The 144179-nt window shown below is 44.9% G+C and overlaps 1 protein-coding gene across 3 annotated transcripts; it reads right to left on the bottom strand.

Annotated features, from left to right (window-relative positions):
• Nucleotides 1-1432: 1432 nt before the first annotated feature.
• LOC115458671 (serine/threonine-protein kinase 11-interacting protein-like) lies at nt 1433-117683 on the bottom strand. 3 transcript variants are annotated; one of them, XM_030188500.1, is made up of 26 exons: nt 117490-117683; nt 107175-107240; nt 102112-102314; nt 101552-101626; nt 100739-100834; nt 94815-94922; nt 90295-90366; nt 85683-85812; nt 83480-83583; nt 74826-74915; nt 74256-74297; nt 72696-72863; nt 70414-70483; nt 62026-62397; nt 61639-61835; nt 60750-60860; nt 57772-57964; nt 51418-51599; nt 50345-50726; nt 49496-49611; nt 34220-34317; nt 26695-26873; nt 13993-14077; nt 7798-7886; nt 7231-7457; nt 1433-2365 (listed from the first exon to the last, which is right to left on the bottom strand). In XM_030188500.1, the coding sequence occupies exons 2-26, from the start codon at nt 107221-107223 to the stop codon at nt 2225-2227; spliced, it is 3579 nt and encodes a 1192-aa protein (XP_030044360.1). In that variant the 5' UTR covers nt 107224-107240; nt 117490-117683; the 3' UTR covers nt 1433-2224. The 3 variants fall into 3 exon arrangements, with proteins under 3 accessions (XP_030044360.1, XP_030044361.1, XP_030044362.1); XM_030188501.1 differs by lacking the exon at nt 117490-117683 and adding an exon at nt 117065-117096; XM_030188502.1 differs by lacking the exons at nt 100739-100834; nt 101552-101626; nt 102112-102314; nt 117490-117683.
• Nucleotides 117684-144179: the final 26496 nt, after the last annotated feature.

Raw genomic sequence — 144179 nt, forward strand, 5'->3', positions numbered from 1 at the left:
GCGGACAGTCCCAGGGCCTGCTATCAGTGCCTGATGCAGAGACAGGTGGAGACCTCCTCGATGCTAGTGCGCTCTTAGAAGATGTAAAAATTTGAGCTGCCATGGAGGTCGATGCTGCCGGTGCTGAAGTTGATGTATTGGCCTTTGAGGAGATAAAAAGCTGCTCCTGTTTAACTTTTCTTGCCCGCTGAGTTCTCATCTGAATTTGCAAACAGAGAGAACAAGCAGAGGTGTCATTGTCAGGGTCCAAGGCACCCATTTCACCAAGAGTGGGGGTCCGTAACCAAAATCACCTGATTACACTGGTTGCACCTCCTGAAGCCTCTGGGGGATGTCTATCAAAAAAAGAATAGAAGCTAAATTAAATTCCTTAATCTTGAACTCTCAAAAATGGGCAGCGTTCAAATTGAGGCTGCACCACCACACCCAAAAAATCAAAGAAAACCTGAAGAGCAAAAAAAACTCTAAGAAAATAAGAGAGGTTGAGGAAAAATTAAACAGAACAAAAAAAAATACTTGGAAATAAAACAAAAAAACCCGCATGGGAAGGCACAAGAGAATTGAAATAGGCAGCATTCACTCTGCAGCTCCTAAGTACCTCTCCACTCTCATCTCTCCCTACATTCCTCCCCGGGAACTCCGTTCACTGGGTAAATTGCTCTTATCTGCACCCTTCTCCTCCACCGCTAACTCCAGACTCCGTTCCTTTTATCTTGCTGCACCATATGCCTGGAATAGACTTCCTGAGCCGGTACATCAAGCTCCATCTCTGGCCGTCTTCAAATCTAAGTTAAAAGCCCACCTTTTTGATGCTGCTTTTAACTCCTAACCCTTATTCACTTAAATATTCCCTTATCTCTTATTTGTCCTGTTTGTCTGTCCTAATTAGATTGTAAGCTCTGTCGAGCAGGGACTGTCTCTTCATGTTCAAGTGTACAGCGCTGCGTACGTCTAGTAGGGCTTTAGTATTTATGCTTATTTGCCATGATGTGTTTAATATTGTTTGTTTGATTTTGTGTTTTCTTTTATGTTGTGTGTTTTGAAAAACCTTCAATAAAAATATGAAAAAAAAATGATAAGTAGTAGTAGCAGCACGAGGGATAAAAGCAAGAACACATCCTCTCAGCTCTGTGGAAAAATGAAGACTGGGGTACCCGCACTTGAGCATCAGGTGGGAAGGCACCAGCGCATGTGCAGTGGGATGCTGCTAGAAGCATTACTCGCTAGTCAGCGTCCACACTGGGCTCCTTCAGATGAGGTCACCTAAATGTGAGAATATGAAAGCCTGCTTTGTCCTTGGAGAAAAACCGTGTTATAAAACCAGAGCAACATTCTATTCTTAGAAATCCCCTTCACTTTCTGGTAACACGACAACAGGTGCAAATACAAGATACAAAGTTTTATTAACATTCAAAAATACAGTAAAATAATCAAATTAGCATGTATTTACAATTTAGTCAAATGTGAAATGCTTCAAACATTTACAGAGAATATGTGATCTGCTCCACAATGCTGTAGGTTGAAATAAATAGCTGATTACTTCCATTGATAGCGCTGATGAACCGTCATTTTGAAGGGAATGCTGAAACAAGCCAAGGGCACTAGGGAGCCAGAATCATAGCGAGACCCCTTTAGCTGCAGCTGCTGGGGGAGAATGGGACAAACAATCTCTGTGTGTGTGATATGACACTATTCCTCCGACAGGGAGGGCAGTCACATTGGAGTCAATTTTCAAACACAATAAGGGATAACGTCGCCCGTTATCTTTAGGAAATTCTGCTTACTTTTTGGCTGAAAATTCGCCTGAACCTAGCTGGTGAAAATTTGTGTAGTTAGAATTAGGACTTCTATTTGTGCATCAGCTAAGTGGTAAACCTGCTCCAGGCATGCCCATTCAGACGGCCATTTTTTGACCTGCTAAATGTAGCTGTCTTTTGAATTCAGTTGATTATATTTAGGCAGCCATCAGGGAAACATATCAAAAAGCAAAGGCTTGGCTAACAGGCTCCCAAAGTTAGATGCTCTACCTTTAAAAAAACAAAAAACTGACCCCATGCAAGAAAGCATGGAGATTCACCACGGTGAGAGCAGGGGTGGTGAGGGCAGGACAGCAAGCACAATGCGGTTAATAGGGAACAGTCTCCTGGAAAACTTTGTTCTTGTAGCTAGACACAGTAACTGTACAGAATCCAAAAGGAACAGGATAGTTTTAGGAATCCATGGATTAATCAATGACTGTGTGCATCACAATGTTGAACTTGATGCGATACAGTGCTTCCCACGGACCTCGCAGAAACTCCAGCAAGTCTCGGACCACATCAGAACACTCCGTTTGCAGATGCCACTGGCTCTCACAGTGCCGGGTCTAAGGGGATGATAAAACACAAATATCTCACAGCATTTACATACTGACTGTTTCCAGTATCTGAATTCTACAGCAGACATTTCACACAGCTCCAGCTGATGAACAGGACAGAATAACTTTCAACCCATTCTACACAGAATTAATGCCAAGAAATAGCTGGTTACATCACCAACAGAAATGGTGGTGTACCAGTGACATGAAGAGGGATCATTTAATAACCGTTTGTGCATTAATAAGTACTCGCAATGCACAAACTCCCCTCTCCCCAAAAACCCCAAAAGTGAAACATGTGAGACAAGAACACCTGCATCAAGGGAAACAGTTCTAAAATTCAATTTTTATCTGCACGTCAAAGCATTGAAGGGTACCATCTGTACAAGAGTTCGCTTTTGTTCACAGTGGTTCTCAACCTTCTTTTCAGTCAATATATACCCGATAGATAATGTTGCATATGTGACCCTCATGGACCTCTGGTCTGACACACTATAACAGCATTTATGAATTAAATGGAAACATGTTCCGTATCCACAAAAAAAAAAATCTCCTTCAACAGGTGCAGATCAGAACTGGCATATTTCTCCATGGAAGTTACCATACATAGCAAAACATAATATTTATTTCTTCTTTATAAAGTTTACAATATAGGCATTCAAATTTGTCTTAAAGAAATACAATTAAGGTCCTCAGGAAATAAGCAAAAAAGAAAATAATTCAAAATTATTCCAAAAAAACAGACTTTTACATAAGAACATATGAATAGCTATACTGGGACTAACCAATGGTTCATCCAGCCCAGCATCCTGTTTCCAACAGTGGCCAATCCAGGTCACAAGTATCTGGCAGAAACCCAATTAGAAGCAACATTCCATGTTACCAATCCCAAGGCAAGCAGTGGCTTCCCCCATGTCCACCTCAATAACAGACTACGGACTTTTCCTCCAGGAACTTGTCCAAACCTTTTTAAACCCAGATACATTAACTGCTGTTACCACATCCTCCAGCAACAAGTTCCAGAGCTTAACTATTCTTTGAGTGAAAAAAATATTTCCTCCTATTTGTTTTAACAGTATTTCCATGTAACTTCATTAAGCGTCCCTAGTCTTTGTACTTTTTGAAACAGTAAAAAAAATCAATTCACTTCTACTCGTTCTACGTCACTTAGGATTTTATAGTTTCACAAGATTACCACTTGAAGTCTTGGTGGACATTTTGAAAAAGCACAGCACCAGCAAGAGAGTGGCAGCAGCGGAGAAGGAAAGGGTGGGGTTCTTTCCTGCCCCCCCCCCGAAGAGGCCACTAGACCATCAGGGAATGCACAGGTAGGCTATGTGGCAGTGGACGGAGAGTTGGAGGTGGGTGAGTTAGCTGAGCAGTTGGGGGGGAGGGGGGGGTCCGTCCTTTTCTACACAGAAAAAAGTCTGCACGACTGGAGAATTCTGCGCATACTCTGTGCTCTGTAGTTGCGCAGAATTCTGGCAGGAGTAGGTGAGGGTCACCATCCACCGAGTGATTAAGAGGTTTAAAAAAAAAAAATAATCTGCAACCTCCAGATACGGAGCACAGTGAATGAGTGCAACAGCAACAGGGTCCCCCTTCCCTGTTCAGTTTTTTTGAGGTACTTAGATTAGCTGCATGCTAATGGTGACTAGCAGTGGCCATCAGACAGCAGATATGTCTGACCTAACACAAGAGCAACCGGATGACCTCAGTGAAGAGTTGCAGGACATGCCTGTTTGGCATTCCATTCCTGGGGGAGACCAGACTCCCTGTGGGCAGAGGCCCATGAACCAGCAGGGCCGGATGCCTCACCAGCTGAAATCCAGCAGATCTACATAATAGAGCGCCAACAGCGGCATTAGAAGTGTGAATACCAGATGCAGAAAATGAAGATGGAAATGGCTCGTATCCCAAGCTCCAGGCCACTTGTTTGCGCAGTTTGATAATACCTGAGGTGACTGATGGATATCTAACTGCCTTTGAGAAAATTTGCCACTTCAATGAGATTCCCAAGAATGTCTGGGTGCGCTATTTGGGAGGAAAGCTCACTAGTAGAGCACTCAAGGTATTCCAAGGATTGTCTATGGAGACATGCTCCCAGTTTGAGGAGGTGCGCAAAGTTTTGTTGAACTGTTATGCCATTACCCCCGAGACCTACAGACTAAAGTTTCAGACTGCAAAAAGGGGCGAATGACACCCACAGTGTGTTTGTGATCCAGCTAAGATACCAGCACCATCTGTGGCACAATGGATCTGACGTTAAAACCCTAGAGGACTGCCAAATCGCCAGCCCTTTACTCTGGAGAAGGTTGGCTGAGTTGGCTGACATCTTTGTGGCTAACCTTCCCTGGCTGGCAGAGAGAAGCTGTCCATACCCGCAACAGCTGGGATCCAAGGGCAGTCAGGGTCCTAAGTTGAATATTCCTGCAACCATGGAGAGCCAGTAAACCTTCCAGTTTTCCACAAAAACCTAAGGACTTAGGCACGAAAGTCCTTGTTACCAGTGTGGGTGTACTGGACATTTCAAAGTGGATTGCCCAGATAACCCCAAGCCTGAAATGAAAAGTACTCCAGTCCCTGCACCAAAGTTGGCAGCTTTTGTGGGCAGTTCCAGCCCTAGGGAAGAGGCCTATGCAGTAGCTGCAGCACCAAAAGTTACTAGTCATTCATCAAGCAAGGAAGCAGATGGGTTTCTGCAACACTATCGTACCCCAGTAACAGTGAATCCTGGTCAGAGAAGTAGCATATGCCACTATTGAGAAAAAATGTCTGGCCTTAGTGTAGGCCCTTAAAAAACTGTTCAATTCCTGTGAGCAGTTTCTTTTCCTGATCTCCCCAGGTACTAATTAGGTTCAGTTAGATTTAACATAAAATCCTTGTATTTTACCTGTTCCTGTTTAAATCTTTATCGTTCACTGTTCTACTTTTTTTGATAATAAACCTATTAGTTTGTTAGCTCTGTTGTCCTGGACTAAGAATCCTGTCAGTCTGTGCTCCCCCAGTGTCCCTAGAAACCACTGGGGAATAGCTTGCAGGTGGAAGACTCACCCAGAAGTAAGCGAGACCCAGGTGGTTGGAAAGTATGGCAATATAGGCGCTGCTGCAGGCAGACTTGGGCAGTGCTGACTCGGTGTGTGCTAGGGGTAGCACTCAGGTGTTACGTGACAACTACCACCTCCTTTTTCCTGCTGGACATTCCTCTCCCTGTTCTACCTATATCACCACCATAACATAAGATCCATCACCTCCAGGTTCTACTCTTCCTTTAGCAAAGAAGTACTTCACTCCCAATACTATTCTATTCCAACTGATTTTTGCGGACAGCCCAAATATAAATCTTACCTGCTAAACTCTCAAAACGTGGTTCTCAGCTCAGTCTTTGGAACACACCTCGCTAGTCATGTTTTCAGGATACCCACAATGATTATGAAAGACAGATTTGAAAACAATGATAGCGGTGCATGCAAATTTGCCTCAGACATATTCATTGTTGACATCTTGAATACCCTATTGGCTATTATTTATAAATCGCCTATGCTAAACCAAGTTAAAAGCTCTGCTGAAATCTAAGTACACCCCATCTAGTGCTCTCCCTCAACCCAGCCTTCTAGTCATCCAGTTAAAGAAGCTGCAGCTTCAGACTCTGTAATCTATTGAATTTATATCTTGTTCATCTATCCTGATGGCTCAAATCCATTGTAAAGTGGAATACATAAAGATCAATAAACAGACAAAAATAATTACAATAAAGCATATAATCAGTTTTAAATAAAATCATAGCAATACAAAAGATAGACCCCCTCCCCCCTAAAACAAAACAGATCTTTTAAGATTTTAGTAAAGCAGGGCCCTGGTTGCATAATTTTGGGGTTTCCAGTGGTAATTCTATAACATGACAAAGATTTTTGTATGAATAAGTCAAAAGCTCTTGTGAATAAAACTGCTTATAAAAATGTTCTGAAGGTAATGTACTGCTCCTTTCTGGTGAATTCCAACAGGTAGGGTACCAAAGGATAGGAGCAACACAGACAGACACATATGTATTCATATCTTTGGGGATGGTCTGTGTTTAATTTAAAGTTTTAAAGTGGTTTCCTCCTGATGCAGGCATTCCACCAAAACACTTGGGACTGGTTTAATTTTTTACATTTTCTTTTCTTTTTCTGAACTAGTAAATCATTTAGGTATAAACCCTGGTATCCTTTCTTGAATCCCCTTATATCACCTGTACACCAGTATTCTGTACTGTGATTGGTAATATGTACATTGCTTGCACGCTGCCTTGACTCTCTATGGACAGCCAAAGGATGAGACTGAACGAATGAAAGTAAATAGATGTGTTTTGTATTTGGTTTTTAATTCTTTTGCTGTTCACCTGGCGATAGGTCACCCACATCCCAGTGTGTCTACATCCATGAAGTACCTTTTAGGGGGCCACATCCCAGCATATCACCAGGGCACTAATGGCAACAGTCACGCCAGCATTACACAATATGTTAGAACAGATTACCACATGATGGCCGAGGGGTACAACTTCAGTTCAGGGCTTCCTGCTCAGGTTTTCAGATACCCAACAATAAATATGCATGAAAAATTTCACATACCGGTTATTCAGTGTATGGAAATTTCTCTCAAGGAGATTAATTGAAATTCTGAAATTTCAGATGGCTGTGGGGTCAGCAGGACACCTTTGGGATCATTATATTCATAGAGGTGTATCAGTCTGAACTCTCAACCCTTGACCAAATAGTGTGAATACACATCTCTGTAGGAGGGTCAGAAAGCACCCCACTCCCCAGGCCCATGTGCACAACTGAATAGGAGGGCCAGGAATCCCTCACCCCAAATTGAACTCTATGAGTCATTACCTCATCATAGATGCGTAGTTGCACACAGCAAGACATCACTTGGAATACGTGCACTGAGCTGATACAGCCGATTGGCTGTTTTTGCTTCACTGTGACTCCACCCCCTGAAAAATCCTCGCTCTCACTGGCTTGATCTGGTGCTGGAGTAAACTCCCATTGGTGACTCTCCTCTAGCAGATACAATGTTGCCGGAGTGACAAGCAGTGAAACAGGGGACCTTATGTCATCTGATAGGAGGATAAAGAACAACATTCATCAGAGACCTGTGACCTCCCCCACCACCATTATTGATATTGTACCCCAGAGACCTCCCCTACCCCCATTCTCCACATTGTACCCCAAAGCCCTGAAACTTGCTGCTTTTCTTCCCAGGGAGACCCTCTGCCCTTTTTCATTCCTTATACTGGACTCCCTACTTTCCTCCTCCCCTTTACAGTCCAGATTGTGAGTCTCCATCTCTCTTTTCCCCTTCTCCGGGGCTCCCCCTCTCTGATTTCCCCATTATATCCACTCCCTCTGTCTTGCCCATCATGAGGGAGGTAAGGAAACCACAGCATTTTCCAATACCTTGCAGGATATATGCCAACATATAGAAGAATGGAGGTCGCTGGCGTTTCCGGAGCGCTGAGTCACTAAGCTCTGTGAGCAGTAGAGACCTGAAAGAGAGCATGGACCAAGAACTCATGTGCAAATGCCTGTAACCAAGAGGTGGGGAATTTGGGGACAAAGTGAGAGAAATACTGCAAAGCATACCAAGACAGAAGGAAACATTTGACATAAATATGCTAACAGGTAATTCAGAGTGACTGTGTACGGTTTTCACCAAGACCAAGAGAAGTGCAAGACTAATGCCAGACCTACAAAGGAGGAGTAGACAGCCCTAGTCTGAGGCTCTTTATATGTACTTCAGGATTAGTAAAGAACTCCCCAAAGTATCGCATACCATGTAAAATGAGTTTATCTTGTTGGGCAGACTGGATGGACCGTAGAGGTCTTTCTTTATCTGTCGTCATTTACTATGTTACAAGACATCATACAAGCAGAGAATGACGGCACTGTATCAACAAAACACACTGCTTCAACAAAACACTGTGAAGCTTCAGGGAAATAATCCCAATGAAAGGTTCTGGGTGGACTTCTACGGTCTGTGTCCCAAATATGGCAGAACAGAGACTTCTACAGTCTGTGTCCATTATTGACAGATAGAGGCCAACCGAAACCAGTGGTTTTGGTTCCTGTTGAAATCTGCCACTCAGTTTCGTCTGGAACTGGAACCAAAACCACGGCCGGTGCTTGGGTCTCTGGCGCCCCCGTGCAAACTATCAGTTGGTGTCCCTCCCTCCCCCCCCCCCCCCCCCTCCCGGCAGTCCAGCATCTCCTTTCTCTCTTCTCCCTCCCCACACCCTTTTTCAGCCTAGTGCCTTACAAGATGAAGAACAAAAGTTTTTTTGTTTTTTACATGACAGCCTTTTAATTTATTTGAAAGCTTCCCATATATAGATATAAATATCATGAAATGAAATTGAATATCATTAAAACTGCTTAAAAAAATTATTGTAGCTGGTGGAAACGGCATTAATAAAGGCTGTATTTTGTGCGCCTTTTTCTACACCGTTCTATAAATACAGTAATATATGGCCAAATTTCAGTGAAAATATCCTTGTTTACTGATGGGTTCATCTTAACTGTTGTTGTAATCTGTCTTACGAAGCCCTGGTGTTATAAAGATTGGAAGTAAAATTAAACTCTTCTTTCATTGGGGCACATGGAATCACATTTTCATCTAATCTCTTTTGTACAAATGGATTATTCTGTTTTGAGCACGTTTCAGGGACAAGTGGTTTTCATAAGTCAAAATAATAAAAAAAAAAATATATTTTCTTTCATGCAGATCTCTCATTTGTTTTAACATAACTAAATGGGCTTTAAGCCCCTAATGCAGTCCCATTGGTTTCCTTATATTTTATTTATTGTATTTGTATCCCACATTTTCCCACCGTCTAGCAGGTTCAATGTGGCTTACATATTGCTAAAAAGGTGGTTACAAAAATTTAGATTTGTAGAAGTCTAGTACATAATACAGAAGTACAATAAACGCTTAGGTTGATATTAGCATTTTGTCCTTGTGATGACTTATACTGTGCCAAAACCTGCCCCCCCCCCCCCCCCCCACCACAGTAATGCTGCCATCCCCCTCCAGCGTACTAGAGTCCTACCTTGCTGCCCACCCTGGTGGTATAGTGGCCTCTGCGGCTGCAGGAAAGAATCCCACTCTTTCCTGCCTTCTGCCACTACTCCATCTCTGGCGCCCTCCGCTTTTCTCTTTTGTGCTGTGGGCGCCGCCGCGTTTTCCCAAAATGTCTGCCAAGATTTTGGCGGCAGTCATCTCAGGCACAGAAAAGTGGAGTGCACCAGAGACGGAGTAGCGGAAGCAGGAAGGAAAGAGTAGGATTCTGCCCTCACAGAAGCCACTACACCACCAGGGCGGGCAGCAAGGTAGTAGTATGCAGGAGGGGGATGGCACCATTGCTGTGGTGGTGGGGAGGGTATCAAGGCAGTCTCTGGTGCCCCCCCCCCCCCGCCACGCATACCCTGCTTACTGCGTTCCACCGGCCCTGATCAAACCCATCCCCTCCTGACAGAAAATCTATTCCCTCTCCAGGTAGCCCACAAACACCATCCTTCCCAGGCCTACCTTTGAAAAGCACTGGTGATCTAGTGGTCTCTTCGGGGCAAAAGCATCCAAAGTTGCTGCTGCCCCCACTGGCTGAATTGTGAAAATGGAGGCACAACACTGCCGCATGTGGTCATGGCCACCATTTTGGAATTGGGAATGGAACTCACTGATTCTGTTCTCTACTTCAGGGTTATTCTCGAGTCTCGATTAGCTTTTGAGACATATGTTTCAGCCACTATCTGAGCCTCTTTCTTTACCATTTGGCTAATTTGTTCTTTGAAGAACTGCACCGATATGTAGACTCAACGTACTCTAGCTGAGACTTTCATTTCTTCCTGCCTTAATTATTGTACTTCTGTCTGTGGTATCAGAGCCAAAGACTGCTTGCCTTCAGTTCTAGGCTAGATTCTATACTCAGTTCTTAATTCTTCCACTCGGCTTCCTTCCTGTGGAACTCTCTACCCAAATTTATACACAGTAAGTTGACCCTTAATTGCTTTAAAAGGCCCACATTTGTTTTTTATCCGCCTTTGGGGATGCGGGCAGTCTGGGTTATGGAATTCCTCTCATATGAGTAGAGGAGTGTGGTAGCCGTGTTAGTCCACTCTTAAGGTTATCAATAGAAATCAAACAAAATAAAACATGGAAAAGAAAATAAGATGATACCTTTTTTATTGGACATAACTTAATACATTTCTTGATTAGCTTTCGAAGGTTGCCCTTCTTCGTCAGATCGGAAATAAGCTCTGACGAAGAAGGGCAACCTTCGAAAGCTAATCAAGAAAGAGGCAGCGCTTGAAAGCTCCAGTTTCAGAAGACAAAGTGGCAGTGATGATAAATCAGAGCCCACTATTGAAAGCACCAGGAATGGATGGCTTTAGGGCAGAATTTTACAAATTGATGGGCTTCGAAATTATCCCACCTCTTACTAATCTGTTCAATAAATGTGTGGATGAGGAAGCACTGCCCCCCTCGCTAGCAATGGCTCAAATTAAGCCAGGTAGAGACCCTACAAGACCGGAATCCTACAGACCTATATTGCTCTTAAACTATGAGGCGAAGCCATTTGCTAAAATAATGGCGAACCGCCTGGCTACGGTTTTACCTAATCTGATACATGAGGCACAAGTGGGTTTGTGGGGAGGGGGGGGGGGGGGGGGGAGAAGAACGGTAGCTAAGAATTTACGTACCAATCTGTCCACACTAGAATATAGATGTCGGAGGGAGTTCCCGTCAATTCTTATCAGCTTTGATGCTGAGAAAGCTTTTGACCGGGTGCATTGGGAGTTTCTTTTCGCCTCCTTGAAGGCCTATGGGTTTATAGGTCGTTTTGTCTCAGTAATTAAGGCAATATATGCTGACCCTCAGGCGTGGGTCTCAGTTAATGGGCGGGAATCTGAATCCTTTCGAGTACTTTGGGGTACATGACAGGGATGCCCCCTTTCCCCGCTTCTCTTTGTACTATCATTGGATCCTCTCATAAGAGATATAATGGAGAACCCCGATATCCAGGGAGCTCAACTTGGTCCCCATTGTTTCAAGGTGGCAGCTTTTGCTGACGACTTGTTGGTCCGCTTAAGAGGCCCGCAGACCTCCTTACAGGCTCTGTTAGATTCTTTTAAGGAATATGGGGATTTTGCGGGATTACGTCTTAACTTAGAGAAATCAGAGGCCTTCCCATCTTCGCCACAAGTAAAGGCCCTATGGGGTTTAGAGTTCCCTCTACGGTGGGCTGTTGGCTCCTTTAAATACTTAGGGGTGTACCTGACAATGGATATAGGAGTTCTGTATAGATTAAATATAATAGCTCTAATGGAGGCCACCAGGAAACAATTAACTAGTTGGAGAGCCCTTCCAGTGTCCTTAATGGGAAGAGTGGGATTAGTACAAATGGTCATATTTCCACGGTTATATGCACTTCAGAGTTTACCACTGAGGTTACTGCAGAAAGATATGAGAGATGCATATAAATTGTTTAGTACATTTTGCTGGGCAGGCTAAAAGCTAAAACTCAGGATGGATATGTTGCATGGCTCCTGGAGTCAGGGTGGAGGGGGGATTCCGGATTTAAAACAATATAACTGGGCATGCCTACTGAGACATCTGGGAGATTGGTTTGGACAGACATAAATTTATACACCGATAGAATTAGAAAAGGTACTTTATGCCCCTTATGATTTTTACTCGTTGCTGCACCTTGGGAGGGCTCAAATTCCTGGACCTCTGAAGGAGAATATATTGCTGAATTCAATGCAGGATGTATGGAGGGTGATAGTGAATAAATTGGGGGGCAACGCATATGTTTCGAACCAGCAGTCCTTGAGGGGCAATGTAACTTTCCAGCTGGGGACAGATAACCCTACTTTTCAACTCTGGGAACAACGGGGCATTGCAAGATTGGAGCACTTACTGTCGAGTGAGAGAGAAATGATAAACTTTGAACAGCTCCAAGAAAGAGTGGGTGTTTCATGGGGCAATCGTTTTGCCTTCGCACAGATAAGACACTATATATCCTCCCTTGATAGGTCAGCTTTGCGGGTCCCTTTGGGCGCACGGATTAGAGACTTCTTCCAGGAAGTATCAGAGGTAGGATACTTAGTATCTAACCTGCATAAGGTCCTGCTAAAAGGAGATCCGGATAGGGATTTTACGTCCTTAAAATCCAAATGGGTGGAGGACCTAGGGGTGGCTACAGGGGATTGGGATGTTGCTGCCACACTCAGAAGCATTCCCTTGTTGACTAAAGATGCAAGACTAAGAGAATGTGGGTATAGGGTAATGCTTAGAGCATATATGACTAAGGCACAATTGGCACATGTGGGGGCGAGGGGCGATCATAATTGTTCCAAATGTAAACGGTTCACTCACACTATTGCACACGCTTTCTGGAGCTGCACGAAAGTTAAACCCTTTTGGGAGAAGATCAAAAGATTTTTTAAGTCGGATGTTAGCTCGAGCTATAGGAGGCTCGATGGAACAATTGCTACTTGATGCTCCTAGGGTCTTTAGTAATATGAATAGATTTGCAGTTCTTTTGTGCCATAAATTAGCCCAAAAAGTTATTTTACAATATTGGATATCTCCAGACCCTCCGGCGTATTGGCACTGGAGGGATCAGATTCATTTATTAGCATCCTGGGAGGCTAGCGATGGAAGGAGCTCTCCAAAGGGGAATAAGTCCTTCCAGGGGATCTGGAACCCATATCTCCAGACCTTAAGCCCATGGGGGCTTAGTCTCCTGCTTAATACTTGATGAGACAGGATCGGGTTAGGTCATTCCCGTTCAGTGATGGTGAGCGGTGACATCTGATAGCTTCTGAAGGGGGGGATGGGGATGGTTGGTAGATGGGAGAGGATGGGGTTTTGAGACTGGGGGGGGGGGGGCGGGTTGGTTTCTAAAGATGCTGGTTGTGGGTAGGGTGGAATACGATAATGGGGGGAGAGGGTTGGATGGGGGGGGGAGGAAGAACAATGGGTAAAACTTTGATGATGGAAGGAAGGATGCTATATTTTTACTGTTTTACTGAGCAAAGTTGGTAATTTACAATTAAAAAAAATCTAATTTCTCCTTTTGTCTCACCTAGAATGTAAACCGTACTGAACCCTGGAAAGCAGACATTAGCAGTATACAAGAATTGATCTGAAAAAGCTTTGTAAAACCATATTTGAGAAATAGATAACTTCAGAAAATGAGGCCCACTGACGGGGGGAGAGGGGGAACAGCCCAACTCTGCTGGAAAGATAGGGGAATATTGAAAATGTTCTTAAGGTCCTTAAGGACAGAGGCACAGGATGAAATCCTGTTCTATTAGGTAGAAAAAGACCTTGGAGGGGGGGGGGGGGTGGCAATTAAGCGTCTTGTGCTTTCACACAGCAAGCCTCTCTTCTCAAGTTATCAATGATGTACTCTGCCATAACTGCTCTTTGACCTTGCTCTTTTCAATAATTTTTCAAGTAATATTTGTCTGCCTTTTTTGAATCTCCAAGGGAGATACCCTAAAAGGGGTAGCAAAGGATCTACAGACCCTTCAAAGCTGCCGCTCTCAAGCCACTGTGTGCTGTGGGAAGATGGATTTTCCACTCACCAAAGGCAGTGCTGGGAGTTCATACGCTCCTTGGGAAGGACACAGAAAGTGCTCCGGAAGTGTGGTGGAGATTCATCCATTGTATCTGCAGAGAAGCGACAAGAGAATAATATTCTGAACCCAGGCTTATGAAGTAAATGGAGGAATGGAGCAGAACTGGCCACAAAACTCACATGACCATGTAGTAAAATTCCACTTATACTACCCAAACATTTATAAGATGGCTAATTTTATCCAAAACTAGTCAATGTTTAACAGCAAAAAAAAGCACACCTAGGCATGCAGTGATATCACATATAGCGAATGCTACATACCTGTAGAAGGTATTCTCCGAGGACAGCAGGCTGATTGTTCTCACTGATGGGTGACGTCCACGGCAGCCCCTCCAATCGGAACACTTTCTAGCAAAGTCCTTTGCTAGTCCTCGCGCGCCGATGCGCACCGCGCATGCGCGGCCGTCTTCCCGCCCGAACCGGCTCGTGCCGGCCAGTCTCATATGTAGCAAGACAAAGACAAGGGAAGACACAACTCCAAAGGGGAGGCGGGTGGGTTTGTGAGAACAATCAGCCTGCTGTCCTCGGAGAATACCTTCTACAGGTATGTAGCATTCGCTTTCTCCGAGGACAAGCAGGCTGCTTGTTCTCACTGATGGGGTATCCCTAGCCCCCAGGCTCACTCAAAACAACAACCATGGTCAATTGGGCCTCGCAACGGCGAGGACATAACTGAGATTGACCTAAAAAATTTACCAACTAACTGAGAGTGCAGCCTGGAACAGAACAAACATGGGCCTAGGGGGGTGGAGTTGGATTCTAAACCCCGAACAGATTCTGAAGCACTGACTGCCCGAACCAACTGTCGCGTCGAGTATCCTGCTGCAGGCAGTAATGAGATGTGAATGTGTGGACAGATGACCACGTCGCAGCTTTGCAAATCTCTTCAATAGTGGCTGACTTCAAGTGGGCTACCGACGCTGCCATGGCTCTAACATTATGAGCCGTGACATGACCCTCAAGAGCCAGCCCAGCCTGGGCGTAAGTGAAGGAAATGCAATCTGCTAGCCAATTGGATATGGTGCGTTTTCCCACAGCCACTCCCCTCCTGTTGGGATCAAAAGAAACACACAATTGGGCGGACTGTCTGTTGGGCTGTGTCCGCTCCAGATAGAAGGCCAATGCTCTCTTGCAGTCCAATGTGTGCAGCTGACGTTCAGCAGGGCAGGAATGAGGACGGGGAAAGAATGTTGGCAAGACAATTGACTGGTTCAGATGGAACTCCGACACAACCTTTGGCAAGAACTTAGGGTGAGTGCGGAGGACTACTCTGTTATGATGAAATTTGGTGTAAGGGGCCTGGGCTACCAGGGCCTGAAGCTCACTGACTCTACGAGCTGAAGTAACTGCCACCAAGAAAATGACCTTCCAGGTCAAGTACTTCAGATGGCAGGAATTCAGTGGCTCAAAAGGAGGTTTCATCAGCTGGGTGAGAACGACATTGAGATCCCATGACACTGTAGGAGGCTTGACAGGGGGCTTTGACAAAAGCAAACCTCTCATGAAGCGAACAACTAAAGGCTGTCCTGAGATCGGCTTACCTTCCACACGGTAATGGTATGCACTGATTGCACTAAGGTGAACCCTTACGGAGTTGGTCTTGAGACCAGACTCAGACAAGTGCAGAAGGTATTCAAGCAGGGTCTGTGTAGGACAAGAGCGGGGATCTAGGGCCTTGCTGTCACACCAGACGGCAAACCTCCTCCATAGAAAGAAGTAACTCGTCTTGGTGGAATCTTTCCTGGAAGCAAGCAAGATACGGGAGACACCCTCCGACAGACCCAAAGAGGCAAAGTCTACGCTCTCAACATCCAGGCCGTGAGAGCCAGGGACCGGAGGTTGGGATGCAGAAGCGCCCCTTCGTCCTGTGTGATGAGGGTCGGAAAACACTCCAATCTCCACGGTTCTTCGGAGGACAACTCCAGAAGAAGAGGGGGCGCCGAAGCATGCTCCCTAGAACTCTTGGCCTTCTTTAGGGCCAAATCCACAACTCCAGAGTCGTGAGGCAACTGAGTGCGCCTCAGCTCTGGGTCCCCATGGATTCGGTACTGGGACTCAATCTTCTTGGGGATGTGGGGATTACTTAATGGCTTGGTCCAGTTCGCCAGCAATGTCTTTTTGAGGACATGATGCATGGGTACTGTGGACGCTTCCTTAGGTGGAGAAGGATAGTCCAGGAGCTCAAACATTTCAGCCCTGGGCTCGTCCTCCACAACCACCGGGAAGGGGATGGCCGTAGACATCTCCCGGACAAAGGAAGCGAAAGACAGGCTCTCGGGAGGAGAGAGCTCCCAGGACCGGGACACCTCAGACCCCAGAAGCTCAACTAGACCCAGGGGACCAGGCCAGGAGACAATCAATCCAGAGCAGCACAGATATGACCATCCACCTACTAGATAGAGAGAATACTGAAGTTAAAGTGACTGCACATAACCACATCTAGTAAAGCTCTGAAGTTCTCTATCTCCACCTGCTGGTAGAGGGTCATAAGCCACAAGTCTCTGGATTGATCTGTAGGACGCTATGGAAAAAACTTATTTTGTTACCCCACAGCTTTGTTTTAAAAAAAAAATTTTTTTTTTAAAATCACTTTGTTTAAAAAAACCCCACATTTTAAAATCATCTATATGTAAACACCAGAAATTTGAAAAATAAGATAGGAAAAACAGAATGGATGGCTTTAAATGAAGAGTTTGGTATAACGTAACGCCAGTTTTTAAAAAAAAGGTTCCAGAGGAGATCCGGGAAATTATAGACCAGTGAGCCTGACGTCGGTGCCGGGCAAAATGGTAGAGACTATTATAAAGAACAAAATTACACAGTATATTCAAAAGCATGGATTAATGAGACAAAGCTAACCTGGATTTCTTATTCCAGTAATGGCGATTGCCATTACAGCATAACGTAAGCCACATTGAGCCTGCAAAGAGGTGGGAAAATGTGGGATACAAATGCAACAAATAAATAAATGGATTTAGTGAAGGGAAATCTTACCTCACCAATCTATTACATTTCTTTGAAGGGGTGAACAAACATGCGGATAAAGGTGAGCCGGCTGATATTGTGTATCTGGATTTTCAGAAGGCGTTTGACAAAGTACCTCATGAAAGACTCCAGAGAAAATTGGAGAGTCATGGGATAGGAGGTAGCGTTCTATCGTGGATTAAAAACTGGTGTAAAGGTAGAAAACAGAGAGTATTTTATTTATTGCATTTGTATCCCACATTTTCCCACCTTTTTGCGGGTTCAGTGTGGCTTACAATGTGAGTTAAATGTTGGAAATACAATTTGTTACAGATTGGTTATGGATTACATTGTGCAGAGTTATGCGAAACAATTGAGGGTTAAATGGTCAGTATTCTCAATGGAGAAGGGTAGTTAGTGGGGTTCCCAAGGGGTCTGTGCTGGGACCGCTGCTTTTTAACATATTTATAAAATGATCTAGAGATGGGAGTAACTAGTGAGGTAATTAAATCTGTTGATGACACAAAGTTATTCAAAGTTGTTAAATTGCAAGAGGATTGTAAAAAATTACAAGAGGACCCTACGAGACTGGGAGACTGGGCGTCTAAATGGCAGATGTTTAATGTGAGCAAGTGCAAAGTGATGCATGTGGTAAAGAACAACCCGACTTATAGCTACATAAAGGGTATGATACATACCTGTAGCAGTTGTTCTCCGAGGACAGCAGGCTGATTGTTCTCACGACTGGGTGACGTCCGCGGCAGCCCCCACCAACCGGAAATAAGCTTCGCGGGACGGTCGACACGCAGGGCACGCCCACCGCGCATGCGCGGCCGTCTTCCCGCCCGTGCGCGACCGCTCCCGCCAGTTGAATGACTAGCAAAAAATATGAAATACACAACTCCAAAGGGGAGGAGGGAGGGAAGGTGAGAACAATCAGCCTGCTGTCCTCGGAGAACAACTGCTACAGGTATGTATCATACCCTTTCTCCGAGGACAAGCAGGCTGCTTGTTCTCACGACTGGGGTATCCCTAGCTCTCAGGCTCACTCAAAACAAGAACCCAGGTCAATTGAACCTCGCAACGGCGAGGAAACAACAGAAATTGACCTACGAAGAACAACTAACTGAGAGTGCAGCCTGACCAGAATAAATTCGGGTCCTGGAGGGTGGAGTTGGATTTACACCCCAAACAGATTCTGCAGCACCGACTGCCCGAACCGACTGTCGCGTCGGGTATCCTGCTGGAGGCAGTAATGTGATGTGAATGTGTGGACAGATGACCACGTCGCAGCCTTGCAAATCTCTTCAATAGTGGCTGACTTCAAGTGGGCCACTGACGCTGCCATGGCTCTAACACTATGAGCCGTGACATGACCCTCAAGAGTCAGCCCAGCCTGGGCGTAAGTGAAGGAAATGCAATCTGCTAGCCAATTGGAGATGGTGCGTTTCCCGACAGCGACCCCTAGCCTGTTAGGGTCGAAAGAAACAAACAATTGGGCGGACTGTCTGTGGGGCTGTGTCCGCTCCAAGTAGAAGGCCAATGCTCTCTTGCAGTCCAATGTGTGCAACTGACGTTCAGCAGGGCGGGTATGCGGCCTGGGGAAGAATGTTGGCAAGACAATTGACTGGTTAAGATGGAACTCCGACACCACCTTCGGCAGGAACTTTGGGTGGGTGCGGAGCACTACTCTGTTGTGATGAAATTTGGTATATGGAGCATGAGCTACTAGGGCTTGAAGCTCACTGACCCTACGAGCTGAAGTAACTGCCACCAAGAAAATGACCTTCCAGGTCAAGTACTTCAGATGGCAGGTATTCAGTGGCTCAAAAGGAGGTTTCATCAGCTGGGTGAGGACGACGTTGAGATCCCATGACACAGTAGGAGGCTTGACAGGGGGCTTTGACAAAAGCAAGCCTCTCATGAAGCGAACGACTAAAGGCTCTCCAGAGATGGCTTTTCCTTCCACACGATAATGGTAAGCACTAATCGCACTAAGGTGATTCCTTACTGAGTTGGTCTTGAGGCCAGACTCTGATAAGTGCAGAAGGTATTCAAGCAGGTTCTGTGCAGGGCAAGAACGAGGTTCTAGGGCCATGCTCTCACACCACACGACAAACCTCCTCCACTTGAAAAAGTAACTCTTTTTAGTGGAATCCTTCCTAGAGGCAAGCAAGACCCGGGAGACACCCTCAGACAGACCCAACGCAGTGAAGTCTACGCCCTCAACATCCAGGCCGTGAGAGCCAGAGACTGGAGGTTGGGGTGCAGCAACGCTCCGTCGTTCTGCGAAATGAGAGTCGGAAAACACTCCAATCACCACGGTTCTTCGGAGGACAACTCCAGAAGAAGAGGGAACCAGATCTGACGGGGCCAAAAGGGCGCGATCAGAATCATGGTGCCGCGGTCTTGCTTGAGCTTCAGTAAGGTCTTCCCCACCAAAGGTATGGGAGGATAAGCATACAGGAGGCCGGTCCCCCAATGGAGGAGAAAGGCATCCGACGCTAGCCTGCCGTGTGCCTGAAGTCTGGAACAGAACAGAGGCAGCTTGTGGTTGGTCTGAGAGGCGAAAAGGTCCACCGAGGGGGTGCCCCACGCTCGGAAGATCTTGCGTACCACTCTGGCATGGAGCGACCACTCGTGCGGTTGCATGACTCTGCTCAGTCTGTCGGCCAGACTGTTGTTTACGCCTGCCAGGTACGTGGCTTGGAGGAGCATGCCGAACCGACACGCCCAACGCCACATCCCGACGGCCTCCTGGCACAGGGGGCGAGATCCGGTGCCCCCCTGCTTGTTGACGTAATACATTGCAACCTGATTGTCTGTCCGAATTTGGATAATTTGACAGGACAGCCGATCTCTGAAAGCCTTCAGTGCGTTCCAGATCGCTCGGAGCTCCAGGAGGTTGATCTGCAGATCCTTTTCCTGGAGGGACCACAGACCCTGAGTGTGGAGCCCATCGACATGGGCTCCCCACCCCAGGCGAGATGCATCCGTCGTCAGCACTTTCGTGGGCTGCGGAATTTGGAATGGACGTCCCAGGGTCAAATTGGTCCGGATGGTCCACCAGAGCAGTGAAGTGCGGCAACTGGTGGAGAGGCGGATGACATCTTCTAGATTCCCGGTGGCTTGAAACCACTGGGAAGCTAGGGTCCATTGAGCAGATCTCATGTGAAGACGAGCCATGGGAGTCACATGAACTGTGGAGGCCATATGACCCAGAAGTCTCAACATCTGCCGAGCTGTGATCTGCTGAGACGCTCTGGTCTGCGAAGCCAGGGCCAAGAGATTGGTAGCCCTCGCTTCGGGAAGGTAGGCCTGAGCCGTCTGGGTATTCAGCAGCGCTCCTATGAATTCCAGAGACTGAGTAGGCTGGAGATGGGACTTTGGGTAATTTATCACAAACCCCAGCAGCTCCAGAAGTTGAATAGTGCACTGCATGGACCGGAGGGCTCCTGCCTCCGAGGTGCTCTTGACCAGCCAATCGTCGAGATATGGGAACACGTGCACTCCCAGCTTGCGGAGATACGCCGCCACCACCACGAGGCACTTTGTGAACACTCGTGGGGCAGAGGCGAGCCCAAAGGGCAGCACACAATACTGAAAGTGCCGTGCGCCCAGGCGGAATCTGAGATACTGTCTGTGAGCTGGCAGTATCGGGATGTGAGTGTATGCGTCCTTTAAATCCAGGGAACATAGCCAATCGTTTTTCTGAATCATTGGCAGAAGGGTGCCCAAGGAAAGCATCCTGAACTTTTCTTTGACCAGGAATTTGTTCAGGCCTCTCAGGTCTAGGATGGGACGCATCCCCCCTGTTTTCTTTTCCACAAGGAAGTACCTGGAATAGAATCCCTGCCCTTCCTGCCCGGGTGGTACGGGCTCGACCGCATTGGCGCTGAGAAGGGCGGAGAGTTCCTCTGCAAGTACCTGCTTGTGAAGGGAGCTGAAAGACTGAGCTCCCGAAGGACAATTTGGAGGCAGGGAGGCCAAATTCAGGGCGTATCCGCACCGCACTATTTGGAGAACCCACTGGTCGGAGGTTATGAGAGGCCACCTTTGGTGAAAAAATTTTAACCTCCCTCCGACCGGCAGATCGTCCGGTACGGACACTTGTAGGGCGGCTATGTTCCCGTGGATCCAGTCAAAAGCCCGTCCCCGGCTTTTGCTGTGGAGGCGCAGGGGGCTGCTTAGGCGCACGCTGTTGACGAGAACGAGCGCGCTGGGGCTGTCCCTGTGCCTGACGAGGCCTTCGGGCCGGCTGGTTGTACCTACGCTTCGCAAAAGAATAGGGTGCAGCCTGCCGTGCCCGGGAAAAACGCCCACCCGTGGGGGCGGGTGCTGAAGGCGCCCGGTGGGAGAGCTTGTCGAGAGCGGTTTCCCGCTGATGCAGTTGGTCCACCATCTGCTCGACCTTCTCACCGAAAATGTTATCCCCCCGGCAAGGGACGTCAGCCAGTCTCTGCTGGGTGCGGTTGTCCAGGTCAGAGGCACGCAGCCATGAGAGCCTGCGCATCACTATACCTTGGGCCGCAGCACGAGATGCCACGTCACAGGTGTCAAAAATCCCCCTGGACAGGAACTTTCTGCACGCCTTCAGCTGCCTGACCACCTCCTGATAAGGCCTGGACTGCTCCGGCGGGAGCTTATCGACCAGGTCCGCCAGCTGTTGCACATTGGTCCGCATGTGGATGCTCATATAGAGCAGGTAAGATTGGATGCGGGTCACGAGCATGGAGGAGTGGTAGGCCTTCCTCCCAAATGAGTCCAGAGTGCGAGACTCCCGCCCCGGGGGCGCCGAGGCGGTATCCCTCGAACTCCGTGCCCTCTTGAGAGCAGAATCCACGACCGCTGAGTCATGGGGCAACTGGGGCCGCATGAGCTCTGGGTCAGAGTGGATCCTGTACTGGGACTCTGCTTTCTTGGGAATGGTGGGATTAGTTAGTGGTCGCACCCAGTTCCGGAGCAGCGTCTCCTTCAGGACATTGTGCAGCCGGTACCGTGGAGGACTCTCTAGGTGGTGATGGATAGTCGAGGACCTCGAGCATCTCGGCCCTCGGCTCTTCCACAGAGACCACGGGAAAGGGAATGCTTATAGACATATCCCGCACAAAGGAGGCAAAGGAGAGACTCTCAGGAGGTGAGAGCTTCCTCTCCGGTGACGGCGTGGGGTCCGAGGGAAGGCCCGTAGACTCCTCTGAGGAGAAATATCTCGGGTCCTCCTCTTCCCCCCACGAGTCCTCATCCTCGGTATCGGACATTAGCTCATGTAGCTGCGTCCGGTACCGGGCCCGGCTCGACGTCGAGGCACCGAGGTCTCGGTGTCGTCGAGCGGTGGACTCCCGCGCCGGCGGGGACGGAGCTCCCTCCATCGACGTCGACGGGGACTCCACCTGCGTGGCTGTCGAGACCGGCACCGCAAGCGGCGGCGGTGTCGACTGCCCCGGCGCCGGGCTAGAGCTCGCCGGCGCCACAGTCATCGGCGCCGAGGGCGCAAGCACCCCCGGCGCCGGCACAGCCTGGCGCATCAGCCCTTCCAGGATCCCCGGAAGGATGGCTCTGAGGCACTCGTCCAGGCCCGCTGCCGGGAAAGGCGGTGGGGGCCGGTAAGGGTGTCGGTGCCGGAAGCTGCTGGGGGCCAGGAGACGGCACCGAGGTGCCGGAACCCCGACGCGTCGGTACCTCCACCACCGACGGAGATCTCTCCTCTCTACGATGACGCTTCGGCGTCGACTCCCCTTCAGGGTGCACCGAGGGCTCCCGGTGACGGCGCTTCTTGTCCTTTTTCCGGTGCACGTCACCGGCGCCGGAGGGCATGGAGGAGGAGGAGGTCGATCCCCCTCGGTCTCGAGGTACCGGGTCCGACAGGGTTCGGTCCCGTGGCTCACGAGTTGAGGGAGTGACCGGGGCCGACTGCCCACGCGGTCTCTCTACCCCACTCTCGCCGGCGGACCGGCGGGCCGACGGGACCTGTTCTCCTGGGGTCGCTGCCATCGGTGCCGATGTCTCGGGCATCGATACCGGTACCGAAGAACCGGTCTTCGATACCGATGCCGTCGAGGTCGACGTCGAGGGGCCGGCGCAAGTTCCAAAAAGACGGTCCCGCAGAACTTGCCTCGCAACCTGAGTCCGTTTCCGGAGACCGAGACACAAAACGCACGACTTGAGATTGTGCTCCGGCCCGAGGCACTGGAGGCACCAAGCGTGGGTGTCGGTCTGCGAGATCGGCCGGCCGCAGCGACCACACTTTTTAAATCCACTCGGGACCTTCGAGGACATCGACGGAAAAATCGCGTCGGCGAAGTCAAAGTCGGCAATGGTGGCTAAAATCACACCACGAAAACTGAAACCGACCGAGCGGCCACTAGGCCGCAACGAGGCGTCCCCGCTAGAAAGCGAGGGAAAAGAAGGAGCGCGTGCTCCACACGCGCAAAATTCTCTCTTTTTTTTTTTTTTTTTTTTTTTTTAATAAAAGAGAAAGAAGAAGAAGAAGAGGCCGAACAGGCCAAAAGCGACGATCCGCGTAAACGCGGTCGAAAAAATCCGGCGGCTGAAACGAGAGAGAGGGGAAACACAACTCTCTCAGTCGCGGAAAAAAAGTAACTGGCGGGAGCGGTCGCGCACGGGCGGGAAGACGGCCGCGCATGCGCGGTGGGCGTGCCCTGCGTGTCGACCGTCCCGCGAAGCTTATTTCCGGTTGGTGGGGGCTGCCGCGGACGTCACCCAGTCGTGAGAACAAGCAGCCTGCTTGTCCTCGGAGAATGCAAGGTTCAACATTAGGAGTCACCGACCAAGAAAGGGATCTAGGTGTCGTCGTTGATGATACATTGAAACCTTCTGCTCAATGTGCTGCTGCGGCTAAGAAAGCAAATAGAATGTTAGGAATTATTAGGAAAGGAATGGAAAACAAAAATGAGTCTGTTATAATGCCTTTGTATCGCTCCATGGTGTGACTGCACCTCGAATATTGTGTTCAATTCTGGTAGCCGCATCTCAAAAAAGATATAGTGGAATTTGAAAAGGTGCAGAGAAGGGCGACGAAAATGATAAAGTGGATGGGATGACTTCCCTATGAGGAAAGGCTAAAGTGGCTGGGGCTCTTCAGCTTGGAGAAAAGATGGCTGAGGGGAGATATGATAGAGGTCTATAAAATAATTAGTGGAGTAGAAAGGGTAGTAGACGTGAAGCGTCTGTTTCCGCTTTCCAAAAATACTAGGACTAGAGGGCATTCAATGAAGCTACAAAGCAGTAAATTTAAAACGAATCAGAGAACTTTTTCTTCACTCAATGTGTAATTAATTTCTGGAATTTGTTGCCAGAAAATGTGGTAAAGGCGGTTAGCTTAGCGGGGTTTAAAAAGGTTTGGATGGCTTCCTAAAGGAAAAGTCCATAGACCATCACCGAACTCTCCCGACAAACGATTCCTCTGTGGTCCTACCACATGAACCTTACCCTATCACAACTTCACCTTGTATTTGTATACACCGGAGTCTGCAACTCTGCTCCGGCACTATGTATGCCACATTGAACCTACAAAGAGGTAGGAAAATGTGGGGTACAAATGTAACAAATAAATAAATAAATTAAAATGGACTTGGGGAGAATCCACTGCTTATTTCTGGGATAAGCAGCATAAAATGTTTTGTATCTTTTTGGGATCTTGCCAGGTATTTGTGACCTGGATTGGCCACTGTTGGAAACAGGATGCTGGGCTTGACAGACCTTCGGTCTGTCCCAGTAGGCAATACTTATCTACTTATGGTATCTCAGAAGGCTGGTGGAAGGACAACCCGCTCAGGTCCATATTTACTATTTTGAAACAGAAAAGATACGTTTTAAAGTTTATACTATTTTGTATTATTAAAGATTGATAAGCCTAGAGGTTGTGTGTAAGAGAAGCCGATGACGATGCAGGCAAATCACAGGGTTTATTGCTGTGTGGAACGAGTTGTTGCTGAGGCTCCTACATAACAGTGTTAAAGACAACTGGAAGATTCACTTAAGCATTGGGTTGGGGTTTGGAGTCTGTTACATTACCCCTGCAATATACAAGCCTTTTTGAATAGTGTTTTTATGTTGAACAGAGCACATTTTTGTATATTTTATATTTGTGTATCATATGTTTTGCTGAATAACTCGGAAGATTGCATAATAGTAGTAATGAACTGAATCATAAACGAACTGTATAGACATTTCCTCACCAACTGTGGATACTTCTCTGGTGTTCCAATACATTGTTTACAGACATAGTGTTTATTTACAAAAAGAACCCTTAAAGACACAAATCACCATACAACCCACCCAATCATCTAAATACACCTCCCACACCACCCTAACACCCCCTACTCTATCTTCAAATATCTTCGGCTTACCACCGAATTTATCTAAGATCCTCTCATGACTATGTCATAACAACACTCTGTAAGGCACATTGAGCCTGCAAATAGGTGGGAAAATGTGGGGTACAAATGCAATAAATAAATAAATAAAAATAAATAAATTTGATTAAGGCATTCATTTACTTGGATGTTTTTATTTCTGTTTTACAGATTTAACCCCTGAAGCAGGCACATGTCTGTGCCAAAACACAGCTATGTCAGGTTTTCCCATGTTTACAGCTGCCAAGTATAATAAAGAATCATCTGGTTTCAATTCTCTCTTTTTTTTTTTTTTTACTTTACCTTGACAGGTACATAAATACTTATTGCATTATCATCAGTTTGTGTAATTTAACATAAACGCATTATCTCTAGTTTACACTGTCTTGTCTGCTGCCAATAATAATAATCATGAATTAGATTTTATACATATATTTTGTCAGTCAGTATCAGCATTTCTAAGCTATAAAAAGTTGGGTCTATACTTAGCAGGACGGCTACCTTTCCTATTTTTCTACCTCTTCTACTAAGACTATTCATCTCCTAGTTGCCTGTCCTCCCACCTGAGGTTAGGGAACTGTAGAAATAGCCCTACATGACAAATTTGGAAACACAAAATAAACTGGAGATATTAATTACCCCACTATTAATTGGGTAACTGTCTCATCAGCTGAAGTTTATAAATGTCATAAATGACTGCTTATGGAGCAGCTAGCCCTGGAACTGACGAAGGGGAAAGCTACTTTAGATCTAGTCCTTAGCGCAATGCAGGTAATTGTATTGGGGCAGTTTGGTAATAGTGACTGTGAACCCTCTGAGGAGAGAAAAGTACCTCCAAGTACTTGAACGTAAATTTCCTGGAGCTACAACTGAAAAAGGCCCAGCAGATAGAAAGTTGTTGTAGAGCGCTCTCCAGGACATAGTATTAGTTGGCCCAGCATGACTCAGCAAGCTGCAGGGAACTCAAAGCTTGGTTCAGACACATCTCAGCGAACGCTAAGCCTGATTTACTGTTTAGTTTTTTTTTTATTTACAGCTTGTGCATAAGAGCATGTAGTAAGTACCATTTTTAACACACACTAGTCCTGGCTCATGGTTATGTATGCCTCTCATGTCTCTCTCTCTCTGTTCAAACATATTAATACCCTCATCCTTACAGCACTCACACTTTGTTATTCACCGTCTTGTACTACACAAATGCCTCCTTCCACCAACCATTTTAAATTGCTGCTACTTAAAATTGTTAAATTACTCACTTTCCTCTAGTTTTGCACCTCAGTCCAGATAACCAGGATATAACAGCTCCTTACCCATTATACACTGATAGAATTTGTCACAGCGGTTCTTGTTTCTGATCAGCAATTTGTAGGAGGCTCCTGGTTTCTCAAACTGGATGTGCAAACTCTGACTCCATAGTCCGAGGCCCAGGTATCGTAGATTTGACAGGTGATGAACGTCATCTACCTTCAGCCAATTTGATGGCTGTCCCCTGAGAGAGACAACAAAAACAACTGATGCTCAAAAACAGTTTTACAATCATTCCTCATTGCATCTCAAGCAGGAAGAGACTGGGCCTGCAAGAGCTGTGACCCTCCCCCTAACACCCAGTACTCCTGCACTATTCCCTACAGCAGCTCCTGCTTAGACAGGCCGGGACTGCAGAACTGAGAGCTAGCGCTCCTGCACGATACTCTACAGTGCCTTCCTGTGAACAAGCTGGGACTGCAGGAGCTGTGACCTCGGCCTCCACAAGCACTCCTGTACCATTCAGCGAATGCTACATACCTGTAGAAGGTATTCTCCGAGGACAGCAGGCTGATTGTTCTCACTGATGGGTGACGTCCACGGCAGCCCCTCCAATCGGAAACTTCACTAGCAAAGTCCTTTGCTAGCCCTCGCGCACCCGCGCGCACCGCGCATGCGCGGCCGTCTTCCCGCCCGAAACCGGCTCGAGCCGGCCAGTCCAGTATGTAGCAAGACAATACACTTCAAGGGAAGACACAACTCCAAAGGGGAGGCGGGCGGGTTGGTGAGAACAATCAGCCTGCTGTCCTCGGAGAATACCTTCTACAGGTATGTAGCATTCGCTTTCTCCGAGGACAAGCAGGCTGCTTGTTCTCACTGATGGGGTATCCCTAGCCCCCAGGCTCACTCAAAACAACAACCATGGTCAATTGGGCCTCGCAACGGCGAGGACATAACTGAGATTGACCTAAAAAATTTACCAACTAACTGAGAGTGTAGCCTGGAACAGAACAAACAGGGCCCTCGGGGGGTGGAGTTGGATCCTAAAGCCCAAACAGGTTCTGAAGAACTGACTGCCCGAACCGACTGTCGCGTCGGGTATCCTGCTGCAGGCAGTAATGAGATGTGAATGTGTGGACAGATGACCACGTCGCAGCTTTGCAAATTTCCTCCATGGTGGCTGACTTCAAGTGGGCTACCGACGCAGCCATGGCTCTAACATTATGAGCCGTGACATGACCCTCAAGAGCCAGCCCAGCCTGGGCGTAAGTGAAGGAAATGCAATCTGCTAGCCAATTGGATATGGTGCGTTTCCCTACAGCCACTCCCCTCTTGTTGGGATCAAAAGAAACAAACAATTGGGCGGACTGTCTGTGGGGCTGTGTCCGCTCCAGATAGAAGGCCAATGCTCTCTTGCAGTCCAATGTGTGCAGCTGACGTTCAGCAGGGCAGGAATGAGGACGGGGAAAGAATGTTGGCAAGACAATTGACTGGTTCAGATGGAACTCCGACACGACCTTTGGCAGAAACTTAGGGTGAGTGCGGAGGACTACTCTGTTGTGATGAAATTTGGTGTAAGGGGCCTGGGCTACCAGGGCCTGAAGCTCACTGACTCTACGAGCCGAAGTAACTGCCACCAAGAAAATGACCTTCCAGGTCAAGTACTTCGGATGGCAGGAATTCAGTGGCTCGAAAGGAGGTTTCATCAGCTGGGTGAGAACGACATTGAGATCCCATGACACTGTAGGAGGCTTGACAGGGGGCTTTGACAAAGCAAACCTCTCATGAAGCGAACAACTAAAGGCTGTCCTGAGATCGGCTTACCTTCCACTTGGTAATGGTATGCACTGATTGCACTAAGGTGAACCCTTACGGAGTTGGTCTTCAGACCAGACTCAGACAAGTGCAGAAGGTATTCAAGCAGGGTCTGTGTAGGACAAGAGCGAGGATCTAGGGCCTTGCTGTCACACCAGACGGCAAACCTCCTCCAATGAAAGAAGTAACTTCTCTTAGTGGAGTCTTTCCTGGAAGCAAGCAAGATGCGGGAGACACCCTCTGGCAGACCCAAAGAGGCAAAGTCTACGCCCTCAACATCCAGGCCGTGAGAGCCAGGGACTGGAGGTTGGGATGCAGAAGAGCCCCTTCGTCCTGCGTGATGAGGGTCGGAAAACACTCCAATCTCCACGGTTCTTCGGAGGATAACTCCAGAAGAAGAGGGAACCAGATTTGACGCGGCCAAAAGGGAGCAATCAGAATCATGGTGCCTCGGTCTTGCTTGAGTTTCAACAAAGTCTTCCCCACCAGAGGTATGGGAGGATAAGCATACAGCAGACCTTCCCCCCAATCCAGGAGGAAGGCATCCGACGCCAGTCTGCCGTGGGCCTGAAGCCTGGAACAGAACTGAGGGACCTTGTGGTTCACTTGAGATGCGAAGAGATCCACCAGGGGGGTGCCCCACGCCTGGAAGATCTGTCGCACGACACGGGAATTGAGCGACCACTCGTGAGGTTGCATAATCCTGCTCAACCTGTCGGCCAGACTGTTGTTTACGCCTGCCAGATATGTGGCTTGGAGCACCATGCCTTGACGGCGAGCCCAGAGCCACATGCTGACGGCTTCCTGACACAGGGGGCGAGATCCGGTGCCCCCCTGCTTGTTGACATAGTACATGGCAACCTGATTGTCTGTCTGAATTTGGATAATTTGGTGGGACAGCCGATCTCTGAAAGCCTTCAGAGCGTTCCAGATCGCTCGCAACTCCAGAAGATTGATCTGTAGATCGCTTTCTTGGAGGGACCACCTTCCTTGGGTGTGAAGCCCATCGACATGAGCTCCCCATCCCAGGAGAGACGCATCCGTGGTCAGCACTTTTTGTGGCTGAGGAATTTGGAAGGGACGTCCCAGAGTCAAATTGGACCAAATCGTCCACCAAAACAGGGATTCGAGAAAACTCGTGGACAGGTGGATCACGTCCTCTAGACCCCCGGCGGCCTGATACCACTGGGAGGCTAGGGTCCATTGAGCAGATCTCATGTGAAGGCGGGCCATGGGAGTCACATGAACTGTGGAGGCCATGTGGCCCAGCAATCTCAACATCTGCCGAGCTGTGATCTGCTGGGACGCTCGCACCCGCGAGACGAGGGACAACAAGTTGTTGGCCCTCGCCTCTGGGAGATAGGCGCGAGCCGTCCGAGAATCCAGCAGGGCTCCGATGAATTCGAGTTTCTGCACTGGGAGAAGATGGGACTTTGGGTAATTTATCACAAACCCCAGTAGCTCCAGGAGGCGAATAGTCATCTGCATGGACTGCAGGGCTCCTGCCTCGGATGTGTTCTTCACCAGCCAATCGTCGAGATATGGGAACACGTGCACCCCCAGCCTGCGAAGCGCCGCTGCTACCACAGCTAGGCACTTTGTGAACACCCTGGGCGCAGAGGCGAGCCCAAAGGGTAGCACACAGTACTGGAAGTGGCGTGTGCCCAGCTGAAATCGCAGATACTGTCTGTGAGCTGGCAGTATCGGGATGTGTGTGTAGGCATCCTTCAAGTCCAGAGAGCATAGCCAATCGTTTTGCTGAATCATGGGGAGAAGGGTGCCCAGGGAAAGCATCCTGAACTTTTCTTTTACGAGATATTTGTTCAGGGCCCTTAGGTCTAGGATGGGACGCATCCCCCCTGTTTTCTTTTCCACAAGGAAGTACCTGGAATAGAATCCCAGCCCTTCTTGCCCGGATGGCACGGGCTCGACCGCATTGGCGCTGAGAAGGGCGGAGAGTTCCTCTGCAAGTACCTGCTTGTGCTGGAAGCTGTAGGACTGAGCTCCCGGTGGACAATTTGGAGGTTTTGAAGCCAAATTGAGGGTGTATCCTTGCCGGACTATTTGGAGAACCCACTGATCGGAGGTTATGAGAGGCCACCTTTGGTGAAAAACTTTCAACCTCCCTCCGACAGGCAGGTCGCCCGACACTGACACTTGGATGTCGGCTATGCTCTGCTGGAGCCAGTCAAAAGCTCGCCCCTTGCTTTTGCTGGGGAGCCGCGGGGCCTTGCTGAGTCGCACGCTGCTGACGAGAGCGAGCGCGCTGGGGCTTAGCCTGGGCCGCAGGCTGTCGGGAAGGAGGATTGTACCTACGCTTGCCAGAAGTATAGGGAACAGTCTTCCTTCCCCCGAAAAATCGTCTACCTGTAGAGGTAGAAGCTGAAGGCTGCCGGCGGGCGAACTTGTCGAATGCGGTGCCCCCTGGTGGAGAGACTCTACCACCTGTTCGACTTTTTCGCCAAAAATGTTATCCGCACGGCAAGGCGAGTCCGCAATCCGCTGCTGGAGTCTATTCTCCAGGTCGGCGGCACGCAGCCATGAGAGCCTGCGCATCACCACACCTTGAGCAGCGGCCCTGGACGCAACATCAAAAGTGTCATAAACTCCTCTGGCCAGGAATTTTCTGCACGCCTTCAGCTGCCTGACCACCTCCTGAAAAGGCTTGGCTTGCTCAGGGGGGAGAGCATCAACCAAGCCCGCCAACTGCCGCACATTGTTCCGCATGTGTATGCTCGTGTAGAGCTGGTAAGACTGGATCTTGGACACGAGCATAGAGGAATGGTAGGCCTTCCTCCCAAAGGAGTCTAAGGTTCTAGCGTCCTTGCCCGGGGGCGCCGAAGCATGTTCCCTAGAACTCTTAGCCTTCTTTAGGGCCAAATCCACAACTCCAGAGTCATGAGGCAACTGAGTGCGCATCAGCTCTGGGTCCCCATGGATCCGGTACTGGGACTCGATCTTCTTGGGAATGTGGGGATTAGTTAATGGCTTGGTCCAGTTCGCAAGCAATGTCTTCTTCAGGACATGGTGCAAGGGAACAGTGGACGCTTCCTTAGGTGGAGAAGGATAGTCCAGGAGCTCAAACATTTCAGCCCTGGGCTCGTCCTCCACAACCACCGGGAAGGGGATGGCCGTAGACATCTCCCGGACAAAGGAGGCAAAAGACAGACTCTCGGGAGGAGAAAGCTGTCTCTCAGGAGAGGGAGTGGGATCAGACGGAAGACCCTCAGACTCCTCGTCAGAGAAATATCTGGGATCTTCCTCTTCCTCCCACGAGGCCTCACCCTCGGTGTCAGACACAAGTTCACGGACCTGTGTCTGCAACCTCGCCCTGCTCGACTCCGTGGAACCCCGTCCACGATGGGGGCGTCGAGAGGTAGACTCCCTCGCCCGCATCGGCGAAGCTCCCTCCGCCGACGTAGTCGGGGAGCCTTCCTGGGAGGTGGCCGCGGTCGGCACCGCACGCGGTACCGACGTCGGGGACCTCAACCTGGGCGATGGGCCAGCCGGCGCCACGCTCGACGGTACCGGTGGCGCAAGCACCGCCGGTACCGGAGGGGTAGGGCGCAACAGCTCTCCCAGAATCTCTGGGAGAACGGCCCGGAGGCTCTCGTTTAGAGTGGCTGCAGAGAAAGGCTGAGAGGTCGATGCAGGCGTCGACGTCAGTACCTGTTCCGGGCGTGGAGGCTGTTCCGGGCTGTCCAGAGCGGAGCGCATCGACACCTCCTGAACAGAGGGTGAGCGGTCCTCTCGGTGCCGATGCCTGCTGGGTGCCGAATCCCTCGGCGACCCAGAGCTCTCGGTGCCGACACGGGGAGGAGACCGGTGTCGATGCTTCTTCGATTTCTTCCGAAGCATGTCACCGGAGCTCCCCGGCACCGACGAGGAGGACGTCGAATCCATCCGTCGCTTCCTCGGGGCCGAGACTGAAGAAGGTCGATCTCGGGGGGGCTGTACCGCAGGAGCCCTCAGGGTAGGAGGAGACCCACCCGAGGGCTCACCGCCACCAGCAGGGGAATGGACAGCCCTCACCTGCACTCCACCCGATGCACCACCGTCCGACGACATCAGCAGACGAGGTCCTGGTACCACCGACGTCGATGCAGCTATCCGATGTCTCGGCGCCGATGCAGAGGCTCGATGCCTCGATGCACTCGATGCAGGGGCGGCCGAGGAAGATGGTCTGGACGCTGACGACGTCGATGCACTCGAAGATCCCGGTGCCGATGCCGACGAAGAGCCCGAGAACAACACGTTCCACTGGGCTAGTCTCGCTACCTGAGTCCGCCTTTGAAGCAGGGAACACAGACTGCAGTTCTGAGGGCGGTGCTCGGCCCCCAGACACTGAAGACACGACGAGTGTCGATCAGTGAGCGAGATAGCCCGGGCGCACTGGGTGCACTTCTTGAAGCCGCTGGAAGGCTTCGATGTCATGGGCGGAAAAATCACGCCGGCGAAATCAAAAGCCGAAATGGCGAAATTTGAAGCACCAAAATTTAGAGGGAGAAAAAATCTCGACCGAGGCCGAAAAGAGGCCTACCCCGACGACGAAAGAAAACTTACCGGGGCAAAAAGCTGGAAGTACGGGGAGGATTTACACGAAACCCGGCGGGGGGTTTCCGGAGCACTTCCCGACTAAGACAAAGCTTTCCCGAAGGAAAAAAACACGCTCAAAACAAATTGGACGCGTGAGGTCGACTTTCCGGGGCTCGACACGGCGAAAACACGACCGTACCGAGTGCGGACAAAAGAAGACTGGCCGGCTCGAGCCGGTTTCGGGCGGGAAGACGGCCGCGCATGCGCGGTGCGCGCGGGCGCGCGAGGGCTAGCAAAGGACTTTGCTAGTGAAGTTTCCGATTGGAGGGGCTGCCGTGGACGTCACCCATCAGTGAGAACAAGCAGCCTGCTTGTCCTCGGAGAAAGTACAGTATGTTCTGCTGGTATAGGCTGGGACTGCAGTAGCTGTAATCTCAGCTGCAACCAGTGATCCTGAACCTTTCTCTACACCACCACCTTCTTGGCAAGGGTAATGAGCACCTCGCATACCATTCTGTACAACACCACCTACTGGGAAATGCTGGAACTGCAGGAGCTGTGACCTCGGCCTCCACAAGCACTCCTGTACCATTCAGTACAGTATGTTCTGCTGGTATAGGCTGGGACTGCAGTAGCTGTAATCTCAGCTGCAACCACTGATCCTGAACCTTTCCCTACACCACCACCTTCTTGGCAAGGGTAATGAGCACCTCGCATACCATTCTGTACAGCACCACCTACTGGGAAATGCTGGAACTGCAGGAGTTGTGATCTCCCTTTCCCCTAGCAGCATTTCCAACTGGGACATGCATGAAGAAAAAGGACATGATTTCAATCATGCGAGGAATACTTTTTCTATACATTCTTAAGAAACTACCACATTATTGCAACAAAAAGTAAAACTGGAGCAAGATATGTGGAAAAGGAGAGAGTACCCAAGGAACAGTAACACTGCTTTGAGGAGGGGAAAGGGAAGGGAAAGGGAAATGGGACGTGATATACCGCCTTTCTGAGGTTTTTGCAACTACATTCAAAGCGGTTTACATATATTCAGGTACTTATTTTGTACCAGGGGCAATGGAGGGTTAAGTGACTTGCCCAGAGTCACAAGGAGCTGCAGTGGGAATCAAACCCAGTTCCCCAGGATCAAAGTCCACTGCACTAACCACTAGGCTAGTCCTAGTGGTTAGTTTTCTCCTACAGAAGACGACATCTCCTAACAAAGGATTAGACACTAACCTTATTTCACTAGTGACTTCCAAGATGTACATGTTTCTGCTTGACACCACTACAATGGCCAAAAACTCTGAATCCCGACCATACTTCACCACAGGCACCTGTCAAAAGAGTCAGCATGAGCACCAGCCAGAGGAGGAGAGGGGACATGGAGTCTGTGGCATCAGCCCAACAAGAAAAGAAAACCAAACAAACCCACATTCAAGGCAAGCAAAATAGAGGGTAGGAATGGCCAATGCGATGTGTCAAGGTACAAGCAAAAGTCCTTTAGCTGCATACAACGTTTGCTTGAAGACAGTACATCAAAGGAAAGCAACAGACTTCACTTAAAGGGAGTCTCAACAAGGTCTGTGTTTCAGCCTTTGCCTTCATCAGGAGTCCAAAACTGTAATCAATATGGGAACTGTGCTGGGTCCAGAGAGTGAAGAAGTCTTCTGCAGAAGCTCTCCTCAAGTCTCTAGTACTGTTTACCTCCTTTTCAGCACAACTTCCATATTAATTACAATTTTAGACTCCTAGTGAAGGCATAGATGGAACACGGACTATGTCGAGTTCCCCTTTAAGTGAAGTCTGTTGCTTTCCTTTGATGTGCTGTCTTCAAGTAAACATTGTTATATACAAATAAAGGACTTGTGTTTTTACCTTGACACACCACATTGGCCATTCCTACCCTCTTTTTTGCTTGTGTGTTACAATCAAAGACTTTCATTTCTCTTTGAATTCAGTTCCAAAACATGATTGGTTCAATATCAAGGCTTCCTTATTTTTCTGCATAAAATGTTTTGTTGACAATGGTGAAACTGCTTCTTTATTAATGACATCAATTCTGTTTCTTTAGATTAACACAAATAGAGAGGGTAATACAGCATACACAGAAAGTATACAAACAAAAAAAGCAACACATTAAAACAGGTCTGACTGTATCATCCTGTGAGGTTGTGTATAGGAAGATACTGATACTGGTACTGTTTAATCTCACTCTCTCACAAGGCCACATAATAGGCCTAAGCCTCGGAAGCTCAGCTAGGGGGACGCAAGCTGCCAAGAGGGAGGGAAAAATTCCCTGGGCCCGGAGCCAGGGTCTCTCTCTCTTTCTCGCCTGCTCCTGATGGGACCCGGGTGATCGCATCCGAACAGGAGAAAGAAAACTCCGGCGCCGGCCCCCCCTTACATTGCCTGCCTAACAGCTGCTGGGCCCTCAGGCCGCGCATGCTCAGTTTTGAGACAGAGCATGTGCGACCTGAGGAAAGCAGCCGAAGGCAGGTAATGCTGAGCAGTGGACGGAGCCGGGCTGCCTGCAGCTGGCGGGGCCAGCCAAGGTACTTCTGGCAGGGGGTGATGACTCGGAGGGGGGGGGGCCCTGCCCCAGATCACTCTCTCGGCGGCCCTGGGGGACGTGGTTCAGCCAGGGGAAATAAAAGACCAGGGCTAGGGAAAGACAGAGGCCTAGAGCAGGAAGAAGCACTCCTTACATGTATCTGAAAGACAAGAGGAGTAGCTGTGACATAGGAAAAGCTTTTACCTTGCAAACTCTGTGTACACTGAATCTTCTGTGGTCTGGTAGGAACTAGATTCTCTATTTTTGCTCGCTACTGAACTCAAAGCTACTTTATGTATACTCCTGAGCTAACAGTCTGAGAGGAACAAGTTTCTGTAAGCATTTGCTTTTAACCCACATGGTCTGGCTGTATTTATAAAGGATCACACTATCAGACACCCTTGTAGTATAATGTGCGACCTACTTCCCCCACCTGCATTGCAAGGATCGATTTTGGAGATTTATGTCTTGTTTACCTTCAGCTAACAACACTGAAAACTTATAACCATAAATCTCAGACACATACAGTGGAAAATGTTTTTATGTTGTATATTTTCCATTTCTAAAATCCCCTAGCAACAGTGAACGGATGCCCACACAGTATTACGAAAGGGTGGCAATTTGAAGGATTGAATTTGTTTCAATATAATATTTAAACCACATTAAAAGGCTTTCAACTATATTTTACTTATATTGAATGTTGTGAGCCAATAAGTCTCATTAATTTCAGAGGGTGCTATTCAATAACGGCCTCCCTATGAGGAAAGGTTAGAGCGGTTAGGGCTCTTCAGCTTGGAAAAGGAACGGTTGAGGGGAGATATGATTGAAGTCTATAAAATAAGGAGTGGAGTGGAACAGGCAGAAGTGAATAGCTTATTTACTCTTTCCAAAAATACTAGGACTAGGGGGAATGCAATTAAGCTACTAAGTAATACATTTAAAACAAAATCGGAGAAAGTATTTCTTCATTCAATGTGTAATTAAAATCTGGAATTCATTGCCAAGAGAATGTGTTAAAAGCAGTTAGCTTAGCGGGGTTAAAAAGGTTTGGATAAACTTCCTAAAAGAAAAGTCCATAAGCCATTATTAAGACGGACTTAAGGAAAATCCACTGCTTATTTCTAAGGTAAGCTGCATAAAATATGTTTTACTATCTTGAGATCTTGCCAGGTACTTGTCACCTGGATTGGCTACTTCTGGAAACAGGATGCTGGGCTTGATGGTCCTTCAGTCTGTCCCAGTATGGCAACGCTCATGTTCTTAAGCTGCTAAGTAGTAAATTTAATACAAACCAGAGAACATATTTCATCATTCGATATGTAATTAAATGCTGGAATTTGTTGCCAGAAAATGTGGTAAAAGCAGTTAGTGTAGCAGGGTTTTAAAAGTTTGGATAATTTCCCAAAAGAAAAGTTTATAAGCCATTATTAAGATGGACTTAAGAAAATCCACTCTTTCTAGGATAAGCTGCATAAAATCTGTTTTACTATCTTGAGATCTTGTGCAGGTACTTGTGACTTGGATTGGCCACTCTTGGAAAACAGATACTGGGCTTGATGGACCCCTTTGGTCTGTCCTAGTATGGCAACACTTATGTTCTTAAAGTATATTAATCTGTTAGTAATGTTTAGTAAATACCTAGTTAAGATCCACTGGAATTTCTACAGAAAAGGTTTCTTCATGATAGGAGAGCAAGTGCTTCAAAAGCTTATGTTCTGGGTGGATGGCGGGGGGGGGGGGGGGGGGGGGGGGGCACAGTTTACTCCAACTGCTCTCTTCCCATAGTTGCTGCTACTGGAGTGAAACCTCATCTACTGTATACTGAGCACAGTATGGTGGAAGTGGTATTAAGTCTTGCCCAATCCCCTTCCTGATTCCTCTTTCACCTTACCTTCCCCCACACTAGCACTGTTGCCCCATCCAGCATCCCTGTTTCCTCTCTTCCTAGCTGGCTTCAATAACCTTTCCCCCAATTCTTCCAGAGATTCTGGTCCAAGCGAACAGTTGTTTCATCCTTCTCTGCTTTTTTTACTATTTACGGCAAATTCAACTAGCGCTAAATACAGCTAAACCTCATAACATTTTTAACACTTACCAGATCATGACAACTCTAAAGTCAGGAACTGGCAGACTATTTTAGACAGAACATTGTTGATATGCAATTCTCTGTCTCAACTCTTACAATAGGACATTAAGCAACAGCCCCCATACAAGTTTTTCTTGCACATAGTGATGGAATAACTCCTCAGTCCTTAACTCTACTACTACTAATCAGTTCTATAGCGCTACTAGACGTACACAGCGCTGTATACTTGAACATGAAGAGACAGTCCCTGCTCGACAGAGCTTACAATCTAATTAGGACAGACAAACAGGACAAATAAGGGATAAGGGAACTACTTAAGGTGGGAATGATAAAACAGACATGGGTATCAAATAAATGAATAAGAGTTACGAGTTAAAAGCAGTCTCAAACAGGTGGGCTTTTAGCCTAGATCTGTAGATGGCCAGAGATAGAGTTTGACGTACTGATTCAGGAAGTCTATTCCAGGTATATGGTGCAGCAAGATAAAAGGAGCGACGTCTGGAGTTGACAATGGAAGAGAAGGGTACAGATAAGAGAGATTTACTCAATGAACCGAGTTCCCAGAGAGGAGTGTAGGGAGAGAAGAGTGCAGAGGTACTGAGGAGCTGCAGAGTGAATGCACTTGTAAGATAAGAGGAGTTTGAACTGTATGTGGAAATGGATAGGGAGCCAATGAAGTGACTTGAGGAGAGGGCTAATATCAGCATAGTGACAATGGTGGAATACAAGTTGTGCAGCAGAGGTTTGAATAGATTGAAGAGGAGAGAGATGGCTTAGTGGGAGACCTGTGAAAAGCAAGCTGCAGTAGTCTAAGCAAGAGGTGATAATAGTGCGGACAAGGGTTTTGGTAGTGTACTCAGAAAGGAAGGGACAAATTCTGGTGATATTATAGAGAAAGAAACGACAGGTTTTAGCAGTCTGTTGAATATGTGCAGAGAAAGAGAGAGGAGTCAAAGATGACCCCAAGGTTATGAGCTGATAAGAGTGTTATCCACAGAGATAGAGAATGGAGAAAGAGAAGAGGTGGGTTTAGGGGGAAAGATATCAATAGAAATCAAACAAAATAAAACATGGAAAAGAAAATAAGATGATACCTTTTTTATTGGACATAACTTATACATTTTTTGATTAGCTTTCGAAGGTTGCCCTTCTTCCTCAGATCGGAAATAAGCAAATGAGGTAGCAGAAAGATAAGAAGCTCAGTCTTGGTCATGTTTAGTTTCAGATGGCAGTGAGACATCCAGGCAGCAATGTCAGACAGGTAGGCTGATACTTTGGCCTGGATTTCTGCTGAGATTTCTGGTGTGGAGAGGTAGATCTGGGAGTCATCAGCAAAAAGGTGACACTGAAAACCATGGGATGAGATTAGAGTACCAAGAGAAGTATAGATGGCGAAAAGAAAAGGCCCCAGGACAGATCCCTGAGGTACACCAACTGACAGTGGGATAGAAGTGGAGGAGGATCCACAGGAGTATAAACTAAGAGTACGATGGGAGAGATAAGAAAACCAGGAAAGAACAGAGCCCTGAAATCTAAGTGAGGACAGCGTATCAAGGAGTAGGTGGTGATCAACCGTGTCAAAAGCAGTAGATAGATAAGGATGAGGATAGAATAGAGACCTTTGCATCTGGCCAGGAACAGAAGAGGGCGAAAGCCAGACTGAAGTGGATCAAGAATAACCTGTTTAAAAATGCATACCCTACTGATCCAACATAAATGCCTGATCTTTGCAACACAACAAAACTAAAGAACGTAACGGACATAACACAACTCTTCCGCTGTACGATTCTCTAGTGTGGCTGTGCCACATGAACTTTATCTTACCACAACATCACTTTGTATTTGTTTACACTGGAGTCTGTAACGCCTCTCCGGTACTATGCAAGCCACATTGAGCCTATAAATAGGTGGGAAAATGTGGGATATAAATGTAACAAATAAATAAATAAATAGCTTGAGATGAAAGAGTCAAGATAATGGCGGTGAACAGCATGTTCAAGTATCTTGGATAGGAAACGGAGGAGGGAGATGGGGCGATAGTTGGAAGGACAGGTAGTGTCCAATGAAGGTTTTTTTAAGGAGTGGTGTGATTACGGCATATTTTAAGGAGAGGTATGATGATAGCAACGAAGACGAGATGTACTCAGACAGAATGGACATGGTTGACAGCTGAGAAGAAGGGAGAAGACAAAAGGGATGGTGAAATGATGAAAGCAGAAGGTGGGCAATGTGTTTGAGGTATACAGTGGTTTCAGATGGAGAAAGAGATTGGAAAGGGGCAGTACCAAGAAGAGAAATTGTACTGGAGCCATTGGTAATAGCAGAAAGAAAATACAAACTATAGAGAGAAAATGTTTTGGCATTCGACACCTGGAGCGGAGGCCCTGGATGGATTGGGGTGAACTCTCTTGTAAGTCAACGAACAATACTTCGTACTCCCATCCTTGCAGAAGTGTGGAAGGCTCTCAGTTCAATTCATCTCACTACAGCCCTTTACAACCCTATCCCATCTATCTTACTTAAAACATTTGAGACAACCTTCCTCCCTTATTTCCATTGCATGATTGTTGAATCCAGCACAGTTCCAGATGCTTGGAAGATAGTTCACCTCTGTCCAAGAACAAAGGACCTGAAGAAGAGTTCCTAGGACTTAACAAATTATCATCCCATACCAAATCTCACATTTTTATCCAGACTTACCGAGAGAACTGTCTCTGAGCAACTTCCGGATTTTCTGGAAGCCACTAATGTCTTCCATCCATATCAAACCAAATTTCATAGAAACCACTCAGACCTTTCTACTATCTTAGAGAGCATGGATTATTGCAACTCAATTTTCTCAAGTCTTTGACTAAAGGGTAAACGTTTACAACTTGTTCATGACACTGTTGTTAAATTGCTCCTTGGTTCTACTCATCGTGATCATGTTACTCCCTAAGGCAGGAACATGGGCTACTAATATTGGCAAGGATTCTTTTTAAAATACTGATGCTTGTCCATAAAATTCACTCTTCAGAAACACCTTTAATTCCTTTACCAATTCCTTGTACCCTACACTCCATCAAGATCCTTTCGTTCCTTCCAACAAGCTCTGTTGGTAATTCTGTCCTTTCACTAAATTTGCAGTTGGCCTTATGGAATTTAAAGGGGATTTGGACAGATTCCTGAGGGAAAAGTCCATTGAACATTATTAAGTTTTTTTTTCCCGGGTTTTGCCGGGTTCTTGAAGCCTGGATTGGCCGCTGTCGGAGACAGGATGCTGGGCTTGATGAACCCTTGATCTTTTCCCAGTTTGGTGGTGCTTATGTGCTTTGAGAATATATGTTCCTCCATCTTTTTGGTGGTGGTTTCGTCCTTGTGGAATAACCTCTCATTAGGCCTTTGCACAGAATTGTCCATTTCCCGATTTAAAAGTGACCTGCACATTCATTTCTTCTGAAAACGTGATCCTGACTGATCCCCTGTCAATTCAACGCTTGACACTGGTTTGGTGCAGGGGGGACCTTCGCATGTGCACAATAGCCAGATTCCTTCCTGTTGCAACACTGTAGTTCTTTTTTGCCTTTTATCTATTTTACTGTAAACTGCTTAGATGGTATTTACTAATAGACAGTATATCAAATATAAAAAAAACAAAACAAAAAAACCAAACAAACTTAGAAACTCTGATCCATGAAGGCAGATTTAGCAACAATAGTGTCATTCTCTGATCCCTGCAGGCTGCTGCTCCTTCCGGCTGGCATGGTTGCTGCCTTTATATCTTTTCATGCCTTCCAGTTCTAATGCGCAGTTAGCTGACATGCCTGCTTCAAAGCAGATATAAATGCCATTGCAAAATTGGAAATACGCACATTTAAAAAAGTCCTCTGTACTTCCTCCCCCCTCCCTCCCCCAACTGACCTCTGGTGCAAGGTGCTGGGCTGGCATATCTGCAGGTGCCACACTGGCTTTCAGTGCAAGATGCATGTCCTTGGAGAGGATGGGAGATAACCGCTCCAGGCGGTGCTTGTAGGGAGGACGGAACAGACCCCTTATGGGGCACAGTCGAGGGCCCGTTTCATCCCCCTACAGGCATCACCTGGGCAGCTATGATCTCCCTTTTGCTCTAAGGACCTGCACCTTGCACTGGAGGTCAGTGCAGAAGGAGGGTGGGGGAAGAAGTACAGAAAGGACTTTTATACACCACCATTTGTGTGCCCAAAAGCCCGGCATCCATATAGCAGAGACTAAAATCATGGACTGAGCTGTTTAGACATGTTGGCTATTTACACAAAAGAATAGCCTTACTGGGTCAGACCAATGGTCCATCTAGCCCAGTGTCCTGTTATACAGATCACAAGTACCTGACCAAAATCCAAACAGTAGCAACATTCCATGCTAGCAATCCTGGGTCAAGCAGTGGCTTCCCTGTGTCTATCTCAATAGGAGACTATGGACGTTTCCTCCAGGAACTTGTCCAAACCTTTTTTAAACCCAGATACGCTAACCGCTGTTACCACATCCTCCAGCAAAGAGTTCTAGAGCTTAACTATTCATTGAGTGAAAACATATTTCCTCCTATTTGTTTTAAAAGTATTTCCATGTAACTTCATTTTGTCCCTAGTTGTCATACTTTTTTTTTTTTTTTTTTTACCATTTCAAAATTGATTCACTTCTACACCACTCAGGATTTTGTAAACCTCAATCATATACCCCCCCCCCCCCCCAATCCATCTCTTTTCCAAGCTGAAGAGCCTTAATCTCCTTAGTCTTTCCTCATCATTTATCATTTTCATTACTTTTCTTTGAATCTTTTCCAATTCCACTATATCTTTTTTGAGATACGGCGATCAGAAGCGAACATAATACTCAAGGTGAGGTTGCACCATGGAGCGAACAGAGGCATTATAGTATTCTTGGTCTTATTTACCGCCTGTCCTGTTCCTAATAATTCCTAACATCCTGTTTGCTTTTTTGGCCGTTGCTGCACACTGGGCAGAAGATTTCAGCACGTCTACAATGACACCTAGATCAATTTCTTGGGTGCTGACTCCCAAGGTGGACCCTATGAAGAAAATCTAAAGCGTCTAGGGCTCTTCAGCTTGGAGAAAGGCGGCTGAGGGGAGATCTGATAGAGGTCTATAAAATAATGAGTGGAGTTGAACGGGTAGATGTGAAGGTAAAATTATGTATAATCATACCTGATAATTTTCTTTCCATTAATCATAGCTGATCAATCCATAGACTGGTGGGTTGTGTCCATCTACCAGCAGGTGGAGATAGAGAGCAAACTTTTGCCTCCCTATATGTGGTCATGTGCTGCCGGAAACTCCTCAGTATGTCGATATCAAAGCTCCATCCGCAGGACTCAGCACTTAGAGAATTACACCCACAAAGGGACACTCTGCCCAGCTCACCACCGCCGAAACGGGGGAGGGGAATTAACCCAGCTCATCCCCACACAAGTGGGGGAGGGGAATCCGTCCAGCTCATCCCCGCGGAGCGGGGGAGGGACACCACACCCGCCGATGCGGAGGGATCTGGCTTATCCTGCAACCGCAACCGCGGGAGGAGCTGACTGACCCTAACACCGCCGAAGCGGGAGGGGTACAAAGCTGCCCTACAGCCGCACGAAGCGGGAGGGAGTGCCGGCAGAATTTTAAGTCTCAATCCAGCCCCGTAAAACGGAGGGGAGAGGAATGCAGCAGCTCACTGTAACACAAACTCGTCTTAACTCTTGAAGAATCCAAGTGAAAAAACTTGAACACGAAGTCTTTCTGAAGTAACTGAAGACTAAACTTGAACCTGAAATGCAACCAGAATAAAAACAGTACAGATATCTGGGAGGGGCTATGGATTGATCAGCTATGATTAATGGAAAGAAAATTATCAGGTATGATTATACATAATTTTACCTTCCATATCATCAAGCTGATCAATCCATAGACTGGTGGGATGTACCGAAGCAGTACTCACCCAGGGCGGGACATTGAAATCCCTGACCTCAACACTGAAGCTCCAAACCGGGCCTCCGCCCGTGCAGCCACAGTCAAACGGTAATGCTTGGAGAATGTATGAGCCGAAGCCCAAGTTGCCGCCTTGCATATCTCTTCCAAGGAGACGGATCCGACCTCTGCCATCGAGGCCGCCTGAGCTCTCGTGGAGTGAGCCTTCAGCTGGATAGGCGGCACCTTCCCCGCGGCCACATAAGCCGCTGCAATGGCTTCCTTGACCCATCTTGCCACTGTAGGCTTAGCAGCCTGCAGACCCTTACGAGGACCTGCAAACAGGACAAACAGATGATCCGATTTCCGGAAATCATTGGTCACTTCCAAGTATCTGATGATGACTCGTCTCACATCCAGATATTTAAGAGCAGAGTACTCCTCTGGGTAGTCCTCCCTATGAAAGGAAGGGAGACAGAGCTGCTGATTCACATGGAAGCGAGAAACAATCTTGGGCAGGAAGGAAGGCACTGTGCGAATAGTCACTCCTGCCTCAGTGAACTGCAGAAAAGGCTCTCGACATGAGAGCGCCTGGAGCTCGGAAACTCTTCTGGCTGAAGTGATAGCCACCAAAAAGACTGCTTTCAACGTCTGGTCTTTCAGAGATGCCCTCGACAAGGGTTCAAAAGGCGGCTTCTGCAATGCTCTTAGTACCAGGTTGAGATTCCACGCAGGCACCACTGAGTGCAGAGGAGGGCGCAGGTGATTAACTCCCTTGAGAAAGCGCACCACATCTGGCTGCGAAGCCAGGGAAGCACCCTTCAGGCGGCCCCTGAAGCAAGCCAGAGCCGCTACCTGGACTTTCAGGGAACTGAGCGACAGGCCTTTCTCCAGACCTTCTTGCAGGAACGCCAACACTGAAGAAATTTGGAGCAGTGAAGGGAGAAAGTGAGCCTGCTTCACACCACGCTGCAAAGATACGCCAAACCCTGGCGTAAGCAGTAGAAGTAGAGCGCTTCCTCACTCTCAGCATAGTGGCGATGACCTTGTCTGAGAAGCCCTTCTTCCTCAGACGCTGCCGCTCAATAGCCAGGCCGTAAGACCAAAGGGGGAGGGATCCTCCATCACCACGGGACCCTGATGTAACAGGCCCTGCTCCACTGGCAGCCGCAGAGGATCGTCGACTGAGAGCCTGATCAAGTCCGCATACCAGGGACGTCTGGGCCAATCCGGGCCCACCAGGATTACCCTGCCGGGATGCTTTGCCACCCGGTCTAGCACCCTGCCCAACATGGGCCAGGGCGGGAACACATAGAGAAGCTCTTGTGTCGGCCACTGTTGGAGAAGAGCATCTACTCCCAGGGATCGAGGGTCCCGTCCTCTGCTGAAAAAGCGCGGCACTTGGCAATTGGCCGATGACGCCATCAGATCCAGGCTCGGCTGGCCCCAGCGCTTCGTGATGTCCAAGAACGCCTGAGCAGATAGCTGCCACTCTCCGGGCTCCAAGGTATGGCGACTGAGAAAGTCCGCCTTGACATTCATGACTCCGGCAATGTGGGCCGCTGAAAGCTGCTCCAGGTTCGCTTCCGCCCACTGGCAAAGATTCATAGCCTCCTTGGCTAGAGGGGCGCTCTTGGTACCTCCCTGGCGGTTGACATAGGCCACAGCCGTGGCATTGTCCGACAGGACCCGTACAGGCTTCAACAACAGTACCGGGATGAACTCCAAAAGCGCCAACCGAATGGCTCTGAGTTCCAGGAGGTTGATAGACCACTTTGCCTCTGCAGGAGACCAGAGCCCCTGCGCTGTCCTTCCCAAGCAGTGGGCTCCCCAGCCCGACAACGAGGCGTCCGCCGTGACGACAATCCACTCTGGGGTCACCAGAGGCATTCCCTCAGACAACTTGTCTGTCTGCATCCACCAGCTCAGCGCCTTGCGCACTGCTGGGTCCAAGGGAAGGCGCACAGTATAATCCTCCGACATCGGAGTCCAGCGCTGCGGCAAAGAGTGTTGAAGTGGTCTCATATGAGCCCTGGCCCAGGGCACAACTTCCATCGTGGCCGTCATAGAGCCCAACAGCTGCACATAGTCCCAAGCCCGAAGGGGAGAGGCTACTAGGAACTGGTCCACCTGAGCCTGAAATTTGACAATCCGATTGTCTGGCAGGAACACTCTGCCCACTTGGGTGTCGAATCGAACTCCCAGGTACTCCAGGGACTGAGTCGGGCGCAGCTGGCTCTTCTCCCAGTTGATGATCCATCCCAGGGAGCTCAAAAGAGCAACTACCCGGTCCACAGCTTTGCCGCACTCTGTATAAGAGGGGGCTCGGACCAACCAGTCGTCTAGATAAGGATGGACTTGTACCCCTTCCTTTCGTAGGAAGGCCGCGATGACCACCATTACTTTGGAAAAGGTCCGCGGAGCAGTAGCCAACCCGAAAGGGAGGGCTCTGAACTGGAAGTGTCGTCCCAGGACTGCAAAACGCAGAAAGCGTTGATGAGGAGGCCAGATGGGAATATGCAGGTACGCTTCCTTGATGTCCAAGGATGCCAGGAACTCTCCTGCCTTCACTGCCGCTATAACAGAGCGGAGAGTCTCCATGCGAAAGTGCCGCACTTTCAAGGCCCGATTGACCCCTTTGAGGTCGAGGATAGGCCGGACAGAACCTCCTTTCTTTGGTACCACAAAGTAAATGGAGTAACGTCCCTTGCCAAGCTGACTTTCTGGCACCGGAACGACCGCGCCCAGGCGGATCAGATTGTCCAAGGTCTGCTGCACTGCCACAGCTTTGACCGGAGACTTGCAGGGAGAGAGTACAAACCCGTCTTTTAAGGGCCGGCAGAACTCTAGCTTGTAGCCGTCTCTGATGACTTCCAGCACCCACGCGTCTGAAGTTATTGCGGTCCACTCGCCCAGAAACGAGGACAGCCGTCCTCCAATCTGCACTGGGGCGTGGACCAAGACCCCGTCATTGGGTACGAGACCCTGGGGGAGGACCGGAGGGAGCACCTCCGGGACGGCGGTCTCTGCGAAAGGAATGCTGCTTGGGGGAGAAATTCCTCTTGAAGGAAGAGGGGGCAGAGGAACCCGACTTGCCGGGCGGTACCGACGGGCTTCCTGCAACCGTCCTCTGGAGGTACCGGGACGAGTACTAGCCCGAGCCCTGACCTCTGGTAATTTCTTGCCCTTGGACGTGCCGAGATCGGTCACGATTTTGTCCAGCTCGACCCCAAAGAGCAGCTTGCCTTTAAAAGGCAACCTAGCCAGGCGGGATTTAGAGGCGTGGTCAGCAGACCAATGTTTCAGCCAAAGCCACCGCCGCGCAGAGATTGTCTGAGCCATGCCTTTCGCTGAGGCCCTCAAGACATCATACAGCAAGTCTGCCAAATAGGCTAAGCCCGATTCCAGGGCCGGCCAATCAGCCCTCAAGGAATGATCCGAGGGAGAAGCCCGCTGCACCATAGTCAGGCACGCCCTGGCCACATAGGAGCCGCAAACTGAGGCCTGCAAACATAAAGCAGCCGCCTCAAAGGACGACCTTAAGGCCGCCTCCAATCTTCTGTCTTGGGCGTCCTTTAGGGCCGTGCCACCTTCCACCGGCAATGCCGTTTTCTTAGTCACCGCAGTGATTAAAGAGTCCACGGTAGGCCACAGATAGGCCTCACGTTCACTCACAGCCAAAGGATAGAGGCGGGACATAGCCCTAGCCACTTTAAGGCTCGCTTCTGGGGCATCCCATTGAGCCGAAATTAAGGTGTGCATGACATCATGCACGTGGAAGGTTCTAGGCGGGCGCTTCGTCCCCAGCATAATGGCAGAGCCAACAGGGGCTGAGGGAGAGACGTCCTCCGGAGAGGAAATCTTCAAAGTGTCCATGGCCTGTAACAACAGGCTGGGCAAATCCTCTGGGCTAAAAAGCCGCGCTGCAGAGGGGTCATCCGCTCCATCCGAGCGGGGATCCGTCTCCTCCAAGGAATCCGCAAAGGACCGTTGGGAGACCTCAGACACACTGCCCTCATCTACATCGGAGGAGACAAATTCCTCCAAGGCCTGGGAATCAACCCGAGGGCGTTTACCTCTGGGAACCTCAACCTCTTTACCAGACGAGGGAGCAGGGGCAGCGTTGTGCATGAGGAAGGCCTGATGCAGCAGCAAAACAAACTCGGGGGAGAAACCCCCCAGACTGTGCACTTCCGCAGCCTGGGCAACAGCCCTAGACGCACTCTCAACCGGCGCTCGCAATAGCGGGGGAGAGACATGCTGCGCATCCAAAATGGCGTCCGGCGCGAAACTCCGCGAAGGAGCCGCGCGGGAAGAACGGCTCTTAACTTTAGCCGCTTCTGTGCCGTCGCCCAAATTAAGGGCGTTCATGGCATTAATGTCTCCAACCTCAAGGGCGGCCCAAGAAGAAGCCGTCCGAGCCGCGTGGCCGGCCAAGATGGCGGAGGCGAGGAGCGGGGGATGGGCGTTTATGGTGGGAAAAACCGCCACGCTGGAGGAAGGACCGGGACATTCATCGGTCACGAAACTGTCACCCAACAAGGGCGAATCAGGCTTTAAGACCCCCGCATCCCCTCTAGAAGCGCTCAAGCGACCCGGGGAGCGACCCTTTGCGCCCTCGCCCTCCGACGCCATATGCCACGAGGAGAAGAATCGGGGAACCCCCTGCCCGCTATAAAAAGGTAAAAATTACCTGCTGTCCGCTCCGAGTTGTAACGACCTGGTGTCCCAGTGAGTAGCTGCAATAGACGCTTAAATAAACGTCGAAATAAACGCCTTTAAGGACGTTCAAAATTTTTTTTTTTTTTTTTAAACGGAGCCAGCGGGAGGGGGGAGAAAAGGAGGGACCTGGCACCACCAGGTTTGCACTTGCTCAAAAGAGCCCTCAACCCCAGGCACTCAACAAAACCTAAAAATTAGGCTTGGAGGCCTAGCCAGAGCTGCTGCTGTGTGTGACCACCACCTGCTGAGATAGAGAACATACTGAGGAGTTTCCGGCAGCACATGACCACATATAGGGAGGCAAAAGTTTGCTCTCTATCTCCACCTGCTGGTAGATGGACACAACCCACCAGTCTATGGATTGATCAGCTTGATGATATGGAAGCGTCTGTTTACGTTTTCCAAAAATACTAGGACTAGAGGGCATGCGATGAAGCTACAATGTAGTAAATTTAAAACGAAATCGGGGAAATTTTTCTTCACTCAACGTGTAATTAAACTCTGGAATTCGTTGCCAGAGAATGTGGTAAAGGCGGTTAGCTTAGCAGAGTTTAAAAAAAGGTTTGGACAGCTTCCTAAAGGAAACGTCCATAGATCATTATTAAATGGACTAGGGGAAAATTCACTATTTCTGGGATAAGCAATATAAAATGTTTTGTACTTTTTTGGTATCTTGCCAGGTATTTGTGACCTGGATTGGCCACTGTTGGGAAACAGGATGCTGGGCTTGATGGACCTTTGGTCTGTCCCAGTATGGCAATACTTATGTACTTATGAACTGCAGGTAACTATGATTTGGATTATTCTTCCCAATGTGCATCACTTTGCATTTGTCCACATTAAATTTTATGTGCCACTTGGATGCCCCAGTCTTCCAGTTTCCTAATGTCTCCCTGCAATTTTTCAAAATCCATATGCTGCTATTTGCATGTATAAAAGCTGTGCAAGCCTTCTAGAATGATCTGCTAAGAATTTTATATTAGTGACTGAAAGAGAAGAATACTTTGAGGAAGGTAAAAGTATTTGAAAAGGAAGACAAACTGAAGTAAGCTATGGATAAGAAGAGAGTAATTCTGGCTCTGTGCTCTCCTTTAGCAGGAAGAGCAAGGCTGCACTGGATGTAGATCAGAGATTGGTCAAAAGGTGTGTCTTGGAAGCAGGAAATGGAGACACGTATGTGAGTAGATGCAAAAGGGAGACAGAGAAAGCATCATTAGAAAATGTTTTACCTTCATGTAGCATTGAAACTCTTCCATGTTTTCCTTGAAGACCTCCATGTCCAAGAAGAGCTTGAGCCGATGATCCACCTGGCGAAAATCCTCCATCCGCAGCATAAAATTCATGGCTGAGAAAGGAAGGATGAAGGATCATGAACCTCTTTACCTGCTAAAACTCAACAAGCAAGACTGCTGGGACTGCAAAGGAAAGACATGTGACTGCTGCCATGAGTGGGAAAGCGCGGGGTACAAATGTAACAAAAATAAAATAAAAATAAATTATACACTACTACTACTACTACTATTTAGCATTTCTATAGCGCTACAAGGCATACGCAGCGCTGTACAAACATAGAAGAAAGACAGTCCCTGCTCAAAGAGCTTACAATCTAATAGACAAAAAATAAATAAAGTAAGCAAATCAAATCAATTAATGTGAACGGGAAGGAAGAGAGGAGGGGGTAGGTGGAGGCGAGTGGTTACAAGTGGTTACGAGTCAAAAGCAATGTCAAAGAGGTGGGTTTTCAGTCTAGATTTAAAGGTGGCCAAGGATGGGGCAAGACGTAGGGGCTCAGGAAGTTTATTCCAGGCGTAGGGTGCAGCGAGACAGAAGGCGCGAAGTCTGGAGTTGGCAGTAGTGGAGAAGGGAACAGATAAGAAGGATTTATCCATGGAGCGGAGTGCACGGGAAGGGGTGTATACAGTCATTGTGCTGTGCTTAGGGCCAGGAGTGTAAATGGGAGTGTGGTGCAGTGCTCAGAAAGGAGACTGTAGGATGTGGTGCTGTCATACACAATTCTGTAGGCAGGCAGTATATATCCCGTGTAAATTTATTGTACTAAGAAGGGACGTGATACTCACGAAGGCTCAACTGCCATATTTCTTCAGGTTCTTGCTCCTGGGTGGGAAGGGGCATAGCTGACCTCTGGGGAGGGCTTCCGTACTGATAACTTCCCATCAAGCTTCCCCCACTGGTGTCGGTCCTGCTGAGGGAAGAGGAGTGGGGGCTGTTTTCTCCATGACTTCTGGTGCAGTACAGATCAGCGCTGGACGAACTGGAAGGACCTGTGTTCTCATGACCTGCAAAGCTGTTACTGCTATCCAACAAAGCCTCCTCCTTTCCTTCCAGGCATAATTTACTTTTCTCTTTTGTGCAGACTGTGCCCGGTCCATCAAACTCAGAAGTCTCTCCCCCAAGGTCTGCAAGGATGGTGCCAGCTCTTCTGCTCAGCAGATCCTGACTCTGAAAGCAAAAGGTTTAAGATGGATAGACTATATTTATATTTATACTGAACTCTGGTTTGTAAAGCCTAACATGTAATACAAACAAGAAATTAATTATACATTTCATTTGCAGGACAGGGAGTATGGAATTTCCTAGTAGCTAGTGGTTAGTGAGTGGACTTTGATCCTGGGGAACTGCAGCTCCTTGTGACTCTGGGCAAGGCACTTAACCCTCCCTTGCCCCTGGTACAAAATAAGTACCTTAATATATGTAAACTGCTTTGAATGTAGTTGCAAAAACCTAAGAAAGGCGGTATATGAAGTCCAACAGCATTCCTTCTCCCCCCCCCCCATCAAAAAAATGTCCCTGCACATAACCCAACCAGTGTTATAGGAGTTCCCACAATCCTACCCTCCATAATCGTGCATCATCTTCCCATTACATACTTCTCTCCTGATTTCCACTTTATTAGTCCACAATACCATAATAACCCACTCCTCCCCTCCTATGTGAAAAAGAATTAGTAGCCCAGTGGTAAGGAAAGGAAGTCATAAGCTGCTCATTGCAGTTCTTCGCACCTGAATTCTAGGTTAGTACCTCTGAAATCTTGGAAGGCTACCAAGAGACACAAGCAGAGGGAAGGGGAGGGATTAGTAGTGCAGAGCAGTGCAAGATCAAGTGGGCAGGTGGGAAAGGATAGGGCACTGACCGAAGGACTTCCAGATGCCTCTAGTTCTGGGAGGGAAATACTTCTGAGATTCTGTAGAGACTCTGCAGATGGTACAGGTGTGCTGGAACGTTGCTCTTCCGGCTTGATCTCTGGTGGCAGCAGCACCACATGGTCACTGGCACAGGATGGACAGATGCTGGAAAATGTATGGACACCCACAACTGGAAAATATTCATACAGTGTCTTGTAAATTATACTGAGGAGCAGCAGTTTAAGCTTGTGTTTTCATTTAACAGATTAAGAACATTTCCTTTAAACTCTTGACATGTCACCCTAAGTAGGCCAAAGCTATGGATTTATCTTTATACATCACATAACTGCGGGGTCCTTTTACCAAGGGACCTATGCTAGCGTTGGGGGCTGTTTTTCCCACATGCCAGGGCCCTTTTTACCACAGCAGGTAAAAAGACCCCAGGCACACATGGCCATGAGGTAAGAGAATGCTTACCGCATGGCCATGGGACGGGGAGCCCTCACCCTCACCCATCAAGGTGGCAATAAGGGCTCCTGTGCTAACCCGGTGGTAACCGGACAGCACGTGGCAATGCCTGATTACTGCCGTGTTAGCGCCACACAAGCCATTTCCAGCAGTGGCTGCATTGGGCCAGCGGTAGTCCTGGAAGAGCGAACAGCAAGATCGCGTTGGGTTTACTGCTGCTCTGTAAAGGGCCCCTTTGTGATTTACAGAGATAATCAAAATCTAGAGAGAGCAAGCTACAGTATACATACAAGTTTATGTAGATGAGAAGGGAGGTTGAAAAGGATATTAGAGATACAGTTCCCCATACTAGAAAGCCAGACTAGCTCTTCCTCCTCCAAAATTCACCCTGTGGGAAAGGGCAAGAGACCCAAACAGGAACGTTTGTTTGAATTTTTGTAAGGAATGGCTCCAGTCGTAAGAACATAAGAATATCCATACTGGGTCAGACTAGTGGTCTATTTAGCCCAGTATCCTGCTTCCAACAGTGGCCAAGCCAGGTCACAAGTACCTGGCAGAAACCCAATTAGTCTAATATCGAGAGGTAGCAATAATCCTGAATGCTGTTTCCCACAGATAAATCTACAAAAGGGGACAACCAGCAGATTCTGCTGTTAGGATCAAAGAGCACAAGTGGACATGTTACATAAAAATGCAAGCCAGGGTACAGAAACAAATATGTCTTTAAAAGCCTTTCTGAACTGCAACCACAGTATTACATTGTCTTAATTCTAAGAGTAATTTATTCCAGAGTTCAGGAGCTAGAACACTAAAAGCTTTACTATGCCAACAGTCTTTCCCAAATTGAGTCAAAGATGGAATTAAGTACATAAGTATTGCCATACTGGGACAGACCAAAAGTCCATCAAGCCCAGCATCCTGTTTCCAACAGTGGCCAATCTAGGTCACAAATACCTGGCAAGATCCTAAAACAGTACAATACATTTTATGCTGCTTATCCCAGAAATATTTTCCCCAAGTCCAATTTAATAATGGTCTATGGACTTTTTCCTTTAGGAAGCCATCCAACCCCTTTTTAAACTCTGCTAAGCTAACCGCCTTTACCACATTTTCTGGCAACGAATTCCAGAGTTGAATTACACGTTGAGTGAAGAAAACCTTTCTCCAATTCATTTTAAATTTACTACTTTGTAGATTCATTGCATGTCCCCTAGTCCTAGTATTTTTGGAAAGCGTAAACAGACGCTTCACGTCTACCCTTTCCACTCCACTCATTTTATAGACCTCTATCATATCTCCCCTCAGCCGTCTTTTCTCCAAAATGAAGAGCCCCAGACGCTTTAGTCTTTCCTCATAGGGAAGTCGTTCCATCCCCTTTACCATTTTCATCGCCCTTCTCTGTCCCTTTTCTAATTCCACTATATCTTTTTTTGAAATGCAGCGACCAGATCACTTGGAATGCCAGGTAAAACATTCACATTTCCTGCCACAAGAATCTTCCATCTGTGTCGACAAAGTGCATGGCTTGGCGTTGACTTCTTTGGCAGTGCCACAAGTACAAGTGGTGAGAGTGTCTCAACTCTGCCTTGAGGTTCTTTTGGTCCAACACTTGCTTTTCCGATGATCTTCATGTCTCCTATGGCTTTTTTGGTATGCACTCTTGCAATGTCTCCTAACTATCGAAGAATGGCATCTCAAAATTCTCGCTTTGTTGCGCCACCACATTGTGTGTCCACGTTGGTTGACAATGTTTGTAGTACTCGCGTCATTTGTAGATTAATGGTTTTGTCTTTTTGCAAAATACTGTACTCTCTCTTGACTTCCAATCTCTTATTTTGTAAATACAGTGCAATCCGCTTAAGTGCAAGGGTCTGGGACCAAGGAAATGTATGCAGTTAACCAGAGCATGCACTGTTGTGACCCAAAGAAGCTTGACATCTGATAAACATATGTACAGTACTGTTTATTATACATACAGTATGCAGTCTCAGTTAACTGACATTAGGCTTACTTGATGTAATCAGTTATAGTCCTCTGTACACTCTTGGGTCTGTGAGTCCCATAGACTACGTCTGCCAGATGGTAAAAACTGTCATAGCACTGACATCCAGTGGCCTCCAGATAGGCCCGCACGGTGTTGAGACTCTCCAGCGCTCTTGCAAAAGTGACAGGAGGAGGTTGTTGCATTTCATCAGCACGTGCCTCGCTGCTCATTTCTTCATCTGTTCCATCATCAGCCGTTGTTGCCTGAGTGTAGGAGCATATCTCGACATCAGTGCTGTCTTCAGCTGTTTGTAGATCGTAAACAGCAGCTACGTAGCGATGGAACTCCTCTTCAGTAAAACCAGCTGGGATGTCAATAACCTCTTCATCTGACGTGTTCGCAACAGCTGCACCTGTTTCGTCCCTCTCCACATCCTTAACAAAGCTTGCCTGCTTGTAGCAGTTCACAATGGTTGCCTGTGTAACATGATTACAGGCTTCTTTCTGCATATGTAGAGAATCCAACAGTGATAGATTACGAGCCAGTTCAACAGCACGTTTATCCTTCCCAGCCTGGTCATCCATAACGCTCATCAGACGACATAGCACAAGAGCCCGATAATGTTGTATGAAATTAGCTAAAATGCCCTGATCCAGAGGTTGGATCAGAGAGGTAGTGCTTGGTGGCAGGAAGACCACCACGACGTTAGACAGCCTGACATCATCCCTGTGTGCAGCCCAATTATCACAAAGCAGCAAAATCTGACGCTTTTGTGCCCACATTCTAGGTAACTTCTTTAGCCACTGCTTCCAAATTTCCCCAGTCATCCACGAATTTGCGTTAGCCTCGTATGACACAGGAAGTCGCTTAAGTTTCTTGAAGCAATGGGGATGCTTGCTCTTTCCAATGACAAGGGGTTCCAACTTCTCACTCCCATCCATACTGCAGCAAAGGAGGATAGTCAGTCGGTCCTTCGATGTTTTACCTCCAGTAGTTTCTGCATGTTTGAACGCAAGTGTTCCATCAGGAATCGCTCGCCAGTAGAGACCATTTTCGTCAGCATTGAAAATGTCACGAGGTGCAAACTCATTCAAGATGGTAGGAAGAACTGAAACAACCCAATTTTCAGCACCAAAGTCATCAGCGTCTTGTTTCTCACCATGCTGTTTGTTGAATTTTATGCTGTTCCTCTCCTTCCATCTTTCCAACCATCCAACAGTGTCTTTGAATTCAGTCAGTCCAGGACTTTCTGCTATCTGGTTAGCTTTCTCCATAAGCAGTGGACCACTGACAGGAAAACTGTCTGCTCCTGACTCGAGAAAACCACCGAAGAAGAGCATCTTCTACCTCCTCAGCTTTTCCCGCACATTTTAGTTTCCATTGTGGATTTGTATTGTTTTGCCAGTCTTCCAGAAGCTGGTCTTTGACTGGGATTAACACCATATTCTTTAACAATAGATGCTTGACTTTCTTTGTTTTCTAATTTTTTAAGAACTTCTATTCGTTCAGCCAGTGTTAAAGTCTTACAGTTCCACCGCCGCGACGACGACCCCGGTGCATGCTCCAACAACATTCTTTCCCCTAATCTGCCTGTTAGAGGCGGTAAATTTGAAATCTTGGTTGTCACGCGCCAATCGGCTTCCATATTCCATGCGCGCGCTTATGCGGAGTCTTTCCTGCAGAGGAGCAGTCTTGAATCATGCATATAAGCGAATCTTGCACTTATCAGTGGTGCGCTAAAAAGAAGTTTGTCCCCATAGAAATTGATGGTGCCAAAAATGGGACCGAAGTACGGCATGCAGTTAAGCAGAGCATTCTCTTATCCGACGTGCACTAAATGGAGTGCACTGTATTTGAAAACTTACTTATTCGGTACTAAAGTTCAGGAGTAATGTGAAGGACAATTTTGATTTTATATTGTACATATCCCATTTGTGGGCAATTCTTTTTATTGTGACTCACGTTGAATCCTATTTTGGAAATATCACAGAACATGTCATTCATCGTACAGCACTTCCATTATATGTTGATGGGACTCTCAATCACACTTTAACAAAGTTTATACTAAATTGTAAATTAAGAATTTGATCAGATATCTAAATTTTCTAAATTACCATGAAGCACAAAAAGGTACATCACATTAGCTACTTCCGATTACATTATGCAACTAGCATTGTAACCAACATCCCTGAATAACAACGTGTGCCTCAAAAGCAAAGACATTTACAATTTGGACTCAATATAAACAATAACTTGTATAAAGGAAATTTACGCAGTATTCATGGTGTGGTTGCACCATGGAGTGAAACAAAGGCATTGTAACATTTTCATTTTTGTATTCCATTCCTAATAATTCCTAACATTCTATTTGCTTTCTTAGCCGTCGCTTCACACTGAGCAGAGGGTTTCTACTTATTAACGATGTCACCTAGATTCTTTTCCAGTGACTCCTATTGTGGATGTTTGCATCACTTAGCTATGGTTTGGGTTCTTTTTTCTCACATGCTTCATTTTGCACTTGCAAGCATTCAAACATCATCTGCCATTTGGATGCTTGGTCTCCCAGTTGCATCGTTATTTTCCATGAGCCTGGTAGCTAGGGATTCCCATCAATGAGAATACAACAGCCTGCTTGTCCTTGGAGAAAGCGAAGTTACTTACCTTTAGCAAGTAGTCTCTGAGGACAGCAGGCCAAGTATTCTCACATACTTTCCCACCTCCCCTTGGAGTTGTATCCTTTAGCTGTTTGATCTGACTGAGGGGAGACTTATTGTAGTAGTCTCTTATTTATTTGTGCAGCATTATATAATAAAATGTAGTTATAGTTGGTTGTAAACTCCCTTACATTGCTGTCTCTTATGTATTTACTAGTAAAAAAGGCCCGTTTCTGACACAAATGAAATGGGCGCTAGCAAGGTTTTCCTCGGAGTGTGTATGTGAGAGTGTGTGTGTGTGAATGAGAGTGTGTGCAAGTGCGTATGTGAGTCACAGTGTGTGAGAGAGTGTGTGCAAGTGCGTATGTGAGTCACAGTGTGTGAGAGAGAGAGAGTGTGTTTCACACAGATACAATGTGTGCGAGAGAGAGTGTGTCAGACACAGACTCTCTGTGAGACTGAGTGTATGAGACCAAGAGAGTGTGTGAGTGACTGTGTGACATATAGAGAGTGAATGTGATACAGTGTGAGACATAGAGTGTGTGAGAGACAGTGTGTGAGAGTGAGAGAGATTGTGTGTGTGACAGAGATACCTCCCCCCCCTCTGGTGTCAGGCCCCCCCTCCCTCCCTCTCTCTGGTGTCAGACCCCCCCCCCCCCCCCTCCCTCTCTGGTGTCTGAGCGTTACTGTGCAGGACACTGAGCTCTGGCTGTGCTTCAAGGAACTGACCAATCCTATTTAATAGAATGCACCTCCAACATTCTGAAGCCGAGAAACCTCGTGTGATTGGTCACTTCTGCTTGTGACGAACCCGGAAGTACGTGATGTCAATTCAGGAGATGGATACAGAGAGCAGGAATGCCTCAGCCATGCAGTCAGCTTCAGAATGTTGGAGGTGCGTTTTATTATATAGGAAAGGAACTGACCAATCCTATTTAATAGAATGCACCTCCAACATTCTGAAACCGAGAAACCTCGTGTGGTTGGTCACTTCTGCTTGTGACGAACCCGGAAGTACTCAAGGGCGGAGCTTACAGAGATGGAGCCTGAGCTTCAGAAGCTTCAAATCCTTCACTGAAGCCAGGGAATCAGCTTCAGAACGTTGAGGTTGGTTTTTATTATATAGGATGCAGCATTATGTACATATAATAATGTTATAGAAATAAAGTGTAATAATAGTTGGGTTGTAAGCTCCCTTACACTTCAGGCTTTCTGCCTGTACTCATGCACCTGAGCTATATCCATAGTTTCCTTACCATGATCTTTCCCTGCAGGTTCTGAATTATTCCAACTTTTCTCCCCAATGTAGAAGTTCTTCATGCCAGGTCTTTGAAGGTCGCTGAATTCTGTCTTACACTTTAAACACTGAAGTTTGACAGGCTCCTTGTTTTGTCTCTCCATTCTTTCCAGATTCTTTTCCAGTACTGGGTACAGTATTTGCAACAAGCTCTGTAGGATCAAAGACATCTATTATTCCCCAAAATAGAGAAAGGGGTCCTAGGGAGGGAAGCCCAACATATTCAAGATACTATACAGTATCAAAAGAAATCTGTCGCCAAAAGACAGAGGCCCCAGAGAGAATGGTATTGCATTAAGGTGCATACATCCATGGTAACATACATGGAACGTGACATACATGGAATAGATCATGGTGTATATATATATATCATGTGCATACATACATGATAAAGAAGAATACATTATGGTATTGCATGAAGGATTCTGAACAACAACTCGGACTGTAACATACATTAGGTCATCGACTAAAGAGATCATAAGGATTAAAGTATCAGTGGTTGTTCATTTCTAGCAAAGAGGTTAATCAGTCAAGTGATAAGATTTCGGTTTTGTCTAGATTATGTAGGATCTTATTATTTAGTGTTTAAGATGGATGTTTATGGCATGCCATCTGGCTTTTCTCATCACCTTTTCTACCTGTTTGGCCATTTTAAGATCATCACATACAACCCCCCTATATATACCCTCTCCCCTCAGGGATTTAGCATCTGTCTCCCCTCCCCTCAATCCTTGAAGTCTGGTTTTGTTGGCAGTGGCAGCGTTACAACACATTGCTTTCTGCCCATCCCAGAGCCTTCCCTATGCTGGTCAACTCCCAAGAAGTGAATCAATGGGACCAGATGCTGCAAAGGGAGGGTTCTGGATCCAGCTGGAGGCAGGGTGTGTTGATTGCTGCTGCCGGCTGAAGGACTGCCATGTTGGAGGAGGGGAAGGAAGGTTGTGGCAGAGAGAGAGAAATTCTGCTGTAAATTTGCCATTCCCCCACCCCCCCTAAAAAAAACCAATATATGGTGTCATAGCAGGCTTGGGGATTCATTGATATCCCTTGAAGGCCCTGACCTTATGCTACTAAGAAACCTCAGGTTAGTGCAGTGGGTTGAGATCCTGGGGAACCAGATTCAATTCTCTCTGCAGCTCCGTTTGACTCTTGGCAACTAAGCCCTTTCATTGCTCCAGATACAATATACTACTTAGATTGTTAGCCTATCAAGGACAGTAAAAGTACCTGTATAATTATATGTAAACCGCCTCGACTTGTGCGCAAAAGAGGCGGTATATTAAATTAATAAATGATAAAATAAGTCCCTCTCTATCGTACACAGTACTTCATCCTCTATACTCTACTGTTCCTTCAGGCTTTTGTAACCCAAATGGATGACCCTGCATTTTTTAGCATTAATCTTACCCACAGAAACCTCACTAACCTTTGTTTGAGAAGCATTTCCACTAATTTACTCAACAGAGAGGAAAAGAGGTCCCACCCTCCTCCTTACTTCAGCTTTTGTTAAGAGGGATCACATCTGCTCTTCTCCAGGCCTACTGAATACCATTTTCCCCACAGACTGAACACTTCATATATATATATGTCTTTACTTTTATCTTAATACCATAATAAGCGTTTTTTGTGCCATGATGCATTAAAGGCAAGAGATTTCATAGTACATTTACAGTTAATCTTATGCCACTTTTCCTTTAGAAAAATTGTACTAAGGCCATTTTTAAACTCCACCAAATTAAGTTTCGTAGAGTACGTTTTTCATTGCATTATCCATTCAGATGCCAATTTCTTTTTTTTTTTTCCATATTTTGTTTTTATGTTATATATGCCTTGAAGTATAACAGCATAACATCAAAAAGTCAAATATTTAACATAATACAGCCAAGTCTAGCATTTAACATTCAGGATGTCTAAGAACCTATCTTTCTTGCAACCCCGTCTTGTTCTCCCCCTACCCCCTCCCTATCTCCTTTGAAAGGAGTTCCTCGCTATTCAATATTATAACATAGTTATCCTGGTTAATTAGAATTAGAGTCTCTATCGATCTGGAGTATGTTTCTCTCATAGTCTTTGGTCCTCATATCCGAGGCACAATTAGTTGAGGAGCATCAAGCTCTATTCCAGTTTGTGCTCTCCATGTTTTGTATCTGTAGATGCCAATTTCATTAACATAATTAGCTAGACTTTTATTTAGATATTAGATTATTTATATACCGCCTTTCTGTGGTAAAATCAAAGCAGTTCACATATTGCATTCAGGCAATGAGATACAATCAGAAGTCATTATTAATCAGAGAAGAAAGAGGGTGGCTAAGTGCGAGATATGAGGTGATGGTTAGATGGGGGAAAGATTACATAGAAACACAGAAAACTTAATGCAGATAAAGACCATATGGGTTATCCAGTCAGTCTATCCATGCCATCTACTCTATCACTCCCATAGAGATCCTATGTACTTGTCTCTTGAAGTCACTGTTTTCTTCTTCACCATTTCCACCTGTGGACTGCTGTGGAGAAGTCAAAGCAAGCAGCTAGTAGAAAAAGGTAGACCAGGGAAAAGTCACTGCTTATGACCAGGAGTAGGTGGAATGGTATCTTGCTAATTTGGGGGATTCTGCCAGGCAGTTGTGACATGGATTGGTCACTGTGGGGAGCAGGATAATGAGGTAGACAGATCTTCAGTCTGACCCAGTACAGCAATTTGTGTGCTACGTTCTAAGGCCTGATCATGATAGTGGCCATGTTGATGTGTTGGAGCAGTAGAGCAACAAAGAGCCCGTGTGAGGTTAGATGAAGTATTTTCTACGTAGAGTGAGAAATGGTGACTCCAGGAGAGAGGCCATAAGATCTGTGTGTGTGAATGAGGATGACATTACGGGCTAAAGCAGAATATAAGGGAGGAGTTGTCTAGGCTTTTATGTAATGGAAGGATCTTACCTTTATAGATATCTCAGGGCTATCATCCAGAACCACATATCTAAGTTGCTGTCTGTCTCTACATATATAATCAAACTGCAGTTCCAACAACGGAAGTAGTTTATCTTCGTTCTATGGGGGAAAAGAGAGAAGTGCCTGAAAGCCAGCTCCTGAAAAAGCACCAGAAAGATCATCAGAGACCCAACCCCAGCAACGAGAACAGAGAGGGACATACCCAGGAACAAGAACAGAAAAAGTTGCCAAAGGCCTGGCCCTGGGACAGAAAATATGAATATGCATCTGGCCTGACCAGCTGTCAACAGCTGTTATGCTACTGTGGTATTATGGATTAAGTTCTATATAGATCTTGTTCTGATCCAAATATGTCCAATCTTTCTCCCTCATCTCTACCTTGTTGCCCTTTAGTTAAAACACAAAACAAACTGTAGTAAACCATTATGCACTAGCTGAAGTTCCTGATCCCCAAGTCTCCTCATTCTACTATTCTCCCTTCCTCTGTTCACTGACCTGATTTTCTAGCCCCCTCTCCTCTTCCCCACCCTATCAAACTAAGGAATTATAAACTAGAGCTCTACCAAATAGCATATTTTACTATTCAGCTGAAAACGAATAATGAAAATTATTTTTTGGCTGAATACAAATACCGAATATGAATGATGGGCACTGAGCTTTAACATAAGAAATAATATAAGAAGCAACGTGAAATGAGAGATCAAGTACTTAATTCAGTAGGAGTTAGCACAGTAGAGCCCCAGACTATTTGTATTCAAATTTAAATCACCATTTGGCCAAATATGAATAATATATTAGGGGCTGAATCGAATATGAATATTCAGTACAGCCCTATTTTAAAATGCTCATTTTCTCCCATTCCCCTCTGCTCAATCACCTTCCACTTCCAGCTAACTTCAGAGGTGTCAATCTTCAGCAGGCTCTGCAGGTCTTGTGTCTGCAGGTCATGGCCGTCCTGGAGATCCACCTCAATCATGTGCCTAGAATTCAATCGTAGGAATATCCAGGGGTTCTGCAGACACTCTGACCATTCCCCTTGCACAGGGCATACCAGCACTGGAGGGCACAGATCAGCTGCAAGACAAACTTAGAATTATTTAACAGGATTAATTAGTGGTAATTAGTGCTCACAGGCAAAGGAACCAAAGGAGCATTACCTTGGTAGTGGTTATAATAAGAAAGAAATGGCCCTACAGGCCCAGAGGAAGCAACAGATGGAATGTGAGATGGCACGCACATAGTTTACAAGTTTTTCGTTACATACCCTCTAGATTTTCCTTCTTCCATTCCTCTCCTTTTTCGTAGTTTGTTTGCTCCTTTTCTCTTTTTGCTAAATCCCAGTGAGGGGCCTCCGCATTTGGCTTCTTTTCCTCATCCTTGGCTAAGTTTGCCAGCAGATCATTCACAGATGTTGAGATTTCCTGGGGCTCCTGCAGGGTGCTCTTGCAGGGTGCAACAACACTAACTGTACTTTGTAAATCTGGTGCAAAATAGTTTATAGAGGTAGAAGTCTCAGGCTCAGGGACCAGTACTATCTCCCCTTCCAGCTGGCGTCTGTACTGTAACCACTCTACTCCAAAAAGATCCCGGAAACTATTAATCCGCTCAATGACGTCCTGGTGTTGGAGTATTACATCTGCACAACATCAAAAGAAGTGAGTATCAGCAACCAGCCACAACCTCCGTACAAGCAAATAAAGTAATCAAGTCCCTGTGCATGCAGTGCAACCAACCACAGCTTCTAGCTAAAACAAAGTGTGTGCAGTGCAACCAACCCAGTCTCTACACAAGCAAATAAACAAGACATCAACTACCTGCACATGCACTGCAAGCAACCACTCACATGCATCCACACAAGCCACACCCGTCACACCATAACAAATACAGCCACCACTCATAAGAAAACTTTTCAGTAAGTGCAGTGCAAATCCATCTATCCTCCACTCACTGATGCATACGCTTCCAGCCAGTCTCCAGCATAAGAGCACGTACATGCATCAGCCTTCACCAACAAGCTCACACACTATAACCAACCACAGACTCTAATCGCAAGCCAACAAAAGCATGTGTGCAAGTGCAGATTGTCCTGTGTGCATGGTTTTGAATGCAAGAATTTACATTTAAAAATTTTAAACTGGCAGCCAATAGCGTTAAGTAAAGGAAAATGTGGTCAGTTTGTTTAAAACGGCAAGGCAAAGCAATCTAACAGCAGTATTTTGCGTGTTTGAAGTCTGCTCAGTGCAAATAGATGGATACCATTATACAGACTGCTACTAGTTAATAGACCATGAATAACAATAAGTAAAAGCATGCCTATTGGATTATTTACATTTATCATACCTATGGCAAAATCTAAGTGGCTTATAAAAATTACAAAGTGAAAAATAAAAAAGGTGGGAATATGAGCCAGGCTATCCAAAGAATGGAACCAAATTATGTTTAAAAGAACAAAGTTTAATAATTTCCAAGTCAATAATGATATAATAATACATAAAAAATGACTCGACACAACGTTGTGTTTCGGCCAAACAGGCCTACATCAGGAGTCTTGTTGGTCAAATCAGAGCTAAATATAAATAACAAAACACCCAGCTAAATATAAATAACAAAACACAAAAAACCAAAACATGCTAAGTCTGCACCCAAGCTGCCTCATCACTTTAGCAAATGATATATCAGCCTTCAAAACACTGCTCTTGAGGAAAAGACCCCATATCCAAGGTACTGCTAATACTGTAGAAAAGTCTAACAGATACGTTTCCAGATATTGTTATTTGAAAAATCAGCATATCATTCACAACTAAAAACAGAGGGAGCAGTCAAAATATGAAGAAAGAGCAAAGGACTTTTGTTTGGGGGGGGTGGGGGGAGAGTGGGTGTGAAAGAAAACAAAAAAAATTGTACATTGTTTGCTGAAGTGTTCTTGGTATAATTAGGATGTTCTCTTTTTGAGGGTTTTGCTAGCCTGTCCATTTGGCAGGGGCTTGTGGACAGGCTAGTTGGCTGGCTAGCTAGCTGGCGGGCCTCATGGTGCCCTCCCCCCTTCATGTACCTTATTGGGTCCTGGTCGTCTAGTGGCGTCTTCGGGGCAGGAAAGAAACCCCTCTTTCTGCCTGGTGCTGCTACTGACCGCTCACTGCCAGCACCACTTCAAGATGGCAGCCGAGACTTCCGCAGAAATCTTGCAAGGTCATCGCTTAAAGTCTCGGCAGCCATTTTGAAGCGGCGCCAGCAGCGAGAGGCTAAAGCAATACCGGCATAATATGTAACAAAAGGAACACATTAAAGAAAATCTTCAGCCTCCTTAGACCTCAATAATGGGGGGGGGGGGGGGGGGGGGGGGGGAGAGTGATATCCTTAGAATAAGGAGATTCAATAGAGGAAAATAAAGCAAGAAAGGCCCAATATGTGAAATACTGCATCATCTACCATATCCAACATAGAACTCATTCGACTCCCCCAGCCAATACCTTCAACTCCAAGAAAGCCCCTAGGCGTTCAGGCTGAAAATACACATACTTTGTACCAAGATATTTTATTATACATTTATATGGATATGCATACAAAAAAAGATGCCTCCGAAAGCCAAAACTTCCTGTCTTATAACTAGGATGGCTTTTCTTCAATCTTGTGTCTGTCTGGCCACATCAGAATATATCCAAACCTTCCTTCCACAAAATGGTATACGAGTTCCGAAAATATAATTGCAAAACTGCTTTAAGTCATGCTCAAATACAAATGAAGCAACCAAAAGTAGTTCTTTCAGATCTCTCAAACAGGGAGGTATCCAGCATCTAAGATACGTTCCTAGACTCCTGAGCCCAAGTTCTCAGTTGATCAACTGAAGAATTCTGAGGAATCCTATATAATAATTTGCACCTCCAACATTCTACGTCTGGATGCCTGGGTTCGTAACATCCATTCCCACTCATTGCCCTGCCCTCGCGTCAAAACATGACGACGTCAGAGGGCGGAACAATGAGGGGGAAGGGAACGCTGAAGGCGAGATGATGTCAGGAGGAGAGAATCGCGGGACATCCAGGGGAGGGAGGGAGGAAGGGAAGTGGAGGGCACCGCAGAGAAGAACTGATGGACATGGATGGGATGGGAGGACAGTACAAGAGAGAATCGCGGGAGACGAATGGCAGGACAGGGAAGAGGAGAAATGAAAAGAGCCCTTGGATCACAAAGAGTAGTTACTGCACACATGTCTTTTTATCATCGTGCTCAGGGCAATAATAAAGTCTCTCGCAGGCTTCCTATCTCTGTGTTGAAGACAGTGATAATGTCTCTGTCAGGCTCACTGTCTCTGTGCTTGGGGCACAGATGTCTCCCCAAGGCTCACCTGTCTGTATGCTTGAGGAAGTGATAATGACTCTACTGAGGCTCCCTGTCCCTGTGCAGTGATAATGTCTCTCTCAGGCTCCCTGTCACTGTGCTCAGGGCAGTAATAATGTCTTTACCTGAATCCCCTGTTGGTGTGCTGAAGGCAGTGATAACGTGTCTTGACAACAAAAGGAAGAAAAATAATTTCATTTTCAATTCAGTGATTGGGATATGCCAATTTTGGAAACAGCAAACCCATAGGTACAATTTGTGCAGCCAGCTGACATCAGGGGAGGTTAGCAACACACACAACAAGACAGCCAGTGAAATAAGGAAGTCTTTGCTAGAGGATGTGGTAAGTTATTGTTATCTGGGTTTAAAAATAAGGTTTGGACAAGTTCCTGGAGGAAAAGTCCATAGTCTGCTATTGAGGCATAAATGGGGAAGCAACTGCTTGCCCTGGGATTTGTAGCATGGAATGTTGCCATGATTTGGGGTTCTGCCAGGTACTTGTGACCTGGTTTGGCCACCGTTTGGAAACAGGATACTGGGCTGGATGGACCACTGGTCTGACCCCGTATGGCTACTCTTACGTTCTACTTAGCAACTTCTCTCTGAGCATCTCTAAAGGTCCTCTACAATAAATCTTTAAAAAAATATAATAAAACAGAATATTGAAGAGAATGCCAAAAAATGTTAGGATAGATCACAGTCAGAGTGTGGAGTAGCACATAGGGAGAAAACAGAGAATAAAAAGGGTTCTAGACTCAATGAATACAGGAAAGAATACACTGTCCCCATCTTAACCTGGAGCCAATGCAGAGTCACCAAATGCCAGCTGAAAAAAATGAGTCTTGAGTAAAGACTTGAATTTGGGGAATGAAAGCTCAGACCGAACTGATGGGGGTAAGTCATTCCATAGCTTTGGACCAAAGAAGAAAAAAAGCCGCTCAGCATTTCTAGTGGATTTGTACTATGCCCTTTTCACGGACTGGAGAACTGAACAGTGGGAGTCAAGGGATCAAAAAGTGCAGCTAGGTGTGTAAGTGATAAAGACAGAGGAAAGATACAAAGGGGTGTCCATATGAAGGGCTTTGTGAATCAAGCAGAGAACCTGGAACCAAGAATGAGAGTTAACACGGAGTTAGTGCAGTTTAATGAGAAGTGATGGCATGGGCGAGTCTCCAAGCATTCTTATTTTGCATCCCTTCCTAATAATCCCTAGCATCCTGTTTGCTTTTTTGGATGCCACCACACACTGGGCAGAAGATTTTATTGTGTTGTCTACAAAGACACCTAAATCTTTTTCTTGGGAACTGACCCCCAAGGTAGACCCCTAGCAGGCAGCTGAGTTTTGCAACGTCTGCAAACGATGGAGATATCTGGAAATGCCACAGTAAACCGAATTGCAAAGGAAGCAGTGAGGTAAAGTCCAAGAATTTACAAATGAACTGACGACTTCAGAGAGTGTAAAAATCTGACCTAAGGGCTTGAGAAGCTTGTCTTTCAAAAGTATGTTGTGAATTCAAGCTTACTCCCAGATAACAAAACGATTTGATGGTAAATATTGGTAGGTTGAATAGCAGCTGTATAAACAGAGATACCAATATCCTGGAAGCGAGAGAGCAGAAGTGAGTGATCCACTAGATCAAATGCTGCAGAATGGTCCAAGGATACAATCAGAATATTTCCTGCATCTAAATGAGAATGAATTTCACTCACAAGAGCTGCGACTGTAGTCTCAGTGCTCTGACTGGCCTGAAAGACTGCCTGCCTCAGACGGAGAATTAAAAGTTAATGTTATCGAGCCTGAATTTGTTCAAAACAATCTTCTCCATTACCTTTGAGATAAAGCAGAAGTTTGCAACTGGTCTACATTTCTCAAGGAGTCATGGATCAAATGGATTTATTTGGTATGGGGGTGATCACAGCCTTCTTCCAAGAGGAAGGCACCCACCCATTAAACAGCCTTTAACAAATGATATCCAATATTAGGGTTAAGAGTCTGTGATGATCTAACCTAATCCAACTGGACAGTAGAGATCAAGGTGCAGGTAGTAAGTTGCATATGGATGACCACTTTTTCTAGCTGAATCAATCAGAGAGGACAAGGTAAATGTGTACCAAGAGGAGGGGGAATGTAGACCACGAAATAGGTCGGATAATGGAAGTGCTAGTAGAGCTGAAGATGCTTAACAGGACAAAGAAGGGAAGGAATCTTGATCATGGGGCAGTTCAAACAACGAAAGGGAAATGGATCTAGAGCTGTTGATTTGGAAGTCCTGAGGGATAAAACCTTTTTCAGGAATTGGGAAGACAAGGAATCTGTGTGGAAGAATAGAGCCGGTACCTGCCTCTCAATTTATCAGCTGAGATACTAAATAGTTTTTTTTTATTGGGATTCTTAGAATTGCCAATGATTTTCAAAAAATAGCTTTTTATTTAGCTGCTCTAAGTTGTAGACTGTAGAATCTACCATTTATATGCCTACAAAAAGAGAAGAACGATGTTTACACCAGAATTGCTCTGCTTTGTGCATTTGGCATCTGAGTAGAAATAAACCACTATAAAACCAAGGCTCACACGGCTGGTTTCCAGGGGTCAATATTTTTCCCATCATAGAAAATTGTGGATTCCAGGACCTCATTCCAAGGCCCGAAAACATATAGATAGGTGAATTATTACCCATCTGCCAGAAAATGCAGAAATCGCTTTGAATATTGCCCCCTTGGGGGTTTATATTATATTTCTAATCATAGCAGCTGACAAGATGGTGAGAGTGTAGCAGCACCAGCGCAAGGAAAATAAAAAGGAGGAGTAGCAGTATTAACATTAATAAAACTTCTGCCACATACTTCTCGGTTCAATGCAGATAACATTTGCAAAGAAGCTGGACATTTCCAGGAAGCACAAGAAACTATAATAATGTATGGTATACTAACAAGAATAACAGTCTTTACTAATCATAGTCTATAACATAGTAACATAGTAAATGACAGCAGAAAAAGACCTGCACGGTCCATCCAGTCTGCCCAACAAGATAAACTCATATGTGCTACTTTTTGTGTATACCTTACCTTGATTTGTATCTGTCATTATCAGGGCACAGACCGTATAAGTCTGCCCAGCACTATCCCCGCCTTCCAACCACCAGCCCCGCCTCCCACCACCGGCTCTGGCACAGACCGTATAAGTCTGCCCAGCACTATCCCCACCTTCCAACCACCAGCCCCGCCTCCCACCACCGGCTCTGGCATAGACCGTATAAGTCTGCCCAGCACTATCCCCACCTTCCAACCACCAGCCCCGCCTCCCACCACCGGCTCTGGCACAGACCGTATAAGTCTGCCCAGCACTATCCCCGCCTCCCACCACCGGCTCAGGCACAGACCGTATAAGTCTGCCCAGCACTATCCCCGCCTTCCAACCACCAGCCCCGCCTCCCACCACCGGCTCTGGCACAGACCGTATAAGTCTGCCCAGCACTATCCCCACCTTCCAACCACCAGCCCCGCCTCCCACCACCGGCTCTGGCACAGACCGTATAAGTCTGCCCAGCACTATCCCCGCCTCCCACCACCGGCTCAGGCACAGACCGTATAAGTCTGCCCAGCACTATCCCCGCCTTCCAACCACCAGCCCCGCCTCCCACCACCGGCTCTGGCACAGACCGTATAAGTCTGCCCAGCACTATCCCTGCCTCCCACCACCGGCTCAGGCACAGACCGTATAAGTCTGCCCAGCACTATCCCCGCCTTCCAACCACCAGCCCCGCCTCCCACCACCGGCTCTGGCACAGACCGTATAAGTCTGCCCAGCACTATCCCCGCCTCCCGCCACCGGCTCTGCCACCTAATCTCGGCTAAGCGCCTTAGGATCCATTCCTTCTGAACAGGATTCCTTTATGTTTATCCCACGCGTGTTTGAATTCTGTTACCGTTTTCATTTCCACCACCTCCTGCGGGAGGGCATTCCAAGCATCCACTACTCTCTCCGTGAAAAAATACTTCCTGACATTTTTCTTGAGTCTGCCCCCCTTCAATCTCATTTCATGTCCTCTCGTTCTACCGCCTTCGCACCTCCGGAAAAGGTTAGTTTGCAGATTAATACTTTTCAAATATTTGAACGTCTGTATCATATCACCCCTGTTTCTCCTTTCTTCCAGAGTATACATGTTCAGGTCATCAAGTCTCTCCTCATACGTCTTGTAACGCAAATCCCTTACCATTCTCGTAGCTTTTCTTTGCACCGCTTCAATTCTTTTTACATCCTTCACAAGGTACGGCCTCCAAAACTGAACACAATACTCTAGGTGGGGCCTCACCAACGACTTATACAGGGGCATCAACACCTCCTTTCTTCTGCTGGTCACACCTCTCTCTATACAGCCTAACAACCTTCTAGCTACGGCCACCGCCTTGTCACACTGTTTCATCGCCTTCAGATCCTCAGATACTATCACCCCAAGATCCCTCTCCCCATCCATACCTATCAGACTCTCACCGCTTAACACATATGTCTCCCGTGGATTTCTCTTCCCTAAGTGCATCACTTTGCATTTCTTCGCATTGAATTTTAATTGCCAAACCTTAGACCATTCTTCTAGCTTCCTCAGATCCTTTTTCATGTTTTCCACTCCCTCCCGGGTGTCCACTCTGTTACAGATCTTAGTATCATCCGCAAATAGGCAAACTTTACCTTCTAACCCTTCGGCAAATTTCCTAATTAAATTTAAAGTTGTATAACTTAGAAAAAACAGGACAAAAAAACAAATCGGTTGCCTGATTTAATTAAATCAAATAAAGGCAAGAACTCCCCTGCCATTCTCCACTAACAATTACTCCCAATCAACAACCTAAAAACGAGCCTTCAAAGGAGGCAAATCAAAACTTTCTAAATAATCAATTCTTCACACTGCAACCGAACACATCAGTACCTATGACCCGAGATATGAAATCAAGCAGGTCTTCAGTACTTGGCGGACGCTCATGAAATCAGAGGCAACTGATGCAGGGAAGATCTCACAGATATTGCTACTTTAGCAGGTGGTAATGTGATCAGCTCTCTTATCTATGTGTTTTATTTACTCCTTCAGAACTGAAAGGCATTAATTCCCTCTGCTGGCATCCTTTCATTAAGCCTCGCTTAGACATATGCCCTGTACCTGTGTGGCACTCATGTCAGATTCATCAGGCTGTGATTCTCAAATTACCTTCCTTAAAAACAACTATTACACCAACCTCCATCCTGTCCTCATGTACAATGACAGCATAAAAATAACCAGGAGATGCAATGTGATGAAAATGCAGTACAGACCAACACTCACCGCTGGTATTAGTTCTGTAGTCCTGCTCCACATCACTGGGCTCAGAAATACTTGCTCTACGAACTCTAACCTAAAAATAGAAACAATACCACAGAGTAAGAGTTCATTTACTGGGACTGGTAACAGCTGGCAGAGTGAGTGCTGCAAAGTGTCCCCATGCAGGACAGCCTCAGATAAGGTTGGGAAAGAGCAGCAGCACACTTTCCCATCTAACTTCACAGCTAACACAGGGTAGGGAAGATGCACTCACCCCCCAGCAAAGCTAAGACAGGGTGAGGGGAAGAACAGTGCACCATCCCCAGCTCACACACTCCACTGAATGTAGTGTGGAAAGGGGTGTGAGCCTGGCACAGTGAAAATAAAACACAATCCAGTCATTCCAATGCAGAGTGATGAGAACCTGATTGCAAGACCGCTAAGTGCTGCAACACGGTGGTCGCAAAGCTGGAAGCATCCTAGGGCATAATCAGTAAAAAGGACACCTCTGAACTCCATCATGTCCTAATCTAGAGGTTCCACCTCTGAAAGGATTTATATCAGACTTGCTGAAGTTCAGTCCATGAGGGAAACACACAGGTCACATTTTCTGGATATACCAAATGAATATGTGTAAGAGATTTGCATGCTCACTGCCTCCATTATATGCAAATCTATCTCATGCATGTTCACTATGGATATCCTGAAAAGCCGAGCTGTTTGCAGCCTTCCAGAATTGAATGCAGATAAGCCTGATTTCAATAGACTAAAAGTGGTCCAGAGAATGGAGCCATGATTTCTGTGAAATGACACTTAAATATTTCTAACAGGTGCATACTGTTTTGGGATCTTGCCAGGTACTTGTAACCTGGCTTGGTCACTGTTGAAAACAGGATACTGGGCTTGATGGACTTTCAGTCTCTCTCAGTATGCCAATGTTTATGTTCTTATACTAGAGGAGAATGAGATCCAAGATACTCAAATACCTTACATTATATAATACATATTTCATAAATGGTTTTTTACACGGTGCCGGGGGGAGGGGGGAAGAAGGGAGCATGTGCAGATGTGCAGTGCTTGCAGAAATTCTACACAGCACCAACAGTAGAGAGTGCAGGCTTGCTGTCCCTTCCCCCACCCCTCTGGTCTCCTACTGACAAGATGAGACAATGAGCACATCTAATTACTTATTAAACAGAGATATCATAAAACAGAGATCTCCAAGACTCACCATACACCACTATGCTTCAAAAGGGTCACAGAACAGCAATCAGCTCTCAGCAAGGTATTGAATTACCTTATATGCCTGTGTATAAGTCATGTGTAACTTGAGGGCAATTTGGGGACTAAAAAATGCTGAAGCCCATGAACAAGCTGAAGCTTCCCTCCAACCCTCCTTCACTTATCTAATCCAACATGCCTCTCTACCTCCCTTCCACGCTCAGGTTCAACATTGGTCCCTCTCTCTTCTTCTCCACCTCCAAGTGCATCCTTCCCTCCCTCCCTCCCTCCATCCAACATTAATCTCTACCATCCCCCTCCACTCCAGTGCACAATCCAGCAGTCCTCCTTCTGCAAGCCCACTGTTCAGCATCTTATTCCCCATCACCCTTCTCTCTGCCATGTACCTTCACAATCTTGGCTTCTATACAGCAGCAGCAGAGCACTCCAGAGCATGCCATAAGCAAGCTTAGGTGTATTACTTCACTGCCGCTACTGAAGGTACATGGTGGCTGGGGAAGAGGGGGATTGAGATGCCAAACTGTAGGCCGGCAGAGGGAGGAGATGCCAGAATGTGCCGCTGACTCGGTTTGGAAAGGGGGAGGGGCAATTCATGTTAATTGCCACTGGGGAGAACAATCCAGACAAGACAACTCTGCCTTTTTTTTTTCAAGGCACTGTGAAGTTGAAATTTCTCAATTTATACACAAGTATATATGGTAAATGCCAGCTTGAAAATGAAACCTTTTAAAATGTTCCTAAAATTGAAGCCATAGGTGTTTTCCTACGTCTTGCCCCATCCATGGCCACCTTTAAATCTAGACTGAAAGCCCACCTCTTTAACATTGCTTTTGACTCGTAACCACTTGTAACCACTCGCCTCCACCTACCCTCCTCTCCTCCTTCCTGTACACATTAATTGATTTGATTACTTTATTTTTTGTCTATTAGATTGTAAGCTCTTTGAGCAGGGACTGTCTTTCTTCTATGTTTGTGCAGCGCTGCGTACGCCTTGTAGCGCTATAGAAATGCTAAATAGTAATAGTAGTAGTAGTTTCCTATTTCACTATGTATTTGGCACCAACCTTAGATTTCTTACGTGGAAGTTGGGTAGGGCCACTGTCCCCAGCAGAGTAGCTGTCACTCAGATCTCCTGCGCAGGAGCTTTCCAGGCCAGTGTGATCTGTTCCACTGCCCTCTGCTGCAGAACTGCGCAATGCCTGTGATGTCACCGGTCCTTCCTTCTGCAGGCGCTGCAGAGAAAAGAAAAGGAACCAGTCCTGAAAACGAGACACAACAGTGCGTTTCCAGATCCACGCCAGCTTACACCACCAGCCCCATCTGCAATCGCTGAACCTACACAGCAATTCCCCCTCATCAAAAACAAAGTACATAGAGATTAATAAAATATACATGTTAAGTGTAAAACGTAACATAATAAGCTGCAGAAGTGGTGAACATGACACTCTAACATACATAAGGAAATCTCTGATCACGGGGAACAAGCTCTCTGCAGGGAAGAAATTCTAAAGGTAGATATTAGAGGCAAAAATAATAGTGGAATTCAAGGTGGCCTGGAACGAGCAGAGATGGTGCTTCATTTACTTGTAAGTAAGTTCCACATTCAAGTACAGTTTGAAGCTTTCTGACTAAGTGTCCTTACAATTAAGGGCTAAATTTACTGAAGTACACAGATCCTCAATCATAAAGTAAGAGCTGTGGTACATAAGAATAGCCATACTGGGTCAGATCAATGGTCCACCTAGCCCAGTAACCTGCTTCCAACAGTGGTCAATTCAGGTCATAAGTACCTGGCAGAAACCCACACAGTAGCAACATTCCAAGCTACCAATCCCAGGGCAAGCAGTGGCATCCCCATTTCTCTCTCAATAGCAGACTATGGACTTTTCCTCCAAGAACGTGACCAAACCTTTTTTAAACCCAGATACACTAATCGCTGTTACCACGTCCCCTGGCAAAGAGTTCCAGAGTTTAACTATTTGTTGAGTAAAAAAAAATATTTCCACCTATTTGTTTAAAAAGTAATTTACATGTAACTTCATTGAGTGTCCTCTGATCTTTGTACTTTTTGATAGACTAAAAAAAAAAAAAAAAAATCAATTCACTTATACCCATTACATATCACTCAGGATTTTGTAGACCTCAATCATATCTTCCCTTCAGTCGTCTCTTTTCAAAGCTAAAAAGAACCCTGAACTCTTTAGCCTCTCCTCATACGAGAGGAGTTCCATCTCCTTTATCATTTTGGTCGCTTTTCTTTGAACCTTTTCTAATTCCACTATATCTTAGCTACAGCGACCAGAACTAAATGCAATACTCAAGGTGAGATTGCATCAATGAGCGATACAGAGGCATTGTAACATTCTCAGTCTTATTTTGCATCCCTTCCTAATAATTCCTAGCATCCTGTTTGCTTTTTGGGATGCTACCACACACTGGGCAGAAGATTTTATTGCATTGTCTACAAAGACATCTAGATCTTTTTCTTTGGAACTGACCCCCCCCCCCCCCCCCCCCCCCCCCCCCAAGGTGGACCCTAGCATCAGGTAACCATGATTTGTATTATTCTTTCTAGGTTTTTTTTTGTTTTGTTTTTTTTACTCTTAGGAAAGTGTAGCACTCACCATTAACTCTGAAGTGGACAACGGCTCTCCATCCAGAATAAGCTGGAATTAAATCAGAAGATCTCAGTACATTAATTTCTTTCCATTTATTAACTGCTCACTGTTTACAAGCTTTAATCTTTCACTACTAAGCTGTCCAACTCCCACCAGATCAAACTCTGCATTGGTGCAATAAACTTTCAAACCACAGTCTCTCTCCATTTGTTCCTAAGCAAATTGTGCATCTTTTCAGCAGGAGGCATTTCCACTGGTGAAAAACATGTGCTCTCCTGGATACGTTCATCCATAATACCTTCTAACGGTAGCAAATTTGAATACAAAAATAATCCTCTTATTCAAGGTTAAAACCTTTGTACCAACTATTCATAAAAAGTCAGTATAAGGCCTTTCTGTCCAAGCAACCATGAAGTAAAGAGGTCACCCACAGACTCAACTAATGTGAATACACTACAATTTCCTTGCATAGAACTGTGCCAGTCGCACCTTTCTGAAATTAAACCGTGTATAATTTAGCGGAACCTACAATACTGTATTGCACCCTGAACCTGCTCCTTTCCAGCTATTACTCACACAGGGAGATGCTGCCTTTGGAGAGAGATGATGCACGGTTGCAATACGGTGGTCCCTCTGAAAAAAGAGTGGATTCCCTTCCAGGTGCACCTGAAAGAACGATCAGCAAAAGTGAGATGAGTAACATCATGTTGGAGCAAATTAGACATATGCTGCCTCCTAAGGAACAGTTTTAGAAACAGGCAAAGAATACTTTTGTTAGCACTCTGGATTGATAGGATTAGTGTCACATTCCATGACTGAGCAAATCTAAGTCCCATAGCGCCTGGAAACACTGATAAGCAAATGTCAAGCCCCGAATAATGAACTAAAAGCAGATTTATTTACAAGCAAGTGAAAACAACCAAGAACAACATGGAGATAATTAGAACGAAAGAATTCTGTACAAATGCTAAGTAGCTCAGAGAGAAGCAATAATCAAATGTTCGTTAAATGCTTAACGCATGAACACATCAGAAATTATAATAGGAGCAGTTACAGCATACAGTATGAAGGAACAGAAGATTGGTATGCACACTGGAATAATCTATTTACTATGTCCCTCTGGTCAAGCGAATCTGAGTTCTAAAGCTCCTGAAAAATGACAAGCAGTGAAACAGGCCAATTATAAATAAATAAATAAAAAAGCTGATTTACAAGCAAATAAATAAAGCCCAAGACAAAATAGAGCTAATTAGAAGGCGAGATTAAGGTACAAATGCTAGGTAGCTCAAAGAAATAATACACAAATGTACTTGTCAGAAAATGAGTCGGAGTAAATGCCTGCACTCCCTAGGCACAGAAATTGGACCACCTGCTTATTACCCAACAACAGAGCTGGTGTTTATACAACTTGACAGGAGGCATATCTTTTCCCATGATGTTGGTGAGGGACAGCAGATGAACGGCTGGTAGAAGAACACTGGAGTGTCCCAGCAGTGCAGAGATGTGGAGTCCACAAGCTGATAGGCAGTTGGACAGTGACAGCTTGGCCACCTCCACCTCTCCTTCCTTTAGTCCATTCTCTCAACCCTGCAACCCCTTCCTCCTTTTCTGAAATCACTGAAGAGGAAACTGCACATCTTTCCTTCCTCTGATCCTATTCCTACCCATCTACTTAGCACTCTCTCTCCTACTGTCATCCCTTTTATCTGCCATATCCTCAATCTTTCACTTTCCACCGCGACTCTTCCTGAAGCCTTCAAACATGCCGTAGTCACACCACTCATTAAAAAACCTTCATTAGAGCCCACCTGTCTTTCCAACTATCATCCCAAATCCCTCCTCCCTTTCCTATCCAAGATACTCGAACGTGCTTGTTCACCGCTGTTGCCTTGACTTTCTTTCATCTCAAGCTATTCTTGATCCACTTCAATCTGGCTTTCGCCCTCTTCATTCAACTGAAACAGCGCTTGCTAAAGTCTCCAATGATCTGTTCCTGATCAAATCCAAAGGTCTCTATTCTATCTTCACCCTTCTCGATCTATCTGCTGCTTTTGACATTGTTGATCACAGCCTACTCCTTGATACGCTGTCCTCACTTGGATTTCAGGGCTCTGTTCTTTTCTGGTTTTCTTCTTATCTCTCCCAGCGTACTTTTAGTGTATACTCTAGTGGATCCTCTTCTACTTCTATCCCACTGTCAGTTGGTGTACCTCAGGGATCTGTCCTGGGACCTCTTCTTTTCTCCATCTATACTTCTTCCCTTGGTACTCTGATCTCATCCCATGGTTTTCAGTATCATCTTTACGCTGATGACTCCCAGATCTCTCTCTCCTCACCAGAAATCTCAGCCGAAATCCAGGCCAAAGTATCAGCCTGCCTGTCTGACATTGCTGCCTGGATGTCTCACCGCCATCTGAAACTAAACATGACAAGAACGAGCGTCTTATCCTTTCCCCCTAAACCAACCTCTCCTCTTCCCCCATTCTCTATATCTGTAAATAGCACTCTCATCCCCCCGTCTCATCAGCTCGCAACTTTGGGGTCATCTTCGACTCCTCCCTCTCCTTCTCAGCACATATTCAGCAGACTGCTAAAACCTGTCGTTTCTCTCTCTATATCATCAGCAAAATTCACCCTTTTCTTTCTGAGCACACTACCAGAACCCTTATCCACACTCTTATCACCTCTCGCTTAGACTATTGCAACTTGCTTCTCACAGGTCTCCCACTTAGCCATCTCTCTCCTCTTCTATCTGTTCAAAATTCTGCTGCACGACTTATATTCACCAGTGTCACTACACTCATACTAGCCCTCTCCTCAAGTCACTTCACTGGCTCCCTGTTTCCGCATACAGTTCAAACTCCTCTTATTGACTTAAAAGTGAATTCACTCTGCAGCTCCTCAGTACCTCTCCATTCTCCCTTCACTCCTCCCCAGGAACTCCGTTCACTGGGTAAATCTCTCTTATCTGCACCCTTCTCCTCCACTGCTAACTCCAGACTCTGTTCCTTTTACCTTGCTGCACCATATGCCTGGAATAGACTCCCTGAACTGGTACATCAAGCTCCATCTCTGGCCATCTTCAAATCTAGGCTAAAAGCCCACCTTTTTGATCGTGCTTTTAACTCCTAACCCTTACTCACTTGTTCAGTACACATACTTTTCATTCCCACCTTAGTAATTCCCTTATCTCTTATTTGTACTGCTTGTCTGTCCTAATTAGATTGTAAGCTCTGTTGAGCAGGGACTGTCTCTTTATGTTCAAATGTACAGCGCTGCGTATGTCTTGTAGCGCTATAGAAATGGTAAGTAGTAGTATCTGACGAGGCCACCAGATAATCTTTAGTCCCCAGGGAGGCCTTTTTTATACAGTTCTAACCAAGGCTCTGACCCCGTAGATAAGTTAAACAATTCAGTTTGTTCTGGACATTATAACTTCGCAAACCACAAGAGTGTTAACTTTATGTCACTAAAGATGCAATTCTTAGAATTCAGTGAAATCCTCAGACCCAGGCACTACTGTGTCTGGGGTACATCGACCTGAAGTCCAGAACACAATGGTTGTGCAATAGCAATAGCTAAGTAGACCAGGAACACTTTCCTGCTGATTAGCAAATACAAGCTAAAGTCCACCCTGCATTGGGGCACTGTCTGAAGCATAACTTGCGAGAGGTTGTCAGGCTAAGTTCTGTATCATAGCTATATAGGGCAGGGGTCCAGACCCCTACAAAATGGTTCAAAATAAACACACATTCTCCTAGGTCTATATAACCTGATAAAGTAGGTTTCTTCTCTCTCAGAACAGAGATGCAGGTCAACAAGTGATCACACTGGCAAGCGAGATCTGAAGTGTGCCAATGGTGCAGAGATATATAGAGGAGTTCAGTGGAGTTCAAAAGCTGATGGGCACACGAGACAATGACAGCTCAGGATCTGACGGTAGCACCAGATAACTTTTGATCTCCCAGGATGACCCTTTTATATGGTTCTGATAGAGGCAATGTTCTTGAAGATAAGGTAAATAATCACAAAGAGACTGATAAGCACAGCTCAGGAGAGGGACCTTGGTGCGATGGTGTCTGAGGATCTCAAGATGAAACAATGTGACAAGCCAGTGGCTAGAAGGATGTTAGGCTGCATAGAGAGGGGGGCATAACCAGCAGAAAAAAGGTGGTTTTGATGCCCCTGTACAAGTCATTGGTGAGGCCCCACTTGGAGTATTGTATTCAGTTTTGGAAGTTGTATCTTGATAAGGAAGTAAAAAGACTAAGCAGTTTAGTGAAAACAAACGAAAATGGTTATGGGGTTCGTGCCACAAGACTTACAAGAAAAGGCTTGATGACCTGAAGATGTACACCCTGGAGGAAAAGAGATGGGAACGAAATGATACAGACATTCAAATATTTGAAAAGGTATTAATATACAAGCAAACCTTTTCCAGAGGCAGGAAGGTGGTAGAACTAGAGGACATGAATTCAGACAACAGGGGGACCCACACAGGAATAACATCTGGAAGTACTTTTTCACAGATAGGGTGGTAGATAACTGGAATGCTCTCCTGCGGGAGGTGGTGGTGATGAAAACGGTGACAGAATTTTAAAATGCCTAGGAAAGAAAATAGGACCAAACAAACTTAGTGTTGCTTAGATGGCAACTCCAGTAATTGGAAAGCAAAGCCAGTGCTGGGCAGTCTGTGCCCTGAAAATAGCAAGGGCAAATCAAGATCAAGTATTTGTTTGTAGTACTGCATTGTACCTTATGAGTTTTATCTTGTTGGATAGACTGGATGGACGGTACAGGTCTTTATCTGCCAACATCTATGTTACTACACATGTTTCTATGTTCTGGACATTCTAATTTGAAAAACAAGGAAGTACACATTACATCAAAGATGCAGTTCTTGAAATTCAGAGCTCCGAACAGTCTTGTGACATTATTTCTGAGGCATCGAACATAAGCAAAATATACACTATGTAAAAAAAATTGCTTCTCAAACATAACGGCCCATACAGGAACCTCTAATTTTTAAAGTGATATATACATTTAAACCCCCCACTTGTTACTTAACCCCTCCCTCCTCCACTGGACTATGCAATAAAACAAATGAGCAATGAATACCCTTAAAGAAATACTATCTCTCTATATATAAGGCAAAACCAACGTTCTATGAAGCCTCCAGCCGGAAGTGTGAAGGGGGCGAGATATCCAGTTTCCCTATGAGTGTCTGCCCCGCCCTCTCTGTAAGACAGTCAGTGAAGGAAAACAGCAGAGCACGAAATCAAATCGCTGGCTCTGTAACAGTGAAGGACTCAGAGGGGGGAGGGGAGAGAGGCCAGAGGGCAGGGACACACACACTCCCACATGCACACAGAAGAAAACATTGCTAGCCCCCCGTTTCATTTGCATCAGAAACGGGGCTTTTTTACTAGTAAGTAATAAGTAAGAAAGGGCCTGAAGTCTCAATGTGTGGTTGAGAAGATCATGCAGGAATGAGGGATATGCATTTGTTAGGAACTGGGCAACATTTTGGGAAATGGGGAGCCTATTCCAAAAGATTGGAGTCTACCTTAACCAGAATGGAGCAAGGCTGCTGGCACAAACATTTAAAATGGAGATACAGCAGCTTTGAAACTACTTGGGGCAAATAATCCAGGAACCGACAAGAAGGGAAGCTATTTTAGATCTAGTCCTTAGTGGAATGCAGGGCACTGAATAAGAGATAATGGTGTTGGATCCGCTGGAAAACAGTGACCATAAGATGATCAAATTTGGGCTAATATCTGGAGTGAAGTTTCAAAGGAAATCTACTCTAGCAGCTTTTAATTTTTGAAAGGGTCACTGATAAAATGAGGAAAATGGTCTAAACAAAAAAAAAAAAAAAAAAAAAGCTAAAAAGATCAGCCGCAAATGTTAGGACTAAATCGGGTATGGATATTCCTAAAAACATCTTGGAAGCACAGGCTAGATGCATTCCAAGTAGCTACAAAGGTATAAAGAACAGCAAACAGCCAGTATGGTTAAAAGGTGACATAAAGGAGGCTATTAGAGCAAAAAAAAAAAAACATCCTTCAAAGAATGAAAAAAGGACCAGAACAAAGAAAATAAGAAGCAACATAAGTACTGCCAAGTTAGATGCAAAGCACTGATAAAGAAAGCTAAAACAGAATATGAAGAAAAACTTGCCACAGAGGCAAAAACTCACAGTAATAAGTTTTTCAGGTACATTAGAAGCAGAAAGCCTATGAGGGAATCCGTGCAACCATTAGATCATGAAGGAGCAAAAGAGGCACCCAGAGAGAGCAAGGCCACAGCGGAAAGACTGAATCAATTCTTTGCATCTGTCTTTACGGAAGATGTAAGAGATTTACAAGAACCAGAAATGGTTTAAGGGTGGTGATGCGGAGGAACTGAAAGAAATCTTGGTGAACCTGGAAGATGTATTGAGCAAAAACGACAAAATTAAACAGTGATAACTCACCTGGACCAGATGGTATACACCCCAGGGTACTGAAAGAACTCAAACATGAAATTGCTGATCTGCTGTTACTGACCTAACCATTCGTTAAAATCATCCATAGTACCTGAAGCCTGGAGGGTCCATAGACCATTATTAAAATGGGCTTGGGGAAAATCCACTGCTTATTTCCAGGATACACAATCTGTGGTTGGTGGAAACACCAACAGAATGCAGTGCTACTGCTTATTACGGGAACGTCTCATCCAGTCACGGAGGCAATTTCAATCACGTCAGTGATAAGCCTACAACTGTGACAATTTTGTAATCATTGACAGCCCCCAACCACCTAAAGTGCAGCAAACAGTCACTCAAAAAATATATTAAACTGTTGCTCTGACGTGATTGAAATTGCCTCCGTGACTGGATGAGACGTTCCCGTAATAAGCAGTAGCACTGCATTCTGTTGGTGTTTCCACCAACCACAGATTGTGAATGCCACAGAATATAAAGGTGGAACATTGCCATTTTGCATTTTTTTTTTTATTATTTCTAGGATAAGCAGTATAAAATGTATTGTACTTTTCTGGGATCTTACCAGGTACTTGTGACCAGGATTGGCCACTGTTAGAAACAGGATACTGGGATTGATGTACCTTCAGTCTGTCCCAGTATGGCAATACTTATGTAATTATGTACTTAATACTGACCGTTTAGTCCTACTCTCTGTTTTCTATCTTTCAACCAGTTTTTAATCCACAATAGTACACTACCTCGTATCCCATGACTTACCATTTTCCTCTGGAGTCTTTCATGAGGTACTTTGTCAAACGCCTTTTGAAAATCCAGATACACAATAAAAGTACATAAGTATTGCCATATTGGGACAGACCAAAGGTCCATCAAGCCCAGCATCCTGTTTCCAACAGTGGCCAATCCAGGTCACAAATACCTGGCAAGATCCCAAAAAAGTACAAAACATTTTATGCTGCTTATCCCAGAAATATAACAAAATGTTTAAACACACATGAATACAAGTGTATTGCTTCTTCAGCTTATTGAGAGTGGAGTAGTCTCATATGTAACACACGATAAAGATTATTTGATTTTTCACCCAATGACTGGGTGTATTATCTGTGTGTATTGTCTAATCATTGACTGAACCTCCACCACCCTTTGCTAATCTTATATATAAAGATATATTTCTGTTTGTCAATATGCTAACATCTAATTTTATGTAGCACTTAGCTTGAACAAGTTGGTGCTCTTAAAACCCCGACAGGTCCCCGTTTCGTGGTTACTTTCTCAAGGGGGAGTCACCAGTTCTAAAACCAAAAACAAGATGCAGCACAAAGTTACTTACAAAATAGTTCTAAAGGCATATTAGTTGTATAATTCATTATACAACTAATATGCCTTTAGAACTATTTTGTAAGTAACTTTGTGCTGCATCTTGTTTTTGGTTTTAGAACTGGTGACTCCCCCTTGAGAAAGTAACCACGAAACGGGGACCTGTCGGGGTTTTAAGAGCACCAACTTGTTCAAGCTAAGTGCTACATAAAATTAGATGTTAGCATATTGACAAACAGAAATATATCTTTATATATAAGATTAGCAAAGGGTGGTGGAGGTTCAGTCAATGATTAGACAATACACACAGATAATACACCCAGTCATTGGGTGAAAAATCAAATAATCTTTATCGTGTGTTACATATGAGACTACTCCACTCTCAATAAGCTGAAGAAGCAATACACTTGTATTCATGTGTGTTTAAACATTTTGTTATATTTTGATGCTCGACAGAGCACAGGCACAATTGTTTGTTTTGTCAATTATATTGATTATCCCAGAAATAAGCAGTAGATTTTCCCCAAGTCCATTTAATAATGGTCTATGGACTTTTCCTATAGCTGCTAAACCCTGCTAAGCTAACCGCCTTTACCACATTCTCTGGCAACAAGTTCCAGAGTTTAATTACACGTTGAGTGAAGAAAACGTTTCTACGATTCGTTTTAAATTTACAACTTTGTAGCTTCATTGCATGCCCCCTAGTCCTAGTATTTTTGGAAAGAGTAAACAGACACTTCACGTCTACCTGTTCCACTACACTCATTATTTTTTAGACCTCCTACCATATCTCCCCTCAGCCACCTTTTCTCCAAGCTGAAGAGCCCTAGCCGCTTCAGCCTTTCCTCATAAGTTATGTCCCAGTGATGTGCAATGCCAGACCCCCTTGTGACCTTGACTCAGTCCTGCTTGTTGATGGAAAAAAATCAGCCATCCTGCTCTCTAAGTTTCAGCCTCACAAACCTCAGTTTTCTCACCGAGTTTTAGTGTTTTCTGGGTGGTTTTCATTGCTATAGACACCTCGGTTATTGCAGATATTGTGTTGACTGACATGATACGTCACTGGCCAGACTTCATTGAAAAGCACAGGACTTCGTCAGCATATCAGAATCCTTCTCTAACCAGGAAAGCATAAATGCATACGTGTTTATCTGTACATGACTCAGAATGAAGCCTGATTATTTCAAGAGGTTGTCTATCACCAGTAAATAAAATGACACTCTCACTGAACAATGTAATGTACGCGTCCAACATATTACCTGACTGCACATTTCTTGCTAACTCCCTTAGACAATCTGCTTAGTAGGACTAACATAAACACAGTCATTCACCTGTCAGCTAATCCCCCTCCAGGCATCCAAGGAAAAGCAGCTACTCCTCAAACCTCTAATTACCATCCCTCAATGATCAGGGCCTCCCATCTCACCGTCTTCATCTTGTGCAGGGAGGAGAGAGGCGCTAACACAGCATGTTTCAGGAGCAGGTTGTATGATAAATCCACATGCTGCAAATTCACAAGCTGTTCCACACCTAGTCACAAAAAGAGAGGTTAGACTCCAAACGTGGATTGAAGGGAGAGCACCACCATCAAGCCCATTCCCCCACTCCTACAACTCACCACCATCAAGCCCATTCCCCCACTCCTACAACTCACCACCATCAAAAGCCCATTCCCCCACTCCTACAACTCACCACCATCAAAAGCCCATTCCCCCACTCCTACAACTCACCACCAGCAAGCCCATTCCCCCACTCCTACAACTCACCACCATCAAAAGCCCATTCCCCCACTCCTACAACTCACCACCATCAAAAGCCCATTCCCCCACTCCTACAACTCACCACCATCAAAAGCCCATTCCCCCACTCCTACAACTCACCACCATCAAAAGCCCATTCCCCCACTCCTACAACTCACCACCATCAAGCCCATTCCCCTACTCCTACAACTCACCACCATCAAAAGCCCACTCCCCACTCCTACAACTCACCACCATCAAAAGCCCATTCCCCCACTCCTACAACTCACCACCATCAAAAGCCCATTCCCCCACTCCTACAACTCACCACCATCAAGCCCATTCCCCCACTCCTACAACTCACCACCATCAAAAGCCCATTCCCCCACTCCTACAACTCACCACCATCAAAAGCCCATTCCCCTACTCCTACAACTCACCACCATCAAAAGCCCATTCCCCACTCCTACAACTCACCACCATCAAAAGCCCATTCCCCACTCCTACAACTCACCACCATCAAAAGCCCATTCCCCACTCCTACAAGTCACCATCATCAAAAGCCCATTCCCCACTCCTACAACTCACCATCATCAAGCCCATTCCCCCACTCCTACAACTCACCATCATCAAGCCCATTCCCCCACTCCTACAACTCACCATCATCAAGCCCATTCCCCCACTCCTACAACTCACCATCATCAAGCCCATTCCCCCACTCCTACAACTCACCACCATCAAGCCCATTCCCCCACTCCTACAACTCACCACCATCAAGCCCATTCCCCACTCCTACAACTCACCACCATCAAGCCCATTCCCCACTCCTACAACTCACCACCATCAAGCCCATCCCCCCACTCCTACAACTCACCATCATCAAGCCCATTCCCCACTCCTACAACTCACCACCACCAAGCCCATTCCCCCACTCCTACAACTCACCACCATCAAGCCCATGAACTCATTCAAAACTTATTTATTGGTGCTTATATCCCACATAACCCGAATGTTAATTATTCAGTACTATGTGGCTTACAATAATTAAGACTAGAAATGCATGCAATATATTTTTACAAGTATGAAGAAAACAAACACTCAGATTTTTAAAAAGGCCAAACAAATAGAGATAACATTTGCTGTTTAGTTCATTGTCTAACAATGCAAAAATGTGTTAAAAAGGAAAGTCTTGAGAAATTTGTGAAATATTAGATAGTTGGTAATCCTTTTCATTCTCACTAGGGATGGAGTTCCACCATTTTGAACCTGTGTGTGAGAAATCTCTAATCAATATGGATTTATTTCTAGTAAAACGTATGAGATAGTTTCTTGATCTAGTAGCCATACTGAAGGTAGGTAAATCTATCAGCTTCACCATGTAATCCGGGCTCATTCCATTGATAGTTTTGTAGATGATTGTACATGTTTTAAAGATGGTTCTGGCTTTGATTAGTAGCCAATGTAATTAAGATAATACTGGGGAATGCACTATCAAATTTTGAAGCTTTGCATACGAGTCTAGCAACAGCGGTAGAATTTAGGGTAGTTTCATCTTAGCAACTCCACTTCCCCATCAAACCACCACTGCTCCTGCAACTTGTACTTGGTCCATTCATATCTTCAGCTCTGCATGGCCTCCAGCAGGATGCCAGCCTAATTACTTTACAACACTCAGGCCTTCCCCCTCTGGAATCTCTACTTAAAAAAAAAAAAACAACCTCTGCACCCATTCCTGTCTCACAATTAACATTTTCAAGTGCTGCACCCCTCAGAACCTCCCCATTAATATTTCACAATTCTGCGCTTCACTTCTTGTATATGTTTAGTGTACAGTGCTGTGTACATCTAGTAGAGCTACAGAAATGATTAGCAGTAATAGTAAAATCTTACCATCAATGTTTTCCAGCTCATTGTTCCGCAGCACAAGAGTAACTAAGAGAGTCTGAGATCGCAGGCTCAGGACCGGCACCGATGATAAATAATTATATGCAAGATTCAGGTATTCTAACTCTGTGAGAGCCTGAAAAACAAAACCCTGGCATTACATAACGTGTTGCAAGGCTGTGGGATATCTCCTCCTTGTCCTAGCAATTCCTTTAGTCCTAGTGTCTCTTCTGCTTTTCTCACTTTTTCTTCAGGGTCTCCTGTCCTTTTGACACTTCTTCTCTCTTTGTCCAGCATTTATCTTTTCTGTGTGTCCCTATCCATCCTGCCTGTCCCTATTCTCCCATGTTCAATATCTCTTCTCTGTGTCCATGTCCCCTGCAGGAACAGTGTCCCTGTCCCTCCCCCATGTCCAGCTTCTCCCTTCCCTTTGTCCTGCACCCACCTGACCCTTTGTGGTATGGCATCTCTCCCCATCTCTCTGCTGGTCTGGCATCTGTTCCCCTCTATCCCCTGGTCCAGTCTTCTCTGCTCCCTCCTCCCTCCCCTTGGCTCCAGACTCTCTCTTCTCTCCACCCCCCCCCCTCCACTTCAGTCCACCATCTCTCTCCTCTCTTCCCCTTTGCTCCAGGTCCCTCTCTTTTTCATCTGCTCTACCCCCCCCAAGTTCAACAGCCCTACCCCTCTGACCCCACTCAAAGGCCAGTTCAGCATCTTTCCACCCCCTCCCTTTTCAATTCCTCTGCCCTCTCTCCCACAGCCGAATGGGTCCAACATTGTTCCATCTCCACCTCCCCTAGGTCTGACATTGCTCCAGCCTCCCCCCCTCTGGCTGGTGGAGCCCTGCCTGTGCATGTCCTGCCCCCCCAGGAAGTTGCATCAGAGAGACAGGAAGCATACAGGAAAGGCCCCACCGGCCAGAAGCAGGTTTCAGCATGCTGTCACATGTGGAGGACCAGCAAGGGGTGGGTGCAACAATGCTGGACCCCAGCGTGGTGAGGTGGGGGGAGGAAAGGAAGGTGCAATTCTAAGAGGCCTCTACCATTTGGCAGCCCTGAGCCCTGGCTCACTCAATGGTAGCTATGCCTCTATACTGTAGACTTTCCACAAACCAAAATTCCCTTTTTCTACTTTATTTTCACTCCACTACACCTTCTTTTCTTTTTCCCCCTCTCTGTATTCAACACACTTTCCTTCACTCCCTTCTCCCTGAACTTCTGCTTCCACTATTTCCACTCCCCATATCAATTTATCATCAACTACCACCACCACCCCCTTCCCATCTTCCTGCTATACACTCCTTTTCTCCTGATCCACAACTCTCTCACTCCACAGCTTTTAGAGACCTCAAATTCATTACCCCCACTCCCAGATACTCAGTCATCGTGCATTTCCTAGACACAATGAACTGCATTAGGGATTTACTATGCTCTATTCACATATTTTCACCGAGTACAAGCAAGATATCAAGTCTTCACAGCATACAACATGCAAAGCAGCTCCAGCTTAGTAATTACTAGAAGCTTTTGAGCTGCTTCATGCACATGTGTGTCTCTTCCCACCTACCACTGTCATGGAAGACCACCTCAGTCTGTTTGCATCACCAGAGCTTGTATCAAGACAGGATTCTCGTCTAAGTGACTTTGTATAAGTTCTCACCTGCAACTGTTGCTGCCAAGGTGTACTTTTCCCCATGAGCATCTTAGATAAGGTTTTTGGCCATTTTCAAGCTTTTTTGGCACAGCCCCTTGTACGCTTCCATTAAGGACGTCAGGATGCCACTCCAAGAAATTGCCTTGCCACCCCAAACATCCTTACCTCCCTCTCCCATTCCCTTTTATAGGTCTGGGCATCTCTCCTTACCTCTTTCTATCCTCTCTTCCCCTCCTGCAAGTTCGCCATCACCTTCCTATCTCTCTATGTCCCCGTCCCCCTCCCTGTGGGCCCAACAAACCAGCTGTGTTCACCGGCACTGCTGGCAACGATAATTTCTAGCTGTCTCTGGCCATGTCCAGGGTCCATCCCTTGGAGCTGCTGAAGGGAGCTTGATCTGACTGCTATTGGCAGTGCCAGGATTATAGCAAGTTTGTAGGGTCCGTGGGGAGGGAGGAAATGCTGCACATGGAAGAAAAGTTGGGGGGAATGCAGCATATAGATGAAAGAGGTGGAAAACCAGAAAGCTTTGAGAAGGCGGCAGAAAATTGGAAGAAAGCTGAACTTAAAAGATCAACGCTAAAGATAGAAGTAGAGTAGCAAGCGAAGAAAGGAGGCGATAAAAGAAATAGAAAAGAGACAGGAGATACTGGAAGTAGTTACACACACAGAGGGAGGGAAACAGAACCAGACTGGGAACAAAATGATTAGAAAAATAAAATCACCAGACAAGAAATGTAGTCTGCATTAGTATTTTTAGTTTCTGATCGCTTGTCCTGTGACAGAGGAAGGAGAGAGGACTCTGAAGGGGTTGAGTGAGGGTAGAAAGTTAATTTGGTCAAGGACACGCAATAGGTAGTAAGAAATAAGAAATATACAGGAATATACTAGAATCCACAAAATCCTCAAATCGTTCCTATTCAAACAAACCCTCCCAAAGAACAACCATATGTCAAACAACTAATTATTACCTGAAGTGGTTCTTACTCTATTTACCATTAACTTTCTCTTTACTTCATGTACAATTTCTCATTCATAATAGATTTTTTAAATGTTAAAACATCCATAGCTAACCCATTACGTTTACGATACTGTATTGTAAAATTCAATTCTTACAAATGACTTTCTTATGCATTATTCTTTGTTATGTATCCTCTACTGTTTATTGTAAGCCACACTGAACTCAAACTTGGTTGGGATAATGTGGGATATAAATGTCACAAATAAATAAATAAATAAGGGTAAAAAGTAAGAGACAGAATGGCCTGGAGACAAGGAAGGAAATACAGGGATGGAGTTGGGGCTGGTGAAGTTTAGCGGCAATGTTTCACTTTATTTGCTACGTTTTTCGACATAACTAGTGCATTCCTAGAGCTGATAGAAATATATCTACATGGAGTTTAATGTACTGATAAGTAATTTTTGCAAAAAATAGATTCAGACACGAGCTCCTTTTTGTTATATTGATAAGTAATTTTTGTTAAAAAAATGGATTCAGATAAGAGTTCCGTTTTGTTATATCAATATGTTATGCAGTTTGGAGTTGTTCTGTGTAACAATATCCAGTGATGTATGTCAGCATGAAGGGAAGGTTGGTGACAATGTGTCACCTGTTTTGCTACCCTTTATAACGTTTTTTTACATAACTAGCGCATTTCATTTTATTTCCCAAAAGAAGCCATCCAGTTTAATAATAATGGTTCCTCTATGGCAATGACAAACATTTGCAACATACTGGATCTGTCTTATTACCCCAAACTCAAAACACAGCGTATATAAGTTACCATATGATCACTCTTCTTAGATTTGATTCTTAGCAGAGTATAAAATTTTATTTTTATTATGACGTGATTTTTTGTAGATATATACATTCCCTCAAATTTGGATAGTATAAGAGATCAACATACAGTGAGAAGGTAAATTATGTTTCTCTATATCTATTTTTCTTCTTTATTACACATAAAAAAAATCAGTTGATTTTTGTTCATATTTATATTTTTTAAAATACCATATTTGATACTGCTCATATAAAAATTAATATAAATGAATTGATACTTTAATTGATATTGGGTACTGCTCTTGTACATCCACTCTATTTTACCTTTGTTAGTTCTTAATTGGTGTATTGTACAATGGTTGCTACCTAGTGAGTTTAATAACCATTAGGTTTATATATACATATAACATTGTGTACATTTAATAGTATTTTGTTTTTTGATATGATATACATATTAATGTGTACAGTTAACAGTATGCTATTTTGCATTTTTGATATTCATATATTATTTTTATATTCATGTACCCTCCTTAGAGCACAACTGTTTTTGATATGAGGTGCAATAAGTTTGTGAAATTTATTTCTGTTTTCTAAACCTGTTTTCATCTGATAACATCTCTTATAATAGAAAGTTTAGCCATTTGTAATGTCCCTCTATATTATTATATGTTTTAACATTTATATGTTTTATTCATTTTATATTGTTTATGTGTTTTGATGTGTATAGACTCCTGACGCAGGCCTGTATGGCCGAAACACAGCTGTGTCGAGTCCCTTTCTCCCTGCTATCCATTGATAAATAAAGTTTCTTTTTTGATTTCAACAACCAAGTGTTGACGCTCTACATTTGGTTATATATATATTTTTAAATTCTTGTGTTTTTAAATTTTTAATTTTTTTCTTTTGTCATCTTCGCTGTTTTGTTTGTTGACCATATAAAACAAAGCCATAATCAAAGCAGAAATATAGACCTTTTTCTGGTTAGATTATGGCTGCGAGCTAGATGGGTTGAGACATTTTCAGTAAAACGCCATAATCGGAAATTGCCTTCTATGTCTCCAATTTTCTGCACCCCGAGAATCATTTGTACTCTCACCATACAAAAAGTAATGTATGCAAGTACATACTTTCGTGGCCATTTCCTCAAATCACATTCAATATGCAGTCAAGCAATGTGGACGAACTCACCATTAAATACTCAGCACACTGCTGCAGGGAATTGTGACTCAGATCCAGGACTTTCAGAACATTCAGTAATTGCTGAAAGCAGAACCATGAGACAATAAGAAATACAGAAATTAAAAGCAACACAAAGTACAGTAATGGTGAGACAAGATAATATCAAGATTAAAACCCAAATGTGAACAAGCAGGGGGGTGGGGGATCAGAAATGTTTGGACAACTAACTGTATGGATAATACAAAGCTTAACAGTAAGATGCAACAGGTTTTGAATGCTGATCTAGGTACAGGACTATAAAAAGAGGAAAAAGTATTTAAAGAGCCTAGCTGTGGAGGTAGGAAAAGCCAGCATTTACCCTGAAGTAGGACATGCTTACTTCAGTTATGAAAGATTACATAAGTACATAAGAATTGCCATACTGGGACAGACTAAAGGTCCATCAAACCCAGCATCCTGTTTCCAACAGTAGCCAATCCAGATCACAAATACCTGGCAAGATCCCAAAAAAGTAAAAACATTTTATGCTGCTTATCCCAGAAATAGTGGATTTTCCCCAAGTCCATTTAATAATAATGGTCTATGGACTTTTCCTTTAGGAAGCCATCCAAACCTTTTTTAAACTCCGCTAACTGCCTTTACCACATTCTATGGCAATGAATTCGAGTTTAATTACACGCTGAGTGAAGAAAAAATCTCAGATTCGTTTTAAATTTACTACATTGTAGCTTCATCGCATGCCCCCTAGTCCTAGTATTTTTGGAAAGGGTAAACAGATGCTTCACATCTACCCATTCAACTCCACTCATTATTTTACAAACCCTCAGCCGCCTTTTTTCCAAGCTAAAGAGCCCTAGCCACTTTAGCCTTTCCTTATAGGAAACTCGTCCCATCCCCTTTATCATTTCATCGTCCTTCTCTGCACCTTTTCTAATTCCACTATATCTTTTTTGAGATGTGGCGAACCAGAATTGAACACAGTATTTGATGTGCGGTCGCACCATGGATTGATACATAGGCATTATAACATCCTCATTTTTGTTTTCCTTTCCTAATACCACCTAACATTCTATTTGCTTTCTTAGCCGCAGCAGCACACTGAGCAGAAGGTTTCAACGTATCATCAACAACGACACCTAGATCCTTTTCTTGGTCTGTGACTCCTAACGAGGAACCTTGAATGACGCAGCTATAATTCGGGTTTCTCTTTCCCACGTGCATCACTTTGCACTTGCTTACATTAAACGTCATCTGCCATTTAGACACCCAGTCTCCCAGTCTCGTAAAGTCCTCTTGCAATTTTCAGAGTGTACAGCCAATGTTTTACACATGCAGAAACAAGGGGGGGTAGGACAGGTGGCCTGGCGATATATTTTAACCCTTTGTTAAGGAGAGGGTTTTTCAGGATTCTCAGGGGAGGTGTTTAGCGGTTGTGGGGCGTTTGTATGCACAATCAGTTACTTTCGTTAATTTATATGCTCCCAATAGTGGGCAGGGGGATTATTTTGAATGTTTAAGGGAAAGACTTTTGTTTCAGGACAAGTGATAATGGGGGGAGACTAACTTAACGGTATATAATTTAGATCATTCTAAGGGGGGAGGGGGCACTGTTCTCGTTCATAGAGAGAAATTGTTGAAACTGATTAAGGATTTGTTAGATGTCTGGACACTACAACACCCAGGGCAGGGGTCTTTTTCATTCTATTCACATGCTCAACAGTTCTATACCAGAACTGACATTTTGTGATGTAGCCGCTCATTGTGCGACCAGAGTCAGATATAGAAAGCATACATGCTTCTTCTGATCATGCCCCAGTATGGATTCAATTGAGGGGGTTACAGGAAGAAAAGCGCCTTACATATTGAAGGCTTAATGAATCAATATTGGGGAAGTGAAGATATGTCAGGATATAAGACAGATTATTAAATTCTATCTGGACCTTAATGATAATGGGGAGGTCACTGATGGTATTCTTTGGGATGCGTTAAAGGCGGTGGTACGGGGTAACCTTATTAAGTGGGGGCCAGGCACAAGCGTGAAGAAGAAAGAGGGAGCTGGTGCGTCTGGAACAGCAGCATCAAGCTGGAAGTGACCAAACAGTATTTAATATAAACTGTAGGCGGGAACTTCAGAGGTTTTAGGTGGAACAGATGAAGAATCACAGGCACCTTCTCCAGCAGAAATTTTATGAATTCAGCAATAAGGCAGGTAGAATGTTGGCCCGACATCTGAGGAAGCGTAGGGTACTGCAGACAATTACTAAGATCAAGGGTCCTGGGGATATTTATATTACCGGGACGGGGACATCCGGAAAAGGTTTGTTCAGTTTCATACTGAGTTATATTCCAAGGGAGGAGACACTCCGCTTCCGGAGATCTCAGATTTTCTAGCAAGAGTTGGATTACATAAATTAAGCGAGGCAGATCGAGATTGGTTGGAGGAGCCTCTCTCAGTTGACGAGATTTTAAGGGTGATAAAAGAGCTTAAGGGGGGTCTTTGAGCAGGGACTGTCTCTCTTTGTTAAATTGTACAGCGCTGCGTAACCCTAGTAGCGCTCTAGAAATGTTATGTAGTAGTAGTAGTAGTAGTAGTATACAGCAAAATTTTACAAGATATTTGCTCCTGAATTGGTTCCTATCTTGAGACGGGTTGGCAATGTCTGTTTTTTAGGAGACCCTTTCTCGTCGAGTATGCAGGAAACGGGGATCTCAGTGATTCTGAAACCTGGGAAGGATCCCACAGTGTGCGGTTCTTATAGACCGATATCCCTGCTTAATGTTGATGTGAAGATCCTAGCCAAGCTACTGGCTAATCGGTTGGGAAGGCTGCTCCCACAGCTAGTCCACACTGATCAATCTGGTTTTGAGCCCCGACGTCAAGTAGCCAATAACATTCGCAGAACACTGAATGTTATGTGGGGGGGGGGGGGTGCAGGACCAAGGGGATTCATTAGTTTTGTTAACGACGGATGCTGAAAAGGCGTTTGATAGGGTGGAATGGCCCTACTTGTAGGAAGTTCTGAGGAATATGGGTTTTGGACCTAAATTTATTGCTTGGTTGCAGTGTCTTTATACTGCTCCAGTAGCCCAAATTAAAGTATACGGGTGATATTCCTCCATATTTTCTATTCAGAGGGGGACTAGGTAGGGCTGCCTGCTCTCGCCTATGCTATTTGCATTATCGATAGAGCCTTTGGCTAATAGGGTTCAGCTTCTGTCTGATATAAGGGGGATTCGGATAAGGGGTAGGGAGCTCTCTTGAGCAGGGACTGTCCTTCCCCATGTTTAAACTTGAACAGCGCTGCGTAACCCTGGCAGCGCTATAGAAATGCTAAGTAGTAGTAGTAGTAGTAGCATAAAATTGCGCTGTTCGCAGACGATGTTTTGTTCTATGCGAATTTACCAATGCTGACCCTACCCATTATAATTCAGGAGAGTAATAGGTTTGGGAAGCTATCGGGTTTTAAGATTAATAATGACAAACCAGAACTATTAGGGTTTACTATTACAGATGAGGTGGAAAGGTTGCGCAGTTAGTTTGCTTTTTGATGGGCGGGTGTCAGTTTTCGGTATTTGGGCATCCAGATTCCTAAAGATTTATCTAAGTTATATGTATTTAATTAGACCCCTTTGTTATGACAGTTACGTAGGGAACTGGTGGGCTGGAAAGAGGGATGGCTGTCATGGTGGGGTAGAATTTCAGCGGTGAAAATGAATTTACTGCCTCGTTTATTGTTTTTGTTTCAATCTTTACCCCTATTGGTGCCAAGATTGGAGCTTTTGAAGCTTCAGTCTGAAATTTCTGGCTTCGTCTGGGGAGGTCACCAGTCGAGGTTGGCTAAAAAAGTAATGTGGGGCCCTGTGGAGTTGGGTGGGAGACGTATGCCCAACTTATTATGGTATTATTTACTTAACCAACATGAGTCATGTTTCACCAACAGGCTGCATCAGGGTAAAATTGTCTCTGAAAGCTACTTCATGAAAACCAAAATGGTGTCTGTTCAGAAGTTGCGTTCAGAGACAGCAAGGGAGAGAAAGATCAAGCTCTGCTCCCTTCCACCCAACTACTACCTGAAGATCCAATGATGTGCCTGATAATGCACTGCCACTTCAGATTACACAGTTTAGTTTTGTGATCACTCTGTGGACAGATAGATACCTATATTTGCCAGGAGTGTATGTGTGAACCGAGCGACGCTGCTCATCTGTGCTAGATCTCAGAATTAATGATAGGAATTCTGAGTATCTACGATTAGGATTTCACTGTTGCATCTACTTTGTTATATTAACTAAACTATTATACTGTACAGAATTCTGATGGTACATATTTATTAGTGAGCCAAGAGCCAGGTGATGGGCTTCTCTACTCCCTAAACGTATCTAAACCTTATCTGATCCCCCTACAATTACCACACATGCTGATAAACTAAGAAAGCTTTCAAAAGAATCTTTCATGTCAACATGCAAATTAAGTACACTTCTCTGCATTGTTCTCAGGAAAACATTAAATTGTGCACTAGCACACTCACCAGCGAGTGATCCAAGGCAGAGATGCGATTGTAGCTGAAATTTAAGGTATGTAATTCCAACCAGGGGAGGGCTGAGCTAAGGTCTCCTGCGCAAAGAGAGATCATCTCCTGCAAAGACATACAAGAACATAAAATACAAACAGTATTCACATAGTGATTACTACTTGACAAACTGTGCAATCAAATGGCTCAAATTAACTGAGGAACATAACAGTATATAAACACGTAGAGGTCAATATACTTTTTACATACCTGGAAGGAGGAGTGAAGGTGCTCGCTAATAAGGGAGACCACAGCAGAAGCAGTAACTTCTTGTACATTAAATAAGTTATTCTAGTAACGGGTGCATGAGGAGAGAAAAGTCCAAACACTTACTATTACTAATCATTTCTATAGCGCTACTAGACATACGAAGCTGTACACGCATGCAGGTACCTTTTCTCTGTCCCTAGAATGCTCACAATCTTTTTTTGTATCTAGGGCAATGGAGGGTTACGTGATTTGCTCAAGGTCACAAGGAGCTGCAGTGGGAATCTAACCCAGCTTGACAGGATCAAAGCACACTACACTAACCATTAGACCTCTCTTATGAGTTGAGACACTAAGGATTCCACAGCACATGGCTTTTTTGATGTTATTTGGATATTATCTGTGGCTATTGCCTTCGTTGCTACAGTATGTAATCAAAGCAAAACTTAAATGACCTTTAAACAAGGCACAGGTGGTTGTAACCTGCAAAGAGCAGAAGGTACAACTTCGGCCACCTTGAAGGGCAGACTGGATGACCACACAGATCTTCATTTGCATAATTTTACAAAAATGCAGTTCTTCTGCTCACACCTCTGTTCACTGTCAAGTCAACTTCATCCTGCCTATCCTCCCATATCGAATAAAATGTATATTCTGCCAATCCGAGAAACTTACTGTTGGTGGATTATAAATACAGGTTAAGATTCTGCAAACTGTCAATACTGCTACTGTTAAGGAAATCTTAAGCACACATCTGAAGAAGGAGATCCCTGAAAATCAATGAAGCTATGAGGTTAATTCCTTTGCTATGGACTTGTTCAGACTTCTGTTTGTGATTTTATTATTTATCTTTGTGATCCGCTTAGCTGTAGGCAGAATAAAATAAATGAAGATTTTATGATGAATTAACTGTCTTTTCAATTCATCCAAGGTGATGTACAAGTATAGATTGATATAATTAACTTACATTGTGTTAACAGTGTAACAATATTAAAATGATGAAATTTAAGCATAAAATACAATCACTGAGAAACTTGTAGGTAGGCAAACTGCTAGTAATAGGATTAACAAAAGTGAGGACGTTATAATGCCTTTGTATCGGTCCATGGTGCAACCGCACCTCGAATATTGTGTTCAATTCTGGTCACCGCATCTCAAAAAAAAAAAACAAAAAAAAGATATAGTGGAATTAAAAAAGGTACTAAGAAGGGCGACTAAAATGATAAAGGGGATGGGATGACTTCCCTATGAGGAAAGGATAAACCAGCTAGGGCTCTTCAGTTTGGAGAAAAGATGGCTGAGGGGAGATATGGTAGGAGGTCTAAAAAATAATGAGTGTAGTGGAACAGGTAGACGTGAATCGTTGTTTACTCTTTCCAAAAATACTAGGACTAGGGGGGCATGCGATGAAGCTACAAAGTAGTAAATTTAATACAAATCGGAGAAAAGTTTTCTTCACTCAACGTGTAATTAAACTCTGGAATTCATTGCCAGAGAATGTGGTAAAGGCGGTTAGCTCAGCGGGATTTAAAACGGGTTTGGACAGCTTCCTAAAGGAAAAGTCCATATACCATTATTAAATTGACTAGGGAAATTCCACTGCTTATTTCTGAGCTTTTTTGCGGATCTTGCTAGGTATTTGTGTCCTGGATTGGCCACTGTTGGAAACAGGATGCTGGGCTTGGACCTTTGGTCTATCTCAATGTGGCAATACTTATGAAGTTCACAAAGGAAGATTTGGGAGAGATACCGGTGCCAGAAATGGTATTCAAAGCTGGCAAGTCAGAGAAACAGAATGAAATCTCTATAAACGTGGAGGATGTAATGGCTCAATTTGACAACTGGAAAGTAACAAATCTAACGGACCAGATAGTATTCATCCCCCAGTACTGATAGAAGTGAAAAATGAACTTGCAGACCTACTGTTATTAATATATAATTTATCTTTAAAATTAAGCATGGTACTGGAAGATTGGAGGGTGACTAATTTTTTATGTTTAAACTGTTTTATTGACGATTATCACAATACAAATTAACTTAAAATATTCATTTAGCATTGCTTGATATACAAAACAGCATTCTTACAACATATTCAACATCGCCAAACACTTTTCTTCCCCATTTTCCTCCCCCCTCCCCTCTTAACAATTCCTTGGCAAGTGCTAATATTAGATGTTAAATGACTTTTGTTCCTAATATCATACACTTTAAATACCTCGTTAGGTGAAATAGTGCTTATCACAAATTCTCAGAAAACTAAACATCAAAGCTCTAGAGCACTGCCAAGCTTTAGCCATATACATCTCACTCAACCCCTCCAACCCCCCACCCAATACCTCCCCCCCTTGCAAGCAGAATTCCACTCTAGACTAAATTTACTACCCCAGGCTACCCATACTCTCCATTATTCCACTATTTATCAGGCATTAACAAGCAGACTACGTCCCCTTGGGGGTGACTAATTTTTAAAAAAGGTTCTAGAGGAGATCTGGGAAATTACAGACCAGTGAGCCTGACGTTGGTGCTGGGCAAAATGAAAGAGTATTATAAAGAACAAAATTACAGAGTATATTCAAAAGCATGGATGAGACAAAGTCAACATTGATTTAGTGAAGGGAAATCTTGCCTCAATCTATTACATTTCTTTGAAGGGGAGAACAAACGTGGATAAAGGCCAGTCGTTCAATATTGTGTATCAGGATTTTCAGAAGGCGTTTGACAAAGTACCTCATGAAAGACTCCAGAGGAAATTGGGGAGTCATGGGATAGGAGGTAGTCTCTTATTGTGGATTAAAAACTGGTTAAAAGATAGAAAACAGAGTAGGGTTAAATGGTCAGTATTCTCAGTGGAGAACGGTAGAAAATGGGACTCCCAGGGGTCTGCTTGCTGCTTTTTAACATTTATAAATGACCTAGAGATGGGAGTAACTAGTGAGGTAATTAAATTTGCTGACGACACAAAGTTATTGAAAGTTGTTAAATCAGAAGAGAATTGTAGAAAATTACAAGAGGACCTTACGAGACTGGGAGACTGGGCATCTAAATGGAAGATGTTTAATGTGAGCAAGTGCAAAGTGATGCATGTGGGAAAGAGGAACCCGAATTATAGCTACATAATGCAGGTTCCAAAATAGGAGTCACCAGCCAGGAAAGGGATCTAAGTGTTATCGTTGATATGTTGAAACTCTCTGCTCAGTGTGCTGTGGCGGCTAAGAAAGCAAATAGAATGTTAGGTTTTATTAGGAAAGGAATGAAAACAAAAGTGAGGTTCATGGTGCGACCACACCTCAAATATTGTGTTCAAATCTGGTCATCGCATCTCAAAAAAGATACAGTGGAATTAGAAGAGGTATAGAGAAGGGTGACAAAAATGATAAAGGCTGAAGCGACTAGGGCTCTCCAGTTTGGAGAACGGACGACCGAGGAAAGATATAATAAGAGGTCTATAAAACAACGAGTAGAGTGGAACGGGCAGAAGTGAATTGCTTGTTTACTCTTCCCAGAAATACTAGGACCAAGGGGCACGCAATGAAGCTAAAAAGTAGTAAATTTAAAACGAACCAGAGAAAATGTGGCCAGAGAATGTAGTAAAAGAAGTTAGCTTAGTGGGGTTTAAAAAAAAAAAAATGCTTTGGATGTCTTCCTAAAGGAATAGTCCATAGACCATTATTAAATTGGACTTGGGGAAAATCCACTGCTTATTTCTAGGATATCAAAATACAAAACAAAAATGGTAGAGAACTAACTGGGACTGACTCTAGAACGCCTCCATATATTGATTATCAGGGGAGAGTCTCATATAGTTATTTATTTGTTACATTTGTATCCCACATTTTCCCACCTATTTGCAGGCTCAATGTGGCTTACAGAGTTTGGTTATGACATAATCATTCCATGATATCAGATACAATTGGTGATGTACAAAGATTGAGTAAGGGAAGAGAGAGGGAAGGTGTTAGGCAGGATAGAAGGTACACTTTAATGATTGGGTGGAATGGCGAGGTAGTTGTGTAAGGTTATGGGTTCTCTTTGTAGGCCTTGTTGAAGAGATGTGTCTTCAAAGATTTGCGGAAGTTAGTTATTTCATCAATCGCTTTCAGGGCTGTAGGTAATACATTCCACAACTGCGTGCTCATGTAGGAAAAGGTTGTGGCATGTATCAGCTTGTATTTCAGTCCTTTACAGCTAGGGAAGTGCAAATTGAGAAATCTGCGGGATGACCTTTTGGCATTTCTGGGGGGCAAGTTTCACTTCACCTGTAAGGTGAACCTCTGCTCGTTTCCGTTTTAATCATAGACTCAACCCCCAACCCTTCCTAAATGTGTATTAACATTTAATATTTTCTCCCGGTAATTACAAAACTATATCTTGCTTATAATTCACATATCTGCCCCACACATTTCTATTATTAAGACTAGTGGCACTCATCTGTGTATGTCGGTGGGCTCATAGTCCCCGACAGGTGCCTAAGCCACTAGTGTTAATAGTAGAAAATATTTAACATCATTTGCTATTTATCTCTATTATCTTGCTAAATAAACTGTCCCTTTTTATATATTTCTGATGGTGCATATTGCTTATCAGTAAGAGAGAATTTTGGACTTTGGGATCAGTGATCAGACATCTTCCCTCTAGACTTAGTGCTGTTATTTACAAATGCTTTTCTAAAATATTTGGTCTGAACTGTATTTCCTTCACAGTCTTATCTCCTTTTTGTCTTCTGCAGTACACTAAATTTTAGTCCTTTCAATTTTTTTTTATTCTTTTCTCTGCTTTATCTCCTGCTGCAATGGATCCATGAACAAGTTCAGTGCCGACTACTACTGGACCAGGCATGTTACTTTCTCTAAAGGCTTTACATGGTTTCTACCATCATCCTTAGCCGTGGGATAAGTGCAGGGCAGGTACCACTGGTTTAAATCTGCAGGAAAGGCATCAGAGCGGCTGTTAAAAACCGGCAAATGCAGATGAAGTGTCTGAGCCATCTCCAGCCAGCTCTTTATAGCATACCTCTAACATCGAAGAGGGATGTTTTGCAACTGAATGCAAATTCTTTTTCCCTGCTTTTTCCAACTTTCCTTTACCACCTCATAGCTTAATCCAAGTGCTTACTGTAGATCTTCTGGTACATTTCAAAATGCAAGCATCATTCTAGATATATCTCTCCCTTCTGATTTCATATCCGCATCTATGAATAGTTCAATCTTTGTTCAACAGGTTTCTCCTGGATGTTTTCTGTCTTGCTGTGGTAAGCTGAGTCAACTTTGTAACTACAGCACTCGCCTCTCTCTCCTGGCCTCCTATTAAAACTACTTGTGCAATTGAACGTCAATAGCAATAAATGTGAAAGTACGGTAACACCTTATGAAATATGGATAGGCAGGAAGACAACTTGACTGACAGTGAACAGAGATATAAAAGTAGAATTACACTGGGGTAATAAAGATGTCAGTAGCCATAGTTAAGAGGACGCCAAAGGAGAACACAGCAGGACTTTCTCTCACCAACACGTCCATCAATGGGACCCACCTATCAGGTTCTCAAATGTTCCAAATGTCACCCACCCACCATTTAATTGTGCTGTGAGAGGGCTAAAAACAGTACTGGGTGTGGGGAAGAGCCAGGGTGCCATGTGTCTACTGATGAAAAGGAAACACCTACACACAGAGACTCACCTCTAACGTAATGATACACTTTGAGCAAATCAAGATCTCAAGTTGCGAGTAAATAGATCTTAGACCCTGGAGGCAGTGCAGAGGGATGCATCGAAGCTAAAATCAAATGAGGGCAAACAGAGGAAGAATGTCACTTCAGAAAATCCATACCCCAATGTCCTACCTCCAGTATGCATCACTAACTACATACCCATAGTGCTAGAACTCAAAGTCCTTTCCCAACCAGGGCCGCGGAGACAGGGGGACAAAATTCCCCAGGCCCGGCCTCCAAGGGGGGGCACCAGCACCGGGCCCCGGGATGTGTCTCTCTCTTGCTCCTATTGGAAACCGGTATCAGCACACTGAAGCATGCAAGATTGCAGCATTGCCCCCCCCCCCCCCCCCCGAGGCATGGGAGGACCAGACACACTCACGTAGAAGGGTAGGGGCCCCCACATCAGTGCGTCTGCTCCTTTCTGGCCTCCAAGGGGGGGCCCGGCTCCAGGATCTAGTGGCAGCCCAAGAGTGAGTGAGGATTGGGTTCTGCGGCTGCGTCCCGATTGTGTGTGTGTGTGTGGGGGGGGGGGGGGGGGGGACCCAGCGGCAGCGGACCTACCCCAGTCCACCTCTGTCTCTCAGCAGCCCTATCCCCAACAATCACCTATGGATCTCTTGAACCCAAAAACACTCAGTCTCTTCTTCAGCAAAAAGCCAGTCTCCATTCCCCCTGCCCTAGAAATCCCCCCTCCATAGAACCTCAGAGTCCAACATCTTACAGCCTCACTCCCCAGTGCCTGATCCCCCCACTAAAACATTAGAGCCCACCAAACATACCTCCAAGCGCCTGAGAGATTTAAAAGGAAAGATGTTGACTGGAGTCTGCAGACCACAGCTCAGAGGGTGAACAAGCTGATTTTTTTTGTTGGGGGGGGGAGGGGGGGGAAGAGAAAGAAAGGGAATAGAGTCACAAAACAGATCACCTTAATTCTTCTCTTTCAATAATGGTCCTGCCCAACCCTCCTGCTTCCCAATTACTCTAATCTAGGAGTATCCAAGATTTTTCAGCTGTAGGCTATATGATGAAAACTTCATGTGTTCATGGGTTGCATGAACATTTTAGCCTGTTACAGGAGAATATACATTCATCAAAACCCTGTGCACTATTTAAGTTAAAAAGGGGTTTTTTTTTTGCTAAAGATATGAAGCGGACCACAATCTAATCTTACGTGAGCCACATGTTGGCCAACTCTGCTCTGATCTCTCAATTACTGCTTCAACTATTCCTTCCTTCTCTCCTAAAAGTAGTTTCTCACCTTCATCTTCCCCTAGCACACACACATCTATTGCCTCACCCTCCACAGACCTCTCTTTCCCACTAACATCCCAATAATCACCTTCACAGACAAGGTTTTTTGCAGCATGTCAAAGAGGAACTGTGTCTGCAGGATTGCCGTGGAATCAGCAGGATGTGAAGGAAGAGCCTGGAATCCATGCACCTGTTTCCGGAGCAGGAGGTGTTGCTCAAAGAGCCGAGTCAAATGCTGCAGGGTCGGCGTAAACAGAGTAAGTGTCCTACTTCCATCCAGAACTGCATCTCCTATCATTCAGCACAGAAAAATATGGAAGGATAAGAGCTCAATAGATCATATGCCTTATGAAGAGACGCTAAACAGGGCAGGACTCTTCAGCTTGGGGGAAAAAAAAAAAAATTCACCTAAGAGGATACAACAAAAGTTTATAAAGTTATCAGTTCGGTGGAAGTCGTTTAACCTGTCAAATGCAATGAAAGTAATGACCAACAGATTGAAAATCACAGAAAGCTTTTTTTTTCTTCCATACAGTGCATAATTAAACTGCAGAATTTGACCCAGACTGGCCAGTGTGGGAGATAGGATGCTGGGTTCCATGGACCCTGGTCTGACTCAGCATAGATTTTTTTTTTTTTTGTTACATTTGTACCCCACGCTTTCCCACTCATGGCAGGCTCAGTGTGGCTTACATTGGCAATGGAGGGTTAAGTGACTTGCCCAGAGTCACAAGGAGCTGCCTGTGCCTGAAGTGGGAATCGAACTCAGTTCCTCAGGACCAAAGTCCACCACCCTAACCACTAGGCCACTCCTCCATGTGTGCAGAACACAGAGAATGCAGCCAGTTGCTGTCCGCTGTCTCCCTAATGTGCCTGGTAGTAGCTGGCAGATCAAAAAGAAAGACCAAGATTTTTCCAAATCATTCTGGAAGCTACTCAACCATTGCCATGAACAGGCCATCCGGTGCGTCTCCTGCAGCCGACTCTTACCACTATTCCAGGCCATCTCTCCCTCCCACCGATCACTAGCAAATTGAAAAGAGGAGGTAGAACAAGCGTGTATTGTGGTTGAGAGACCAAGGGCGTGAGCACAATGGGATGAGCTGGGGGGGAGAGAACGAGCCTGTGGTGGAATTGTGAAACAGAAGGGGGTAAGCCCAAAGGAATGAAGTAGAGAACAGATAGGGAAGTGATAGCGATCCCAGGGCACCTAGAAACAATAGTTTTAACAATATATGCTACAGAATACAGAGATACAAGGAGACACCCCACAGCCCGTAGGTGTACCCCTAAACTGAAAAGAAATGGAGTCCCAGAGAGACCCCTGGGGACTCTAAGTACCTGACCGCAGTTTCCATAAGAACAGCTACATAGCACAAACCAGAACCATCTCTCAATCACACCATACTTCCAACTCATTGCTACCCCCCACCCCCAATAAGAAAGGAAAATACCCTCTTCCAGGCCAGATCACATAGAGATCCCCCCCTCCCCGCCCACCTCAACACAGCAAAGCCTCCAAACTCCGCATTACACTCTCCACTAAGGCACTCAGACCATGCGGGTGCTGGAGGTTGATCCAATCGCTAGGCAAACTGCAGGGCTTCAGTAGCAGATGTGAAAAAAATGTGTCTTGCCATCATGGAGGACTCGTAAAAGGCTGGATAAAGCAGTGCATATCTTCTTGGCATAGAGCAGTTTACAAGTGTCTCTAAATACCTTATATTCTAGAAATACTGCCACAGAAAAGTCTTGGAGGCAAAGGACGGGATGGTTTTCATATTGTAAAGATTCCACAAGCCTCAGAGCTCGGAAAAACTCTTGTTTATGTGCAAAGTTCAGCAGTTTAAAAATAACAGTCTGAGCACATGGATCCTTAGGCCTTACTGGTCCCAGGCGGTGGACGAGTTCAATGCACAAAGGGCCTGCCACTAACTGTAATTTTAGGGCTTCGGGGAGCCAATCTTCCAAAAAGGCCTGCAGTTCTGAGTCTTTAATGGTCAACTGGAGCCCAACTATCCAGACATTACTCCAGCGTGCCCAGTTCTCCAAGTCTTCCAACTTGGCCTCTGGCTGGTCGAGTTTCTGCTGCATTGCTTGCAGCTGTGTATCCTGCTGCTGAAGCTTGTCCTCCGCATCTGAAAGATGATAAATGGAGAGATCCAAACATAAATTTTCCAATTTGCTATCCATCGTTTCAAGTTTATCTGAAATTTTTTGGATCTTAATGTCCACCGAAGATGAAACTTCTCTGTAGCCCATGCGGAGCCTACCGATGTCGGGCTTGAGGAATCCCCGTCTGCCATCTTGTTTTCTCCTGCACAGCCTCGAGCTCCTTCTTTCCTAGGCGGTTTGGACATCGTGGACTGGGGGGGGGGCAGTGAAGGAAAACACTCCTATCCGATAGCCAAAGACTCCAGCAAGTAGGACTGCAAATACTGAACTGAGGTAAGAACGCTGAGGTAGTGCGGGATTAGAAATTAAATGAGGGGGCCCGGGAGCTCAGCATCAAGTGATCTGGTTTAGAAAGGGGGTGGAAGGGTTTCACTGATCAGTGAAAGGGGTGCAGGAACCAAAAAAGGTTAAGAACCACCAACCGAGTTCAGCAACACCTTTGATACTGTTCCTCGCAGGATCCTGATGGATAAACTGAGCAGCTTGAGGACGGTAAATAGGATCAGATGTTAGTTGACCAACAGGTGATTTGGGGGGGGGTGGGGGTTGGTAATGGAATAAAGGTGAGAAGTGGAGCGCCTCAGGATGGGTCCTGGAGCCAAATTCTGTTCAATGTCTTAGTGAACAGTATGGCTCAAGGGTTAGGAGAAAAAAAAAAAAGTTTGCCTTTTTGCAAATGACACAAAGATTAGCAACAGTTTGCACTCTGTAGGGAATGGAAAGCATAAGAATTGATCAACAAAGCTTGAGCTAAGAAACGCAAAGCAATCCAGAGGAGCTGACTGTGATAGAAAGGAAGAGACCAATGTGCATGAACCAGGGAAGAGACCTTACAGAGACAGTATCTCAGGGATCTCAAGGTGATGAAACAATGTCACAAGGTGGTACTCAAAGCCCAAGGGATGCTAGGCAGCATGAAGGGGCATAACCAGCAGAAAGGAGAAGGTGACTGTTCTTGTAGAAGTCTTTGGCGAGACTTCATTTGAAGGACTGTACTCAGTTTTGGAGACCATATCTTGCCAAGGAAGTAAAAAGACGAAGCCTGTCAGAGGAAAGTGATCAGAATAATATGGAGTCTGTGACAGAAGACCTGAATATGTATACCCTAGATGAGAGAAGAAACAGGGGGAGATACGATACAGATGTCTAAGTACTTGAAAGGTATTAATGAGAAAAAAAAAACATCAAAAGAAACAAAACAACCTTTTCGAAAAACAGAGAGGATATAGAACTTGGACATGAAATGAAGTTGCAAGGAAGGAAACTGAAAAGCAACATCAAGAAATACTTTTTCACAGAAAGGGTGGTGGATGCCTGAAATGTTCTTCTATGGGAGGTAATGAGAACAAAAACTGACAGAATTCAAAAGTACATGGGCTAAGAAAAAAAAAATATATATATATATATTAAAATAAATCCTAATAAATATAATAAAAAATAAAACAGGAGAATTCTATTTGGTAAAAGGATAGAATAAAAGTATAGATGGTGACTCACTAATTAAAAAAATAAATTACTTTTGTAACTTGCATAGTGATTCATATAATCCTGGCCTCCTCTCTGGCAGGCTGGGTGGGCAATGTTGGCCTTTCTCTGCCATCATTTAGGGCTTCTTTTGATTGTTTCAGAGTGCTGGGGACTGAGGGAGTGCCTCAAGGCTCCGTGCGCTCTCAATGATTCTTTTTAATATTTATATGGGACTGATCTGCTGTGTTCTCTCGCCTTGACGTTTCAAAGCCTGCTATATGATGACCACCTTCAATTTTTCCCCCCCATTGAAGGATCAATTGAAAAAGCCTTAAGATTTTTCAATATATGTCTTTACTCAATAAATACCATTAAATTTCAGATATTGTTTCTTTCTGGGAAGGCTTTTCCTTCACAAGTACCAGAAAGCTTTGTGAAAGTTTGAAATATTTGGAGCATTATACTTAGTTGAACAGCTGAAAAACACTATTCAAAAAGTATTCTTTGAATTAAAACAATTTTTTTCTCTCATTCAAACTTTAGAACAGCGGTTCAATGCCTGATCACACCGTTGTTAGATTGTTAATCACTGTATCTAGGTTTACCAGCCTACAAACTATGTACTTTACAGATTACCCAAAACACAGCTGCTTGTTTTTTGGGCAATGTTTCACGATCCACTCATATTACACCTATTTTGAAGGAACTGCATTGGCTTCCTGTAGTGTGGAGAGCAAAATTTAATTTTTTCTCTGTTATTCACAAAGCCCTGAATGACAGTGGCCCTTTGGTTATTGCAAAACCTTTGAGAATCTATAGACCAGCTTGGATGCTACGTTCTACTGATAAGTTATTATTGGATATTCCTTCTTTTCATCAGATAAGACTATCAGAATATCGAGCTTCTATTTCTATGTACAAGGGGCTTCCCTTTGGAATGCTTTACCCCTGAGCCTGCAAAAAGTTACTTCAACACTGCACTTCAGAAAAAAAAACTTGAAAGCACATTTGTTTTCAAAAGCATTAGCTGGTTTGTAACTGAATGCTGTGACTCCTTGGACTTATCACTGCTGATACATCTGGTATAAGCTGTTTTATTTCCTTTGCTGCTTTGTTTTACTGCTCTTTGTGGTGTTTTAGACATTGTTTCAATATATATGTAATTCTATAAACCGTCGAGAACTATAGTGTGGTCTATGTGTTTTTAAAATAAAGGTGTGCTAAGAATACTTTGTAATTCTATTTACTATGTAAGCCGCATTGAACCTGCTGTGTGTGGGAAAGCGCAGGGTACAAATGTAATAAATAAATAAATAAATAAATAAGAAGCCCATTTTATTCCTAGCATTTAGTGTGCACTTACTCCGTTGGTCCACCTTAGTAAAAGCAGCTTTTAGTTTGTTATACCATCTATTTTCTTTATAGAAAGATGCTTGAAGCACTTGATAGCAAAAGTCAAAAGAAAGAAAATTTAAAAAGGCAGCTAGAAAGAATGAAAATTACACTCACCACAGTCCTGCAGCAATTGAGTCAAGCTGTGGACCAGAGTCGCCATCATAAAGCCAAAGACATCACCTGCAACAGAAAGATGAAAGAAGGAAAAGTTACAGATGATAGAAACTTTCAGAGCCGTTTATACAGTTAGGGGCAGATGCACTAAGGTCCTTGGAACAGCCCTTCCCTTACTGATTCCATAGCGAATCAGTAGGGAACGGCCATGTATCAAGGAAAAGGAATGCAAATGAGCTGCTCATTGTAGCTTACTTGCATTCTCGATTCCCTCGGAAACCAGTCGGCCGGTCGAGCACGCGCAGAGCAGTCAAGCGTTATGCTGGCTGCTCTGCGCATGCCAAGGACGTCCTTTATGGACGTCTTTCACTAAAAAAAAAAAAAAAAAAAGACGCCTCTGACGAGCGAAAAAAAAAAAAAAGGACGTCGTACTTCTTAATTTTTACTCTCGCTCTTCTGTTTTAAATCTTTGAGACATTTTTCCCTTCCTCATCAGCAGCTGAAGAGAGGGCTAATGGCCGATTGGCTGAGAGGCTGGGGGGGGGGGGGGGGCTCACAATCACAGCGCGTTTAGCTGACACCAGTGAGAGCTAAATGCACTGTGACTGGCTGAGAGGCCATGGGGGGGCCTCACAATCATCACATTAGCCCTCTCTTCAGCTGCCGATGAGGAAGGGAAAAATGTCTCAAAGGAAGATTTAAAACAGAAGAGCGAGAGTAAAAATTAAGAAGTACGACGTCCTTTCTTTTTTGTTGCTTTGAGTGGAGGACGTCCAAAAAGGACGTCTTTTTGGAGTGGGCTTTTATTATTATAAATGAAGGACGTCCAAAAAGAACGTCTTTGGAGTGGGGGGTTTTTACAGGTGAAGGACGCCCAAAAAGGATGTCCCTGACGAAATTTTTTTTTCTTCCGATTCTTTCCTTTGCCCCAACAAGAGGTGTAGACCTCCCGTTAGATTTTCCACGGTTAGGCAATCGGAAAACGATAGTGCATCTCATTACAATACGATTTATACACATTTGCTCATCTGCATTCCGTTTTCGTTAGCTGCTACCGTGATCGGAAAATGGCTCGGAGAAGCATTTAGTGCATGCCACGGTTTACTACTTGGTCGTTAATGGCTCGTTAAGTTTAGTGCATCTGGCCCTTAGAAAGATCTATGGGCAAAGAATCTAGGCTGCTCATGGAGAAAGAGAACATCAAACTCTTTCTGAAAGCCTTGTGAATGCCTCTGCACCTCAGTCACAGCAGCTCTAAATATACAGAGTATTAAGTACCCAGCACACACCACTGGACCAGTTTTCAAAGGGGAAAAGTCACGTAGGATTTCACTTCCAAAATGTGCTTGCAGTCCTGCCATGTTTAATTTTAAAAACTGTACCTTATGAACAAGCAGATCAGATTATACACAAAGAAAAATTACAACAAATAAGAGGTGAGCAAACAGCTCATGGGAAACCCAACATCTGACACCACAGAATTAGACCTCAAGGCACTCCTCCCTCCACCCTGCTAGACATGACCTTGTAACCAATGTCTGACCTCCAAGCAATGAAAGGTCAACATCAGCAGTAATACACTGTTAATGGGTGAGTGTCAGCCCAAACCATACACAGCACAGAAAGAACAAAGCCAATTAATCAAACACTGCCAATCCACATAACAAACAGGAGTACATTACTACTACTACTACTACTATTTAGCATTTCTATAGTGCTACAAAGCGTACACAGCGCTGCACAAACATAGAAGAAAGAAAGTCCCTGCTCAAAGAGCTTACAATCTAGTAGACAAAAAATCAAGCAAACAAATCAATTAATGTGTAGAGGAAAGAGGAGAGAGGAGGGTAGGTGGAGGCGAGTGGATACAAGTGGTTACGAGTCAAAAGCAATGTTAAAGAGGTGGGCTTTCAATCTAGATTTAAAGATGCTCAACGGCAGCCCAGGATGATACGCTCACAAACAAGACAGTCTACAAAAACAGATCATAACAGAACCTCAAAAAAGTAAGTTTTAAACTGGATTTTAACACAGCCAGACAGGAAGCATGACACTGACTCAGGAAGTCAATTCCAAGCATACGGCATAACAACATTGATAGTACAGAGTCCAGAGGGGACACAGATAAGAGCAACTTGCCTAATAGGGTTACAAGAATAGGCAAAAGAAAAGATAGGTAATGAGGAGCTATAGAATGAGCAAGAGAAGATGAAACTTTATGTGGAAGCAAGCAGGAAGCCAATGTAGTGACTAGGGATAAAGCTTTACATGATCACAGAGACCACTGAAAGTGGACCCAAGAGGAGCAGGTTGCTCTAATTCCAAGTGGCAGAAAATAAAATGGATGAACATTGTGGTGGCATGCTCAGAAAGACAGATTTATGAATGTTCAAGAGAAAGAACTATCATGACTTTACTACTTTGAGCCTGCAATCAGTGGGAAAAAATGTGGGATACAAATGTGATAAAATAAAAATAAATAAATGACATGCCTTAGAGTGTTTCGCATGTGTCTACAGGAGAAAGAGGCATCAGTCTGAGGAAATCAAAGGTGAGCGGGAGGAGGGCGAGTGGGTAAAAGGGGCACTCAGGGAAGACAAGGCCATAACAGAGAAATTAAATGAATTCTTTGCTTCGGTTTTCACCAAGACATGGTAAAATTGTGTCTTACCTGATAATTTTCTTTCCTTTAACGCAGCAGATGAATCCAGGACCTAGTGGGTTAAGTCCACCTACCAGCAGGTGGAGATAGAGATAAACAAACTAAAGGCAGTGATACCAGACAGTTAGTATGTCATTCGTAAGCATTTGCGAAGGCCAAAAATATGAAACCAATAACCAGAAATCATCCTCATTATGAAAAACAGAGAACCAAATAAGAACTTCAAAATAACTGCAACTTGATCCAGAAATCGGAATCCTTTCCGTGTTCCCATATCTGTCTGAACTCTGTAAAAGAGAACCCGGAAGGAAAAAATAGCCACACTACGCGGAAAATGAAAAAAAAAAAACCATTGGCTGAACTAGGGAGGGATCCTGGATTCATCTGCTGCATTAAAAGAAAGAAAATTATCAGGTAAGACATAATTTTACCTTCCTTGTCACTTGCAGCAGATGAATCCAGGAACTAATGGGATGTACCAAAGCATTCCTTAAGTAGGGTGGGAAGCTGACGCTCCCCACGCCAACACTCCCGCCCCAAAACTCGCATCTTCCCGAGCAGACACATCTAGCCTGTAATGCTTCGCAAAAGTATGATGGGACGCCCAACAAATCTCTTCCAGAGATAAGGCCGACGCCTCCGCCCAAGAAGCCGCCTGTGCCCGAGTAGAATGCGCCTTCAGGGCCACTGGAGACGCCCGCCCTTGCAGCAGATATGCCGCTCCAATGGCTTCCCTAATTCAGCGAGCGATGGAAACCTTAGAAGCCGCCTCACCTCTTTTCGATCCCGACAAGAGCACAAGGAGATGAGCCGAGCGTCGAAACTCATTAGAGATCTGCAAGTAGCGAAACAAGGCTTTCCGCACGTCCAGGAAACGTAGCGAGGCAAACTCCCCCAGATTGAAAAGATGGAAGATAAACTGCCTGATTGACATGGAAAGCCGAAACCACTTTAGGTAGAAATGATGGCACCGTCGGATCAACACCCCTGCTTCAGAAAATTGCAAAAAAAGGATCTCTGGAAGACAAAGCCTGAATTTCAGAAATCCTCCTAGCCGAAGCAATGGCCACCAAAAACATTGTGTTAGATCCTTCTCAGAAACCTTATTCAACAGCTCAAATGGTGGGGCCTGGAGGGTTCGCAGTACTACCTTCAAATGCCACGCTGGGCACGGCTGCCTCAGAGGAAGGCGAAGAGCCCCGCGTAGGAAACGGACCATATCAGAGTGAGCTGCAAAGAGGAACCATCCAGTTTGCCCCTAAAACAAGCTAGCGTGGCCACCTGCACTCGAAGGGAATTATATGCCAATCCCTTTTGAAGACCATCCTGAAAGAACTCCAGAATAACCGGAATGTCCGCCCAAAAAGGCAATTCAGCATGCAAAGCACACCACGCCAAGAAAGCTTTCCACACTCATGCGTACGCTGCTGAAGTAGACTGCTTCCGTGCCCCCAAAAGAGTGGCAATAACTGGTCCTGAAAATCCCTTCTTCCTCAGCTGCAGCCTCTCAGCGGGAGGGATTTTCCATCTGAACTGGCCCTTGATGCAGCAGATCGGGAGTCACCGGAAGTCACAATGGTGGCTCTGAGAGTGCTTGAACGAGATCCGCATACCATGGCCGGGGGCCACTAGAACGACTGGCCCCCAATGCCGCCCTATGCGGCAAAGAACTCTCCCTATCAGAGGCCATGGAGGAAAAACATACAGTAGCTGTTGTTCACTGTTGTTCCGGCCATGGCTGGAGAACAGCATCCAGTCCTGTGGATCCTGGCTGCCATTTGTGGCTGAAGAACTGGGGAACTTTGGCATTGCAAGCCATGGCCATGAGATCCATTACTGGTCTTCCCCAACGTTGACAGATCAGCCGAAAAGCCGAGTCCAACAGCGTCCATTCCGCTGCGTCCAAAAGAGTCTGGCTGAGAAAATCCGCTTGAACATTGTCTTGACCCGCAATGTGCGCTGCCGACAGACTCTGAACATGCGCTTCCGCCCACACTAGAAGACGAGACGCTTCCACTGCCAAGGGAAGACTGCGAGTGCCCCCCTGCCGACTGATGTAGGCCACCGTCGTGGTGTTGTCCGAGAATACACAAACCGACTGCCCCTGCAGTAGGTCCTGAAAACTCTGCAGCGCATTCACGACTGCTCGCAACTCCAGACGATTTATTGGCCAAGTCGCTTCAAGAGGGGTCCACGATCCCTGGTCTACTCAATGAAGACAATGGGTTCCTCAGCTCACAAGGCTGGCATCCGTCATGACTACAAGCCAATTGGGAGACACCAGAGAAGAACCCTTCTGCAAACTGGCTGACTGGAGCCACCACGCGAGACAGTCCCTGGCCCGACTCAACCAAGGAAGGCGTCGTTGATAATCCAGCGACGTCGGCGACCATCTGCTCAAAAGGAAATTCTGAAGAGACCGCATGTGAGCCCTTACTCATGGAATGACCTCCAAGGTCGCCGTCATGGCACCGAGGAGCTGAACGTAGTCCCACACTCGGGAAGCGCGATGACTCAATAAGGTCTGTACCTGAGAAAGCAATTTGATCCTTCGCTCCTCTGAGAGAAAGACCTTCCCCTGCTTCATATCGAATTGCACTCCAAGATACTCCAGACTCTGAGTAGGAATCAGATGACTCTTGTCCATATTGACCACCCAACCTAAGGATTGCAACACCGCAATCACTTGGTCAGTGACCACTCAACTCTCCTCTGCTGTCGTCGCCTGAATCAGCCAGTCGTCAAGATATGGATGCACTCAAATCCCCTCCTTTTGCAGGAACGCCACCACCACAACGACCTTGGAAAAAGTGCGTGGGGCAGTGGCCATTCTGAAAGGAAGGCCCGAAACTGGAAGTGCTGACCCAGCACCGCAAATCTGAGAAATCTCTGATGGGGCTGCCAAATGGGAATGTGCAGTTAAGCTTCCATCAAATCGAGAGCCGTCCAAAACTCGCCTGGTTGAACAGCAGCAATAACTGTTCTTAATGTCTCCATGCGGAAGTGACAAACCCGCAAAAACTGGTTTACTTTTCTGAGATCGAGAATAGGCTGAAAAACCCCTTTCTTCTTTGGAACCACAAAGAAGATGGAGTACCGACCTGTGCGCCTTTCAAGAGGAGGAACAGGCACAATAGCCCCTATCCTCAGCAGGTCTCGCAAACACTGCAGAACCGTTATCCTCTTGGCCCGCGATACACAGCGGGACTCCAGAAAAAAATCTGTGACGGGAGAGAAGAATTGTAGCTTGTAACCTTCTTGCACCACATCGAGGAACCACTGGTCCGATGAAATTCTGGCCCACTCTGGAAGAAACAGAGAAAGCCAACCACTGATCTGCTCTCCTCCCGAGTGGACCTGCGCCCCATCATTGGGAGGCCTGAGGAGCCCCTGACGAGAGGGGGGTCCAGCCCGACGCTTCTCATTGCGAAAGGAAGAACGCTGCCCAAAACGAGGACGCTGAAAGGCTGCGCTGGACCGCCCAGGGCAATACCGTCGCATCTCTCTGAAACGTGACCTCGAGGCTCCCTGCCTGGAAGTAGACTTGGGTCTATCCTCTAGAAGACGCTGAGATTTGGAATCCCCCAAATCTTTAACAATCTTTTCTAGGTCTTCCCCAAAAAGCAATTTCCCTTGGAAAGGCAATTTAATGAGCCGTTCCTAAGAGGCCATATCTGCGGCCCAATGACGGAGCCACAGAAGACGCCGAGAGGAAACGGTCAAGGCCATGAGTTTGGCCGAAGCACGGACCAAATCATAAAAGGCATCCGCCAAGTACGCCAGCCCAATATCCATCAGCGACATCTGAGGAGTTCCCGGCATATCAGACTCCGAAATCAAATCCGTGACAGAATGTAGCCAAGTGAGACAAGCTCTAGCCGCATAAGAACTACAAACAGAAGCTTGAAGTGTCAAAGCAGCCACCTCAAAGGCACGTTTTAAAGAGGCCTCTAGCCGTCTGTCTTGTATATCCTTAAGTGCCATACCACCTTTCACTGGAAGAGTAGTCTTCTTAGTGACCGCCTGGTGACTTGCCTGCCTGGTGCGAAGGTGGCGGACCTCACGCGTCACTTAGATAGGATTTTAGATAGTGCTGGGGAGGAGTCGGCCGTCTTGGTAACATGTGGGTACCAATGACATAGGAAAATGTGGGAGAGAGGTTCTAGAAGCCAAATTTAGGCTTTTAGGTAGAAAGCTCAAATCCAGATCCTCTAGGGTAGTATTTTTTTAAATGTTACCCATTCCACGCAGGGCTCAAGAGACAGGCAGAGCTCCTGAGTCTCAATGCGTGGATGAGACGATGGTGCAGGGAGGAGGGTTTTAGATTTCTTAGAACTGGGCATTCTGGGGAAGGTGGAGCCTATTCTGAAAGGATGGGCTCCACCATAACCAGGGTGGGACGAGGCTGCTGGCATCAGCATTTAAAAAGGAAATACAGCAGCTTTTAAACTAGAAACAGGGGAGAAGGCCGACAGTTGCTCAAAAGCACATGGTTCTGGATAAGGTATCTTTCAAAGGTATCACCAAAACAGGGAAGATAGGGTATCCCGATAGTGAGGTTGCAAAAGAGACCAAAGTAGATCAGACGTCCTTAAATAAAAATCAGACAAAAGATTGCAAATTAAGACTGTCAAGTACTAAGCATCATGTAAATAGAAACAACAAACATACTTTGAAGTGTCTATATGCGAATGCCAGGGGCCTAAGAAATAAGATGGGAGAATAAGAATATATTGCAGTAAATGAAAAACTAGATATAATAGGCATCTCTGAGACCTGGTGGAAGGAGGATAACCAGTGGGACAGTGTCATACCAGGGTACAAATTATATCGTAGTGATAGGGTGGATCGAATTGGTGGAGGGGTAGCATTGTATATTAAGGAGAGCCTTGACTCAAATAGATTGAAAATTCTGCAGAAAACAAAACACTTCTTGGAATCACTGTGGATTGAAATTCCATGTGTAAAGGGGAAAAAGATAGTGATAAGAAGAAAACCAGGAAAGAACAGAGCCCTGAAATCCAAGTGAGGACAGCGTATCAAGGAGTAGGCTGTGATCATGAAAACTAAAACCCAACTGACTAGCACAGAAGATCGTCACTTCCCAATTATTTTACTCTAAGAGAAGTTTGTGGTGCAGCTCATCAAAAGCCAACAAAAGATGCGCTTGGAATGTATTAAAGTCCTGAGCTGAAGGTCCAACAGGGAATGAGCAAAACCTTGAAACAGAAGCTTAGAACAGTCTTTACCAGTGCATTTTTTCTAGTGAAAAAGGTGCAGGAACTCAAATTCCAGGCCACCCTTCAGGGGTGGGGTGATCACTGAGGGACCCTCCCCACAACAGCCAGACCCCCTGCAACCAGTCACAGAATCTATGAGAAGGCAGAATTGGTGCGTAGAGCCTGAGATCTTTCATTAAAACTTGGGATCCATGGGTCAATTTTAGCAGACAATGGAAAAGGTGCCAGTGCTCAGTACCTAATACTACTATTTAGCATTTCTATAGCGCTACAAGGCATACGCAGCGCTGCACAAACATAGAAGAAAGACAGTCCCTGCTCAAAGAGCTTACAATCTAATAGACAAAAAATAAAGTAAGCAAATCAAATCAATTAATGTGAACGGGAAGGAAGAGAGGAGGGTAGGTGGAGGCGAGTGGTTACGAGTCAAAAGCAATGTTAAAGAGGTGGGCTTTCAGTCTAGATTTAAAGGTGGCCAAGGATGGGGCAAGACGTAGGGGCTCAGGAAGTTTATTCCAGGTGTAGGGTGCAGCGAGACAGAAGGCGCAAAGTCTGGAGTTGGCAGTAGTGGAGAAGGGAACAGATAAGAAGGATTTATCCATGGAGCGGAGTGCACGGGAAGGGGTGTAGGGAAGGACGAGTGTGGAGAGATACTGGGGAGCAGCAGAGTGAATACATTTATAGGTTAGTAGAAGAAGTTTGAACAGGATGCGAAAACGGATAGGGAGCCAGTGAAGGGTCTTGAGGAGAGGGGTAGTATGAGTAAAGCGACCCTGGCGGAAGATGAGACGGGCAGCAGAGTTTTGAACCGACTGGAGAGGGGAGAGGTGACTAAGTGGGAGGCCAGCAAGAAGCAGATTGCAGTAGTCTAAACGAGAGGTGACAAGGGTGTGGATGAGGGTTTTGGTAGAGTGCTCGGAAAGAAAGGTAGCACTAGGCAGTTGCCTAGGGAGCAGCTTCTTGGGGGTTGCAAAGTAAAAGAAGAAAGCAGCAGCAAGGCATTCCCTTAAGCTGTAGTTCTAGAGGATGCGCAGGCCCAGAAGCAACTGTTAGGTAGCTACTACTACTACTACTATTTAGCATTTCTATAGCGCTACAAGGCATACGCAGCGCTGCACAAACATAGAAGAAAGACAGTCCCTGCTCAAAGAGCTTACAATCTAATAGACAAAAAATAAATAAAGTAAGCAAATCAAATCAATTAATGTGAACGGGAAGGAAGAGAGGAGGGTAGGTGGAGGCGAGTGGTTACAAGTGGTTACGAGTCAAAAGCAATGTTAAAGAGGTGGGTTTTCAGTCTAGATTTAAAGGTGGCCAAGGATGGGGCAAGACGTAGGGGCTCAGGAAGTTTATTCCAGGCGTAGGGTGCAGCGAGACAGAAGGCGCGAAGTCTGGAGTTGGCAGTAGTGGAGAAGGGAACAGATAAGAAGGATTTATCCATGGAGCGGAGTGCACGGGAAGGGGTGTAGGGAAGGACGAGTGTGGAGAGATACTGGGGAGCAGCAGAGTGAGTACATTTATAGGTTAGTAGAAGAAGTTTGAACAGGATGTGAAAACGGATAGGGAGCCAGTGAAGCGACTTGAGGAGAGGGGTAGTATGAGTAAAGCGACCCTGGCGGAAGATGAGACGGGCAGCAGAGTTTTGAACCGACTGGAGAGGGGAGAGGTGACTAAGTGGGAGGCCAGCAAGAAGCAGATTGCAGTAGTCTAAACGAGAGGTGACAAGGGTGTGGATGAGTGTTTTGGTAGAGTGCACGGAAAGAAAGGGGCGGATTTTACGGATGTTGTAAAGAAAGAAACGACAGGTCTTGGCAATCTGCTGGATATGAGCAGAGAAGGAGAGAGAAGAGTCAAAGATGACCCCAAGGTTTCGAGCTGAGGAGACAGGGAGAATGAGAGAGCCATCAACAGAAATAGAAATAGTACCCCCCCCCAAGCCCAGGTCTTTACTTTCAACTCTTCCATTAATGTCACTGGGCAGAACTTACATAAACAGCGACTCCCTCTTAGTCTGGCGGCTCTTGACCCCCCCCTCCCCCTCCTCCCTGCAAAGAGACCAAAAGTCAAGCTCTCAAAGGCATTGGGGGTCCGGTCTGGGAACTTTTCCTCCTCCGAAACCCCCGACACAACAATTTCTCAGTCTCAAACTCTCTCTCCCACTAAACCTCCCGCCTTGCCGGAAACAGGAAGACGCGTCAGAGGAGGGCGGGACTCCGGAGAAGGAACTAAACATATGATAGCAGCAGCAGGGGCTCGCGAGCAATCTGAACGGAACAATAGAGAGAGCTGCACGAGAGCGGAGTTCCAATGGGAGTGTGTGACAGAGACCAACCACCTAGCCAGGGTCCTTTAACCCCCAACTACCTGCGTCTCTCTTCAGTCGTTCAGAGTAATGGCTTTTGCTCCGACTCACCTGATCCACACGCACGGCACGGGCTAGGAGGAGCGTCACAAGTCACCTGACCTGATCTTCTACTGGGCCAGTAGTAGTACTGGCGCGTGTGCACTCGGCGGCTGCACGTGCAAGTGGCAACACTGGCGACTCCCTCGCACACGCTCCAGTAGATCAGCTGACGACCTCTGACGTCTAATACTACGTCACCCAGGTTAAAGGACGACAGGCGTCACGAGGCTGAAGCCGGTTTCCCCCCCCCCCCCCCCCCGCCACACCTGCAGCCGACATATTTGTACACTCAAAACAAAGCAAGAACGCTGTCAGCTGTATCCACCTTCTCCTACTTCATTCTGATATTTAGAAACTTGCCGGCTTGTGCAGCCCACGGATGTACCTGACCAACTATTTAGCTCTAGACAGCAATCTTTGTGTCATTTGGAGGGGCTGCTTATAACAACTCCCGAGCAGACGCTGAGATTTTTTCACCTAGTAAAAGGCCACCAAAAACATAACAACTACCAAGAGTCAGAGACCAATGATCCATCCAGCAGACTGTCCTGCTTCCAACAGTGGCCAATCCAGGTCAGAAATACCTGGCACAAATCCAGGGCAAGCAGTGGCTTCCCCCATGTCCATCTACTACTACTTAACATTTCTAGAGCGCTACTAGGGTTACGCAGCGCTGTACAATTTAACAAAGAGAGACAGTCCCTGCTCAAAGAGCTTACAATCTAATAGATAAGAGTGAGACAAATATAGGACAATCAAGCCATTGTGACATCACTGATGAGGTTGGCTCTTAGGCATTGGTGGAATGAGGCATTATGACATCACAATCTCAGCTCTGGATACCAGAGACTGAAACTCTTCACACTAAGGGGGGAAGTGGGCCAAGTATAGGACAGTCGAGCCATTGTGACATCACTGATGAGGTTGGCTCTTAGGCATTGGTGGAATGAGGCATTATGACATCACAATCTCAGCTCTGGTTAAATCACTGCTATATGTAATACTACTACTACTACTTAACATTTCTAGAGCGCTACTAGGGTTACGCAGCGCTGTACAATTTAACAAAGAGAGACAGTCCCTGCTCAAAGAGCTTACAATCTAATAGACAAGTGAACAGTCGGTCCGATAGGGAAAGTCAAATTGGGGCAGTCTGGATTCACTGAATGGTAAGGGTTAGGTGCCGAACGCAGCATTGAAGAGGTGGGCTTTAAGCAAAGACTTGAAGACGGGCAGGGAGGGGGCTTGGCGTAAGGGCTCAGGAAGGTTGTTCCAAGCATAGGGTGAGGCGAGGCAGAATGAGCGGAGCCTGGAGTTGGCGGTGGTGGAGAAGGGTACTGAGAGGAGGGATTTATCCTGTGAACGGAGGTTACGAGCGGGAACGTAAGGGAAGATGAGGGTAGAAAGATAGTGAGGGGCAGCAGACTGAGTGCATTTGTAGGTAAGAAGGAGAAGCTTGAATTGAATGCGGTATCTGATCGGAAGCCAGTGAAGTGACCTGAGGAGAGTTCAGATCCCAGTGAAGACTGATTCCAGCCCAGACACTGACTCTCCTACTACTACTACTTAACATTTCTAGAGCGCTACTAGGGTTACGCAGCGCTGTACAATTTAACAAAGAGAGACAGTCCCTGCTCAAAGAGCTTACAATCTAATAGACAAGTGAACGGTCGGTCCGACAGGGGCAGTCAAATTGGGGCAGTCTGGATTCACTGAACGGTAAGGGTTAGGTGCCGAACGCAGCATTGAAGAGGTGGGCTTTAAGCAAAGACTTGAAGATGGGCAGGGAGGGGGCTTGGCGTAAGGGCTCAGGAAGGTTGTTCCAGGCATAGGGTGAGGCGAGGCAGAATGAGCGGAGCCTGGAGTTGGCGGTGGTGGAGAAGGGTACTGAGAGGAGGGATTTATCCTGTGAACGGAGGTTACGGGCTGGCAATGGACTTTTCCTCCAGGAACCTGGCCAAACCTTTTTTTAAACCCAGATACACTAACTGCTATAACCACATCCTCTGACAATGAGTTCCGGACCTTAACTATTCATTGAGTGAAAAAATATTTCCTCCTATTTATTTTAAAAGTATTCCCATGCAATTGAATTGAGTGTCCCCTGGTCCTTGTACTTTTTGAATCATATCCCCCCCTCAGCCGTCTCTTTTCCAAGCCGAAGAGCCCTAACCTCTGTAGCCTTTCCTCTTATCAGAGCAGTTCCATCCCCTCTATCATTTTGGTTGCTCTTCTTTGAACCTTTTCTAATTCCACAATATCTTTTTTGAGATACGGCGACCAGAATTGAACACGATACTGGGATTATTCATCCCAATGTGCATCACTTTGTATTTGTGTACGCTAAATTTCATCTGCCATTTGGATGCCCAGTCTTCTAATTTCCTAAGGTCTTCCTGTAATTCTTAATAATCTGCATGCGTTTTGACAGCTTTGAATAGTTTCATGTCATCCACAAATGTAATCACCTCACTCGTCATTCTGATTATTAGATCCCTGCGGCACTCCACTATTCACCCTCCTCCATTGAGAAAAAAGGCCATTTAACCCATCCTTCTGTTTTCTGTCCATTAACCAATTCCTGATACAAAACAGAACATTTCTTCCTATCCTATGACTCTTTAATTTTCTCAGGAGTCTCTCATGAGCAATTATCAAAAGCATTCTGAAAATCTAGATGCACTACATCAACCAGCTCACCTTTATCAACATGTTTATTCACACCTTCAAGGAAATTAAGCAAATTGGTGAGACAAGACCTGTAATTTTATTCTTTAAAATACTTTCCACTATTTTGCCTGGCACTGTCTGAAGTCAGGCTTACCGGTCTGTAATTACTTGGATTACCCCTGGAACCCTTTTTAAAAATTGGCATCATATTGACCACCCTCCAGTCTTCAGTTACTACAGGCGACTTTAAAGACAGGTTACAGATAACTAGCAGCAGATCAGCAATTTCATGTTTGAGTTCTTTCAATATCCTGGATTGTATACCATCTGGTCCAGTTGATGTATCACTCTTTAACTTGTCAATTTGGCTCAGTACATCTTCCAAGTTCACCAAGATTTCTTTCAGTTTCATGGATGCAGGATTTCCCATTGTAAGAGGGATTGCTACACAGGGAAGGAGGTGGCAGAATGGTACCTAAAAAAAATTCTGGGCAGCTCTGTCTCTCTTTGGGTTTGAGCTGCAGCACTGCAGGCAAGGAAGGAACAGAAGTTGGAACTTGGAACACTCTGGTTCATGAATGTAAGACTTGTCTCTGATTCGCTGACACTGTGTGCTGACAGGTCGCCACATGCACGTGCCAGTAGGTCAGGTGACCTCTGATCTTTGTGCCTGTGTCAGAGCTGAGGTTTGCGTATTGGCCCAGGAGCAGAGAGGATTAATGGAAGACTTTCAGCAGCTGCGCTGTTAAAGCAAGGAAGAGGAGGTGGCACTCAAAGAACTTGGTAGATGAGAGGGTGGCACAGATGCAGCTTACACTTCCATGGGAGCTCTGCAGGAACTGCCTCTGTCCCCACAGGAACTCCACGTAACTGCTGTTATCAAGACCGGACCTTCTGCCTACATGGCAGAGTTTCATGCTATTCATCAGGGAGGGTACTGACCCAGATAACATAACTGCAGCATGGAACCCTGCCATCTTCTCAGAAGGTCCAGTCTTGATAACAGCTACCACCAGATCTGGGTCAAATTACACTCACTCCTGTACCTAAAGGCCCTAACTTAAATCTGTCTTTACCTTAAAGTTATAGACCTGTAGCAAGTATACCTCTGTTCCTGAAGGCCAAAAGGATATTGTTTAAGGTGTTTTGCTTGTTGTTTCAAATTATTTACAGTTCTACATCACATTTATTAATAAATATTATTTCCAATTCACTATTTGATCACTCATTTAAAGGATCAGCTTATTCTGTGTCCTTCATTTTTTACATAGACATCACATGAACAATACTGGTGCCAGTAGGGTTCCCACACCTGTTGGTCAGCATTTTACAGGACCAGGACACTGTACCAGTGACTTCACAGTGAGAATCCTGAAAGGTAACTTTAAAACCATACAAGAACGTATGACCTTTGAAGTCAGAATGATTGAATATTTTAACACCCAACAGAAAGGACTTAACAAGGATCTGGGGTTCCTAGCCCATTATAAACCCTAAAGCTGTATTTCTCTGTTGATCACCCCACCCCTCACCTATCCACACCCATCCTGTTAGAATATCAATGATATGCTTTGATGTCCCCATGCATACCTCTGACCCACCCACATCCTCCCACCCTGTCAGACTGTCATAGTAATGCTTGAATATTTTCACTTATATACACTGTCAGCTAGCACATTTGCTTATTTCCGATCTGACGAAGAAGGGCAACCTTCGAAAGCTAATCAAGAAATGTATTAAGTTATGTCCAATAAAAAAGGTATCATCTTATTTTCTTTTCCATGTTTTATTTTGTTTGATTTCTATTGATAACCTTAAGAGTGGACTAACACGGCTACCACATTCCTCTTCATTTTTTAGAAACTTACATTTTTTGAAGATGGTTAACTCAAATTTTTTGGTTGTTATAATTCTTGAATGGAATTCTCTCCTGTCAATAATTTGTTCAGAATGGCATTATCTGACATTTCACAAAGTGCTGAAAACTTATATTTTCGGTTGGGTTTAAATAATAATTCTCATTTTGCTGTGTTGTTTTAAGTATCTGTATAATTTAGATATTGCTCCTTTTGTATCCCATGCTCAACCCAAGTTGTAGGAAAGCTGCAGTCAAGACGCGTAGCAATGACGTAAAAACATCTGGATCAATAAGGAGTGAGCTTCTACAGTACTAAAAAGAGTTTTTGTGCTGTGCCATACGTTCTGAGGATCCATGAAAATAATAAGACTATGAAACATCCCTAAGCTAGGGAGGAAGTAAACCACGACAATCGTAAACATAACTTGTGTACAGTACTTAGAGGCTTATTTTCAAAGCACTTAGCCTCCCAAAGTTCCATAGAAACATATGGAACTTAGCCTCCCAAAGTGCTTTGAAAATATGCCTCTTAGTATACTGTACTAAGGTGGAGATGAAAACGGTAACGGAATTCAAACATGCGTGGGATAAACATAAAGGAATCCTGTTCAGAAGGAATGGATTCTCAGGAGCTTAACTGAGATTGGATAGCAGAGCTGGTAGTGGGAGGTGGGGCTGGAAGTTGGGAGGCGGGGATAGTTCTGGGCAGACTTATATGGTCTGTGCCAGAGCCGATGGTGGGAGACGGGGATAGTGCTGGGCCGACTTATATGGTCTGTGCCAGAGCCGGTGGTTGGGAGGCGGGGCTGGTGGTTGGGAGGCGGGGATAGTGCTGGGCAGACTTATGCAGTCTGTGCCCTGAAGAGCATAGGTACAAATCAAAGTAGGGTATACACAAAAAGTAGCACACATGAGTTGTCTTGTTGGGCAGAGTGGATGGACCGTGCAGGTCTTTTTCTGCCGTCATCTACTATGTTACTATGTTACTTACATCCCTGGGGATGGAGAGTTGGAAGTCGTAGCTGACAGCGAGTCTCTCCCAGGCCCTCCTATACTGTAGGTATGACCTTCTACGTCCTGGGAAGACAAAGGAGCGTTTACAGCTTAGCAAGGAGAGGAGTTTGTTGTTTTCATGTGAAAAATTAGGCATTCTCCTTCTGGAAACCATTTCTGCAAATGTCCCCACGGACATCATGTCATGACGTTCGTATGCGCTTACGTCAAATGGGCACCAACTGTGTTTAGGTGTGATACATAGAACCTAGCCCAAGGCACATTCTATATACCATGAAATTTATAGAATGAACTTTTCTGCAGTTTTTAAAGCAGTATTTCTCTCAATGCATTGCACAGGCTGCCAGTTCAACCAAGCAGTTGTTCAGTATAGTAAATAGCCTACTGCAACCCCCACAACAGAACCAGCCTGCCCAGTCTAAACAGAACTGCAATGATTTTGCTGCATATTTTGTCAACAAAATTAAAAGTCTCCACCAGGATTTAAAGGCAATCCCACCCAGTCCCCAACCAGTCAACCATAGGTGTACAAACTCGCCCCCTCCTGACAGAGACAGATGAGACACTTTTAACCCAATAACAGAGGAGAGCCTTAACAAAATCCTAAGAGACATTCAATCACCTACCTTGCTCCCTCGAACCCTGCCCATCAAAGATAGTGCAGCAGGCAAGTATGGGCCTTATAGAAGGTGCCACAAAAATTGTGAACATCTCTCTCTCTAATGGGCAGCTACCAACAGCATTAAAAAGGGCAGTGGTCCGCCCTCTGCTAAAGGAAACCTTGACCAGGACAAACTTGAAAATTACAGGCCAGTATCCAACATCCCCTTTCTAGGGAATCTCATAGAACAAACAGTCTGTGTTCAACTTAATGATTGGCTAGAAAAGAGAAACTGGCTAGGTCCATGTCAGAAACTGAGACAAGGGTTTCTCCTTGATGTTAGTACTGCTTGACTTCTCAGCAGCTTTTGGCATGATGAATCATGATATCTTGCTAGCACGACTGACAGAAACAGGTATCAGTGGTACAGTACTTGCCTGGTTCAGATCCTATCTGTCAGACAGGCAACAATCCATAATGTTTGGCAGCAACTTATCACCACCATGGACACTGACCTGCAGGGTACCACAGGGATCGATACTGTCACCTATTCTGTTCAATATCTACCTCAAGCCACTAGCTGAGCTGATTCGGTCAATGGACACTCAGTTCTACATCTATGTGGCTGATGTGCAGCTACTTATACCCATTGAACCTGACTTACCTACAACCTTGAATAAACTGATTACATAACATCAATTCAAGAATGGGCTAAACACAACAAACTCTGCCTGAACCCAAGTAAAGCCAAGCTTCTCTGGGTACCTAACACAAGTGGATACATACCTGACATCAAAGTCCCTTTTGGGAAGTACGAACTCCCCCTCAAATCACAAGTCAGGAACCTTGGAATACAGTTAGATTCAACACTTACACTGATTCTCTAAATCCAAGCAACCTTCAAGAGCTGCTTCTACTATTTGTGACAGCTACGCTGCCTCTCTCCTTACATCGAGAAGGTAAATCTTATCCCAGTTGTGCATGCCATGGTAACATCAAAACTGGATTACTGCAATGCACTATACAATGGTGTGACTACAAAGGGCCTGCACCAGCTCCAGTTGATTCAGAATGCAGCAGCAAGACTCATATAAGGTTGCAAGTGACGTGACCACAACACAGCATTTTTGCAAAAACTTCATTGGCTACCAGTACAATACAGGGCTAAATTTAAAACTGTGTCTGATCTTCAAGGCCCTGACAGGAAATTGCCCTGAGTATCTGAAGAATAGGATGATCCTCCACACACCGGCAAGGACACTAAGGTCCTCCCAAAGACTTTCACTAACCACACCCTCTCCAAAAGACATTACACGATGTGATACCTGCAAGCGAGCCTTCTCCGGAGTAGCCCCCACGCTCTGGAATGCATTGCCTGAAAGGCTCCGCTTAACATAAGACTATCTCTACTTCAGGAAGCAGTTGAATGCTTGGCTCTTCAACCAAGAGAAGTAACTAACTTGTTAGTCTCACTCACACACACAAGGATTGACTCGGGCTGCACATACTGCAGCGGGACATGTTTATCCACTCCTACCCTAGCTGAGATAATATTTAACCATCTCTCTGACCTCATGTTCAACTTTCTTTAAATCAGTCACCTTACTTTCTAACTCTTCCTACTTTCTTACCTATCTATGTGTTACATCTTTGCTTATACCCTTCACTATCAATTATAATGTTCTATTACGTATTGTGTTGACATTGTAAGTAGTATACCATGCCATATTTGTATTGTTACTTGAATATGTTTACTTCTGTAATTGTCTATTGCTCATGTTTGATCTATTCTTACTGTACACCGCCTTGACTGAATTCCTTCAAAAAGGTGGTAAATAAATCCTAATCTAATATAATAAAACGCACCCTCAACGTTCTGAGGACAACGTTCTGAAGCCATCTGACGTCACTCCCAGGCTGAAGGGTTCGTGGATTCGTGGTGTGAAGCCTTCAAGCCAGCCAGCCGTCTCTGCCCCGCCCTCACCTCAAACCAAACAAATCCGGAAGCGAAGCGTCAGGGAAGGAGGCGGCGCTCCCGACGTCTAGCCTTCCCTTCGCTGTGTTCCGCCTTCAAACACAGCGAAGGGAAAGCTAGACGTCGGGAGCGCCGCCTCCTTCCCTGACGCTTCGCTGCACGAACCACCACGGAGGTAAAGTTAAAAAGAAGAAAAAAAAAAAGGAATGCATGGATGCGAAGGGGGGGGGGGGGAGAAGAGGGCGGGCCAGGCTGGGACATGGGAGAGAGAGGAGCATGGATGCGAGGGGGGGTCATGGAAGGGAGAGAGGGGACTTGCTGGAAAAGGATGAATGGAGGCGGCAGGGGACAGGAGCATGGATGGGCATGGATTGGGAGGGCAGGGCTCAGGGAGAGAGGGGAATTACTGGAAATGGATGAATGGAGGGGGCAGGGGACAGAGGAGCATGGATGGGCATGGATTGGGAGGGCAGGACTCAGGGAGAGAGGGAAATTGCTGGATAGGGATGAATAGAGGGGACAGATGGGCATGGATGGATATGGATTGCAGGGCAGGGCTCAGGGAGAGAGGGCAATTGCTGGATAGGGAAAAATGGAGGGGCCAGGTGACAGATGAGCATGGATGGGCATGGATTGGAAGGGCAGGACTCAGGGAGAGGGGAATTGCTGGATAGGGATGAATGGAGGGGACAGATGGGCATGGATGGATATGGATTGCAGGACAGGCCTCAGGCAGAGAGGGGAAATGCTGGATAGGGAAAAATGGAGGGGCCAGGTGACAGAGGAGCATGGATGGGCATGGATTGGAAGGGCAGGACTCAGGGAGAGGGGAATTGCTGGATAGGGATGAATGGAGGGGACAGATGGGCATGGATGAATATGGATTGCAGGGCAGGCCTCAGGCAGAGAGGGGAAATGCTGGATAGGGATGAATGGAGGGGGCAGGTGACAGAGAAACATGGATGGCCATGGATTGGGAGGGCAGGGCTCAGGGAGAGAGGGGAATTGCTGGAAAAGGATGAATGGAGGGGGCAGGGGACAGATGGCCATGGATTGGGAGGGCTCACACTCTCTTTCTCATATACAATGTCTTTCTGACTCTCACTCTCACACACTCTGTCTCACACTGTATCACATTCACTCTCTATGTGCCACACAGTCACTCACACACTCGCTTGGTCTCATACACTCACTCTCACAGAGAATCTGTGTCTCACACACACTCTCTCGCCCACACACACACACTCTCTCTCACACTGTGTCTCACATACACACTTGCACACACTCTCATTCTCACACACACACTCTCTCACAAACACACTCACACCCAGACTCACTCTCTCTCTCACACACTCACACTTTCATTCTGACTCTCAAACAGTCACTCTCACATACACTCTCCCAAACATACACACTCCAAGGAAAACCTTGCTAGCGCCCGTTTCATTTGTGTCAGAAACGGGCCTTTTTTACTAGTATATAATAAAATTCCATATAAAATCTAGCCCTAGATGTATTCTATAAATCACACCTAACTTTAGGCGCAGTATATAGAATACACCTAGGCAGTGGGAGGGGTTTCTGTGATGTTTTTTCAGGCTCTAGGAAATCATATGCTTTTGTTAATTTATGCTGAGGCGGGAATATACTTGCAAGTGTGAATTTATTATGCAGGCCAACAATACACTGCCAAAATACTAAATAGCAAGCAGCACACAGCCACCAAGTTCCTACAAAGTTATATCATGGTTTGGGAAGGTGAACCTGTGGACCGTGACAAGGTTGGTGCTACCTGTGCGGTGTAAGCACCATGCAGGCCCTTGCCAACCGATGCTGTTGGAACCGCCTGGCAGAGTCCAGGAGCTGGAGACTACAAGATCTGACTTGGACAGACAGAAGAGTAGGACTAGGCAGTGCCTAGCAGACTGGCTGGAACATGACAGGGTTTGTCTAGATGTTTGGTTGAGAGCCCTTGAAATTGGCTCTTAAAAGAGTCCTTGGGGGCTGGCCAACAGTCACGGTCAGGAGGTAGCTGAAGACATGAACCAGCAGAACTGGAAGCAACTAGGTTGGCAGCAGACACTGACCAGACAACAAACACTACACAACACTAGAGGAGTGTAGGACTCTTCTTTATATATCCTTAGCCAGGAAGTGAGGTCATTTGTCAGTGCCCCCCCATCTAGGGCTATAAAGGAAAGTGCATCAACCAGGAAGTAAATACTCACAAGATTCTTAGGTACTGCAGGACTCTAGCGGTTTCCTGAACACGGTGAGGGGTGTAATAAGTGAATTATTTTTACTGGAAAATGAATCTGTTGGTTGCCTGCTATATGAATACTCCATCACTGTTTTATTATTGCTACTGAGTTTTACATATTTTGGGCATTTGCTTTAAACTTTGATGGGCTTAATTTATTTATCTAGACCTTACATGCATATGGTATTGCTTTTTAAACCAACAGAAGCACCCCAGCTATTCAGGTTTTCAGCATATCTGCACTGAATGCTAATATACACTTTCTCAAACAACTGTTGTTCTATATATCATCAATCTTTATTATTTTATTACCATTATAATTTTGAAACACCTTTGCACTCAATGCTGTTCATATCTTCTTAAAACCATTTAACACATATCAACATACATCCATCCTTCTATTATGTTATACTTAATTTCCTACTTTATATAACAAAATTCTGTGTTACCTATTACTATGTAAGCCGTATTGAGCCTGCTTTTAGTGGGAAAGTGCGGGATACAAATATAATAAATAATAAAGATTGATATACAGAACAACAGTTGTTTGAGAAAGTGTATAGTATACTCGTACAACTAATTATTCAAAGTGTACCAGTATAATAACAGTGGCACTGAATGTTAATGAGAGAGACTTACATGCGCTGTCTCCATTTTTATTTTCTAGTGCAGGGGACAGTGAGTAGGTGTTCCTGGAAGAAATTGGGTAGTGCATTGCCGTAGCCATGGCCTTGCACTGCTCATTTACTGTGGGAGTAGTGTGTAAGCCCTTATTGCCTATGAAATAGGAGGTGGTAAGAGCTTAAGCAGTAAATGGCCATCTGCCAATTGGAAAATTAGCACATAGCCATTAAGGTTCTCAATTAAAAGAATAGGATATTTCCTGCTGTTGTAAAGAATGGCTTTGGTGTGTGGTAATCCCTCATGCCCCCACTACCACATATGCTACTTTAAACTCTGGCTTGGTAAAAGTGCCCCTGAATATTGCTTTTTTTTTTTTTTTTTTTTAACCCTCTGGGGACACCTTTAAGGTAAAAATGGTGCTTTATATGGGGGGTTTTTTAATCTCTTGGTTGCTATTTATCTTTAGTATTTTTATGGGATCATTTTATATATATATTTTTCTATCAATAATGCTTCAGTTAATTTCTATATCCTCAGGGCACCTCATTCTTTTACCTGTGGTGGCCCCTATTACTATAAATTCTACTACTATAAATCACTTCTATAGCGCTACCAGTCATACGCAGCGCTTTACAATTGAACATGAAGAAGACAGTCCCTGCTCAAAAGAGCTTACAATCTAAATCAGGACAAACAGACAGGACCAAAAAGGAGAAGGGAAGGACAGACAGAAGGACACATAAGGATAAGATAAAAGTTACAAGTCAGGAGTCAAAAGCAGCATCAAACAGGTAGGCCTTTAGCCCGGATTTGAAGGCTGCGAGGAATGGAGCTAGACGTAATGGCTCAGGAAGCCTATTCCAGGTATAAGGTGCGGCGAGATAGAAGGAGCGAGTCTGGAGTTAGCGATGGAGGAGAAGGGTGCAATTAGGAGAGATTTGCCTAGTGAACGGAGTTCTAGGGAAGGAGTGTAGGGAGAGATGAGGGTGGAGAGGTAGTGAGGGGCTGCAGAGTGAATGCACTTATAGGTCAACAAGAGGAGCTTGAATTGTAGCGTTTTTAACTGGAGTGGTTTTTACTTTCACTTTATCTCTTTATGCAAATTACAGGCACAGACCCCTATGACCTTTTTTTAGGCAAAAATGCTGTTTTAGTGCTTCTGATTGGATTAATTTAATGTTAAGGTATTTTTAACCATTGAGGTTTATTTCATCTCTGCTGCTTTATTTTGAGATCTGGGCTATAGGATGCTATTAATCACATGAATGTGGCTGAGGTGAGATCTGATAGAGGTCTATAAAATAATGAGTGGAGTTGAACGGGTAGATGTGAATCATCTGTTTACTCTTTCCAAAAATACTAGGACTAGGGGGCATGCGATGAAGCTACAATGTAGTAAATTTAAAATGAATCAAAGAAAATGTTTCTTCATTCAACGTGTAATTAAACTCTGGAATTCATTGTCAGAGAATGTGGTAAAGACGGTTAGCTTAGCGGAGTTTAAAAAGGTTTGGACGGCTTCCTAAAGGAAAAGTCCATAGACCATTATTAAATGGACTTGGGGAAAATCCACTATTTCTGGGATAAGCAGTATAAAATGTTTCGTACACTTTGGGGATCTTGCCAGGTATTTGTGACCTGGATTGGCCACTGTTGGAAACAGGATGCTGGGCTCAATGGACCTTTGGTCTTTCCCAGTATATCTTCAAGTCTTTGCTTAAAGCCCACCTCTTCAATGCTGCGTTCGGCACCTAACTCTTACCGTTCAGGAAATCCAGACTGCCCCAATTTGACTGCCCCTATCGGACTGACTGTTCACTTGTCTTTTAGATTGTAAGCTCTTTGAGCAGGGACTGTCCCTCTATGTTAAATTGTACAGTGCTGCGTAACCCTAGTAGCGCTTTAGAAATGTTAAGTAGTAGTAGTACTTATATGTATGCTGGATAAAAAGTGCCCTGCCCATGAGATTCCCACACACTGAGACCATATTTAGCATATCTGTAAAATGGCTGCATTTGATACATCGAACATATAAAGAGGAATCCAATAAAATTTATATGGAAATATAATGTTTGATTTTAACAAAATATTTCTAAAAAGCAAGGAAAAATCCTCAAAACGCCCGACCGCTTACTTTCAGTTTTCATCGTTAATTGTTTTGCAGCGGTAAAGCAGTTTTTTGTTTTGGGCAGGCTTTTTGAATCATTGGGGAGGAATACAAAATAATCTCATTAACATGAGCTTGACTACATTAGGATGCTACTTGCGCTGTTTGTCTGTGCGCTCGTTTGTTCCTGCGCTCCAGGTCTCTGAACAATCTGTTCAGGTAAATGCGGGTGCTAGTCTGGCGCTAAATGGCCTCTAGCTCTCACGTTTACTTTTGAGCATCTGTTATCTGTCTCTGTTTTCACACTGCTTCTCTTGGGCGTGTTACCTTGTTCTGTGGATCTTTTGAGTTCTTCATCTGTCTGTGTCTCTGGTGCTTTCTGTATCTGTTTGTGAGAATCGGGAATGATTTTGACACTTGGTGCATGGTGTCTTTCTTTCTTTCAGTCTCTCACTGGCTTTGTGCTCTGTCTCCAGTGCTGCCTTGGTCCTTCTCTGGGGTGACTAGTGGAGGAGTGGGTGGGGGCTGCTCACGTGACTCTGGGGCTTAGCACAGCTGTGTCCTTGGTCCTGCTTCCTTTCCTGTCCTCTCTCACTAGCTAGCTGTTCTTTCCTAGGTCTCTGTCATTTGTCTTGGTGTCTCCTGGAAGGCAGCTTCAGGTAAGGGGACTTGAAGAACTGCACAGATGAGTGTGCATCATTGCTGAGCAGAGGCTGCGGAGGAGGGGATGTAGACAGATACACTCCATGACATCTGTTTGTCTGTGAAAATACGCAGCCCAGTCTCTGCATTTTGGGTGTCTTTTTGTAGGAGTGTGAAGTGGTGTCTGTGTATCTCTTGGAGTCTTGCTCAGCAGCTGTGTTTCTGTGGGAGATTGGATGTGTGATTTATTTGTGTATATATATCTGTACAGCTGAATCTATGCAGTGTTTCTTAGGACTGTGGGGATGTGGTGGGGGTCTTTTGTCTTTAATTTTATTGAGCTTTCATTAATATTGCATGAAATACAGCAGAAATGCCCATCTCTCGTATGCTTGTATGTGTCTGTGTACGTCAAGGCCTGCTTGTCTTTTTGTGTGTCGATATCTCTGGATTGGGTGGAACCGGGCTGATGTGAGTAGGGACGTGGAAAACTGTTTTATTTAAGGGAGATAATAAGACTCATGAGGAAAGGGTGGAATTGCTTCTCAGATATTTCTGTTCATTATTCATGTAACCCAGGTCTCGCCCCTTACTAGCTCAGGTCCACAACAACCCGGACCCTAGTCACAGGGCAAACTTATTTCTCTCAAATGTCTATTGTTTCCCCCACTAATTCAGTCACAGGTTTCACCATTCAAGCTTGAGGAGTGGGAATAGAGAGATGGGGATTTTTGGAATACCAGAGAGAACTGCTTCTTTCAGTCCAGGAGCACCCGCTCTCCTCTTTTACCCTATAAACACACTGTACTCTGGTAGTTTTATCAAAACCAACACCAACTTTACTGCTGTCAACATGTCAACTCTTTATATACACAGTTTTATTCAAGATCAGTTGTGGCAATCTTGATATCTCTTCCTCCAGCTCCAGGTAAATTCACAGCTGTACATATTTACATCCCTCTTGTCCTTTACCCATCCTTTCGTGACAGGAATAAATCCAAGGCTGTTTCCAATACTTATAATTTCCAGTTCTTGAAGGCACAGACCCTTTAGGTTGTCCTTCTTCCAGCAGTGCACCTCTCGGGGCTACACTCAGCCTTAGTCAGGTTCCCCTGTCCTGATCCTGCTTCCAGGCTGGACTCTCTTCATCTACCTGAGGCTCAACTTCCTTCTCCGTTGCTACTTGTTGGGGCAGCAATGACTCTTATCCAGCCTGTGTTTATTTCTTGCACTCCAGGATCTCCCCATACTCCCAAGGGTCCTGGCAGGGGTACGGGCAACTAAAGACCCCGTGTACCTCACCAGAACTCCTTTTTATTAAACCCAAATTCCACCCCTGCTGTCGCTCTCTACAAGGACACACTTTCTCTCTGCAACTTATTTCAAAACCACTCCCTTGAGCTGGGCTTCCTCCCACCCAGGGACATCCCAACACCCACTGGCAGGGCCCTCCCTACCCCCAGTGCCTCAAAGAAACTCTATTACTGCAGGCTCTTGTAATACGCATTTCATGGGGCAAAGAAGGGCCTGGCATGGGCCTGCAAGGGCTGGAAAGAGACCTCAAAGGTGAATTTCTTTATAACTTCATATGGATAAGATATCCTTAAAGCTATACATGGATTCAATGGCGGGAATCTATTGAACAGCAGCTCTTAAATGGATACTGCCACTGAATACAAGTTCAGTCTGACTGTGCCTTCCCCCTCCCCAATTCCTGCCCAGATATAACTTGTACATTTCATGGGCGCGTAGAAAGTGATGCAAAACCATTTACGCTGTTGGTGCTCACTGATGACTTGATAAGTGGTTTTGAATATCGACCACATGGTCAAGAGGAGTAGACAAGGTGATGTGCCCGGATGGGATACATCCGAGGGTACTGAAGGAACAGGGCCCTTTTTACTAAAGGTTTGCCATGCGCCAATCCGGAACGACCATCCCCAGCGTACACCATTTCTGGACCTACAAAAACATCTATTTTTGTAGCGCAGGTGTTTACCTGTCAGTAATCAGGCAGCAGTTACTGCCGGGTAAGGGCTCCCCCCCCCCCCCCCCCGAAATGCCTGTGTGGGGGAAGTGGTTCACTTATGAGTGGCCATTTCTGTTTCAGAAAAAGACGGCCTTTTACCCGCTGCAGTAAACGAGAACCTCAGTGTGAGTCAAAAGTATACGACGCTAGGACAGGCCTCCTTTTTACTGCAACTTAGTAAAAGGTCCCCATAGGGAAGTGCTGGCCGCTCCGCTGTCTGACCTTTTCAATGCTTCTCTAGAGTCAGGAGTGGTCCTGGATTTTTGAAGAAGGGCAGATGTTCCTGTCTAGAAAAGCAGGAGTAAGGAAGAGACTGGGAACTACAGGCCGGTAAGTGTAACTTCTGTGGTGAGTAAATTAATAGATAATATAGTTTTGTTGCTGTGTTGGTCCACTTTCTAAGTTAATAAAAATAAAACAGAGAATAGAAGGTGATACATATTTTTTGACTAACTTTAAAAGGTTAAAATCTCCTTGCAACTGTCTTTACCTGAGGGAGGAGGCTCTGAAAGCTAGTTAAAAATATATTAAGTCACGCCATTAAAAAGGTATCACCTTGTATTCTTTTTAAAAAATTTTAATTATTAAATTGATAGAATTACTGCTAAAAAGAGAATAGAGCAGTTTCTACAATCTGGTGGATTACAAGATACGAGGCAGGCGAATCTGATCAATTTCTTTGGCTGGGTGACCAGAGTTGGACCAAGGGAGAGAGTGATAGATGTATAAAAGGCCTTACTGAAATCTAAATATACCACAATTCAGCATAAATACATTATAAAGCTAAGAAAATTAGGCCAAAGATCTGTTCGTTATTGCTCACTCCCAGAGATAATGGTGCTAGGGCCACTTGAGAACAGTGATCATAACATTATCAAATTCGATATAAGCTCTGGAGTAAGTAAACATAGGAAATCCAATACGTTAGCATTAACTTTCAAAGAGGAGATATCATAAAATGAGGACAATGGTAAAAATAAACTTAAGAAGAGCAGCTGTGAAGATAAAAAAAAAATTTATATCGGGAGTGGATGCTGTTCAAAAATACCATCCTGAAATCCCAGACCAGACATATTCCATGTATTAAAGGAGAAAGGAAGGCCAAACAACATCTGGCATGGTTAAAAAGTGAGGTGAAGGAAGCTATAAGAGCTAAAAGAAAATCCTTCAGATAATGGGAAGAAGCATCTGACTGAAAATAATAGGAAACCCCCTCTGAAGGGACACCACCTTGTAAGTGGTGGAGGGGCTTCCGTGTTTCAATGACTCGGAGGGCTATGCTGTAGGGTTACCCATATCAGACAGGCCTCTGAGGAGAAACCAGACAAAGAGTGTCCCAACTTGGAGGATCCAAGATGGCGTTGAGGGAGGACGTACGCTAGTTGAGTTCCCGTTTTACACCAGAATGCCTGAAGAAGAGGGCGCGCTCCCCAGAGAATGGGGAAGAGAAAAGGCAAAGCCGTGGTGCTGTCCTCCTCGAACACAGCTGGGGTTCAGTCTATTTTGGAGAGATTCGGGGTCATAACGTCGGGGATATCGGTTCTTGCTTCAGGGAACAACAAGGCTTTATTGCCGAATCTCAGTGGAGGGAGTGACTTTGAGTCCCCCTGTTGGCACGACCCCTCCAAGACCCGGAAATAGTATTGCTTCGCTATGGAGGTCAATAATGGAAATGCCCGAAGTGGGTTAGGATTTTCATGTGACCCGAGGAGGTCCTGGTGCAGCATCGACTCGGATAATAAACCAACTGGGAGATTGGAGAGTGAGCTCTTCCCCCCGAAGATATCTGGAGCGGTTTCTGTGGAGAAATTGGACTTGGTGAAGCCAATAATGTCATAATGGACGTACTATAGGAACTGCAGCAGAATGTGAATAAATCTCTTCTTCAGATGTTTAAAATTTTTCACTATGTGAGTTAAAGAATTTATATTAATACTTATCTAACAAAGTGGAAGTCCAAGATATAAAAATAGAGATTTTGATTACGGAAATGGCTTCTCTATAAAAATCAGATAATTTGGTAATGAAGAATAGTTATCTATCTTGTAGAAATTGGAATTTCTGGAGAACCAATTAAGGGACAATAACTTGAGAATGATAAATTTACCTATAATATCCTATATATCAGCTACTGAATTCTTGAATAAATATTTCCCTGATACTTTGCTAATACCTTCTGATAGCCACCTTTTGGTGACTAAAATTATATTTTCTTTAAAACCTTCTTTATCAGAGAAAAGAGATGTAAGTTTAACTGACATTTTGGAAAATTCAGAAGTTATAGATAGAGTTATATTATTAGTGACTTTGGTCTTTGATTTAGATAGGAACAATGTTTTGAAATTGTATTTCCGATACATGGTTGATAGTTTTTTGGGTTCAAAGATGAATATATTTCCTGACACATCAAGGGAATCACAGACTGGGAGGTGTGAGGTCTTGGCTTTTAAACCAGGAATCATTGCCCTATGTGGGACCTTCCTAGCGCGATTCCCTTGTAAGTGTTTTATTTCCTTATTACTTATTTGTTTGAACCTAAGAAATTATAAGAGTTTGTGGAAACAGATGAAGAATCCTCTGCAGCAACTTCCTTCAGTTACCACTGTACTGGCTGCAATATCCGATTAACCTTCCTCCCTCAGAAAATGTGAAGTGTAAGATTAACCATTTTGAGTTTTTCTTATTTTCTTTAAGATTGTTTTCCTGATCTTGGATCTTCCAATTGTGGACAATTATGTAAATATATATTGTTGAGAGAAAATGTTTTCCTTTTTATATTAATTTCTGTATTTCCTTACATTTATGTGATAAATGTGAATGTAATTAAGTAAAATGATAAATAAATAAAAAAAAGAAAATAATAGGAAACAGCATAAAGCAGTGGCTCTCAAACCTGGTCCTGGAGGCATCCCAGCCAGTCATGTTTCAGGATATCCACAATGAATATTCATGAGAGAGATTTGCTTGCATGCTAGGGTGCCTGTAGAACCGGGTTTGAGAACCACTGCCATAAGGAATGGCAAGTCCAATGCAAACTACTGATAAGGAAGGCAAATAGAGAAGAGAAACTTTGAAAAGAAGATTGCATTGAAGACAAAAATACATAGCAAAAATTTTCTAGGTATATTAGAAGCAAGAAGTTGGTAAAAGAACCATTTGGACCACTGGATGACCGAGAGGTAAAAGGAGCCCTCAGGGAACACAGGGCCATAACAGAGAGATTAAATGAGTTCTTTGCCATGGTCTTCACTGAGGAAGAGGTGGGAGAGATACCAGTGCCAGAAATGGTATTCAATGTTGGCAAGTCAGAGAAACTGAAACAAATCTCTATAAGCCTAGAAGATGTAATGGGGCAGTTTGACAAATTGAAGAGCAGCAAATCACCTGCACTGGATGGTATATATCCCAGAGTACTGATTTAATTGAAAAATGAGCTTGTAGAGCCATTGTTAGTCATATGTAATTTATCTTTAAAATCAAGCATGGCACTGGAAGACTGGAGGGTGGCCAATGTAACACCGATTTTTAAAAAAGGTTCCAGAGGTGATCCGAGAAATTATAGACTGGTGAGCCTGACGTTGGTGCTGGGCAAAATGGTAGAGACTATTCTAAAGAACAAAATTGTGAGCATAAACATAAGCATGAATTAATGAGACAAAGACAACATGGATTTAGTTAAGAGAAATCTTGCCTCACCCATCTACTAATATTTCATATTAAGACACTAAAATACGGAACTCCTTACCTAAAACCATCAAATGCACCGATGATGATTTGTCATTTCGAAGTATATTGAAACTCACTTCAGTCTAGCTTTTAAGGAAACAAGCACTCTTCTCAAACTCATGGCATTAATTTTTACCTCTTCCCACCTACCACTACAACTGCCTATCCCAGCTAATATTAGCCCTTACATTTTTCCTCCATATTTTAAATACCTAGCTTAATTCACTAAGGGGGTCTTTTAACGTTTAGCTCGAGTTATCTGCAGATTGGCCCATTTTATTCCTATGGGCTGCAGATAACTAGCTAAGCTTTAGTAAAAGACTCCCTAAGTATTTAATTACATCTGTTCCTAACTCACGTTTTACTGGTCTAACATTATATGATGTATTTTACTTTGTATTAATATGTTTTGAACATGGTCATGCTTTTGTAATTGTTATGTAAGCCACATTGAACCTGAGTTCTGCTCGGGCTACTGCGGGATAAAAATGTCATAATACTACATTTCTTTGAAGGGGTGAATAAACATATGGATAAAGGTGAGCCGGTTGATATTGTGTATCTGGATTTTCAAAAGCCGTTTGACAAAGTACCTCATGAAAGACTCATGAGGAAATTAGTCATGGGATAGGAAGTAGTGTACTTTGTGGATTAAAAACTGGTTAAAAGATAGAAAACAGAGAGTAGGGTTAAATGGTCAATATTCTCAATGCAGAAGGGTAGATAGTGGGGTTCCCCAGGAGTCTGTGCTGGGACCGATGCTTTTTATAAATGATCTAGAGATGTGAGGTAACTGAATAACTTTGTGTCATCACCAGATTTTAAAATTGTTAAATCGCAAGAGGATTGTGAAAAATTATAAGAGGACTTTACCAGACTGGGCATCCAAATGGCAGATTATGATTTAATGTGATCAAGTGCAAAGTGATGCATGTGGGGAAAAAGAAACCCAAACTATAGCTACATGATGCAATGTTCGACATTAGGAGTCACCAACCAGGAAAAGGATCTAGGTGTCATCGTTGATATGTTGAAACCCTCTGTTCAGTGTGCAGCGGTGGCTAAGAAAGCGAATAGAATGTTGGGTATTATTAGGAAAGGAATGGAAAACAAAAATGAGAATGTTATAATGCCTTTGTATCGCTCCATGGTGCAACCACACCTCGAATACTGTGTTCAATTCTGGTCACTGCATCTCAAGATAACTCTTCTCTACGATTCCCTAATGTGTCTGTTACACATGAACCTTATTCTACCACAACATCACTTTGTATTTGTTCATACAGGAATTGTCGAACGCCTTTATGGTCCTATGTAAGCCACATTGAGCCTGCAAACAGGTGGGAAAATGTGGGATACAAATGTAACAAATAAATAAATAAGATATAATGGAATTAGAAAACGTACAGAGAAGGGTGACAAAAATGATAAAGGGGATGGAACAACTTCCCTATGAGGAAAGGCTAAAGCAGGGCTCTTCAGCTTGGAGACGAGATGGCTGAGGGGAGATATGATAGAGGTCTATAAAATGAGTGGAATGGAACGGGTACATAAGTAATAACACACTGGGAAAAGACCAAGGGTCCATCGAGCCCAGCATCCTGTCCACGACAGCGGCCAATCCAGGCCAAGGGCACCTGGCGAGCTTCCCAAACGTACAAACATTCTATACATGTTATTCCTGGAATTGTGGATTTTTCCCAAGTCCATTTAGTAGTGGTTTATGGACTTGTCCTTTAGGAAACCGTCTAACCCCTTTTTAAACTCTGCCAAGCTAACCGCCTTCACCACGTTCTCCGGTAACGAATTCCAGAGTTTAGTTACGCGTTGGGTGAAGAAAACTTTTCTCTGATTTGTTTTAAATTTACTAGAAATGAATTGTTTGTGTACTCTTTCCAAAAATACTAGGACCAGGGGGCACACAATGAAGCGACAAAGTAGTAAATTTAAAACAAATCAGAGAAAATATTTCTTCACTTAACGTGTAATTAAACTCTGGAATTTGTTGCCAGAGAATGTAGTAAAAGCAGTTAGCTTAGCAGGGCTAAAAAGGTTTCTATAGCTTCCTAAAAGAAAAGTCCATAGACCATTATTAAAATGGACTTGGGGAAAATCCACTGCTTATTTCTAGGATAAGCAGCATAAAATGTATTGTACTGTTTTGGGATCATGCAAGGTACTTGTGACCAGTGGCGTAGCCAAGGGTGGGCCCAGGCCCACCCAGTAGCAGCACGCCTATGATGTGGCTGGCAGGGATCCCCAAGTCCCACCAGCCAAAAACTCCACAATTGTCCCTCCTGCATACTTTTTAAATAGCAGATCTTCACCTGCAGCGAGCAGCAACTGAAACATGTTTGAGAACCATATGGCATGCAGGTGAGAGAGGGAGAGACCAAATCACTTGTGGGACAAGGCGGAGTTCTTCTGCCCACCCATCTTGGGCCCAGGCCCACCCAAAATTTGGTGTCTGGCTACGCCCCTGCTTGTGACCTGAATTTGCCACTGTTGCTGATGTTGGGCTTGATGGACCTTGGGCTTGATGGACCCTTGGTCTGGCCGAGTTTAACATGCTATTCAAGTAAGGACCTGATGAATGAAAAAACTTGTCCACCCTCTTTAGCCACCAGATTTCTGGTTAGCTGTATGGGTGAGTTCTGTTTGAGGGTCTTGGTGGTTACACTGTGTATATACATTATTGAAGAATTCTTGTGATTGACTTTGTTCTCCTTGGTTTGTGGAGATTGTGTGTATTGGATACCAGAGGCGTTTTGGGATTTGTGACTTATGTACTTATGGGCATGATGGACCCGGCAGGGCACGTGATATGCACTTATGCAGATAATAAGATATTTGTGGTGCTTATGCAAACAAGAGTAGCTATGCTCATGAGACATGATTGTCTACATCCTGGAATTCTCTTTCTTTCTCACTTCCCCCGTTTTATTTCTTTTTCATCTGTTACACACATTTCTCCCTTTCTCACACATTCCCACCTTTTCTCTTTAAAAAAGAAAATTGTTTATTGAAATTATATTGAATAATATACAAGTAAAATCTTGATTAAGAAAATAGATTATATAAAAGAAAACAATAAATCTAATTAGAATATCAAGCAATTATCGGTACACTTTTTTTTTCTCCTCAAATCAGGGGTACTCAGAAAAAGATTAGAGGGAGTTCAAAGGACGTCTCAAAAAGAAAGTACCATTATTCTGATTTACTCTGCTTCGCAGGGACAGTAAATGTTGTCAGTGTTCCTGGGTCTCCCTATTTACATTTGGAAAATACCAGATCTTTTCCCTAAAAACAAATCAGCTCGATATCTAAAATATAATTCTTATCAGTTTCAAATACAAAAGTCTGACATCCTCCTCAAGGCCGGGAAGCCCTTCTCCTACCTGTAATGCTGCGTTTAGAGCTATTCTCAGGAAGAATGAAGTCAGACCCAAAAGACAGGAAAAGGGAGGTTTTATTACTCACTACAACAGGAGTTGGTATCTGTAGCAAACATTAGTAATCTCACAAAACCTAACATCTGTAACTTTGGTAGTTGTAAAAGTATCAGTCTGAACTCAGAGAAAAGGGAAAAAAAGGAAGGAAAGCCAGGACATATCACTGGCTCTGAGCTTCGGCAGTTCTACAGAGTATGATACATAGAAACTATCATATGAAGGACACAAAGCTGAGAGAAAGGAGAGAGAAATAAATAAAAGAAAGAAGGAAAGATTCTTAGCTGTGTTACAAGAAAATGATTTATCTTGGGGGAAAGAGCTCTAGAGCACTCACTAATATTTATAATTTTTAATATATATATATTTATTTTAAATTCTCTACCAGTTGCCGATTAAAGCAACAAGATCTACAATTACACTGGATTGCATTAACCTGCATTACCAGGTTTAAGAAGAACAGACCATATATATATTTAGCTTCAAAAGGGTTTATTAAGTTACAATATGATGCAATCATATAAGGTTACAAGCGAGAGATAGTTCTTTTAAGGGATCTTTACAGATAATCTGTGCTTAAAATAAAGTAGCAAATCTAGATCAAAAGTTATGTTACTTACAAGTCCTGGTTACAAAGTATGAGCAGCTTGAGGAAAGCACATGGTTAGGAGAGGTCCTCATAGCAGGGATCTGGACTTCTGCAGAGATGGGTCTGAGAGAAGAAGCTGTAGAGAAGAATCTGCAGAGAAGAATCTGTGTTGCAGTTGAAGGGAAGCATCTGCTTGTCTGGAACAGCTTCTATCTTTTATATCTTGCAAGCTGCAGGAAGACATGCCACGTTAATCTCTGTCTTGGCTTCCTGGTTTGCACATGACCCCTGGGCATTTGCAAAGCATTGTGGTATCTTGGGCTCATGTCTTATGATATCACAAGACTAGCTGTCTGGATTTTGCTGACAAATGGTTTATTGAAGTGCAAGGTTTCCTGCTTGAATCTCTGTGATAGATACTCTGATAAGATTTGTCTGGGGCAGCCAGCAGGTGTCCTTTGTCTTTAGTAGCTGGATTTCACACCTTTCCCACCTGCCTGTCTCCTTGCCTCTACTGGTTACCTTTGATCTTTGTTGTGTTGATCAGCCAGGCTTTTTTGATCAGAGGAAGAGAGTCAATTTAAAACTTTGAAACAGTCTCTTAGTCTTTTGTTAAAGGGGGGAGGAAGGGGGAGCACTGAGTCCTCTGTGACAAGTGGTTTATGGCTTCTTGATGAGCCTTCAGGTATTCACCTTCCCTCAAGTGGGAGGAGAAGGAAGTTTTATATCTCTGTGAAGCAGTGCCCTTTTGTCTCTGTTAAGTGTTCCCAAAAGTTTCCCAGAAAAAAGGGAGGGGGGGGAGGAGCTTGGAGTGAAAGCCAGTTTCTGCTGCAGTTTCAATATGTTTTTAAAGCTGCACAAATATATTGGTATATATATATCTGATCCAATACAACATCATGCTACATATATTTCAATAATTCTGCTGCATATTTAATTCTGACAATTGAACTGATACCATTACAGCTGCAAAGATTTAGTCCTCACCCATAGTCACGGGGGAGGGGGGAGAGGAAAGCACACACATCCCCCCCCCCCCCCCCCCCCCCGGGGAATATGACCTACCTACCAGGATATATTCCAGCGTTCCCTAGATCTGCAGTCACTTATATACACTGTCCATCACAGAGCACCACCTCATAAATTACCCAATGAGGAATCCTGCACATACACAGGGCTCTGCTCATGTGCTTGGTCATTACCTCATGTTTTACCAACCATTATTCTTATAAGGTCAGCTAAAACTGGTTTGTAGAGATAATCATTATCAGGCCTCTGGCTACAGTGAACAGGATGTACTGAAGTCTGTAGCAACAAGCCTCAGAAGAAACACTCACAAAGCACAAAGAAGCATAGTTGCACGACAAATTCCATAACATACCACACCAGCAAGGAGTCCTCTGAGCAGCAGTTAGGAAACTCGGTAATGAACTCTTACGTTCCCTTTTCTTTTAGCCATTGTCAGTGGAAAAAGCAAAAGGAAGCAATTATTCACAGGAGTAGCTAGAAAAAGTCAGCCCAGTGTCATGCTATAGCATCCATCTTTTCTCTTTCTTTCTCTCACACACTCCCTCATATTTTTCTCACTCTTTCTCCTTTTCTCTTTTTTTTTCTCACACATTCCCTCCTTTTCTCAAAATAACATGCAGAGCAACACAGTAAATGATGGGCAGATAAAGACTTGCATGGTCCATCAAGTCTGCCCAACAAGGTCCTGCCACTCTGTATGGGCCCCAGACACCCATGCCTAAACACTGGTTATCAAGTCTCCACTTTGCCAACCATATAGACAGCCAAACCTGGTGGAGTCTTGGTTATAACCACATCATCCCCAAGTATTCAACTTACCAGTCAAGATGTCTTCCCCTGTTCCTTGAGCTGCACAGCACCTTCACTCGCAGCACGTGACATATCTACAACACTGGAGTTGCTGAAGCTTCATCTGCCCTTGCCATTTATGGGATACAGACTATAGAAGTCTATCTGGCATCAACCTTAGTTCCCTCCTAGATCTGGCTAATCTTCTTTCAGTCTTTTGCTATTTGCAGGACACAGACCATAGAAGTCTGGCTTCAACCTTAGTTCCTACTACTCTTGCCCAACACTACACCAGCAGCCATGTTGTGTTTTCATCCTTTTTCTGTCTAGGCACCCCCCATGTCTATCCTACACTTTTGAATTCGCTCATCATTTTTGACTCTACCCCCTCTTCTGTAAGGGCATTACAGGCGTCTACTACACTTTGTGAAAAAGTATTTCCTGATGTTACTCCTAAGTCTACCTCCCTTCAACCTCCATTCTTGTCCTGTAGTTCTACTGACGTCATGTCTCTGGTAGCAGTTTGTTTATATATTAATGCCTTTCAAGTACGTAAATGTATGTATCATATATTTCTCCTTTTCTCTAGCTTATACATATTCAAGTTCTCCAGTCTCTTCTTATGTCTTATGGCACAAACCCTGCACCATTTTTGTTGCTTTCCTTTGAACTGCCTCAAGTGTTTTTTATGTCCTTGAAGAGATACCACCTCTAAAACTGGACAGAATACTTCAAGTGGACCTCACCAACAACTTATATAGGAGTATGAACACCTTCTTTATTCTGCTGGTTTGTCACATTCTCACGGCTGGAAACTAGGTTGTGAGCCCTTGGGCCACTGCAGAGGAGTGGCAGTGGCAGGCAAAACCACCCCACGCTAGACACAGGCAAATCTCAGGCAAACAGTTAGGCTTCACCTGCACTTGGCCACTTTTCACCAAGAGTTGAGCTCTGGGCTTCAGGTGGCCGGCAGGACTTGCTGGACAGGGCAGGACTGGATAACAGCAAGGCAGCACAGGGACTGAGGGTCAGAGGGGAAAGGGAGGAACATGGGCAGCAACGCAGGAGACTGGGCAAGGAAGGGAAAGCTAAAGGGCAGAACAGAAAGCTGCAGAACAGCCAATAAACAGGGAACAAACACTGACTTACAAGACACAGAACTAAGAGCTGCAAGCAGCCCCAAAGCCAGAACACAGACAAACAGAAACTAAACACAGAATTACAAACAAGAAACCAGGCAAGGAAAGCAAGCAAACCTAAACACAGACTAACTAGAAACAGGCAAGAATCTCAGGCAACAACCGGACTAGCAGAAGTGCAACAAGCACCAACATACC

Source organism: Microcaecilia unicolor, unplaced genomic scaffold (genome assembly GCF_901765095.1).
Source record: "Microcaecilia unicolor unplaced genomic scaffold, aMicUni1.1, whole genome shotgun sequence".
Lineage (NCBI taxonomy): Eukaryota > Metazoa > Chordata > Amphibia > Gymnophiona > Siphonopidae > Microcaecilia > Microcaecilia unicolor.

Coding starts and splice junctions, on each gene's coding strand:
- LOC115458671 (XM_030188500.1), bottom strand. CDS start 107,223: ATGATGGCGACTCTGGTCCACAGCTTGACTCAATTGCTGCAGGACTGT. Junction 90,367..94,814: donor CTGCCTTGGATCACTCGCTG/GTGAGTGTGCTA, acceptor TTCTGCTTTCAG/CAATTACTGAATGTTCTGAA. Junction 62,398..70,413: donor CTACAGAACTAATACCAGCG/GTGAGTGTTGGT, acceptor GATGTTGTGCAG/ATGTAATACTCCAACACCAG.